General features: G+C 37.0%; 1 protein-coding gene across 3 annotated transcripts; it reads right to left on the bottom strand.

Annotated features, from left to right (window-relative positions):
- Window positions 1-17,475: 17,475 nt before the first annotated feature.
- On the bottom strand, window positions 17,476-84,910 carry GUCY1A1 (guanylate cyclase 1 soluble subunit alpha 1). 3 transcript variants are annotated; one of them, XM_087437498.1, is made up of 11 exons: window positions 84,356-84,910; window positions 84,135-84,208; window positions 82,009-82,104; window positions 52,599-52,966; window positions 47,199-47,260; window positions 43,718-43,776; window positions 41,426-42,135; window positions 39,550-40,035; window positions 35,866-36,009; window positions 30,901-31,055; window positions 17,476-23,393 (listed from the first exon to the last, which is right to left on the bottom strand). In XM_087437498.1, exons 4-11 carry the CDS (start codon window positions 52,851-52,853, stop codon window positions 23,192-23,194), a joined length of 2,073 nt encoding a protein of 690 aa, XP_087293624.1. In that variant the 5' UTR covers window positions 52,854-52,966; window positions 82,009-82,104; window positions 84,135-84,208; window positions 84,356-84,910; the 3' UTR covers window positions 17,476-23,191. The 3 variants fall into 3 exon arrangements, with proteins under 3 accessions (XP_087293624.1, XP_004421002.2, XP_087293625.1); XM_004420945.3 differs by lacking the exon at window positions 82,009-82,104; XM_087437499.1 differs by lacking the exons at window positions 82,009-82,104; window positions 84,356-84,910 and having other exon boundaries at window positions 84,135-84,228.
- Window positions 84,911-144,179: the final 59,269 nt, after the last annotated feature.

A 144,179-nucleotide genomic window follows, 5' to 3' on the forward strand; every position in this document is an offset into this window, starting at 1 on the left:
TCCGGATGGTATGGCCAAAATTAAGAGCTCTGTTTAGTTGGCTTAAAGTAAGCACTTACATAAATTATTTCTAAATGCACCTGACTGAAATGTCTTTCAAGTTAACGTGATATGAAATAATCTTTGGTAAATGAAAGCTTGTTTAAATTTATTGGTTTGTGGGAAATAGGCATGTCCTCAGAGTTGTCAGTATTTGGATATGACACAAACAGGCAGCCTTGGTTTATTAGTCAAATTAGCTCATGTTTACCCCTGTTACAAATTTGTCAGACAAATAATAGCTTAGACTGATAACTGATTTTGTCTGATGTCTCAAAGTCTTTATAGGCAATCTAAATAATTATTGGAAACAGGTAAACTAAATAAATGTAAAGAGGTAAAAGTTTTGGGGGAAATTTATTAACAATGATTATGTGTTACTCTGTATGTACTTACAACATAAGATGATGGTAACTGCTGAAGTGTTACATAAAGTTTTTGTGAGTCATCTAAATACAATTGTTACAAATAAATGGTCTAGATGTAAGTGAGATAAGCGTTTATAGACAAACATTTAGCAATAATTATAGTTTATGACAGGAATACTTAAAATAGCTTCCAAAATCTCTTTGATAACTTAAAACTTTGAAGCTTTGCTAGGCTAAATTAAATAATAAAAATTCATTGAGTAGCTAGGTCATTTCCCCATAAGAAAATATTAGACATTAATTACTAAATATAGATTTATCTACTTTTGGCTTCCTATTACAGAGAAACCAAAAGCTGTTTGGGTCTGTTAGTAAATATGTCATATTTTATTAAAATTGTCCTATGAAGTAGCATGTTTCTAGAAATTATAAAAAGTATTTACAAGTTTGCCAAGCCACAGAAGGATAATGTAAAAGACAGTTTATAATTGCTTACTTCTTAGTTTTCACTAGAAATTAAGGATTGTAAGGGTTAAAATTAAAATATATGTGATTAAAACTACTAAAATTTAATAAGGAAAACATGTTTGTATTCAAAGAAAGTAAGATGTATGTTTTCAGTAAAAAAGACAAAAGGAATGGAAATATTTTTGTTTATTTTGTTAAGAAAGATAAATTTGTTCTAAAGTACCAGGAAGAAAAAAAAGAAGGCATAGGACAAATTCTGAATGAAAAAAGAAAGTTATAGAAGGTTTGTTGAAGAGAAACCCTGAGGAAAGAATTTTGTACATGGGCAAGTTGGCTAAGATTAAAATGAATATGATTAAGTGAATAAGTTTTAATATCAGAAGTAAGCTGGTACAAAAATTAGAATTTGGTGTTCTCTTTCTTTCTTTTTTCTTTTTTTTTTTGAGGAAGATTGGCCCTGTGGTAACATCTGTTGCCAATCTTCCTTTTTTTTCTTTTTTCTCCCCAAAGCCCTAGTGCATAGTTGTGTGTCATAGTTGTACAGTTGTAACTCTTCTATATGGGATGCTGCCTCAGCATGGCTTGATGAGTGAGTAGGTCTGTGCCCAGGATCCAAACCGGCAAACCGCGGGCCACCGAAGACGAACACGCCAACTTAACTGCTATGCCACTGGGCCAACCAATTGTAAAAGGGACATTCCTATCATATGTGATGTATGCTCTTTGTTCCAAGCTGGTATATAATCATTCTGTACACCTCACTTCTTTGGTGCTAGTCCTCAGATCTGGCTCATAATAAACTCACCCCAATTTTGGATTATAGACTGATTATGGATTATTTGCATCAACAACACAAAAGGAAATGGGGAATATAAGAGCCACAAATTTGATTGTTTGGTTACCTCTCTTTTTGTCTTTTCTTGATTGAAAAAGCAAAGAACAAAGTTAGTTATGGGGACAGCATAGTTTAGTAGTTATTTGCATAGATTCTTTAGTCAGACTGCCTGTTTTTCTCCATTTAGTAGAGGTGTAACATTGGACAAGGTACTTAATTTCTTTGAAGTACAGTTTCCTCACTTATAACATGGGAAAAATAACAGGTCAATACACTCCAGTGTTGAACAGATTAAAAATATTACTTATCATGAACAGCAAATGGTTTAATACAAGTATGATGCTTAAAGCATGAGTGGCATCCATTAAGTACTCAGAAACTATTAGCTCCTATCATTTTTCAACTTGTTGCTGTTATATCTATTTTTAGAACCAACTATTAATATGACTAACCCTTATGTCCACCTTATAGAAATGTAATATGTCCAAGGGCAGTGAATGCATATTGAAAAATGCTGAAACATGGCAATTAGAGGATCTAGTTCAGCCTTGTCAGTTAAGTTACCCTGAGTCTAGAATTCTCCATTTTATGTGATAATGTTGCCTGGCCCACTTTTCTCAACGAAAGTAGTAGGAGGTCAAATGAGACAATGTGTTTGAAAGCTTCTCAGGAAATTTAAAGAGCTGTATAACTCTGTTACTGTTTGTATGGAATTAGCAACTGAATAAGCCAAGTGACAAGTGATAATCTGATAATGTCTTTGCTACATTTACTGTTCACATTCAGATTGCTGTTCTCTTCTTTTTTTTTAATTTTAAAAATAAAATCCAAACCAAACTAGGTAATACAATAATATTATGAATTTTCTAATAAACCTGAGCAAAAATAATGAAAAGGAAGTAAATTGTCCACTAATCCATTTACATAGAACCTGAACTTTTTTTCTGAATGGGTGCTTTATCAGCAACCTAAAAAGTTGAAATTAGCCTGTGCCAATGTGATAAAATCTCACTCATTTGCATTGACATTTGAAGCTGTAGGGGAGGAAGACCATCCTCTACCCACTCTGGGTCCTTTCTGGCTGAGCTACAAATTAAATTGACATGAGACCGAATAGCGAATAGCAGGAGAAAATCAAACAAAGCTTTATAGCATGTATACATCAGAGAAACCCAGGAAACTGGGTAACTCGACAAAATGGCAGAGGATCTCATTTTAAATACTATCTGCAGCTAAAGATAAAAGATGATGTTGGGGGTGGGGGGAGTCAGGTATGGGAGATTACAAAAAAAAAACACAGTAAACAAGAGGTTAATGTGGAGATTTAAGTCCTTGACTTCTGCACTGATAAGAATTTCTAGAGATGAGGTCATCCCTCCTTCTTCCTGGTACAGAGAAGGAGATACCTTTACAAGCGGAGATTTCCCTTATAAATGTAAATGTCTCTTACAAAGGGTAACTTCTACTTTTATTTGGTTTTCAGAGCTTTGATAAGAACAGGCTTAACAAGGACCCTCCCAGTCTATCCATACCCAGAGTTATCTATGGTGATGGCCTGTCCTGGGGACAGGTCTTCTATCTTAAATTCTTTTAGGCGGTTAATGGGGGGACGTCAAAGTTTCTTTCAGAGTCTTCTGAGCCTTTATTGTCTTCAGCTGGAAATAATCTGCATACAAGAGTGACACATCTTGGAGTGGCCTGCCCTGGACCCCATCAAAGCAAAATCATTGCATTGAATGTACCCACCAGTACGTTTATAAAACATACATATTTGATAAAATGTCATTTAGAATGGATTTTGAAGGATCTTCAACTATGATTTCTGGTGTCTCCATAGGATAGTTTCCCTAGCTGACAAAGAACATCAACCTGAAATCCAGAAACAAAAGACCTAAACTGGTTTAACGAGATTCAAAGAGCTGTTAACGATGCTTCACTTGAGAAGCATCAATACTCTATTGAAAAGATTACAGTGTGAAACAATATCTGCTCCCCTGGAATGATTGTAATGCTATTTAGTTAAAAAAAATACCTTACCTCTAAATAACTTTTACAGTTTACCAAGTACTTTTGCACATGTTATCTCCTTGTCTAGGCGGGAGATGTTTTGCTCATTTTAGATGTGAGGACGTGAGGTCCAGAGTAGTGAGGAAGTCACATTAATAAGGGGCATCACTCTGGGGCCGGCTGGGTCGCGCAAGTTGTTAAGTGCACACGCTCCGCTGTGGCGGCCCAGGGTTCGCCGGTTTGGTGAGACACTGCTTGTTAAGCCATGCTGTGGTGGCGTCCCATATAAAGTGGAGGAAGATGGGCACGGATGTTAGCCCAGGGCCAGTCTTCCTCAGCAAAAAGGAGGAGGATTAGCATTGGATGTTAGCTCAGATCTGGTCGTCCTCACAAAAATAAATAAAAATAAAAAAAAAATAAGGGACATCACTCGACTCATTGACCCTGTTGCAGATCATTGATTCCCAACCCAAAGCTCTTTTCTCATGATGTCATTCTTTTCTCTTATGTGTCAGGAGAAATTGACTGTTAGTGTTTGTTTATTATAATGCCTAATAAAGTAGAAAGAAATCAAAAGAGAAGTTATCTGCAACTTGGTAACTCTGTAAATTGGGGGAATTAACATGATTTCTTAAACTTTACTTCCCTTGTCTGTAAAACAAGGACATTATAAATAGTAACTTTTATACTTTCTGTAGAGTTTTTGGTAAGAAGCAAATGAGTTAATATATATGAATGCATTTTATATTCAGTACAATTTAATGCACATAGGATTTTCTATTTTATTATACGATTCTCTGCCTGAATTATATGAATTTTGAACATTCTTCATGTAAGAAAACACCACAAAGGAGATAAGAAAATGGGATTCATAAGACTTCTGGCCTTTGATCCTATTGTGGACAAGTTACTGAATTTCTCTAAATCTCTGAAAATAAAGCAATTGTGGAGATGAATTATGATAATATATGTAAAGGACATATTACAGTGCTTGACACATGGTAGATACTCATCAAATGTGAACTTTCTAATCCATTTGAGAAATGTATTTATAAAAATGTAAATAGTCCATTTTCACATGTACTATGTTAGAGTTAAGATAACTTGCTTACATCTCCTACTGCATTATAGAGAATATAAGCCATGGTTTCCTGATCCCTTCCCTTATTATCTCTCCAGCACCACAGAGAGGAGCAAAGTCAGCAGAATAAAGCAGCCCTAGATTTGTTCCATTCTATTATCCTAATTGAATGAAGATCAAACCACCCTGGGATGTGTTTTTATGTTCTATCTACCAGAAATAATGTGCATTCACTTTATTGAACTGCTCATATGTCTTTCTTCTTTGTGCTCTATTGCTTTCATTTCATCCCCGCCAAGAAACCAATAAAAAAGACCACAAGTAATTGTCCATAATTTCCAAGGCTACTCAGACCTACGTTTTTGGCATGCTATGGAAATCTGTGGTTTCTCCAGTCTAACCTGAATGTGATTTTAATGAAACTAAGTTTTCTCACATGAAAAAAATGATAGTGTCAATTGAACTGTGAACTGAGTTAGGGAGTCCTGAGCTGTGATGTGGATCTTCCCACATATGTAACATTAGGTATGCTGTGGTAGACAAAATAATGAATGCCCTGCCCTTTCCACCCCTTACCTCCACCCCAAGATGTCCATGTCTTAATCCCCAGATCCTGTGAATATGTTACCTTACACAGTAAAAGGGACATTGCATATGTGATTAAGTCAAAAATATTGATGTGAGGAGAGTATCCTATATTTTCTGAGTGGGCCCAATGTAATTACAAAGGTCCTTATAAGAAGGAGGCAGAAGTATCAAATTCAGAGAAGATGTGATGATAGAAGCAGAGGTCAGAGTGATGCAAGGAAGGAGCCATGAGCCAAGGAATGCAGGTGGCCTTTAGATTCTGGAACAGGCAAGGAAATAGATTCTTTCCTAGAACTTCCAGAAGGAATGTAGCCCTGCTGACATCTTGATTTCCCTAAAATCGGAACTGTGAGGTAACAAATTTGTGTTGTTTTAAGCCACTATGTTTCTGGTAATTTGTTACAGCAGCAATAGGATGCTAACACAGAGTGTTGAGTATCTTTTCTGGACCAAATTCTGAGATCTCTCAGAGACCTCGTTAGGGACTGAATGTTCGTGTCCCCTAAAATTCATATGATGAAGCCTTATCTAACCCCCAATGTAATGGTATTAGGAGGTATTAGGGCCTTTGGTAGGTAATTAGGTTTAGATGAGGTCATGAGAGTGGGGCATCTATGATGGGATTACTGTCCTTATAAGGAGACGAAGAGTCTTCCAGGAGAGAATACAGCAAGAAGGTGGCCATCGGCAAGCCAGGAAGAGAGTCCTCACCGAGAACTAAATCTGCCAACACCTTGATCTTGGACTTTCCAGTCTCCAGAACTGTGAGAAGTAAATGTCTATTGGTTATGGCACCCAGTAGACAGTATTTTAACAGCCCAAGCTAAGACAGACCTAGAAGTTACATTTCTATGTTAATCTTTCAAAGATGTCAATAATATTAGAAAGTCTCCCACTCTATTCCATACGTATTCTGTTACTATATGTATCTATCTCTTGTTATCCTGTTAGCCATGTTGTGTTTCACATATACGTCACACTGATGTAGCTTATATATAAGGTAGGACACCAGCCCCTCCCCAGTGGATAGCCACAGCCTTCTTTCCAAAAAGGATGTTTCCTCAGGATTAATTGTCTTGGTAATTGTTGGTCTCTCCATCAGTCAAAGTTCTGCATTGCAAGCAACAGAAACTAGCTATGGCTGACTTAAACAGAAAAGAAACTTATGAACATCAAGTAACTCACGAAATCACGTGAAACACTGGAAAAATAGTGGGAAAAACATGTTATGTGTCAAATTCTACTCATTTCCTCCATGAAAAGTGATCCTAAATATGTTAATTTGTGTCAGATGTATTGCATACATTACACAAGTTATGTAGTTTTTTGGGGGGATGACTTTTTACAAGCAGATAGCATTATTTAATGGTTTTTTATTTGAAGATTTAAAGAAGTATCTTTGCTCTCTGTCCTGGTGGGTGCGTTACAGGATCTCAAGTTGATTTTTCCTGCCTGTCTTCTCAAAGCTAGAAACCCTCCTTCTACCACCATCAAGATCCTTGGTCTATTTCGCAACACTAATTAATTTTTCCATTTTTTTCATTACATTTGAACATCAGGAATATGTAGAGAGAGGTAGTTCATCCTAAGAGTTAAGAATGAGGTTTGAGAAAAAGCCAATGAAGCTAGAAGGCTGGGAAAGGAAAAGGGAGCAGGATATGAAACTATTCATCTTGGGGTAGGGAAAACATCCAGAAGAGAAGATGAGTCACATTTCAGTGATGAGCCTGTGAATAAAAATCAAAACTGTTATTTATCGTGGATTGAGCTCAAGATACTGATTATACAATTGAGAGTAAATGCAGTAAAACCCCTGTAGGTCAATTGATTGGCTTTTCTAGATCTCGATTTTACCATTTCATCTTCTGGTCTATGGTTTAGCTACTACTCCTTGGCATGGATTCTTAGTAACTGTCGTTGTCTCTTGGTCCCAGATGTAACCTGATCGTGGATGGTCTAAACTCAGTGTACTGGACTGTACATATCATCTCCTTAACCTGCTGAGCCTGGGAGAGCTAGGAATAAGCAAAACGGAGGGAATCCGAGGAAGCTTGATGATCCTCTGCTTCTCTAAATATAGCCATGGTCCAGGAAGTAAAGCAACTGTGGGTTGAAATGCTTACATAGCAATCCACGTGCTTTCAGAAATGTTAGCTGTTAGCAGACTTGCCACCCAGTGGGTAAACTCTAATAGAGTTGTTCCAGCCTTTAAGAAGGAGAGTAGTAGGCTTCTGGGGTTGAAAATGCTGACAAAAAATCTCTTGAGGACTTTGTTTAAAATGCAGATTCCTGGGCCCCAACCCTGCTGTTTTAATTGATAGATCTGTGCTTGTTTCCAGGAATCTGTAAATTGAACAAGCACCCTCTTCTTCTGATGATCCCAAAGCAAATGGTCCACGATTAAAGGTCCACTGTCTGGTTCCCAGGTGAAGTCTAATGTGCAGTACTCCTGGTCTCCTCTCACTTGATGTCAAGGTTGAAAAATGAATGGCACCCAATGTGTGGCAAACTCCCTGTGAAAAACTATAAGAGGTTCTTAAGCAGATTTCATCAGCTACAAGAAAGTTGTACAGACTATTTCCAGCTCTGGCAGTAATGAGCTTCTGTTAGCAATTGCTTGGCAGGGCTCCTGCCCGTAGTCAAAACTCATTCTGGATAGGCAACCAGCTTGCAGGAATTGATTTTCCAGAGCATCTGATTAAGACAGAATGAACCCCTCAGGGGTCCTTTTTGGCCTGTACTGCAGCCAATGACAGGTGACACCCCTCTCCACACTAACGAACCTGTCACTTAAGAGACAGTTGCCTGCCTTGGCCAGGTGATAACAGGCCTCTTTGTTTGGATGTGTCCTTTCAGGGGAACACTACCTCCCCCACCTGGGGAGTAACAAGGGTTGTAACAAGGAGGGCATTTTTAACTAACTCAGATATGTTTTATCTCTTCCTGGACATAAAAGGTTGGTTCTGGACCCTTGTCTAGTAGGCTCAGCAAATGATGGACACAATCCGTAGAGCACCATCGGTGGTTGTCCTATATGGGAGAAGGAAGAAGGGCCATCCAACTCTCCCCATGGAGGATTAGATGGGTTGCCACATTAAATTCTTCCTTCATTGTCACCCACTCGCAGTGCTACACTGCTTCCAGGCCTGAAGAGGGGCCTGCTCTGGCCAAAAACATTCGATCTCCTGATTATATTGAACTCTCAAATAACGTGTGTCTCAGAGTGTAGAACACTGCCTGGCACCCAATAAACCCTCAATAAATATCTGTGGCAGAGATTGTGCTGATCACCCAAGTGATTCCCATTTCTTCCCAACTCCCCTTGCAGTGAAGTTGGCCATGTCCCTTAGTGCAAGCTAACAGAGGGGATCTGTGTCACCTCCAGGCCTGAACACAACCTACCACAAGTACTTTCCCATTTTCTTCCCCATCTGCCCAATGGATATCTATGCCCAAGGTGACAGTGAAGACGAGAGGGCTCTGTTGGTCCAGGCCCTGAATGACTGGTGGAGCACCACCCTTCTACACCCCCCATAATGTCAGAAATAAACTGCTCATGTGGACTACCAAAATTTTTGGTTTTTCTTATTTGAGGATTAACCTGCCTTAATTAACACAGTACCAGCTGACAGCCTTGCAGACTGAAGATTGCTTACCTAGTGATAGCTCTGCTTTCTGTACCATATACAGCCTTCCCAGGGCAGGAAGCTGAAGAAATTATCTCCCCCATACTCTGTCCATCCAAACCGGTGTGGGATTGTGCCTTGCCCTTGTGTTAAGAATCCAGATTCTGGTAAAGAGAGTTACTTCTTCCGTAAACAGGAAGCAAAGGTGTGGACTGGGACTTTATCTGGTCTCCAAATCATCAGGCAGAAGGCTTGGAATGAGTCACGATATTTGAGCTGTTACCACAATGACCCTCTGGGGACTGAACCCAGGGCTATTAATGTCTATCCTAGTGTGCCAGCTCCAGGATGCAAACCTACCACCACTGTGTCATTTACAAAGTAAATACACACAGCTATCTCATATGAGAACTATGGCAGAACTGTATAAAAGTAAACCGCACTTTATAGAAACTGTATTCCTGAAAACTACATACAGTTTTCAAGACCATGATTCAAACCACATTTAGATATACCAAGGGAAGAAATTTAATGGAATCTTAATATGATCTATGGGATTCTGTAAAGGAAAGACTCTTTTCACACACTGAACATTCCATTTTGTCATCATTTTCATAGAGCAGGTTTGCTATCCTAGAGAGATATGCAAGAAGTACAAACTCTAAAGCCCATGGGGCTGGGCAGGTAATGTAAAGGGATGAGGTGGTTTGGGCAGGTTTAAGGTAAAAGGGAATGTTGGGGAATGCAGTGAGCTGGTGAATATTTACCCAGCCCAAATTAGGCAGCTGCTCAGGGGCAGCCATTCATTGACAGGACCCAGTGATGCCAAATAAACTGCAATTTCTTAGTGATCTCTGTGATCTAAAATTTCTATGCAAAATCATATGATTTTTAAATTTTGGCATCCTACCTTAACCTTATCCTACTTTCAAGCTAAAAATTTAGCCTGCTACAATTTCATGGGTACTGGTAGAAGACGCAAGACTCCTGGGTCAGTGACTATGGACTATATTACTTACAGCAAGAGCAGTAGCCAGAGTAGCCAGTTTCCTGAGTCGCAATTCCTGCAGTGTGATACAAAGAGGGCCAGGTGACACCCGTGCATGCAGTGGGCTATATTACAAGGTAGGAACCCTGAATTTAGGGAATCTGAATCTCAGATACTGGACAGTAAGCACGCCTCCCTTTGCTCCAGAGGGAGATGCTATCTCTGTTTTCCAAGGCAATTTGCTATACAAACATTCTTGAAAAAATAGTGTGGAACAAAGGCAGTTGGAGCCTCTGGTCATAAGACATGCATAAATATGAGGGGTCCATGTAAAATTGCCTTCTGACAATACTCACCCCTAGTTTCTATATCATCTTGGCTTCTGGTGAATTCATGAGTATAGCACTCTGATTAACCTGATTGAAAGAGCTGGGCCCAAATCTCTTCAATTTGGCTTGTACAGCACTTAATTATGGCTGCTACCAACAGGACTCCAAGAAACAGAATGACGCCACCTTGCAGTGTTGACCTTAACCATGTCTTGCCCCCAGGGCTCTGGACCTAACCAGCTGAACGAGTCCCATAAACGACCAGGTGTACCTTAGAAAGCCAGGTGGCTTTCTCCTCAAGTTTCTATGTTGACATCTCCACTTGGCCAAGTTAGTGATTCCATGGATTCCACCTTGACCTGCAAAGGGAAAGTCTAGGGCAGTTTATTATCGTTCGTAACAACCCTGACCAGTGAGTTGAGGCTGAGTGGAATGCCTTTGAAGGCCTAGGTAGTGTCTTTGACTTCAGCTAAAGTCAGGGAAAATTTCATAGCACCATTCTAATGGTGTGACTCCCACCACAGAGACAACTGCTTATAGTTTATGCATAAATAATCCGTCAGTTATCCCTCCATAAAGCTTTTCTGAGTCATCAAGGATGGCTTCACTCTGGAGAGATCTCTATAGTCATCTGCAGCCCTCATGATCTACTCATGGTGCTGTGTTAAACCCTTGAAGACCTCGTATTCCTTCCTTATTCCTCCCTACCCTTACAGTACAAGTCATTGTGTTTTCAGAATGAAGAAAATTAATTCTGGACTCAAGAAGTACAGTTTACCATTCTTGGGACTCCTGAGTAGAATCTACTTCAATCAGGGTGCACAGATTGAAAATACCTCCTCTGTTGCTTCCCAGCAAGCTGGCAGACATTAGGGTTCTCAGTTCAGTTTGAATAAATGAGTCTACTCTTCGCCTGTGGAGGCACTCACTGCCTGCGTGCAGTTGGTCTAACCTGTCCTATAGAGTCATGCCACCAGCTGACGGCATTCATTAGGCCCATGAAATGACTAAGCAACAGCTACAGGAAAGGGGTGAGAAAGACAGGTAGTTTGTGTGGGAGATGCATGAGCTGGAGCTATCCCCTGCTGCATCTGACAGAATCAGTAAGGTCAAGGGGAATGGTGATTAAATCATGTTCAGAGTTGTCTAGAAGGAAATGGCAGGCCCAATAGTCAGTAAAATTTAAGGCATTTAAAACAGTTTGGGGAGCCACACTGGGGCATTTTCTTTGATGATAAAGTCTCCAGGGGTGGCTCTGAATGATAAAGATCATTAATACTCTTCCCTCTGTCATATCGCCTGGGGTTCAAGATCTTGCCTCCCCAAATGCCAGAGTTATTGTTCCTTGTCCACCACCATGAATCTATGTCCTATTTCAGCAGCTACGATTTCACCTTTCTTCCAATCTTCCCCTAATTTCACCCAGACCATTTGTCTTGAAAGGTCAGGTACATGAAAGACAATGGCATTTTTTATAAAACTTAGAGAAATTGATTATATTCCCCACTTTGGCCTATGTGGACCACTGTATGGGGAATCAATAAGAAGTATACTTAACCAAGAGGTCATTTTCCTTATGATCTAAGATCATATCAATCCAACAAGAGAATCCAGGTGACTAAATCTAATTAAGTCTGAATTTTCTAGGTCCCATTGTGTGTGGGCTGCCAACCCAGAGGCTGTACAGCCACACGGGCCTGGGGTTTCTGTTAGAAGACAGAAGTATCATGCCTAGGAAAGGTCAGAACAAAATCCCAAATTTTAAAATTAGATCTATTTAACTCCTTATTCGTTTCATCCTGTTCATATCCTGGGAGGAGATGATTCCTTTCTTGAGACAACTGCATTCAGTAATCAAACTATTTATTAAGGTATATAAACCAGGAGGAGATGATGAGAGTAGAATCAAAAAAACTTTTTTCAGTTTTTGAGAAGCCCATTCTAGTGGTCAACAATACCAGGTGCTATGTCTGGTAGGAAGTATGGAAGATCAGTTGAATAATTTGACTATCAGCACATTGTTGAATGGCTTTTACAATAAAAAGTACACCATTGTCAGACTGTAAATGTTCCAAAAAGCTGAAAACAATACACGCTTATTTTCCAGGGATACAATAACGTGACTGTAGTGAGCTGATCTGGCTGGAACTTCAACACTGTGACCTGACAAAAGTGTCAACATTGCTGATGAACCACTGACAGTCTTGAAAGGGGGTTGAAGATCTGACGTAGTCTATCTGCCAGGATTAGGGCAGAGACAACGCTCCAAGCCATATGGCCACTCTCACCATGAGACAAATGGGTCAACTTTGACAGAAATCACAAGTCTGGCAGGCAGTGGTAATCTCTGAATCTGAAACACATCATTGTGCCTGGCCTATGATGGCGACTGTGCTGCTGTGTGTGGTACAGTGATGGATCCAGGTAGTGATGGTGGGAATCTGAGTGGTTCAGGTTCATTCAGCTCCTGGATTCCAATCAGTATCCTTAGAGAACAGGCCCTTATCATAGGCATTTACATGAGTGATGCAAACAGCAATCAGCAATTGTGACTTGCTTCCACAGTTCATGGCCCCAAAGAGAGTTGCCTTTAGTCTGCTAATATGTAATTTTCCAAGGAGCAGACAAAAGAGCTAGGAAATTAGCAACAACCCAAGAATAAGTATAAATATATCAAGACACCACTGGGTTTCAGCTTAGCTGAATCATCAGTGCACCAGGCCCAGACATGTAGGAAAGCTCTGTGAACCAAGGGCTCCACTGAGCAGTAGCTTAGCTCTAAGGACCAGAGTGGGGGATGAAGTTTTCCCCACAGTCATGGCTGCCACTTTTTCATGTAAAGCTGAGCTGCTGCTGTGGTTAAGCTATCTGCATGCTTAAACATACCATTTCCATTTACCAAGTGAGGCTTGTGGGCTCCTCCCACCTTGTTAATCACTGAGTTTGATCAACTCACTCCAAAATGGAAATATCAGGCTGGAGAGTCACAAGGCCCTCAGGGGCCTAGTAGCAAACTAATAGAGATTTGATAATAAGAGTTGTTCAGTAGCTGTGTCAGGGAGGTGACAAGTCTAAACGTCAAGGAGAACTTCTGGGGAAGGCTGATTTCCTTTACCAGAGGCTCTAATCACCAAAATTATCAGACCAGAGACTTGTAGCTCAAAGACACATGTAGTTAGAGTTGTGGGGCCCCAAAAATACTAGCACTTATTTGCATGCTGCTCTCACCATGTCAGGAGAATCCCCTCTGGCAGTTACAGGACAAGGAACACATCAGTTCTTAATATACATTTAGGTATAGATGTGACAATACATTGAATTACCCTAAAAGGCCCCAAACAAAAGGCACATTTGCTTACCTTGTCCACTATGATTCCTGCCTAAATCCCATTAATTGATTTCACATGCCCCACCCCATCAAGGAACCAAGTAGGATGGTGACTTGTATACAACAGAGGCATAAAATTTGGATTCCCTTTTCTCTCCCTCCCGAAAGCACTGCTCCCGCCATATTCAGACAAATGTCCATGACCTTTCATTCCCCATGGGGCAGGGAGACCTTGGCCCCATGCTTAATCGTCTTTCCCTTTTAAAGCACCTGACATCAGAGTAGAGAAGGAAGGATGGGTCAAGGAGTGCAGAGGGAGACAGTGGCTCCAATCCACTAAGCAAGGAGCATTTACTTTTAGTTTGGAGTACACGATGGCAGCTCATGGCTCGACCAAAGGAACTTCCAAGGTCTTCGGCCTGCCCAACATTCTAGAGCAGGTGGTAAGGTCCTCATTACTGACACCATCTATTTCAGCTTTGGGCATCCCTTGACTTATCAGCCACAGCCACAATGTATTACAACTGGGGGTGTAGGGTTTGCTCACTTTAGCTGACAAGGGATTGCCTTGCATAGCAGCAACTTCTTTTTAAGGAGATCACCGTAATCTGGGACATTTGTTGCACCATTACCAAGAAAATATCCTTAAGTTCTTATCCAATTTAAATGCAAGGTCTAGGGGAGTTTTCCAGGGCTGCAGGTCCACCTTCAATAATTTATCTACGTCAGTCTCTCATTCTCCAGTGAATCACTTTGACCAGCATTGTAAATCCAAATCAGGGCATTAAAGGTCCAAATATAGATCAATGCCCACGTTAGTTTACTAGGGTTGCCAAAACAAAGTATTTGGGTGTCTTAAACAGCAGAAATTTATTGCCTCCCAGTACGGGAGACTAGAAGTCCAAGATCGAGGTCTTGGCAGGGTTGGTTCCTTCTGTGAGGTATGGGGGAGAATCTGTCCCATGCCTCTCACCTATCTCCTGGTTGTTTCTTGGCAATAACTCGTATTCCTTTACTTGTATCACCTCGATCTCTGCCTTCATCATCACATGGCACTCTCCCTGTGTGTGTCTGTGTCCAAATACCACCTTATTATAAGGCTATCATTCATATTGGATTAGAGGTCTATCTACTCCAGTATGATCTCACCTTAACTAATTACATCCTCTATGTCCCTATTCCTACATAAGGTCACATTCTGAAGTACTGAGGACTAGGACTTCAACATATGAATTTTAGGGTGACACAATTCAACCCACAACAATACCTTATCTGTGGTTTTCCATGGGAGTTTTTCTATCTCAGGGAAATCTCTCCAAGAGAACCAAGCTCCCTTATGGCAGCCAGGACTACAGAAAAATTTCAAGGTCTTTGACTGTCATCTCTGAAAAGACCTAAGGTTGGCATGAAAGGCTGCAGGAAGGACTAAGCCTTAAGACTTCCCAACTGTTGCCATTCTTCCTTAACAAGCATTATGCATCTAGCACACTCATCTCCCAAGTGAACTAGCCAAAATTTTAATAATTCATCTAGTTTCTGCTCATAGATCACACAGATTTCCTTTCTTTGCCTTGAGTGTAAGTGTTGATCTCTGTAACTGTTGTCTGAAGAGGGTCAGAACCTTCCTTTAACCCAGAATTGTTCTTTGTGCTAGTTACGACAATAGGCTGGCAGCCTAATTGGGGAGAAAGTCTTCTCACACAGAGTAGTGTTAGCAACAACCAAGCCACTGTTCAGGCAGCTGCCTTTGAATCTCCTTTCTGATACTTGACATGCAACATCCTCCCTAATTCTTTTTCACTAGCAGACAATAAAATGGAGGACTATTTAACATCCCATTGAACACACAATTTGGTCACCATGTTTGCCATTGATTCTCATGGACTCTTCCTCAAATCCTGTTATCAGCCTACAAGATCCTCAACCTTCCTCTTCCAGGAAGCTGTGTTTCTGTCAGAATCCCATTCTCATTGCCAAAACTGTCAATACTATGAAGTGTGAAATTTACACTACTTGCAAGTTAACAAGTTAAACTGCCAGTTTCATGGATGCTGGCAGAAGACACAAGATTCTTGGGTCAGAGACAAAAGATTTCATTACTCACAACTATGATAGTAGACAGAGAGCATCAGCTATATCTTGCACTGGCTCTCTGGGCCTCAATTTTCACCAAGTGAAGACAGCCAAGTGACCCCTGCACATACAGTGGGTTGCATTATAGGAGACAAGCCTTGAGCTTAGGAACACAAATCTTTAATAATGGGCAGTAAATATGCCTGCCCTTTTGCTCTGCAAGGAGACATTATCTCTATTTTCTAAGGCTGTTTCCTATTCAAACATATTGGAAAAGATAGTGTAGAACAAAGGCAGTTGGTACTCTTGTTTCTCTACAAAATGTAAGAGGAGTGATGGTAAATTGTCTCCTAGCAGAACGCAGCCGAGACAAATTGACCCCAGAACTTGTGCTACTAACCATTACACTTGGAGAAGCCAAGTACAGTTCTATTCTTAAATTTAGGGTTTTTTTTTTTTATACTTTTGATTTTATGTGTGATTTGAAAACTTGAGTCTGAGTTTTGTTGGAAATAGGAGCTTTACATACCTAAAGAAATGTATATTGGTTATATTAGTACTGCATTTAACAATAACTTTTTGAAAAGGGATTTTGGATTCATTGACCTGTACACAGCAAAAGCCTGAAATAATACGTGTTGGTCCTGTTTTTCCACACCGTTGCATTGAAGGTTTCCTCTATGTGTAGCAGCAAGACCTATATCAGAACAAATGTATTTGGGTGACTTAGAACAATACTGTTTTCACTTGATTCAATGGTTCATTTTTCTTTTTAAACAGAACTCATTTTAAATTTTAAGAAGGTTTTTATTTAACACTTTTATTACAATATTTATGTGGCAGCAATATCTAACAAGCTTCTGAGACACAGGATAACTTTTTGATAGACTTTGCAACTCTGCCAGAAGCAGAACTCAAAATAAACGTGTTATTTAAAGCAACTGTGAAAATAATAATAAAAGGAATGCTGTTAGTATCAAGAAGGTTTTCAATGCAAGGTCCAACAGCTATCCTATTTTACACAGAGGAAAAATGAAAAGAAGTACTTAAATTAGAAAAAAAAAATTGGGATATCTCTAACAATGCACATTTACCAAAAGCTAGAGAGATATATATTAAATATTTGCAGCAAAAGAAAACTTTAGTTGCCTGTACGTGAAGCTCATAAGTCATTCCACAGAACAGGACCAAAAAAACGAATTCCTTTTATTCCTCAAAAATCAGACGTGGTTCCATCTGGACCAAAAGTCACAGACTTCTTCCATTTATTCATTCTTTTCTCATTTCAAACATTAGTTACTATTTCTTCTCCTCTAGATAATAGGTTCTTAATTTGAGGGTCTATGCTACCTCACTGAGGTCGTCTAGGAGTAGATTGCAGGGATTCCCCAAACCCCTGGAAGTATATAGAAATCTTGAGGCATAAGAGCACATGCACATTTTTGGAGGGGTGATGGTCTATATCTTTTATCCACTTCTCAACGTGATATGTGACTCGATAAAAGTGAAGCTCCACGGCCTATTGTAGCAGTTTCCAAAGTAAAATATAAACATGATTCACTGGGGTAAGTGAAGAAAGTACTAGAATTTCTACTTATATTCATGCTCATTTAGAAAATAAAATAAGCTATAGCTTTATATTGTAGTATATCAGATTGAGATCATATTATATTTATTAATCAAAATATCAATAATATAAATATTTATTTTTATATATTATAATATATTATTAATGTACTAAAATATTTTACTAATAGTGTGTAGGAATCCAAAAGCCTGGAGAGCACTGCTCTAGATTAGTGAATATCAAGTTCTGTAATAAAATTTTGCAGGGCATCTTTAATTTACATGTGGGAGGAGGTAAAGGAACAGTACAATCTCAAATGCTAATATATTTTTATTCACTTCAATTTTTCAAGATACAGTTTATTTGGGAAGAAGGCAGCATACTGTGGTCGAACACTGCCTGGATGCTGCACACCCCTGTGTCACTGGGCATCACTATTTCTAAAGGTACAGAATTCCGTGACCATTGTCGCTATAACTTTCCAAAAGGCTTTAGTTTTGCTCCTCTCACTCCAGGTGTATAATACATTGGATTGTCCAAATTCTGTCATAGCATTTTTGTTTTGCTTTGTTTTAGTTTTCTCTAAGACTACCTCGTAGTTCTTTCCTCAATACAGATGGATTGAAAACATTTCAGACTAAACAAACATCTTAGCAAATACTTCAAGATTTGTACATTATGCAAAGTCATTTTCTGCCAAGCAATTTTCTTCACAATCTGTAAGGTTTATTTGCAATTTAATATTTTGACATTAAATACTTAAAAAATTGAAGGGCATCACAACCTTATCCAAAATTTTCTACCAGCATATTTGAGATTAAGTCTTAGATTTGCTATCTAAATTTTGTCCTGATTGCTATCTCATTGTTTAAATCTCAAATATTAACATTTTCCTGAAACTAAGTTTATTATGATGGAAAAGAATCTGCGCTGATGATAAAAGAAGTCTGGCTTTTAGAAGATCACTATTTTTTTCCTTTTGCTTACTTTTTTCTCTTTTTATCAGAATCTATTTATTTATGAAGCCTATGCTATTTTTTTTTTTTTTTGCAGGCATTGAATATGGGGAGAAATGGGCACAGATAAGGAAATAGTTTTGGATGAAAAAGTGTGTGGATTGTGTGAGCTACTCAAACAGATGCCCTGTGACAGATAGGTTAAGAACAAAGCCACTTCACGAGAAATATAAATGGCAATAAAATGTAAAATGTTTGACGTGGCTTAAAATAAGAATACCAAACGAGTGCACATCATCAACATAATAAAAGAAGCATTTAAAGGGAGCCACATTTTATCTAAAATCTGCAAGCAAACATGCTAAGAGCAGAAGGAAACTGAACTCAACAAAGATGACAAGGGACTAATTACTTCCATAAGCTCATGGCTTTCACAATAGGAATGATTCTTCTCCTTCCCGTTAGAGAATACAAAGATTTCCCAGGATTTGAGAACAGTCTCAACAAAGAATGTACATTATAACACTGTAAACTTTGGTTTAAAGTTACATTTTGGTGTCCTTGCTTTTAGCCTGTCTTGAGACAAGAAACTTGAACTTCCCCACCATCTCTACAACATTGAGTTTTTCTTTTGCAGGAGATGGTAATTCCTTCTTTTCAGGAATTGCAACACCTCTGGCCTAGCTCCTCTCATGACTGCCCTCCCACCTCTCACAGGTGTCCTATCCCTCCATCCTGCCACCCTTCAAATCTGCCTTCCTTTAACTTCCCAAGTACAGGCATCTAAAGAGTGAAATAGCATCAACGTGCACAATCAGGCAAAACAAATTCTTGATGTTGTACTGTTCAGTGAAGGGTAGTGATCTATGAAGCCGTCCCAACAAATATGTATCAAAGAGATTCCTTTTCACTTATTAATGATGATTTATCCAGGTAAAATCCACACACTTAAAACTACTGCTATAAGTCATTAACCCATTCTCTTTGGGACTATTAACTTTGCTTTAACAAGAACTTGAATGTGGGTTTAAAGTATTATGTAGCCCTAGGCTTCATTAGGCCTTTGCATGTAGAGCTCCGTTTGATGTAAAGCTGCACTTTCCCAGCTGGGTAGTCTCAGGGGGCCATGTCTCACCCCCTGCCACTATTTGGAGTAGATACTCTCCTTCATCCATCCCTTTCACTTGCTAGGCCCACCAGAGAACACCCTGTTCTGTCCTATGACTGCTTCTAACCTAACCATAGGACAGGCCAGGGCAGAGTCTACCTTGGTGTGACCGACATTATCAAGGAGAAATAATATGGAAGAAAGGTTAGTAAAATGCTGACGCAACTCTTCCTTCCTTCTCACCAAAGGACCTGAAGGGCTAACAACCTTGAGAGTAATGTGAATTTCCAATGCCAGACATCCCAGCTTTATATTCATACTTGTGGTAAAACACCCTGGATATAGCATGAATCATTTTCCTCTGAGATACAGAAGAATGTTCATTTAGTCATCTGTGCAAGGAAATATCCACCCTTATCCATGCTGTTTCTGACACTGCCCTTCGAAAACACACATCTGATTATACTGTTTTCTTTCTTTAATGTCTTTGAGGTCTTTCTTTGACATCTCCCTTGCCTAGTAGTTTTAAAACTGTTGGGGAGGGAGGCAGAAGCCAATGAGTCTGCTTTTTGTCTGTTTTCCTTTTTCTCTTGTAAGATTTATATTGAACAAAGGGCTCCATGGAAACTAATAATAATAATGATTAATAATAATAATCATCACACACCTTAACATGACGAACATCCCCTTCATGATTTATGTCCAAAGGGTCTTTCTGTTCTTATTCTCCTTACTCCCTACTCATCCCAGGCAACTGGCTGTCTGGAACACACGATGCATCTCTAAGACTCCATTTCTTTGTGTGTGCTAGTTTGTTTGCCTGGACCCTGTCTTTCTCCCTCTCTGCTTGATGAATTCTGCTAAGACCAAGAGATTCCTCCAAGCACTGAGTCTCCTATTTTGTGCTCCCACAGAATTTTGTAATTATTTATCTTGCGTTCATCTTTCATTTTCCTTTCTTGATAGAATGGGCCATACTTCATCTCTGAATTCCAAAAACAGCAATATTTCTGGCACATAGCAGTCATTGAATAAATGCTTGATGAATAAATAAATGAAAATAAGTAAATGAACCTATTAATATTTAGGTTCAAACTTTGTATTTTATTTCAAAGTCCAGATGGAAATACAGAGGTAAGGCAAAATGGAAAGAGGCATTTTAAATCTGTATTTCTCTTTGCTTCTTGATGCAAATATCTTTAGAAAACTTCAGTGGAACTGTATGCTTGCTTGACAAATATGTATGAAGAGCAAATTTATGAATGGAAACAATAAAACCAGAATAGTAGGAACAGCTCCTAGAATTCTCAGGAGAAACAGGCTGATAGTGAAGCAGTCTTGGGACTCCACATTATTTTTTAGGATAGTTAAACCGCCAACAAGATTCAGAACCCTTAGCCCCCAACCTTGTCATAGACCCTCTCTGTTCATTCTTTTCTCCACCCTCAATTCCACTCCTAACCTCAGAGCTCCTATTCTGGTCCTTGAGCTCCCATTCCTTTCCTTGAGAACTTACCCTTTACGGTCTCTGCCCCTAGATCAGTGGTCTGGATCTGAAAATGTTTCCATACCTCTCCACATCTCCATATCCAAAGTGGAGAAGACAGAGAGGGAAAAGGGATTCCTTAAATTTTTTAGAACCCAAGTTGTGGATTTTGAATGCCTTCTATCATGGAAATTATATATGTTCATCCTGCTTAAGGTCTACAAAGTATTCCATAATTAAGGAGCCTTTATAGGCTGGTCTGGAGAATCTATCACAGATGATTTAATTTCTCTGGGAAAATACTTTTTTTTTGGTAACTTTTTATTTAGATGAAATGTCAGACTTACAGAAAGATTTTGCAGGAATAGTACAAGGAATTCCCATATAGCTTTTACTCAGATTGCTTACATTTTCCTCTACTGGTCCACACACACACACACAAATATTTTTTGAATTCTAATTAACTTATAAACTCTAAAACAAAAATTATTACCACATTGGGGTCTGCTTAAATATTTGATGAAAAAGATATTTTATTATGCTTTTAATTTCCTATTATATTCCCTATAATAATATTAGGGCTCAGTTCCAGAAAGAAAAGTGTTTTTAAGTCTTTATTTTCCTTTTAAATGCTTTTATTAACTTCATATAATTGTAAGACTATAACTATATTTTCCCAAGGCCTATGGAACTCTCCAATAATAGGACTGGTATTTAATGAGACACATTCAGTCCTTCAAGACATTGGGGTATCATTTAGTAAATAGTAATCATTGTAATAGCTATAGTAGTACCCTTGGAATATGAGAGGCAAATCCTTAAAGACTTTTTATTCCTGAGGTCATCATGGGCTAGCCTGGGGACTAATGGAGACAATTAAGGGACTTTTAAACTGAGTTCTTCTTAGAACCCCACATAAGTTCAGTGTATCTGTGGCTCTGCTAATACTGATTTAAAAACTATACGTTCATCTTTTTCTTGCTTTGAAGCTGAGCTCTTTTTAAAATCAAATCCTCATCCCAAACCAAACCTGTGGGTTATTGAGTTCACCAGAGGTCTTAGTCTAAACTAACATCATTAAAAATAAAAGTTCAAGCTCCAGAAAAATGTTTGGAAATTTCCATAGTGAAATCACAGCATCATTTTCTTCATCAATAGCAACATTCTCTTTAAAAAATATCATTGAGATATTTCAACTAGAATAAACAATTCACAGATGTGTACTTAATAAGACAAAAAACTTGATGATTCCTAGGACATATACATACACCACAGTCTTCAACAAAAATACTTAAAAATAAGCTATCAGCAAAAAAGACAAGTCTTATTTCCCACCTCTGAACTTTGATTTTCTTATTGGAACTTTATATGGCTCAGCATGGCAATGGAGGATGTCTGCTGAAATAGATTAAATTACTCCGTGTGTGTGTGTGTGTGTGTGTGTGTGTGTAAACGTTTTACTTCTGTTCTTTATGATATGGTCTCTGGATGCTTACTTTACCTCCATGTTGCTTCCGGTTAAATTCAATTAGAATGATATTATTGCATTTTAATATAGGCCATAAGCCTCTTTTATCCTAAATATTATGACACAAAAACGAATTAATAGGAATTAAATTGCTAATATGAATTAAAATAGCCTTTACCATGTAGAGAATAAAAAAAAAAGTCAAACAAAAGGAAATATTTATATGATGACACATTATGTTATGGAGAATATTTTTATAAAATAATCTTTGATATTTACAGAAGAACTATCTTATATTCATATTGCACCTAACCCATAATTGCTTGTTTTCTTAAAAAAAGAAAAGTGCACTAGGAAAGAAAAACATCTATTTTTTTATACACGCTAACAAGTAAATGAGGAAATGTAATAAAATGCAGGGTTGAAAGGTTCAAAGAGCTTATGGTATCAAAGACTATAATTTCCATTCAAAAAGCTGTTTTAAGGCAACACTATCACAAATACACTTGAATCACTATGGCATTCCACCAGGGCACGAGACTGCAGGCGACTCCATCAGGTTGTACAGTTAACTACAATTACCCGATATATATACAATGTGCTGAATTTTGAGTACAGGTAATAAGTGATTGTTATATAATAGAAATATCCCCCAAAAGTCACTTTTTGAGGTTTCTTTCTTTTTTTCACTGAAGAGTTGAAGTATTGAAGTGAATACATTTTTGTTATATTAAGTGGAAGAAAAAGTAGATTGTGACTTAGCTCCCGAAATTTTAATACTGCTCTTTAGCCATCTGCAATCCTAAAGTGCTGTCAGAGGTTCCACACATGTGTGAAGGAGTTAAACCCCAAAGACTAATAATCAGGTATATTTTGCTAATCTATTCCTGACGCTTTGCCTAAAAAATTGGCATTGCCATCTTCAACATCTTTCTTTTGGAACCACGGTTTTGAATTTGTTCCTGGTTGATAAGCTTCCAGAAAATAACAGATTCCAGGAATGTCACTGGGGAAGTTTGGTGGAAGTTCCTCTCTTGATCGAGGAGTAAACACAAAACCAGGACAGTCTTTGAGTAACCTGAAAAGATTAAATTAAACATATTAATATTAAATTTTAATACTGACATAACTGTCTACTCAAGAGAAGGCAACATAACTAAATGAATATTCCTGAGAATATTAATAAACCAGCCATTTTCAGTGTGATTGACAGAAAGATATTAATGACATTAACAAACATCTTCACAGAAGAAGAACAATGAAGGATCAATTCACCATAACAAAAGAATACTACCAAATAATGTATTTCACTCATATTACGAAAAAATAATTATAAAATATTTTTGTAAAGATATAATCTATAATCTAACACGGCAATTCACAGTAGTGGGAGAAAAATGCAAAATAATCCAAAAGTCTAATAATAGCAAAAAACCAAAACAAAACAAAAAACAAATAAATGTTATAGAATAAAGCTTCCTAATTTGAAAGAGGTAAGACATTATCCATTTATCAATTCACTCATTTTGTAAATATTACTGAGAAGTAATCATGGGCAAGAAGTTGTGGAAGAAAAGTTCTATATAAGATACATAAAATAATGTAAGAATAACTTTTGGGTCTCTCAATAGAATTTTTATGAATTCTAGGTTAGTAGGACTAAAATGAGATCTCGTTGTACGTACTGACACTCTACTTACTATCTGGTATTTGCAATATTTTTTCTTCTTAAATTCATCTGTTTTACCAAATTTTATTATTTGCTACTAACTAATTGTCCATTATGTTAAACTAATTTTAAATTCCAATCTTACTGATTAAGTTACTGGCTCCTCTTCCCATTTGCTTCTCTAGCTTTCTATCAAATACAAACTTAATAAGCATCTCTCTACTCCATTATTCAGGCAACGGATGAAAAATGTGGAATAGTTCTGGGCTCCAAACCAATTTTTAAGAAAAATCACTATCATATCTCCCCAACCAGACCATGGCCCTCTACTCACACATCTGCAATGCCACATCTAAATGAAATAGAATGGTGATGCTGTATTAGATCTGGCACTGTGACATCCTTCTATGTATTAAAGAAACCAACTGAACAGAAATCCGGATCTCAAGAGTGACAGACCTCCAGGAGAATACAACACATGAGAATTCAACTAGTTAACTTTTATCAGTGACTATATATATGTTATAAATAAATAATATAAATATGTAATCTGCAAAATAACAAAACTAATAAAATGATGGCATAGTCACAAAATCATAAATATTTTTGAGTGCCTATTATTTATAAGGCATAGTCTTTGGTAACACATAATGAAAAGTTACAGAATTCCATAGTATTAAAAGTATAAGCTTTAAAGTATGGTAGATTTAGGTTTGAATAGCAGCAAAAATGTCAGTTTTCTAGCCTTTAAAGTGAGGATAATAGTACATGTCTCTTAGGACGGTTGTGAAGATTAAATAAATTGACTACAGAAAATTGATTAAGTATTAATTAGATATCACATAACACCCATTATACTGGCAACAGTTAGTAAGTCTGATAATATCAGGCATTGGGGAAGAGAAACCTTCAAATACTGTTGGTGGGATATGGATTGGTAAAACCAATTTGGAAGCTAATTGATGCTTCGTAAAGCTGAAACTGGGTATAGCCTGTGGTCTGGGAATATCACTTATATGTACACGATCTAGAAACATATGTAGAAGAATATTTATCCATGGGTAGAACCTGGACTCTGGCTTATTCATACTCTAGAATACATATTATATTACGCTAGATCTGGCTCTTACTGGTTTGTGTGAGCCAATTGTTAAACATTCAAGAATTCTGCAGGCCATTCAAACCATCAGTAGCCTGAAACCCGCCATGGCGGGAGTATTTATACCACAGAAACTGGCAAATGCTAGAAATCAGGGATTCTCCCTGAAGCTGGTTTGTCAGCATACCACTGCACTAGGAATAGTTTAAATAAATGAACTAGATTTACACTTCATCAAGAAAAAAAAATCTCGGGGCCGGCCCAGTGGCGCAGGTGGTTAAGTGCACGCGCTCCGCTGCAGCGGCCCGGGGTTCGCCAGTTTGGATCCTGGATGCGCACCGACGCACTGCTTGGCAAGCCATGCTGTGGCGACGTCCCATATAAAGTGGAGGAAGATGGGCACGGATGTTAGCCCAGGGCCAGTCTTCCTCAGCAAAAACAGAGGAGGACTGGCAGATGTTAGCACAGGGCTGATCTCCTCACAAAAAAAAAAAAAAAAAAAGAAAAGAGAAAGAAATCTCAAAAACATAATATTGAGTGGATTCAAGGCAAGTCGTAAACGGATATGGAGAAGTTGAATGGGAATCTATTTTTCTCTGGCTTTGTTTTTCTGTCTGAACCTAAATGAGAGTGACATTCCTGGCCTCTCTCTGCCCAATTTCCTTCCTGGTAAACAGAAGCAACACATCTTAGCGGTAAGTTTGAGAGAAGCTGCTAGTATTTGTAAATACATGTTGTATTTTTGCTTCCGGAATTCATATGTTCTACCAAATTTTATTATTTGCTACTAACTACTTGTCCATTATGCTAAACTCATACTCTACTCAGGGCCTTCCTGCCTCCCTCTTTGGGATCCTGGCTGTCTGCAGGAAGTACACGTTCTCAGCTGCTCTCACAAACCCTAAGGGGCAGAGAGTCCAGTGTGTCAGAGAATAGGGGCCACAGGACAGTAACATTTTATTTCTTTTATAAAACAGAGATCTGAAAGAAATATAGCAAAATGTTGACATTTGTTAATTATTAGTACTGGCTACACGGGTGTCATATTTTCTTCTATTTTTTTCTGTATGTTTGAAATGTTTAAAAATTAAATATAAAAATGTATAAAACTATAAGGGTTTAGTAAATAAAAATGTATAGATCTATAGGTGATAGATAAAGGATTTATTTTTTCTATCCACATCAACCCAATATTTCTGGTTAAATATGGTAATTATAATCCTAATCTCGTATTTAAATTTATATAAAATATTCAGCATTTAGAAGTGGCTTTAAAGTATATCATTTGAATTTATTAAGTGCCACGCTCAAGATCACACATCTGGTAAGCCCTGTATTTGGGACTGTAAGACACGTCTTCTGAATACAAATCCCCATGCTTTTTAAAGAAACTTACAGATAAACACAATTAGAACGTCATGGAGTTAGAAATGTTCATTAAATCATCTTTAAAAAAAGATCAGAGTTTATAAGAAAAACAGATCGGAAAAATAAAGCCATTTAGATGAAAGCTTTATGGTAGTAAGACCCAAGAATAGCAGCGACACTCCCAATGCAGATGTCCACACATGGTGGAAGTTTTTCTTTCCTCCCTCTTGACCAGATATCATTTCCTCCAAATTGCTGCATCATCTCTCCTATTTTTTGTCATCTCTCCTATATTCACCTATTCTGTTTGTTCTTCCTCCCTACGGAATTCAAGTCCTGCTTCTCTGTCACTATGTCCTCAGACCCCTCCCGCAAATAGGAGTTCCTAGGTCAACTTAACCCACCCACATTGGACAACATCCATTTATATTCCCCACCAACCATTTTTGTCTTTAATGATCCCTGGATCGCCACATAAACCTCTCATTAATCTGCCAACCTAGAACAAACAATATCTAATCTAGTCTCTGTTAGTTCTCTGCACTTCAGTAAAAACAAACAAAAATGCAGAAAATTATTCCCTAAAATAAAAGTAAAACTCCTCATGATGTTTAAAAGGAAGAAATGTATAATTGTCATTACATTGGTGCATTCTAAATTATTGATTAGAGTTTGGAAGTGGAAGTTTGAAGGTAAGGCTTTTGTGTGTGTGTGTGGGTATGGATTTCGTGTCCTAAATTTACACGTTTCATAAATATATCAAGGAAGCTATGTTTGTTATTACTTTATTATTTGAGAAATGCCATCTCAGAATTCAACGTATTACCAATAAAACTCTCCAAAGAAATAGTTACCTTTTATATTTGTACGACTTCTAATAGAGTCTACTGCTTGTCCTGAACTTTGAGTAAAACTAAAATTGTCTTTTTTATATAATCCAATTATTAATAAAATTTCACAAAGCATGGACTTTTGACTGAAATTCAAATTATCTGTTCCCTTTCAAATTTTCTTATCATATGGAAAAAAATAGAGTACTTCTAAAGAAACCATTTAAAAACGTTGTTAAAAGCATTTCACATTATTTACTTCTTGCCTAATTAAAGCATTTTGATCATCACTTGCCCTTTAGATAAGATATAAATATTTCTTATGTGAGAATAAAAGGTAAATAAATTATTACTCAAATCACTAAAAAAAGAAAAAATCAGTAAACCATACTTGTCTACAAAAAAGTAGAAATGACTTTAGCAAATGCATTGAAATTTCAATATAAATTAAATTTTCATTATCATTTAGGTGTATATAAACATATACTAAGAAATAATGAAAAAAACCAAAAAATGTGAATAGTTACTGTCTCTGGATAGTGAGATTATGAATTATTTTTGTTTACTTTATAACTTTCTGATTTGATAAATTTTCTAAAGTGGGCATATATTGCTATTGTAATAAAAAATATTTTATTAAAAAAAGGTTAACACTATAGTGTAAAATCCTGTATGTGCATTTCTAGTAACATTGTCAATATAGTGAATCTAAGGATGTAAGTTATGAGCCTTGTCCCGTTGCCAAAAATGGACATCCAAACGTCAGGCTCCTCCGCTGGGAGACTCGAGATTCTGAACTATATTTTGGGAGTAAAATGATTAGCTAACATCAATGTATTCTATGATGATTCAAGACTACCAGACTTTGAGATGTAGAACAAAAGACAATTTTTTAAAGAGTTGAGTTGTATACTGCTTAAAACAATTAAAATAGAAGAAGCAGAAAGACATACTTTTTGTATGCAAAAGACAGATATACACACAAGGACTCCTCAACATGCACGCGGACACATATTATGTTACTGAAAAGTGAGAAAGGAGCATAGGCATCAGACTGACTCCTATGTTTTAATAGGATGATTCCTCTCAAATCATCCAAAGAGAGCACAATCATATCTTCTGAGGGTACTGAGTCTTATCCCAACTGGCACAGCTGGTCAGACTATAGATTATTACTATGACAATGATCCCTAGGGACTTTTCCAGTTCTCATGAGTTATCTTCATATCAAAGACTCAATAGTCAATTAATAAATACTTATTGCTTTCCTAGTGTGTTCCAGGCTCTGATCTAGGAGCTGGGAACACAGAATGTATACCACAAGCGGCTAATATTCTACAAGGGGAGGCAGCAATAAACACATAAATAAAAGACCATTTCAGACACAGATATGAGCTGAGAAGATGATAATATGAGGGTGTGTGAGGGGAAGGTTGTTCCTCTAGCTATGGCAGTTGAGGAATATCTCTTTGAAGAAGTGACATTTGACTTAAGGTCTAGTTATGAGAAGGAGGAAGACATAGGATGATCCAGGAGAGAAGTGTAAAGCAGAGGAACAGCAAGTATCCTTGATTCAGGAATAGGTTTAGCAAGTCCGATGAATAAAAATTGGGCCAGTGAGTGAAGGAGACAGTGGGAGAAAATGAGGTGGCAGAGGGTAGCAGGACACTGACCAAAGAGAACATTTTAATCTGTGGTAACAAATTTACATTTTCTTCTGGTTGCAATGGGAGCCAATGGAGGGTTTTTAATGCAGGAATGACAAGATCTCATTCATACTTTAGGAAGATAATCCAGCTGTTGTGTGCAGAATGAACTGTGGGGAGGACATGTACAAGAAAGCAAGCAGGAAGAAGAGTGAGGATGATACTGGGTTGGCTCAGGTAGGAGAGAGAAGGGTGCCTTAGCTTGGGCTGTAGTAGTGAAGGGGGTGAGAACAGCTCTGTATGCAGGATATAATTTGTAGGTGGAGGTGGTGGGCTGTGAAGGTGAGAGAGGAATGATCACTCTGAGGTACATGGTCTAAGTAACTAGGTAGATGGTGGTGCCATTTTAAGGAGATTGATAAAGCTTGGCTGGGTGGGAAGTGGGTTTCATTGGGTTGGTGTGTGTGTGAAATCACTTATGATCACATTAATTTTAATACATTAATTAGTCATCCAAGTAGAATAGAGAATAGGCTATATACCTCTGTTGCTCAGTGGAGAACTATGGGATGAGCTAGAGATAAAAAAGGTGAGTCATAAAACTTCAGACCCAGATGAGAATAGGGACAGAAATCTGGGCACTAGAACATTCAAAGGTCTGTCAGGGAAAGAGTACCCACTAAAGACACTGAGAAGGTGTAGCCATGCGGTAACGAGAAAACCAGGTGAGTGTGTGGTGTCACAAAAGCCTAAAGAAGAAAATGTTTAAGGAAGCGCGTGCTCAAGCCATTCAGTTGCTACCGAGACGCTGAGGAAGATAAGGAGAGAGGACCGACCATGATTTTAGCAAGGTCCACCGATGACGCTGATAAGAACCATTTCAGTGGAGTGCAAGGGACAAACACTGATTGGAGTCCACTGAAGAGCTAATGAGAAGTGAGAAAGCAGAGACAATGAGCATAGGCAACTCTTGTAAGGAGTTCTACTGGAAAAAGGATTAGAAATACAGGGGGTAGCTGAGACAGACTCGGAAACAAGGAAGATATATATTTTTAATAGGTTAATAGAAAGATATGTCTGTATTACAGAAATAATCATTCCATCAGAGAAATTGATCAGAGAGAGTGCACCTATTTTCAGGAGAAAAGTTTTTGAGAAGGTGAAAATAAACAGTACTCTGAGCAAAACTGGAGGGGATGATCTCAAACAGGAGCAGGGCAGCTGGCCCACTGTAACAAGAACAAAGGCCCAAGACAAGGGTACTGGGGTAGCCACACTGATGGATGGCATGAAGGTGGCGTAGTGCTTATCTGACTGCAATGTTTCTTGCTGTGAAATATGAAGTAAGGTTATCAATTTAGAGTCAGGGCTGGAAAGGAAATGTTATTGGAGCTTTAAGGAGAAACAAGATAGTTGTCTCTAAAATAGTTGTCTCTGAGAATAAGAAAGTTAATTTGCTGGGTGTAAGTTAGCTACCATATAGGTCTGGAAAACGTTTTTTGTTATTCAAGGGTTTCCATTATAATTGGATTTTTAAAATAACATAAAATTTTTACATAGCTGGCATCTGAATTAAAGGCAGTCTTGTTGAGAACCTTGCCCTATAAGTTGTAGGGTCTGTGCTAACACTGGGTAGTTAGTGCCAGAATTGTACTGCAGGACGCTAGTTGGTGTCAGAATACCTGTCAAAGTACTATGAAAATTAACACCTGCTTTGAAAAGAATAATAATGGAGGAAGATCAGATGTGTGTCAAGATTACAGCTGGGCTACAAATATCTCAGGAGAGTCGTTCTCATGAGGTTAATGAGTAGTTTAAAAAAAGTTCAAGTGAGAATGATAAAAGCTATTGCTTTTCTTATTCCTTTAAGATTATCTAAGCAAGAAAAAATTATGGAGAATGAAACAAACCAATGGGAAAAAAATGACAATCAATAAAAATAATAGATTTCAGGTGCTCAGTGCAATCCGTACCTGTAAGTTGTTGGACTGACATTGATTTTCCGTGGCACGCTGCAGGACTCAAATTTGTTAGCCAAGGTGACATTGTTTCCAAAAAGGCAGTAACGGGGCATTTTAACTCCAACAACTCCAGCAAAAACTGACCCAGAATGCAGTCCAATTCTCATCTGAAAGCAAAAAGGAACACAATGTTCCCAGTCATTGGTAAAACACTTTCCCCTTGTCAGTGTTGTTTGAATGCCCTGTCTAAATTATTTTATCATTCGCTTCACTACACCACTCTTCCCTTCCTCAAAACCTCCAGCCAATTTCTCTCTACTCCTCAAATCCAATTAAGAATTACTAGTGCAGAATCAGACAGACCTCTTAACTCTTCTACATTTATGCAATTAGGTTTATTACACAAAGCATCTTTATTTCACCTGTCTTCAATATCTGAAATCAACTTCCATGCATACCTATCATAGTTACCATGGTGATAAGACAAAGCATCTATGGACTGTTTATTCGAACCTGTTCTGTCCGTCAAGTGAGAGAGAGAGAATTTCTGGACTCCACGAGTTGTTTCCCAAAGCACTGCCAGAGAGGGGCAAAAGAAGCTAGCTCAGGACACAAAGTGTGGGTTTTTAGGCATTTTGCTTTAAAATAACTTTATGCCAAACATTACTCCACTATTCAAATGACTAACAAATGGAGAAAGGGAATTGTAACAGTTAAGCAGAAAAAGACAGAGGAAGCAGAAAGTTGGAGCTACTGAGGCCCAGATTACAATGACTGCATACACTTTAGTCAGAAATATCTGGACCCATGGGAAACCAGAGTTGTGCCATGTCTAGAAATAAGAGGCAGTCTAGGATATGTCTGGGTAAAAGTTTGGGAATTCTGAAAGTTATCAATGATTTGGAGAGCAATTAAGACAGAATATCTTAAACTGGGATCTTCTAGAAGATCTGAATACTTGATGATCTTAGAGGATACACAAATTCTTAAATTACTGCTAGAACAAAGCACGTTAAAGTGGGGATATTTTAAATGACAGTCAGATACCATGTTCATTATTTTCACGTTCTATGTTCAGTTGACCATTTATAAAGAGTTTTATTAGATATATGCATTTTAAACAAAGCCCAAGGACTCAGTAACTTAGATGTAATTCAGAATTCAGAAGACTCCTGTTTTGCCTAGTTTTATAGCTAATTTCAGATATCTGCTAGAAACTTTCCAGAATCATTGGCTTTTGAGATATCAAACCATAAATTCTGCAAAATTTTCAAACAAAAGCACTATATCATGAATCAGGAGATTTACGTTCTAAACCAAACTCTGCTAATAATTGGTAGTCTGACTTTCTATAAGTCTCTTTGTTTCCCTCTTACTATTTCTTCATCTATAAAATGCACAATTGGATTATTTTTAAAGTCCCTTCTTTGTCACAGTTTTACTCTAAGCAGCAAAACTTGCATGTCTATTACATCTGGCTTTTTCTTCCTTAGGAGAATAAGGTTTTATATGTATAACAACCGAATAATAAAAACAAACAAACAAAAACAATGAGAGAAGACTATCTTCTGCCTATACATACCAGCCACAATTTTAGCACATTTAAACTGAGAAGTTTTTGCTCCCTTTGGGGACTCTTCTGGTTAAACCAGTTTCTCTCTCTGTACTTAGTTATTCTAGCTTTTTCTATGATACATTTATCATAGCATTTTTATTTTTCTGTTTCAATACTAATAAATGAATACTTTCTCCTCGTAAATATCCAAACAATGATGATAAAGCAAATGCCCTTTTGGTTCCTACCATGCTGCTCTCTCTCCCTCCCGTTCTCTAGTTCTGAATGTCACTCTCAGCTCATCAGACAACTTTTCAAATTCACTAGCAAGAAAATCCAAAGTTTAAGATGCACATCATGCCCTGAATGGAAACCTGCTGGGGGAGTCTTCTATTTGGGGACCACTTTTGACGTAGCCCATTTCTCATCACAGGCTTCCGGGGATGGGAGAGCTGGGGCGCCAGACGTTTGTTTCCAAGTTCACTTTGCACTTGCTGACTTTCACGGCCACCCTCAGCCCTCTGGTCTCTGTCATCAGTCCAGCTACAGTTTTCTAAGCCTGAGTGGGTGGATGTTGGTAAGGAAAGCGAATAGATGATTTGTACATATTACATGTTGTAGAAAAATATAGAGTTTGAAAAGAAACAAAGAAATCTTTGATATACTTTCACTTTGGCTTCATTCCATGGGGTAGCAGGGTAGGAAGCAGTATAAGCCCGGGCTGTGAAGCCGGACAGACATGACTCCACACCCGGATGCATGAGACTTGACTGCTCTTGTCCGTTGTGAGTTGTGGATTTCTCTTTATAATGTTGTTGTAAATATTAAATGAGACAATGTTTAGTCACAATATGCTCCCTCTGACACATATTAATGCTTCTCTCTCTACAAAAAATATCTTCACTTCCGCCTCTGTGACATTTCATGGGTAGCTCCCAAGGCCATCAGATTTCCCGGGGACCGTAGGTTAGCACAAACAAAAAGGTATGTTTGACATCTCACTTTACAGGTCATTAAAGCTAGACTATTATTAACCAGGTAATTATCTTTGAAACTAGTTATAAATAATCCTTCCAATTGCAAAACTCTAAAAATACATTTCTACAAATAACAAAAATCATGTCACTAATCCTCCTGTCTCAAACATACATACTTTAATTATAAATGCCTATGTGGAAATCACTGGTTTTATTGTTAATCTGGATATTTTAAACATTTACTTTGATGCTATGAGTTCCCTCTGAAAAAGAAAAAACATAGAAAGAGCAAGAAATATATAATTCTCCTCTTTAAAAAAGTGCAATTATAGAAACTAAGTTTGGAAAAGTCAGATGCTGTGATGTTTTTAAAACATAGTCGCAAATTATCTCACTCTTCCTATTATGACATAGGGTCTAAGTGTCCTCCCTTCTGGGTGGGCTTGTGATTGCTTTGACCAATAGAATACAATGGAAGTGTCACTGTGTGTCTCCTGAGGCTAGGTCATAAAAAGTCATGCAGCTTCCACCGATCTTGTTCACTAGGACATGAGCCACCATGTGAGAAGCGTGACTACTCTGAGGCTGTGGTGCAAGAGCACCATGTGTAAAAACTTGGGCTGACAGTCCCAGCTGAGCCCAGTCTTTCAGCCATCACCACCAAGGAACCAGGCGTGTAAGAGAAGAGCCATCTTGGAAGGGACCCTCCAGCTCCAAGTGGTGCAATCTCAACTATTCCAAATGCCTTCAACCATTTGAGTACTCCCAGCTGCGGTCCCACATACTGTGGAGTAAAGACAAGGTATCCCTGCTAAGCCTCATCAAAATTCCTGATGCGCAGGGGCCAACCCGGTGGCGTAGTGGCTAAGTTCTCAAACTCCACTGTGGCGGTCTGGTTCAAGCCATGCTATGGCAGGCGTCCCACATATAAAGTAGAGGATGATGGGCACGGATGTTAGCCCAGGGCCAATCTTCCTCAGCAAAAAGAGGAGGATTGGCAACAGACGTTAGCTCAGGGCTAATCTTCCTCACAAAAAAAACAAAAAACAAAAAACAAAACACACTACTGATGCACAGAATCCATGCATAATAACAGGTTTATGGTTTTGCACCACAAAATTTAAGGAAGTCTGCCACACAGCAACACATAACTGCAACAGTCAACTTAGAAAATACTTGTGAAGGCTTAGACATACGGCTTCTATTAAGATTGAAGAGAGCCACAGCTAAATTTCTAAATATTATAGTTTTGTTTTTTATATTTTCTTTCTTCCTTCTCTATATATTTTATAGCATACCAGATAGGATCCTACATTACTTCAAAGGCCCATTTCTGAAGGTTATCAATTGAGGACTTGTATAAAAATTAAGTGGGGCAAAGATAATCTGCTCATGCTCTATCTGCCTAGCATGTTAATTTTACTTTCTCATATGCAGACATTATTCTGGGATCTGGCTCATCTAAAACTTTTGGAATGTTATGTGACCTGGGAAATGTTGATGGCTTAGCAGTCAACATTCATTCTAGTGTAAAGTTCTCCCCTGCAGGGATTGGAAAATTAAAAATTACATTTTCCAAATTCCCTTACAGTTTCTAGATGGATTTATGTTTGGTGAATTATTTATTTATTTATTTTTATTTTTTATTTTTTTGTGGGGAAGATCAGCCCTGTGCCAATCCTCCTTTTTTTTTTTTTTTTTTTTTGCTAAAGAAGACTGGCCCTGGGCTAACATCCGTGCCCATCTTCCTCTACTTTATATGGGACACCGCCACAGCATGGCCCGACAAGCAGTGCGTCTGTGCATGCCCAGGATCTGAACCGGCGATCCCCGGGGCCGCCGCAGCGGAGTGCGTGCACTTAACTGCCTGCGCCATCGGGCCGGCCCCGGTTTGGTGAATTAGACACACTTGCAGGAGATTTGGAAGCCAGGGTTTCTGCTGTGACTGCCCTTCTGTTGCTTCCAAGCGTAAGCACAACTGTGGAAGCCTTGGGGTTTTTTATGGCACGCTTAGCGGAGAGCCCGGTTTCCGTCACTCATTTCGCGAGGGTCATGATGCAGGATTTCCATGTTGCTGATTCAAATTATAGTAGGTGCAGCTTTGCTCTGTAGCCAGTAGTAGAAGCAGCAGCTTGTTGAACACAGCAGTTTCCTGACTGTGGCTATAGTGGTATAGTTTAGGAGCCAGCTCCCTGATCCTGGAAAAAGCAGTGGTTCTCTCTCTCTGGGAGCCATTTTTTGAAAGCTCAACTTATAGATGGCTTCTTTAGTCCTACTAATGATTCTGTAAGCCATTTAACACCCTATTGTAAATTTCTTCCTGCTTACACAAGTTAGAGATTTTGCTCTCTGCAACTAAACCCTGATGAATACATCATTCTTTCAATAACTAATTAATAAGCATTTGCTCTCATGACATCTCCTGGACTACATGATCTGCCTTACCTTGATAGGCTCTCCATGCGGAGACACGACTTCATCAGAGAGCTCCATCATCTTCAGGGCCATGAGTGCTATCTGAACGGCATGGGTATCACTTTCTCTGTGCAATCCCCCTGCCACACAATATGCATCACCAATGGTCTCCACCTACACGTAACAGATTTTCCATATTACAAATAAAAACTCAGGAAGAATCATGGCATATATCATATAGCAAGAATCTAAGTGTTCCGGCCCTTACGGAAAATCAGAGTAAATCAGATACTCTCAGAAATGGCTTTCCCTTTCAGGAAATCACAAAGTGTAGACGCCTTAGATCCGGGCACTGCACTGAGAGGCAGCACGGTCCTGTGAACACAATGTCAGGAGGTGGCTTCCACTCCAGGCTTGCCACTGACTCACTATATCGTTTCATTTCTGGTTTTTTTTCCACCATATAAAATGGCTTTGTAGAAGTAAATGATGTATTTTTGATTTATAATAAATTGCTTAAAGATGTTGGGATCACTCACTGATTTTATATCCTTTCAGTACAAAACACAGTGATTTGAATGAAGTCACTATTCAATCAATTTCATATGAATTTAGTAGGAATGTGCAATGTAAAACTAAGATATCGAAAGGTTTTCAAAAGGATTTTTGGGGTTCCCATAGCAACTAGAAGTGTCTACATGAGTGTTAACTAGAAAGTATAGAAATCAGATGTCAAACCAGGAGAGAGACACAATGGTGCTTGGAAGCCTATTGGAAATCAAGCTATTATATAAATTCCAAGCATCATTATTATTATCATTGTCATTATTGTTGTTGTTACAGGCGATTTTTATCTATCTGTGATACTGACTACAGAAAGCTAACAGCTAATTTAAATACAAAAGTAATTCACCAAACTGTAATAGTTGGGGCATTTTTCTTCCCTAATTATTTATTGTAATTTATCAGATCATATCTCTCTTCTTATCCAAAGCCTCCAAAATGGAGGGATGGAGGTGAGACAGGAAAAGAGAAAGGGAGATAAACCTTCAGTGATTCTCCATTTCATTCAGAATAAATGCCCTTCTAATGTTTCCAAAGTTCTTCTTGACCTTTCTGCTAATTCCTGGCTTGATTTCCTAATTCTCCCCCTTGCTCTCTTTATCTCAATGTCATTGGCCCCGTATTATCCCTCAAGCATACCAAACATGCCCCCACATGCTATTCATTTGCCTGGAATAATCTTCCTGCAGATAACCACTTGGCTTGCCCCTCATTTCCTTCAGTCCCTGCTAAAACTTCGCCTTATGAGACAGTGCTATCCTGACCACTCTCTGAAATAGCAATCACCCCTTACCCTCCGCACTTCTCTCCCTTAGCCTTAATCAGAATATTACACCAACTAGAATACCATAAATTTACTCATTTGTTTATTGTCCTTTTTTCCCCCAGCAGAACAGAATGTAAGTTCTCTGAGTTCATCTATTTTATTAACCCCTATATCATCAGTGCCCAGTATATTTGTTAATAAATGAACCAGGCAGCAACGCCTCCCATAAGCTTTTCCTCAGCAATGAATACATAAAAAGTGCTTCACATAATAGCTAACGTTATCACAGGTGCGCAATAAATGCTATGAATGAGGAGAAGTGGTACCCTCCCCCCTAATTTGTGTTAGGTGCCTATTCTCTGTGTCATTGTCGCACTGTGTACAGATGTGAGTGGAATCAGGCATTCAGCATGTCATATGGAAATCTGGCATTTTTCTGTGCGACCCTCCTCACCCCCACATGTAAACCCTTCTCACTGGAATTGTGCCCACCCATGCTGGCAAATGCTGGATGACCAGTAAATATTTGCTAAAACAGTGGATAAAGAAATACTGAAACAAACAGAAAAATGACCAAAAGACTGAAAGACAAAAAAGAAAATTAAATAGAGTCCTGGTACAATCAGGTCCTGGAATAAATAAACTTGACCATTTCTTGGAAGCCACTGCACTCATAGGTCAGCCTATGGTTATACATTCTGTATATCTTAAATTTATTCCATGGTTAAGACCCTTCCTTATTTATTTGTAACAGTTTCCCGGTATTTTCATGCAAAATCAGAAATGACGAGAAGGTGGAAATGAGCACTGGTGGAGAAGATGATTCACTACCTAGCTCGAGCTCTGGTTGGATTATTCAGGGAACTCTGTGGCTACCATCCTTGTAGGAAGGAGCGTAGAGTCTGACACTTGATAGGAATAACCAAATTCGTAAAAGTTTCAACTTGTAGAAGAGGGCAACTTCTTCTGCTAGTAATCACTGCAGTTTGCAAAGGAGGGCAAGACCTCTTTCTCACAATTCTGAGACAGGAGCCATTCTCAAGATAGAAACTATCTACACATAAATATAGTAAATTCCACAAGAGGCCATCAAGCTTAACCTAACTGAAGCCAATTATTTTATCTGTAATTATACATGGACCTCTTTTTTTCCCAAGGGAATCATAGCTCTGTCTGGAATTTCCTGTTAGAATTTTGAAAAAGGAAAGTTTTACTTCTAGCATCTAGACTGGAACAAAGAAGGGGCTTATGTATTCCCATAAATAATATTTGTTTCCTCCTCAATAATTTATTTATTTCAGATTGGGTTAAGCTCTGAAATGCCATTGTTGTTATGTGGCAAATTACAAGATGATTCAAGCCACACAAATGAGAAGCATGCTTTATTCTTAATGCCAATAGCTAAAATAATGCAAAATACTTTAAACCAGTAAAAAATGTTTTAATTCTACAGAAACAAGCAGACAAAAATCTCTTCATTAGTTCTCTTACTGAAAATAGTTACACGAAAAAAGAATAGTTTATTACATGTCAGGGACAATCACTGTGCAGCCCTAGTGCCTAGAATGATGCCTGGTACATCATGGGTACTCAGCACATAAATCCTGCTGCCTGATGAATAACAGATATTATTTACAATAATCTTTATCACAGTCTTGTTTATGAAAATTATGGGACATAATGTATGTTATTCATGCATAGAAACTGTGGGTAGATATTATTTTCTCTGTTTCAGAAATGAGAACGTTTATTTAACTTTCTCAGCTTACAAAGCAAGTAAAGTAGAGAACAAGCTTTGAAGAAGGGCCTGTCTCATCCAGATGTGTCTGGCCTTGTCCTCTCTCCAATAATATCTTAAGTAGGTGATTTAGATTTCTGTTAACCAGCCATGAAAAGTATCATGTTAACTCTGTATTGAATTAATCTATTTAAAGACAATTTGTATAATACACGTTTCTTTATTTTTACCGATACAAAGGATGAATTTTCCCTGTACAACTCACACTTTAATTATCTCGTGCTTAATAACAACTCAGTTTCCAAGTCAAGTGTCAAGTTCGTTGACTTTTAAACTTTACCTTTTCATGGGTCCTATACCCCTTCCTCCACTCAGTCTATCACCCCTCCATTCTGTGCTTATTCTTTGAGAAGACAATGTGGCAGTCCTTTCACGGAATAATTATCTCTATTTCTGAGCAGATTCAGAGCTATTTCTGCCTGGAGAACACCCACAGAATTAATGCACAATGCCTGCTCCCAGGATGTGGCTTGCACGGCCCTGCAAAGAAAGCCTTCCATTGACATTATAACTCAGATTCTAGGTGCAGTGCTTTTTCTCAGCGACTTTTGCCTGTAAAATGGGCATTGCCCTGCTCCCCCCCTACCTTGTAGACATCCAGCTCTCCGCACTGCCGGTCAAAGCGAGTGTAGAGCGCATTGAGCATGGTGATGACCTGCAACGGCGAGCACTGGGAGCAGATGGCAGTGAACCCAACAATGTCCGAGAAAAGCATGGTGACATTACTGAACTTCTTGGCTTGTACAACTTGCCCTTGCCACAGCTGTTGCGCAACCTCGCTTGGAAATATAGAGCACAGAAGATCGACTGTCTTCTTCTTCTCTTCTTCCAGGGCTTGGTGGGCTTGCTCAAGGGTGGCCTTCAGCTTGCCCAGCCTCTTTTTCAGGCCATCTTGAGCTCTGGCCTGTTCGCCTATCAAGACCACATCCCTCAGTGCATTGTGAATTGGGATGTCTGAGAGGTAGAGTCCTCGTCCCGTAAAATCTTCTAATCTGTCCACACAGGGTGACCCCAAGAACAAGATGGCACTGGATTCAACAATGTAGATCATTTGGCCTTTGAGATCCATAACCTGTGAGGCAAAGGAAAACCAATTTTGGTTTATTCAAGTTTTCAACACATTTTTGAGACGAAAGGAGAGGAAGTAGATATGGTGATAATCTCTTTGTATTCAAACTCTATTTTTTCTACCTGCTGGAAAAGAACAATATGCTTTCTTAGAGTTTCAATTTCCTATGAGTTCTAAAATGCATGCAGACTTTTGAAAAATATATTTGAGCACACACTACACAGAAATCACGCTTTTCAATGAACAATGCAAAAAATTCTTGCTTCAAGCCTTTCTCACTAAGTGGCATCCTGATGCTTTTGTTACTATAATTTTTGGATAGTAGCAGCCAGCAGAAAGGATTGTACCATGGAAGACTAGAGAGAGGTGGGGCTTCAAGCGATCATTGTGGATCACAAGATCTCCTTCTCTGAGTGTGGACAAATATGTACATGTGTGTTCACTGCAGCAAAAGAGTCAAAAGTAATCCAAATATCCTTCAACGGGGGACTGGTTGAATAAAGTAAAGAATAATCATATAATGGGATACCAAACAGCCTTTGAAAAAGCAAAATAGACCTATATCTAATGACATGGCAGGATGCTCAAAATACATTGTTTAGTGATAAAAAAGAAGTTGTAAATAGCATTTTATTTTGTTTTAAACAAAAATGTATATAACTAATGTTTTTAATTTTTTGCTGCAATGAACATCTTAAAGTATTACCTATTTTTAAAATATTTAGCTATATTATTTTTATTATAAAAAGTAATCAAGCTGTTTCCATCTGGGGGAACAAATTGTGTGTCTGCTGGGGTTAGGCATATCTAAAAGTAAGTCTCTCTATTAGCTTTGTTTGTACTATCAGCTATGATTTAGCAAACTTTCCTTCCTAAGACTAAACAATGAACCAGTATTCTACCATGAGATGACATAACATTTTCTCCCCACATTCTCTAACAATTAATCAAACAAGTTATTGATTTTTCCATGTCTATTAAATATTGATTAAAAAATCCATTTAGTTGCCTCCTATAAGAATCAAATACTTTTTGTTTATTTATTGTAGAACAATACCCTATATTATTCCAAATTAAGTCAGCTATTTGATGATGATTGAAAACAAAGTTTTTAATAAATATTTATCTAATTCAGTTATAAAATACTCCATAAGGATTTTAAAAGGTAGACTGCATTCAATAAATATTTGTGAAGTAATGGGTCAAGGAAGCAAGCAAATGAATGCAGAAAGGATTTTGTTTTAAATTTATTCCAGCCTTAAAAGTATTTTCAAATTGTTTTAAACACAGATATTTTATCAACACATTTGAACACATTCTACTGTTGTTGTTTCTAGTCCTTAAATACGAAATAACTTATTTCCTATTCAAAATACGATTATGTTTTTCCTACCTTTGAAGATTTCTTCACAGAGTTATCCCATCTCCTCACTCGAACAACAAACTGCATATTCAACATAGTCATGATTCCACTAAACGTTTGGTTGATTTTTGGAGTCAGAATTTCAAAGTACTCTTCAAAACTCGGCTTTCCTTGAAAGTCTCTCCTGTTCATCTGCCTCCTAATGCCATTGCCAAATTGCAGAATTGTCATATCTTTGTCAAACATGAAATGGAACGGAAATGTCTTACAGAAGAGAGAAGCAGGAATCACCAGCGAGGACTGGGGTTTTCCCGGGGACAGGGATGGTTTGGTGCTTTTGACATGAACAGAGTATAACAAATAAGGCTGATTGACAAACTCGCTGCAATCATTTCGGAAGCAGGGAGGCATTACCAACACTTCCACTTCGGTTTCGTACAATATCTGAGCAGCTGCCTTAATGATGCCAGGAAGAATCAGGGACGTGATTCTCTTAGGGAAGAAATAGTAAACACTTAAGAAGTCGTGATCTTTATCCAGGCATAGAATGGAGGCATCCTCAAGCCTGCCTCTCTTTTCTGCTTCTTGGCAGTGGCTACTCTGTTTCAGAAGGGTACTGAAGCTATTTAAAAAATCTTTGAGGGTTCCTCCAACCACACCCAGGATGTATTCATCTTCCTCATAACATATTTTAAAAAGCTCTTCACCGAGAGATTCTTTGATGATCTCCACTGGAACTCCTGAAAGCACATAATACATTTTCTGCCATATCAAATACGTCATCACAGGTAGAGCTGTGATGCTACTACTAATTTTTTGTGTGTGTGTGTGTGAGAAAGATTGGCCCTGAGCTAACATCTGTTGCCAATCTTCCTCTTTGTTCTTGAGGAAGATTGTCCCTGAGCTAACATGTGTGCCAATCTTCCTCTATTTTGTATGTGGGACGCCGCCACAGCTTGGCTTGATGAGCGGTATGTATGTTCGTGCCCTAGATCTGAACCCGTGAACCCCGGGCCACCGAAGCAGAGCCTGCAAACTTAACCACTACACCACAGGCCGGCCCTGTTACTACTACTTTTAACATTATTTTATTTGATGATTTAGTTCCCTTTATATCTGGTAATAGGAGTTCCAACCAAAATAAACCACCTATATTCAAATTACCTACACAGATTAGTTTCTAAAATTCTTGTAACTCTGAATAAAGATCCCAAATCAGTTAATTAAAAAAGAATGATCAACTGAGTATAATATACAACTTTTTATTTGCCTTAAACTTAACCATAAAGAAAAATTGGAATTACAGGATCAAGCCCATTTCATAAAAAGCTCTCCCACCTTGTTAACAACAAAAACAGTACATCTTGATGAAGGGGCACTGTCCCCTTTGGGGAGCCTCCAGGAGTAGAAGCATCCAATACAGGAATTAATTGGAAATCACTGGTCATGAAACTCACTTTGTCATTTTTCTTTAAAGATGATATAAAGTAATTCTTTTTTTTTCCTGAGTAAAATTGCATTCTTGTTGTTTAATGTTACCTGAGTGAATATGTGTTTGGAATATATTGGAAATATATCTACAACGTCTTCCCTAACCTTTATTCTTTAAATTCGGTGTACCACATTTTTCTCATCTGTAACTTAGGAAAAACAATAGTGCCCTCTTCATGGCATTGTTGTGATGTGTGGGGATTATGTTTAGAATAGTGCCTGGCTCCTAGGAAGGGCTCAATATAAGTTATCCATCATCATTATTATTACTACTAAATTATTAATATCTTGTACTTTTGGACTTGTTGGTCCACGTACTCAAACTTTGAAAAAAACAGTATGACAAAGTTACTCATCTACTCGTTTCCCCCAAACTAATTATTAATATGAGAACACTGTTAACCTTTTTTCTCATGATTGTTTACAACCTTTAAAAAAATTCTTTATTTTACTTTGTTGAGTAGAATTTTTCACGCATAAACTAGGAACACTTAGTTCTAAGCTCAAGGCCAAAGCATGAAAATGTCTATGAGTCAGGCTCCCATGCAGCTTCACCTACTTCTCAGCAAAGAAACATTAGAAGAAGAGGAAATGTTTTAGGTCAAACAAAAATGTATAGTACAAAACAGAGCTATTCTTTATGTTAACATGATACATGGTTTGAGCACTTCACACTGGAAGAAACCAACAAATAAATATGAATACTTTTGAAGAAAATATTAGTTCTACAGGTAAATATTTTCTACTAATAGAAAATATTAATTTACAGGTAAAATATTAGTTCTACAAGTATAATTATTTCCTAATTGCATACTGAAACAATTCTATTACCTGCTGCAATTGCTTGGTCTGCAATTATGTTTTCAAAGTCTTCTCTTTCCAAAGATTTCCTGAAATTATTTCAATAACTTAAATTATAAACTGACAAATGAATGCTAAAACTTCAGATTAGAACATACAGAAGAAGTGAAGACAAAATAATTTAAATTACCTTTTCCGTAGAGGCAAATCTTGACTATCAAGTTTACAGGAAAGGAGCAATGACATATAAAACCCAAAACAATGTTGGAAAATCCCCAAATATACCTGATATAGAGTGTTTCATCATTTTTTACGAAGTATTTTTATCTTTTAAGTTAACTTTACATAGGCTAAGACTATAGAGGTTTGCACTGGTAAGGAACCAGGAGTATGAAATGGCCCAGAAGGGGTGGTAATAAATTAGCCCACGATTTTTCCATAATTCAACCAAGAAGAAAAATCAACATACTGATGGATTTCACTTTTAAGTATCACTATTTTTTTTCCTAAAGCAAATATATAGTATATTCTGCTTTTGAGTTTTACATTCTATATATTTAACTCTCAGAGACATCATTACATTAAACTTTTATCCTTGATCCTGTATAAAAATTAGTAACTAAAGAAATCTATTTTTTATTCAATTACTGCACTGGTTTCTATAGCATGGAAGTTGATAATATAACAGCACACATTTTGATTGATAGAAGGTGTTGGTAATTTCTACAGAACGACTTGTTGATTTATGTTTGCCTAATTGTTTTTTATGATTTCTGATAGGGATGACTGATTATGACCAAATTTGCCAAACTACTAAGCATATTAAAAAGACATCCAAGTTCTATTTGTGGTTTGGTTTGCCCTTACATAAGCCAAGTTTTCAAACAGGCATAAATCTAAAATTTTAAACCAAGTGCAACAAAACATGATACATGTACAAAAGTATTCTTGAGAAGGAAAATTGCTAAGGCCACTATTTGATCACATAAAGGTATTTTGCTTATAATTACTTAAAATACTAGGTAGAAATATTTTCTTATCTAAATTGGTTGAGGATCACTATATGATATTACATCTAGCTTTAATCTAGAGATCCCCAAACCTCTTGTTATATATTATATTATATTAATCAGTCTTTAGATTTGCTTCTTTTTGTCAACTAAGCAATTTCTATTTTCTTTTTCTAAAGGATGAGAGCAAATCTGCTCAGAGAACTCTTAATTCTGCCAATTCCCAGCACCCATGAAATGAGACCTGAGCAAAGCTTTGCTAGTCCGAACAGCACATAGTGCAATTCAAAATAAGTTTCCTATCTTTACCTTCAAAAGAAAAAAAGGAAGTGTAAGCTTATAAGTGCACCAGGAAATGTGTGTGTGTGTCTTACATAACACACATACACACACACTCCAGTCATGAGTTCATACATATGATGATGTGATCAAAAGGTCCTAGAAAAAGAAAGAAAGCAGAACCTCTCTGTGCAACAACCCAGAGAGATATCATAATGACTGTGCTAAAACTCATTCACCTGAAAAAAGGAGGGGAGAGAGCGGGACTCCAGTCCTTCAGTTAGGGCCAGTTTATTGTTGACTTTTTTTTTTTTTGGTGAGGAAGATTTGCTCTGAGCTAATATCTGTGCCAATCTTCCTCTATTTTGTATGCGGGATGCCACCACAGCATGGCTGATGAGTGGAGTAGGTCTGCACCTGGGATCTGAACCCGCAAATCTGTGCCGCCAAAGCTAAGCATGCAGAACTTTAACCACTCAGCCACAGGGCCCGGCCCAAGTTTATTGTTTAATATATTGATTTTTTTCTTTTCACGTCACATAAGATAATAAGCAGTCCACAAAAAGGAGTTAAGGCGTGTCCAGCAGTTGGCAAACTGAGAGCAGCAGAAATGGCAGTCGACCTGCCTAAAAGAAGATGGGGGAAAAAACCAGAAACAGAGAATACACCTAAGAACTAAAAAACCAAAGTGGAGAGAAGCTATTTAGCACATCAGCAGGCAGTCTTATGAGAAAAAAGGTCCCTCATCTTTCAACAACTGAATAATTATCACTAGGACAATTTAAAAGTATGATCAGAACCTTAAGAAATCAGCGAAGCGGTCAAGGATTTTTCAAGATTTCCAAACAAAGTGATTTTTTTTTTAAGTTTTGAGATTTTTTTAAAGAGATACACTGCTGGGAACACAACCTAACTGAAAGTCTGCATCTAGCTTAGGAACGTTTCAGAACACAAGGCCCTGAGAATACATTTTCAGTAAACTGGCTGCCAAAGACTTAAGCAGACAGACACAGTAGCACAGCTACAATGGCTGTGGCTATCTTATCAGCTTGACTGAGAATTAAGGTCAGAGGCGTTCTGGAATGCTTTTCCTATCACTCATGTAAACAAAGCTTTCCTCAGACACATAGATTCACACTGTCTCCTTCTGGACCTGTCTGTGACCCTTCTTGGCTTGCCTGCTGCCTGCAGTCTGGGGCCAGTTAGTCAGCAAGGAAAATTAAGCGCAGATAATCCACAGAACAGATTATCCACTCGTGAGTAGTAGGCAGATGAGTGAGTTTATAAAATATTCCTGACAGTGGTACTGGTTTGCAAAACTTCAATGTTCAATTCTGCAAATTTGAACTCAAGCATTTATTCTATTACTTAGAACTGAAATAATCCTTGAGATATCAGGGAACTAAAGACAAGGCCAATCAAGTGATCTACAGCAGTAAATGTGCCAAGACATATTTGAAAAAGTAACCACATAAATCAGATTTTTAAAAAAATCACCTTATATATTAAGCCTCTATGGAAAGCTTTCTTAAAGAAAATTTCAAAGACAGAATACAAGAAAAGAGTAAAAACAGAACTGATATTCAGCCAGCGCACACTCATATAACCAAACCAGTTAGGAAAATACAGAAACACTTTCCGAAGGATTAATAAAAAGTTGCAACGCCAAGCCCCCTGGGTCACCACCCTCTTCTTACCCTCTTGATCCTTCCACCTCCTCCTGAGGCAGCAGCTAAAAGCTTCATCTGTGCGGGGAGGTGGGGACAGGAGCACTGAGACCGTGCTTGGGCCTTTTGGCAGTAGTCTTCAGGCAAGGAGTCTATTCTGATTGTTTGGGATCCATGCCCTACCTGTTAAATATTTTCGAAATCACCCCTTAGTAGAAAGAATAGGCCTTATGGGAGCTTGTTAATAGCTGCAGTATTTGGCAACATGGTTAAAATCATAGGCTCTGAAAAACCCAGGCTTGAAATTCAGTTCTGCCTTTTCCTAAACAGCTGTGAAATCCTAAACATTTTATATAAACCTGAGCCTACTGACACATAAAATGTGAAAAATAAATGCACTTACTTTCAGATTTGTGGCAGCTAAAACACTTAGTCCAGCTTCTGGCATGCCATAATAACTCAAAAAATGTTGATACATTCAATAAATGTTGGTTATTAGTAACAGTACCAGTGATTGTAATAAGAGGTTCACACAGCTAAAGAGGTTCAATTTACCTGCTTTCTTTTATTTTGTGTTTTGCCAACGTTCTCTGAAGTGCAAAGTTCAGCAAATCAAACTGAAAATTGAAAACAAATGTTTTAGACATTCCCTTAAATAATAGTTTACTTGAAGATATATATTTTAAAAATTTGTTCTGAAAGTTTCTTATGACGAAGCAGAAACATCATTACTTTAATGACAAGTGTAGTGAATTTACACTTCGGAAACGGGGACTGATTTTCTGTGGGTTTTTCAAGCTTGGGAAGAAACAATGAGCTCAGACTAATTTGAGTTTGGATGTGGGTTGTGGCCCACTGGCTTTGCTTGGGGGGTGGTCTCACTAATAGCCACAAAACAAGGTGGAGCTGAGTTGGAATCCCAATAGAAGACTCCAGTTTGATAATGTCAGGCCTTCATGAAGGAATCGTGGGCATCACTTCCTCGGGTCAGGAAATCCCCTTGGATGAGCTGCCAATACTTTAATCTCAGCACAGCTTAAGCCAAGCAAATTTCTGTTCCTTTCACAAACTCTACACCCAGCCAACCCAGGGAATCTCTGCCCTTAACTACAAATGCATATTTATGTTTCATATATCATTTATGACTCCCGGTCTAGAAAACTCTGGAGCTATCTCTGTCTTAACTCTTCCTTTTATCCCTTAAATCCAAGCTTTCACCAAGGTCAGTGGATTGTTGATTTGAAACAAATCTTGGATTTACCCTATCTTGTACTAATTTTCTTTCTTTGAACTAATAATCTTCACTAAATACTTATTGCTTTACTCTCTTTTATTGATTTCTGAGTATTTCATGAGCTTTCCTGTATTGCAAGATATTTGTATGTAAGCCTCTATACTTCATAAATACTTGTTGACTATCTCTTAATCTCTCTTAGCAGCTCATTGTCTCTAACTAGTTGATAAGTGGGAAGTAGAGCATTGGAAAGCAGTGTTGCCAATTTTTTTGCATTCCATATAAAAATCATATGTATCTATCTGTGTCTATGTAACCGTTGATTCTTTCTGTAGTTTGCCCAGAGGAAAGTGAAGAATTTTCTGGCTATGTTCCAAATCGGGAAATTCCTTTTTCCTTAAGAACTATTTATATCTATCTTAGAGTTTCCACTGGTCAAGTGAGGTAGTCGAGTTAAGCAAAATAGAGCAAGTTTCTGTTTTAATGAAATGAGTTATGAAAAGGACTTTCAGTTTTAAAGTGCATATAGAGCTTAGAAAAGAAATTTAAAATTTATTGAAAGAGAACACAAATGCTGAAAAGAAATAAAAGAAAATTTAATACGCAATGTACACAATATTTCTGACTGTTCAAATAAGGAGAGGGAGGATACATTTGTTTCAGGATGAAAGAAAGATTGGCAAGTGACTTATCACTGGATAAGTCAGATTCCAAGCAACGTCCTGGTGACATCTATGATGGCAAAGGGCAGGAAGCCTGGCAAGTGAGGAACATGTTCAGGTAGGAAAATATGGGCATGTTTCTTAGCAGTCTTTTATATCAAGGAAAGAGAAAGGTAACATTACATTGGAGACTGTAAACGAGGGAGATAGCCAAGGTGCTTGAAAAGCTTCAATTTCTCAAGGATCTTTCATTTGGTAGACAGTTCCTCTGACATGACTAACACCAGAATATTAGTGTGGATTAAAACCCATGAAACCACAGGTTGCTGTAAGTTCTTTCTTCCTGTAAAACATATTCATATGGGAAAAGGGGTCATCAATAAAATGAGGGTCCCTGACTCTGTGCATGAGCTCCAGTTTTCCTTCATGCATTTGCTACTTGAGTTTTTTTTCTTATTATCTGTCTCCTCCACTAGAACAGAAGCTCCAAAGGGACAGGAAATACTTGTTTTGTTCATCACTGTATGTCCAGCACCTAGAAGAGGACCTGGCTATAGGAGATGCTCAAAACATATTGATGGAATAAATGAATGAAGGAACAACACTCCCCCTGTCAGCTATTCAAAGTCTTGAAGGCTTACTATATAAAATTTTATCAGTGAAGCGATATATAGCCAAGTACAGAGGTGCTACTCTTTTAGCTTGCTTACAAATAAATTTTGATTGTTTCCAATTTAAAATAATTTGAATTATATTTGTTTATATATGAATTGCTGCTCTGACCAGGAACTTTTGATGGGCAATGAGGAAAGAAAATCCATCCTATTCTGCCACTGAAAAATTTTTCCTTCCTTCTCCCAAACACTAGTGGAGACATCATTTTCTTCCTCTTTACCTTTCTGATTAAACCACCAGATACACTCTTTTACTCTTTTCAGTCAAGATTCTTCTTGGTCTTTCACGTCCTTTCCACTGTCACCAGGAAATTCTTTTTTCTAGTCCTTTCTTCCTAACACATATGCTGTCATCATAAGAGGGGAAGAGAAATGGTCCTTCTTCCCATTGCTGGGGTTGGTAGAGTAGATGTATTCCTGACTTTCCATTTTGAGTCAGAACTTGTTTTTCTAAACAAAAAAGTGCTGCAGTCCTAGCAAAGCTATAGTGGCATACTTTAGTGATGTTATGGGTTAACAGACTTCTGTGAGTACCTACTTTCATCATATACCATTGCTCCTCTGGAAAAATTACTATAAGTTCAAAAGAAACTCCACAAGCTTTCCAGGAAAGACATTTACTAGTAAAGACTGCTGGTGCATAGAGTTTCCTACCTTGTCGCTGTAGTTCCTATAATATGTCCTGAGCCTAGACCCTGGGATGACACAAGTCCACAATAAAGCCATAGGTAGGACCCAACTTTAAGTGAGACTTGTCATACACAGTCAACCTCAAGGCCTCATGACATAAGATCAACCACTGCAGGACTGCTCTAGGGGGGTCAGATACTCCATATCCCAACAAGTCTACATATTGATTTTTAGTTTAGTATGGTACTGTAGGACTAAAGCCAATATTTCCTTCAAAATTAATTCCCTACATTTCAATATACATAAATATTGTGTAGCAGCCTTCTATAGATTTTTAGTTGCTCAGCATTCAAACTTTCTTTTATTTGGGAAAGCCTCCATTATGAGTTTTGGAGGAAGGGGCTCTGCTGACATCCACAATCCTTGGACACCGTGGAATTTCTGATTCACAGAGGGGGCACCAGTCCACAGAAGTAAACAAAGTGTTACTCTCAAGTTTGCTTCTCTTTACTTAACAATTATCTCTTGACTTGATAAAGGATAGATATATACTCATTGTTAAAACAAGTACTTTTCTTGCAAGTACACCGTATAGTAATACATTAGGAATAACTGCTATTTGATGCAATATTGCTGTAAGCATTCTGAATAGAATTTCACTGGTATGGTTTATGGATAAGTTGCTATTTCAGTTATTTTTAACTTTTCTACAATTTCTAATGTTTTTATAGACCAGGGATATTTCAATTCATAAGGATAAATTATAATACAGTTTCTTTTTTTCTTCTTGCAACCAAAATATCTTGGAAGACATTCAGAGACTTCATGATTCTCCTCAGATCCTCTTAGCCTCATGAGGTCTTCAACTTGGGGTACTATCATTTATACGAGGATATCTGATTCAATAGATTCAATGCAGTAACTGGGTTTTGGTGTGCTACAACTGGCTTCCTGTGATAAGGCAAATGGCCTCAGTTGTCGGGGAGGAGTTCTAGTCATTAATGCCAAATGTACCCCCCTTCCGCCCCTTAGAATTCTTATAGCCTTGCCTTCTCTGCTACATGACACTCTCGTCAAATACTGATGATTATTACTATGAGTTCATGAACAACACAGACTAGTCTAAATAAAGAGAGAGAAAAACTAAAATATCATCTATATTTGGTATTCAGAATGTTTTTAAAAGAGATTCCAACATGTGTGTGACTTCTATTGTAGGAATTCAAAATTTATAAAACAAAATAACGAAGCCAACATGGTAATGACAAGACTCAGGGAAAGCATGGAAGCTCTCTAGCTTCTCCATCATCACCATCTGTTCATCTCTGGGCATCTCACTCTGTCCTTGGAAATGAGAGTACCAACCGCATCCCAGACTGATGTCAACCAACTCCCTGAGAAGGGCTACATCCCTTATCCCAGCCAAACTGGCTGTCTAGAGACGAGAGTAGGGTGAGAATAATTAAGTATTTCCATTTCAAAGGCCATTAACCAAAGCATTATTGTGCTAATATTAACCAAAGCATTATTGTGCTAATATTATATTTGAAATATGCTCCTTCAATATTCTGCTGATTTTACTTTATCCATCCTTCAAGCTTCAATTCAAGTTTCGTCTTTCTCAATCACTGTAGCCCATATTGTTGATAGCAGTAATTGCTCTGCTCTTCAAAAGCCATGTGGCTTTGGTCAAGTCACTTAACTTCTCTAGTCCTTCTTGGGATTAAACAAGATTACCTCTGAAGTTCCATTCAGTTTAAAAAGTCAGCAAGTCTGTGGTTCTTCAGTGCTTTGCAAAAAGCTGAGAGTTGATGTTGAGTCAATTAAAAATTATCAGTGGATCATGATAGCTGGAGTCTGATTATATCAACGTCCAATTTCATAGGTTAAGACAGTGTCTACAAAACTGTGAACACTGACCGAGAGAGGAAGACTTCACGAAGACTTTTAGCTGCTATTCTCTTTAGCCTTGCAGAAGGAGAGGAGCTCTCTACATGCCCCCTCTACTCATAAGATATTTGACCTAATTAGGTACATGCCCTGTCCCCAGAGTTCTCTTACAGGTGGATTAGCAAAAAGTGCTCCAGATCTCAAAATGGCATTAGGCTACGCAGCTCTCAGAGCTATATCAAGAAGTCTGAGCTAATAACACATAGATATTAGCAATCACAGGCCCATGACTGACCCAGAGGAGCAGGTCAGGCCTGGCTTGAGCAGAGACTTCAGACTCAAAGCCAACACCAAAAGGGAGATTTTCCCACCTCAACAAACTGGCAGAGAATATATGATGCTCTTTGGAATTAGAAGAAGAAAGCACAGCAGAAAATAAACTATTCTTCAAGGAATTTAACTTTAAAATAATAGCTAACAACTACTGGGCACTTAGGGGATGGCAAGAGCTATATAGAACTACTACACTTACTGCTCATTAAAACTCTAGGGGGTAGGTACTGTTATTGTTCCAATTTTATGGATAAGGAAGCTGAGACTAAGAGGGTTAAGCAGTTGCTCTAAGTCATAAGGCTTGTCAGAGTGCAGGACCCTTTTGAAAAGAATTCAAGATCTTAAACATTTTAAGATAAACACAATTTAAAAAAATCATTGCCTTAAAGGAATGTTTTTATAAATTTCCAGAAAATATTCTACATCTATTTTAGCCACGAAAGTAAGAACGCAAAAGTTTACATTTTCCTTAGAAAACATTATTTTACAATTTTCAAAGTTTCAGTAAAATCTTGAAAGGGGAAGTACTCACCTCTGGAAAAATCAGTTTGCAAATGCTCTCTGCCAAAGTGTGAAGATAGACTCGGCTCCTGCTGGTCTTTCTTTGAGGAAGACTTCCTTGTACATTCTTCTCAGGAACATCCTGACAGATGGGGAGAGCGGCTTTGCAGCTCTCTGAGCTGCCTGCTACCTCTTCTGCTGGCTCTTTAGGAACCTGCCCTGGTGCCAGTAAGGAGAAAGGGCACTCCCCTGTGATCTTGAGATCCTTCAGCTTCGTGCAGAACATGGTGTCCACGGCCTCCCACCTTGCTGCAATCTCCTCCTGGTGAGCTGCTCTTCTTACATGGGACACGCAAACAGAAGCCACTATCAGATCAAGGACACTGGTGACTGAGGTGACTAAGGGCAGCAGAAAGTCAGAACAGAAAGAAGAATGACTTTGTACACTTATGAAAACAAAGACAGGTGTGAGAAAGCAAAGACCATGCAGTCGTATTGCGTTTTCAAGTAAAAAAAAAATTCTGGTGGAAATGTCAATTATAAAATGCGGAGAACATTTGGTAAAGATCTTTATTTAACATGTGTGCATTTTAGTATACCAGTAAAATACTTGCTTATAATACTTTAATATTTTTCAAATGGAATATAATTTTCCCCAAAATGTCCTTTGTACAAACTACTGATTTCCATTTTTATAACCCATTTAGTCTAGTTTGACTCCACATTGTTTCATGAGTGGAACACCATGGTTTTATGAAAGAAGCTAAGGCTCAATCTGAGTTTTATTAGTGTTAGTACTACTATATTCTAATTATGCTGAAAATTTCCAAAATTTCCGAAAAATCAGAATAGCATAAACCAATTGTCTCCCAAACATACCCAAAGAAACAAATATAGATATAACAATGCCCAAGTATATGTTTTCAGATCTGAAATACTGACTTTTAGATGAAAAAACATTTAATTGAAATGATTACTGCAAAAGAAGATACTTGTCTCTATAAATAGTAAAACAATTTTAAAATAGTGTCAAAATGAAAAACAAAAAACATTTTTTTCAAAGAACTCCTGATCCCTAAGAACATGCATTGGATCTGCAGAGGGTCTCCGGATCTGAATTCAGACAACACTGGAGTAAATCAAGAAGGTCTCTCTTCCCAGAGGCCCACTGAAATTGTACACAAGGCCATTCCAACAAATTTTGTCTTGTACTTTTGTTTTGTCGATGTCACAACCCATTTATCATTAGTTATTTGTCACCGGAACTGTTTGGTTGTGAGTTCAGCTTATCAACAATGTTAACGATTTTGATTAACTGGGTCCAAAACAACTATTTCCATTCTTGGAAAATCAAAAAACACAAAAAAGAGTGCAAGAGAAGCCCCATTTACTTATCCCTACTATGTGCCTGGCACAGCACTGGGCACTCTATATTTACATTTAAGCCTCACAGGAATTGTTTAGTCCTCGTGGCAACCACATGACACAGGTATTAGTATCCCCAATGTGCCAGAGCTCAAAAGTTTAGGTCATTTTCTTTCATTTGAAATGCTGGAAAATGACAGAACTAAGGTTCAAATGTAGGTCCATAGGACTCCAGAACCAATGCGTTTTCTATTAACCCAAACGCATATCACCAAGTTAGACTAGTTTCTAAAGAATCAGGCTTAAAGATATGGTTTCCAGTTTATGTTAAAAAGCAAACAAGAACATAATTCTCCTGCTCATTGGCTGGTGGTATTTGAATCATCCATGATAAAGCCTTATATTGCAGTCTTTAAAACTGGAGTTCAACTATTTTTTTCTTTTCTATGAGCCTCAAAACTCTTAATATGTTGTTAATATGTATAAGCAGGAGTTGGTAATTTGTCACCAATAAGTTAAGTTCAGAACAATGGACAATTAATTTTCTTAACTGGAACAAATAAGGAAGCTAAATCAACAGCTGACAGCCCTTGGGGTTTCGTGGGATGTTAGGTATGGGGGAAGATTACGGACGCTGACAGGCCAGAAGCAGAACCCGTTGCTACTCTCTATTATTTAAAGTCAGACGCAAAACCTGTGATCACAGGTTATTTATGAATCTTCAAGAAGGTGCAAGGAAGATCCTATATATTCATGAGCAGAAAACATTCTGCCAGAATAGAATAGGAAGCTGTCCGGCTCAGCAGGCTACTGATAGGCAGTATGGTTACTTGGATACTGAAAGACCTAAACATCTAAGGCTCTCAACCACATTTCTTTTAAGACTCAGTTCCACAGACATCTGTTTCTCAGTCTTCAGTACATCTCAACGTAACTCTATCACTATTTTTCTAACTCTTGTCCTCACATATGGTTTAGATCAGTGGTCATCAAACTTCTCTGTAAAGGAACAGAAAGTAGAATTCTTCAGCCTTGCAGGTCTCTATCAATGACTCAGCTCTGCCATAGCAGCATGAAAGCAGCCACGGCTGATACACGAAAGAATGGACATGGATGTGTCCCAATAAAACTTTATCTGCAAAAATAGGCAAAGGATTTGGCGCACAGGCTGTAGTTTGCCGACCCCTGGTTGTAAAAGGCTGAGCAACTTAACCGAAGCATTTTAATCCAAATATAATTTTGACTATAGGGATAGACTTACTTCCTCATTTCCTCTACCCATCCCACCCCCAAAATATAGCAGCCCCTGTGGATCCAGTTTTGAACAACTTGGAAGTAATAAAAGAGAGTGTAGTAGATAATATTGAATAACTATTCATTTATAAAAATTATAATGCCATTATTTTATACTAATTTTCAGGATGAAGAGGTGTATTAACTGAATGTCATGATTTCAATTATATCAAAATATAACTACAATAATTAGAAGAAGAAGAAATTAGAAGAAGAAAAACTAGAATTTTTTTTTGAGGGTACTCAAAAAAAAAGGAAGGCAATAAAAAATACAAGATTATAGTTGGATCTAATGAAATTATAGAACTGCTTCGTTATTCTGGTACATATTAGAATTTTAGTATTGGACTTAGGAGTTTGATATAATATAGTTTATGATAAAAGTCTTCCATTAAGCTTAATCTTCTCAGTAACATTGGATTTCAACCCTTGTCCCCAAACCCAATATTTTTATTCTTGTCTTCCTATTCAATCTCACTGCAGCAGGACAGAACTCATCACTCTTCCTTGAAATTCTTTCTTCTGTATTGCACAGCACTATGATTTCCAGAAAATGTGCCTAACACTGTTTTTTATTAAAGTAAAAACAGCAACAGGAAACAAGATGTGCTTACTTGAAGATCAGTTAAGTGTTTAGTCTCATTAAATTGCATATGCATAAACAAACTAATTAGCATTCTTCATCTGTTCAACTGATGAAATTACACTATGAAACAGATGCACACAGTGCTGATACCTTGGAAACCTATGTTTGTCTTGTGTTTGTCAGCCAGGAATACAGAATATGTTCTTCAACTAAACTCGTGATGGTTTTTGTGTGTAACATTAGCAGTAACTTCAGAAATGGTTTGGTCAGTTGCTGAATTCAGTACATAGCTGGTTGTAGGAATGGTACTAACATGGTAAGGGAAAAACAAATTAATTAAAGTAATAAACTTGGTGACAAAGCCTTGGCAAGCAGTAGGATATATGTTCTCGGAAACTCAAAGAGTTTAATCATCCCCAAAGTTGATGATTAAACAGCCTCTAAATATACTGAATGCTCTGTCCCTTTTACTAGTAAGTGATTAACTCTGCTATAGTGAGAATAATGACCCAGGTACTGGCTACATATTTATAACCAGGATGCATTATTTTTCAGGTTAAGGGGCACTCCATCATTTAAACTCTAGGAGTGAATTAAGCACAAAAACCTTGTTTTTGTAAAAAGACCCAAGGAAAACACTCCATAGGTACTCTCTAACACAGAAAGCCTCTTTTACAACAGCAGGTCCTAAAGAGCAGATTTCAAACTAGAAGTGGGGGGTAGGGGGGAAGCCTGAGAATTAAGTCTCCACAGTAAAAGCAAATAGCTATATCCAACATCCAATATCAGACCTCGGACCTAGCCATGCCAAAATCTGTGATTTAAGAGAAATAAGTGTTTTAAGATTAAATTCCAAAGTCTAGATTTTTAAGAGTAGCTGGAAGGAGGAGAGAACTTCAAAACAACTGCCTTAGTTAAAGATGCAGTTTTCATACTCCAGTACAAACTGGAACAACCATTTTCATAAACAAATGTCAAGACAACAGCTTAACTTTCAGGTAGACTGAAAATCTAGAAAGTTTTCGTTCCTCAAAAATTGAAAAAACATTAAATAAAATTCCATAAATCAGTCTTTTAAAATGTGTTTCTTTTCACTTTGCAGTAGGAAATATTTATAGAACTTTCCCCTGTGACGTATCAGGAAAGCAGGACAAAGTGGTAGAAAAATTGAGGAGAACATCCAAGTCTTTCCAGTACTAAGTTTAAAAAAAAGGCAAGCAAATTTAGACCCCTTCCTGCCATCATCCTCCCTAGCTTTACCGTTATCTCTGCTTCCCTAGGGTCACACTTCTTGCAAGATCAGGCCTTATGTGCTGTGGTCACCTCCTTAAACAATATTTGTTTCTAAGTCTACAACTCTCTGGCTTTTGCTTCCACTATGTTACCGAAACTCTCCTTGCTAAATTCAACCACGAGTTCCTAAAAGTTAAAGCTCAAGAATCTTTTGGCTCTTAACATACTTGAATTCTCCCTGCCATTTGCATTTTCTTTTTTATAGTCTCCACTCCTATAGATTCTTTGATATACTGGATTGCCTTCTACTTCATTCATTCATTTATTTAGTCACTTTTCATTCTATTCAACAAAGATTTATGGATGTGGCCTATATGTTTCAGGCACTCTTCCAGATGCAGGGCAGAGCAATGAATAAAGGACACTGCCTGCCCTCATTGAGTTTACAATCCAGCAGGGAAATGATTTCTGACACATCAGCTCCAAATGTGACATGTGCTACAAAAGCAGGAGGCACACAGTGCTCCAGGAGCGCAAATCAGGGATCGAAACCCAGTCCCAGAAGGAAGAGACATCCAAGCTGACGTGTGACCCTGAGCCAGGTGAACAGAGTTCCAGAGAGAACAGCACAAACTTGGAAGTCAAGACAGACCTAGTTATGTTCTAGGAACTGAAATAATTCCAGTCTGGCTAGAGCATGGGGTCAGGGAGAACAAGGTGATGATGGTGAGAGATGAGACACGCAGAGGTCCGGATTTTGGAGGGCTCTGTAAACCACGTTAAACAAATTAAAACTCTATTCCAAGGGCAATCAACTGAATGACCAAGGAGTAAGAATGTGAACAGATTAGACTGTATTTTTAAAAGATTATTTGGAATGCAGCGTGAGAAATGGGTCAGAGTTGGACAGGTGGCTGATCTGGGTTGGACTAAAATACTGACCCTAAGGATGAAAAAGTGGATCAATTCCAGAAGTATTTCAGAGAGAGAATCCACAGGCCTTGGCTACTGCCTAGACATGAGGCTGAAGGAAAGGGAGAGCACATTCCTCTGACTTTACTTCTCAACATCATAGCCAGGGAAAGACTAGGGTCCACGGAGAGCAATCAGAACAGACCATAATACATTTCCCATGGCTTTGGTTATTTAACCATAATTAAGCCCAGATTTTGGGTTTTCAATATTACACAACACCTTGTAGGAGGTGGAGGGCTACAATTCTACTGTTAGAATATCCTTCTGGAAAGCAATTTCTCCTTCTTCAAAAGGCCAGACATGCGAAAGCTGATTCCAACTTATATTACAGAACAGAGCATGCACCTTCCCAACAAACTGCATTTGTATGCAAGTGTAAGGTGTCTCCAGCTGTCTTTGAGAGGAGTGGAGGGTCCGTATCTTAAGTTTTTGTAACTACAGGGCCCAAACAGGTAACCCTCCCAAAACAAAGAGGTCAATACTAAAGGCAATGGCAATGTCCCCTCTAGGGACCACAAATGCCAGGGATCCTCCTTTCTCCTGATGGCAACCGCCTCACGAAAGCTACAGTACTGGATAAAAATTATGTTTAATAAACTACATTAATTTTTTATTAAAAATAAGATGAGTGGCTGGCCTGGTGGTGTAGTGGTTAAGTTCGCGTGCTCCACTTTGGCAGCCTTAGGTTCTCAGGTTTGAATCCTGGGCGTGGACCTACACACCACACATGAAGCCATGCTGCAGCAGCATGCCGTATACAAAATAGAGGAAGACTGGCACAGATGTTAGCTCAGGGCCAGTCTTCCTCACCAAAAAAATAAAAAGAAAAAACATAAGGTGAATGTGATCCACAACCTTTTTTATTGGATTTAGGGGGCAATTCTGTGACATCTTTGAAGTAATAGCAAAGTTTAGCATGCTCTGTAGGAGGGATATTTTAACTCTAAGAGTTAGCATTTCATGATTCTCAGTTCTTATATCAAAATGTTTACAGAACGTTTTATAACTTATTAAAGAGCAAAACCTTTGGGACTATAAATCCTAAATATCAATGTTTTTAAACCTCTCCAGTATGATAATCACTGAAATTTGAACACATGCAGTTAGGATCTCTTTAAATTAAATATCATTCTTTCTTTTTTTTTTTTTTTGTGAGGAAATCAGCCCTGTGCTAACTCTGCCAACCCTCCTTTTTTTTTACTTTTTTTGCTGAGGAAGACTGGCCTTGGGCTAACATCCGTGCCCATCTTCCTCTACTTTATATAGGACGCCGCCACAGCATGGCTTGACAAGCGGTGTGTCGGTGCACGCCCGGGATCCGAACTGGCGAACCCTGGGCCGCCGCAGCGGAGCACATGCACTTAACCCCTTGCACCACCAGGCCGGCCCCCTAAATATCATTATTTCTTATAGTAGCTCATGCAGGTCATGAGGAAATAAGATAAATGTTTCAATATTTTGCTCCTGAAATACATAAAACAATTTGCTGTAGCCATTTCTATAATTCCCATCATGTGGTATTGCTAAAATAGTTCCTTACAGAGACTTAATCTTTTAAAAATATATTTACTAAAAATATAATAATTATTATGAAAGGAGTTAAGGGAGAAATGTAATTCCTTTTTACCCTATAAAAGGCCATTTTGTTTTTATCTATTTTCAGATAAATGCTGTGTATTTCTCTAATGTGAATTTGGCTCATACGCAATTATAAACAGGAGAATAATGTCAGTATAAAGTAGCAGTTATGCTAGATCCCCATCCATCCTATGTTCTTCCTTGTAGCTCAATTTGACCATATGCCTTCCCCGTCTTGGAAATTCTTATTACACAGTTTTCCTGTATTTTTCCCTTGTCTCCATAACTCAGAAGGCTCAGCACTTTCTTATAGTCCCTTCCCATCAAGCCACCATCCCTTTTTCCACTTAAATCAAGCCTATAATTTCTGTAGTTCAGTATACAATAGAATTCAACCTGTCTTTTTTAACCAAGCTTGTGTATTTTCTAAGATTGTTATTGCTTTCATTAGTGTTCATACATGTTGACTGGTTTCACTCTAACACATTTTCTTCCCATAAGTCCTTTTATTTTTAGTGCATGGTTTTGCAGCCTATAAGGTCTTTCAGAAACACATATTTTGTGATATGTCAGAAATGTCTGTACTCTTAGCAATGTTTGATTTAAATTTGCAAGTAAGATAAAAAGCCTACTTAACTACCTGGGAAAAACACCCAATAAGGTCACATTCTCTAAGACTCTTCAGACTTCATTATGATTTAGGTAATATAACCTGATGAAACTTTTAAAATGAAAACAAATCCATGAGGATTAAACAGTTGAGCTGACTGATAAATTTCATTTAAGTGGCATAATGAAACTGATGACTAATGACTTTATAAGTTTCCATTTTCTCCTCTTGTTAATTTTGGCCAGTTAGAAAGTACTGGAAGCACTTTGACTTCATATACATGCATACACACACACACACTTTTTTTCCCTCCTCTGCAATGATGATTTTTTAAGTAGCTGACATACATATATGTACATACACCTGCAGATGATGATTGGTATGAGAGACTTCATGATTTGGAGAGATCAGTCCACAGAAGTGTAGGGGCCATGGGCAGTTATGCCCTGAGGTAGTGGAGTTAGTGTAGCACGAAGAGCTCAGGCTCCAGGACCAGATGGTACAGACCATTTGCTTCTTGCCTCCATCATTTGACAGCTCTGTGACTCTAGTCAAGTTCTTAACCTAACTTCACCTCAACTTTCTTCATCTGAAAACAGGGAAACTCACAGCAATTTTCTCATAAATGTGTTGTGAAAGTAAACATCAAGAAATATAAAGCACTGAAAAAAGTACCTGGCGCCCAGTATGTGATAAATAAATGTTGAATACCCTAACTTGAAGAGATATATGCACCCCTGTGTTCATTGCAGCATTCTTTACAATAGCCAAGATATGGAAGCAACCTAAGTGTCCAACGATAGATGAATGGATAAAGAAGATGTGGTATATATTCAGTAGAATATTACTCAGCCATTAAAAAAAGAATGAAATCTTGCGATTTGTGACAACACGGATGGACCTGGGGGGTATTATGCTAAGTGAAATAAGTTAGACAGAGAAAGATGAATATTGCATGATTTCCTTATATGTGGAATCTCAAAAACAGAACAAATAAAACAAACAAAACAAAATACAAACAGAGACACAGGAAAACAAACTGGTGGTTACCAGAGGGGGGAGGGGTTGGGGGGTGGGCAAAACAGGAGAAGGGGATTAAGAGGTACAGACTTCCAGTTATAAAATAAATGAGTCATGGGGATGTAATGTACAACACAGGGAATATAGTCAATAATATTGTAATAAGTTTCTACGGTGACAGATGGTAACTAGACTTATCATGGTGATCATTTCATAATGTATATAAATATCCAATCCCTATGATGTACACCTGAAACTAATAGAATATTGTATGTCAATTATACTTCAATAAATAAATAAACAAAATAAATAATAAAAGGGGAAGAAAATATTTAAGGCCTTTGATATATATTCCCATTTGTATCTACAAAAATTGGTTATCAACTTGATATTCTTGTAAAGTAGGTTTAACTGAAATCTCACTAATGTCATCTTAGCATATTTTAGTAGATGATATGCATATATCATGTTGTTTACATGTAAAAATACTATAAGTAAGTTAATCTGGTTTATCCAATCATTAGCTATGTGACCACGGAGAGATCATTTATCTCTCTTAGCATAAGTTTCCTATGAATAAAAGTTTCGAATTGTTAAAAAAAAAATTTACTACTTAAGCAGTAGTGTGACATTGGACAAGTTTCTTAACTTCATTGGGTTTCTGTTACCTCACTGGTAAAACGGTAAAATGGTGATGAAACAGGGATTTGGAAGGATTAGAGAAAATATATGCAAAGTCATTCTCTAAGAGAATCATGCTAACAGGACTCACTAAACAAATGATTAACAAATTTATTCTATCTTCTCAGATCCAGTAATGTTTTATACCTATGACACTTTTTCTTATCACTTTTCAAAGCCAAGGGAACTCTGATATATAGCAGGTGCTTAGTGTCCTACAAATATAGAAAACATTCTCCACTTGAAGAACAGTAATGAATACCAAGAAATTAATATCTATGTCAATAGTTAGGGTGCCTTTTATTGAATTACAAAATAATAGAGTTTACAGCACAGCCCAGAGCAGTAAGATTCTATTTTGGTTTTATCTTATGTAATCCCATTAGCTAAGAAGTTGCATGCCAGATTTCTTTAATAAAATATTAGAATAAAAATCGAGAGACTAATGTTAGATTGGAAATCTCTTTTTCTACTCATTAACCCAAATCTATTATATAAATCAAGCAAGCCTTATGTCATTGGAGTACATACTATTTTCTATAACTCCACATTATTCCCAATGTGGAAAGTTTTTAAACAAAGTAAACTCGTAACAACCAAGCTGAAATAGAAATTCTATGGTATATGATTTTCTTTTCCTAGAATGCTAGATTGACAAATGATTAGTATTTGTTATGCAAAGAATCTTGTCTCCAATCACTACTTTTAAAGCTAACTATTCTTCCCAATATTAATTAAAGGTTAACCCTTTTATCTACGTAACTTCTCAATGTTTACTTATTTTTTAGAAAGGTTTAGGTGATGAGCTCAGAGAGGTGAGACACTAACAGGCATGTTAACTTTAGGATATTTGTGAAATCAAAGTAAGTCACCCAGAGTCTGATTAAAACAGGAGATGTAGGGGTTTCTGACAAGAGTTAAATGGATTCTGGGATTGACTGTCACACTTGTGGAGCATTTGAATTAACATTTTGAACAATGAGGAGATGTCAAGGTGGCCTCATCCTTGATGGGAATGAAGGGTGACATTATAAGCACAGAATTCACCCTCTGGTAGAGGAAAGTCAAATTATCTGGGCTCTAACCTGTCATATTTGGAAAGAAGATTCTGGAAGAAGACACAACAATGACCTTCATGATTCTTCTAATCCAGCCCTTGGAATTTTTCTCAAGATCCTTGAGAAAAAAGACCACAAACTAATAGAGCCATGAAAACTTAAGACTTGTAAGCCCTGCTGCAAATGGATACCCAAGCTAAGCAAGAACAAATTAATCAAGAAGTGTAGGCCCGACCACACAGAAAACAACAAAGAGAGAAAACCAAGGAGAACAGGAACAAATGTATCAATGGTGGAGGTGTGGGCAGTGAAGGAGATGTCTACACTGGGCCAGGACTGTAATGAGGAGAACATTACACACTCAGGACTCTTTAAAGCAGGGGTTGGCAAACAACAGCCTGTGGGCCAAATCCAGCCTGCTGCCTGTTTTCGTCCAGCCCTCAGGCTAAGAATGGGATTTACATTATGAAATAGTTGGATAAAAATCAAAAGAATATTTCATGATACATGAACACTATATGAGATTCAAATTTCAGTGTCCATACATAAATTTTCATTGGAACGCAGCCGTGGTGTGACGTAATACAAAATATATATTTGGTCTCTGCCCACCCTCCCCCTTTCCCTGTTTCCTGGCACACAGTTCCTAAAACCCCTGGAATCTCCAAACCGAATAAGTGTCTTTTTCTATGCTAACGAGTAACTGGTGGCTGGGGGCTCCTGAATAGCCTTAGAATGGGGGCTGGTTGTCAGGGGAACCAACCCTGTGATTAGAGGGTTGGAACTTTGAGTCCCACCCAGATCTCTGGGGAGGAAAGAGGGGCTGGAGGTTGAGTTAATTACCAGCGGCCAATGATTTAATCAATCATGCCTACATAATGAGCCTCCATAAAAGCCCTTAACTGAAGGGGTTTTGGAGAGAGCTTCTGGGCTGGTGAACACATGAAGGTGCTGGGATGGTGGTATACCCAGCGAGGGCACGAAAGCTCCGAGTACATTCCTCCTACCTTGCCCTATGCATCTCTTCCATCTGGCTATTCTTGAGTTATATCCTTTTATAATAAACCGGTAATCTAGTTAAACAAACTGTTTTTCTGAATTCTGTGAGCTATTCCAGCATATTCTTGAACCGAGGAGGCGGTCATGGGAACCTTCAATTTAGAGCTGGTCGGTCAGAAGTACTGGAGGCCCAGACTTGTGACTGGTGTCGGAAGTGGGAACAGTCTTGTGGAATGGAGCCCTTAATCTATGGGATCTGACACTAACTCTAGGTAGGTAAGTGTCAGAATTGAATTAAATTGTAGGACATTCAACTGGTGTTGGAGAATTGCTTGGTGAGGAAAAAACACACATTTGGTGTCAGAAGTAAAGTACTGATAGTAGAAGGAAAACAGGAGTTTTTACGTTTGCAAGTTCTCTCATTAGGCATAGCCTGTGGCTGCTGCTTTTGAGCTACAACAGCAGAGTTGAGTAACTGCAGCAAGGACCATGTGGCCAGCAAAGCCTAAAATATTTACTATTTTGTCCTTGATAGAATCAGTATGCTGACCTCTGCTTTAGAGGGCTGCGCAAAACATCACGTACATTACCTCATTTATTTATTTATTTATTTGTGAGGAAGATCAGCCCTGTGCTAACATCTGCTAATCCTCCTCTTTTTTTTTTTGCTGAGGAAGACTGGCCCTGGGCTAACACCCATGCCCATCTTCCTCCACTTTATATGGGATTGCCGCCACAGCATGGCTTGCCAAGGGGTGCGTCGGTGCGTGCCCGGGATCTGAACCGGCGAACCCTGGGCTGCCGCAGCCGAGCATGTGCACTTAACCGCTTGTGCCACCAGGCCGGCCCCTATATTACCTCATTTAATGTGCACAACAATCGTTTGGGGAAAGGCGTGTGTGTGTCTGTGTCTGTGTCTGTGTATTTTAGTATTTTTTACACAAGAAGAATCTGAAACACAGATTAAGTAACTTGTCCTTGGTCATTGCTAGTGAGTGGCAGAAACAGGAAATGAACTCAGGCCTATCTGATTACAGACCCAATACTCTGGGGTGGCCTTGAGAAATGAGGGGCTTTTTATATATCACAGTGATTATTACTCGGATTCCTCCACCAATAAATATAATCTGGGAAAACAAAGATTGAATTTATCTGCTAAAATAGAAGGCAGAAGAAAATAGAAGGTGAGACTGTTGGGCATGTCAATTGAGGGAATGAAACCCAGATATTCTGGAAATGCAGGTATGAGAGACCCTTTCAGGGTCCTAGTAAATTCTAAGGAGGCTCTATTTTGCAAAATTTTACTTTGAGGCTCTCTGGTTTTAGGAACCAAAGTAGAATTAGAAGACAACTAGAAAAGCTGTGGGTGTCTTTGACACATTTAAAGGATCTTTATGGTAAAGTGGAGGAATAAATTATGGGAAAGTATGTTTTTCAGAGAAATTTTCTTTTAAAATCCTAGGGAAAAGTCTAATAAAAGTGAAAGAAGAGAGCTAAATTAATGTTAACACAGAAGAGAGTTGTATTTTGAAGAAGATTTTCTCTTCTACAATTCATCCAACACTCCCATTCCTAAAGACCCAGGGGAAAATATTTCTCTGGAAGCTCCTGGGGTCACAGGCCACCGACTGGTTAGGCTGATGGGCAGTCAGGAGCCTTCTTGAGTTTTCAATTCGGCAGCACAGACCTTTCTGATTCTTGAGAGAGAAAATGACCTTTTGTCACCGACATTGGGACACAGATCCTTGATGCTTATACTGGAACCACACCAGCGAAAGAAATGCAGCAAAGTCCAACGCAAATTTAATTCGTTCTGAATTTTTACATAATGATTAATTTAGAAAAAATCATTACCGGAAATGAATTTTGCCTTCTGAACGTGTACTTTGCAGGTGTATATTTGGATGCTCACAAGAACAAGCTGAGAAAGGCTGAGCTCTTTCCCATTAAATCGAAAACCACAACCATATTGTTTCAATGCTTTCTCACTTCTAGTTGATTCAAACAGGGAAAGTTAAAAGAAACCTTCCTGCTCACAGTAAACCCCAAACAATTTTTCTTCTTCATTTCAGTATCTCTGTTACATAAAAGTCAACATAAAGACACAGGCATTTACATAACAGACATTTACAACTAGAGGAGATGTTAGAGATTATTTATTGCAGTTTTTCCCACTTGCAGATGACAGAACAGAAGTCCAGATTTTAGTGACTTGGCTCAAACCCCAACACTCGTGAGGTATTGTGGTCAGACAGGAACTCAGGCAGTTTTAGCACCAGCCCAGAATCACTCCAGTATAGTCTGATCACTTTCTTCAGCTGAAATGCTGGGAAGCTCTCCTCCTTTTCTGGACCCCCAAGAACCACAGGGACCGCTCTGCGAAAAATTTAACCCTTGTACTTTTAATTCAAGTTCCACACTTAATCATTTGAGAGTTATAAATACTTCACCTTAGTCCAATCAGAGGCTTACATTTCATCTACATATCACATTAATAACAATACACACTGTAAAACTGTCTTGTTTGTCTACAGTTTCTAAAATATTTCCTTGGGCTTTTTTCTGGATTTGCTCATCACCTTTTGCACTTTCTCAAGAAGCTTTCTTTAGTCCTTTTGCAATTCCATAAACATATTTTCTAAATAACCTTATTCAATGTCCTGTCTTTGTCACTTAATTGAAAGTTAGGTATGTTTCCAGCCTTAAACTAGCCAGCCAATGGAGATCACAATTTCTCCAACTTTGGACTTCCAATAAGTTATTTTATGCTGAAATTAAAAGAACTACTGGCTTGAAGTCATCTGGTATAAACATGGAAGGGTTATATATAGCTTAAATTCTTATTAACAAATTCACTCAAGCTTTTCCCTTTATTTTCCCTGGACTTTTTGTATGCGCAGACACAAATACACATATGCAAATGACACACAACTTGAGAAGAAAATTTTTCAAAAAGTTTTCTTATATATTTCCCTTTTCTATTTTATTAGCTATTTTACTTAATTTTTATTATTTTTATCACTTATTTTCCTTTTCTACTTTACTACTTTTATTGTTTATTGTTCATCTTTTTTGGAAGGGAGAAATCTTACTATACATAGAAATGTATGAAGTTCACTAAGGCCTGCTGAGGAGGCCAACAATGCTCACGTAATTCCCTAGCCTCCTTTTCCACTTCACTGTGAAATTAACTAAATGAAAAACCATATATGGTTCCTATAGTTTGTTGTTTTATCAGATGCACTGAGCACAGTATCATGTACTATTGGGCATTCAATAAATATCTTATTAACTAGCATCAATAAAACACACTAATATTATGCTATTAACTATAAGCAATATACAGGGAAAAACACAGGCAAAGAAAAAAAAACCTATAAGATACAAGTAAAATGAGGCTAAATTGGAGTGTATAAAATGTCTTGCTTCTTGAAAAAAGTTTTATACCAAGTTATAAATAAATTCATTTATAATTCAATCAATATTTGCTGAGCTTCTGAAGAGAATAAAACTATTCATTTCTTTAATTGTCTTCAAAGTCTAGCATGGGTGATATACACATATTGAATTTTCTTAAATGGCTATAATAAAAAGTGGAGAATAGGTAGAGATAGAGGATTAATGTTGTTTATATGAAATATCACTTTTAGACAGAGGTAGCAAAAGGATGGTCAGGGAAAGCTTCTTGGGATGTATGGAATTTGAGCTTATTTTTGAAAATGACAAGAGTTTGGACATAATGACTTTAGCAAAAGGGCATGCCACAGAGGGAGAACAGTGTAAGTGAATAGAAGGAAAGAAGGAAGTTGTGGGAAGGGGCAGGAAAGGATGGGTACTGGAGATATTATAAAATTAAAGTTGGCCTCATGTAGCAACTGACTAGATCTGAGGAACAAGATGACTCTGAGGTTTGTCTGGAAGGATAATGGTGTCATTAATAGAAAGAAGTTACAGAAGTAGGCTTGCGAGAAGAGATGTTAATTTTGTTCTGCATACACGGATCTTGAACTGTTAGTGGCACATCTAGATAGAGATGCACTTGAAAACTGGAGTCTTTAATTAAGGAGGGTATAGCAGACTTGAGATACGAATTTGTGGTCCTCTACATAGAGGAAGCTATTAAAGTCAAGAGTTTAATTCAAACTATTCAATGTCAAAGGGCTGCAAGTAGAGAGAGAAGATGGCCAAACTTAGTACTCAGGGGAAAATTCATATTTAAGAATTGGAGAAGCATGTTATGACTAAGATGGAGAAGGAGCAATCAGAAGAATATGATGAGCCTGAAAACAGAAGAGGACACATGTTCAAAAAAAGTCTATGTTGAGAATCTGAAGAGGATAAGGGGGTGTATTAGCTCAGGCTGCCATAACAAAATACCATAGACTGGGTGGCTTAAACAATAGAGAGTCATTTTCTCACAGTTCTGGAGGCTGGAAATCAAAGATCAGGGTGCCAGCATGGTCCAATTCTGGTGAGGTCTAGCATTCCGGCTTGCAGATGGCCACCTTCTTGCTGTATCCTCACATGGCACAGAGAGAGAAAGAGAGCAAGCTCTCTGGTGTCTCTGCTTATAAGGGCACTAATCCCATCATGAGGGTCCCACCCTGATGACCTCATCTAAACCTAATTATCTCCCAAAGACCCCACCTCCAAATACCATCACACTGGAGATTAGGGCTTCAACATAAAAATTTGTGATTTGGGGGGGTGGGGGGGGTGCACAAATCAGTCCATAGAAGGAGGACTGAGAAAATATCATTTGACTTTTAGATTAGAAAGATATTTATGACTTTCATGAGAAAAATTTCAATAAGAATAGTGGAGTAAAATGAAAGGAAATAAAGAGTTATGGTGAGGAAATACTATAGTATAATGGTAAAGATTATATTAAGGCCAATGGATTGAGAAATAGCAAGTTTGAAAGAAGGATTTTGAGGATAGGAGTCTCTTGTTCTTTATTTATGTATATTGGCATCTTTCTGTAAATAGAAATACTACACAGTGTACAAAGGTAGCTCAAACAAAGTCAAAGTACAGAGTCTTTCACTTCTGATTAGGTTGTAGAAAATCACAAGATTCCCACTCCAACTCTAATAATAAGAACTGGGTTGATAGGTTACACAGTCATAGTTTTAAAAAATCTATCAGAGAACATCTACAAAAAGCTACAGTTAAAGTCATACTTTAAGGTGAAAGTCTGAATGCTTTACCACTATAACCAGGAACAAGGCAAGGATGCCTCCTCTCACCACATTTAATCAACATCATACTGAAGTTAGATCCTAGCCATTGCAATAAGTTAAGAAAAAGAAACAAAAGGAAAAATGATTGGAAACAGAGAAGTAAAACTGTCCCCGTTTGTTATATGTATATAAAATTGTTTATGTAGGAATTTACAAGGGATCTACAAAATAACAACTAGAACTAAGAAGTAATTTTAGTGAGGTTGCAGGATACAAGGCTAACATACAAAAGTCCACTGTAATTTCTGTACTGATGGTAAGCAATTGAGCAATGATAGTTTTAAAAATCCATTTATAATAATGCCAACAAATTTGAAATACTTAGGAATAAACATAACTAAAGGCTTGCAAGACTTCTGCACTGAAAACTACAAACATTGGTAAGATAAATTAAGAAAAAGCCAAATAAACAGAGAAATATATCATACTCAGTATTGTTAAGGTATCAGTTTTCCCTAAACAGTCTGTACATTCAATGCAATCCCAATCAAAATCCCAGCCAGCCTTTTAGTAGACATTGACAAAATGATGCTAAGATTTAATGGAAGTTATAGAATAACTAAATCAATACTAAAGAAGAAAACAACACTAAAAGATTTATACACCCAATTTAAAACTTATTATAAAGCTACAGTAATCAAAAATTTTGGTATTGGTTTGAAAGGAGTATGATAGAAATCAATGAAATAGAGAGTGCAGAAACAGATCCACACTTATGTGTTCAATTATTCAACAAATGTATCAACAAATTCAATGGAGAAAGAAAAGCTTTTTCAATAAATTACGTTGGAACACCTCAATATCCATATGGAAAAAAATTAATTTTAATCCATACTTCATATCATACACAAAAATTAATTCTAAATGCACCAGACCTAAATGTAGAAGTTAAAACTATAAAACTTCTGGAAGAAAACAGGAGAAAATCTTCATGACCTTGTATGAGGCAAAGATGTTTAAATAGGAAAACCAAAGCATGAAAAATAAAACAAGATAATAAACTGAACTTCATCAAAATTTAAAAATCTTTTGCTTTTCAAAAGATACCATTGAGAGAAACAAGTTACACACAGGGAGAAAACATTTGCCACACATATATCAGCAAAGGAATTAAATCCAGAATATATAAAGTTTTACAACTAAATAAAGAAACAAACAATTGAATTAAAAAATGGACAGAAGATCTGAATAGACACCTCACTAAAGAAGATATATGAATAGCCAATAAATATCTCTTCATATGTTCAATATTATTAGTCATGAGGCAAAACCCATTAAAATGTCTAAAATTTAAAAGTTTGACAATGCCAAGAGTTAGTGATGATGTGGACTAATGAGAATTCTCATATACTGCTGGTGGGAATGTAAGAACATACGATCGCTTTGGAAAACAGTTGGTGGTTTCTGAAAATATTAAATATGCCCCATAATACACCCAGCTATCTCATTTCTAGGTATTTAGCCAAGAGAACAGTAAACAACAGGTTCAAATAAAGACTTGCATGCAAATGTTCACAGCAGCTTTATGAGTAATAGCCACAAACCAGAAACAATTCAAATATCTTTAGTCATGTGAATGAATAAAAAAGACGTTGTACATCTACACATGCAAAGGACTATTATTCAGCAGATACGTGCAATAAAGTAGATAATTATACTGAGTGAATGAGACCACACATACAAGAGCACATACTGTAATATTACTTTTATATAAAATCTAGATATTGCAAACAAATCTATAAATACAGAAACCAGCAGATCAATGACTGCCTGGGGACAGAGGAGGATGGGGGAACTGATTGGAAAGGGACACAAGAAAACTTTTATGGGTGATGGAAATGTTTTTAATCTTGATTGTGGTGGTGGTTTCACAGGTGTATACACCTGTCAAATCTTATCTAATTGTATATTTTATATATGTGAAGTTTATTATACATAAGTTATACCTTACCAAGTTGTTTAAAAAAAAAAATCAACTCAGTTGAAGACTCAAAGAAACCTAAATGAACTAGATTCCAAAATAAACAAAAAAATAACAAGCCCCAGGAGAGATGACACCCATGGCTATTTTTATCCCAGATGAAGTGGTGTAAGGTGACAGAATCTCCCACAGACAGGGGTCAAGATAAGCTGGTTAAACTTTTATCAAACTTTTAATTGCTGCACGATAGACTACAATCTTGAGGAGCCCTGAAACTTAGATTGATTCAGTCTTCCATACTTGCAGCCTAATATATATGTATGGTACATGATACACACACCCTGATATGTGACATATTAAGAGGAAGAAAAAAGGAATTCATGGTCAAGAAAACAGCTAATAGAAACAGACCAAGAAATGGCCCAGATGTTGTTGTTATCAGACAGAAACTTTAAAATAACTATGATAATTACATTAAAGAATCTAGTAGCATAGTTGGATGGCGTGTACAAACAGGGAGTTTGCATTGAGAAATGGAAAGTAAAGAAAAAGAAACAACCGGAAATGCTAAAAATAAAAAATATAATATCAGAAGTAAAGAATTTCATTTAATTGGCTTAACATCAGAGGTAGTGAATTTGAAGTCAGTTTAATAGAAATAACCCCAACAGAAACACAAAGAAAATAAAGAGCAAAAAAAGAGAAGAGCATTTGAAATCTGTAGAATAATATCAAAAGGTCTAACATACATGTATTTAGAGTCCCAGAAAAAAGAAGAGAGAAGAAATGGAAGGAGAAGAAATATTTGAACAGAAAACAGCTGGGAATATTCCATATTTGATAACAGCATTAACCCACAGATCCAAGAAGTTCTGCAAACCCCACACATGATAAATACAAAGAAAATCACAGCTAGAGGTATTGTTATCAAACTTCTGAAATTCAAAGATAAAAAGAAAAAAAAAAAAAAAAAACAGCCAGAAAAAAAAAGGAGCATAATGAAGAGGGGGTAAATGATACTATTTTTTACTTCTCACCCAAACAACGGAAACTAGCAAATAATGAAACAAAAATTTAAGGGCTTAAGGCAGAAATGAAAAAATGAAAAGCAAACAAAAAAGCACCCCCATCTATCTTAAATTATATATCCAACAAAATATTCTTCAAGAGTTAATACAGAAAAAAAAAGAAAAAAAAAACCCACACGTTTTCTAACATTACAATCATAACTTCAGATTGGTGGAAAATTTAGAGATACTTTATTTTCACATTTTTCCAAATGTGTTAATTTTTTCTTGTTTTATGTGTTTTATTTGGAAGCTCACAGGCCCTTGAAACCCAACTCTCAAACTCATTATGCTATATAGTATAATTCAGCTACTGCATAAACAAATGCTATTGATCATATGCAAAATCATTTACAAACCATCAGAAAAACTTGTATATAAGCAGAAAAGGTGGTAAAGCAGAGTATTTAAGAGGATGCACCCTGCCTGGCTACAAACACTGGTTCCAGCACTAACTCAATGTATAACATTTAGGCAAACTACTTTTCTACTTTGTGACTCTGTTTCTTCATCTGCAAAAGTGATGAGTAGAACATCTCTCAAGGAGTTCAATAAAGGTAATGCAGCTTTAACAATGCTTGGAATACAGTATGTGCTTAATAAATGTTGACTATTACTACTCGATATTAGATATAAAATTATTCTAGCACCTTTATGTTACTTTGCTCAAGTCATAGTTGACCCAAAGCAGTAGTTCTCAAAGTGTGGTCTCTAAACTCTTGAGAATGCCCTGAGACCTTTTCATAGGATGTGCAAGGTCAGAACTATTGTCATAACAGTACTCAGATATGATGTGCTCTTTTCACTTCTGTTCTCTCAGAAGTATACAATGCAGCTTTCCAGCGGCTATATGACCACTAACAATGTCATCATTCTAACAGCTAGTGGAATGTGCGCTTATGTAGAATTTTGTAAGGTAGCAGGTTTAGGGTATAAATATATGTATTTTCAGGGATTAACTCAGTTTCTTCTCAGATCTTCTATTGTGCTCTTCCTAGCTATCATTGGTTATACTTGCTATATAATCTTTGTAACCTCATTATTGTCCAATAAACCATTATTTTGAAATTCCCAAGTTTTTCTTGCACCTACATGCAAACACAAGAAGTAACCACAATTCGCTATTTTGTTTTGTAGTAATATTAAATATTTTAATTTTTCTGAATTTTAAAATTTCACTTAAACTCTTATTATTTTAGAATTTAATAATATCTATTTTAGTTTAAAGAAAAATTTATTTATATTTTTCTTATATTTAAGCATGGTTTCTTGGCTTAAAAAGAAGAGACTGGGAGACTTTATCAACCAACATATGCTCCATCTACGTCTACCATGGTGAGCTTGACAGCTTTGAAACACTTAAAACTTTCCTGATGAGATCAGTGACGATATTAATGACTATGATTTTTTGATACTGTATAATAAAGTGTGAAGTGTGTCACATGTGGAGGATCTGCAAAGCTCACTGAACCAGCATTTTTCAATGACCATGAAGCTACAAAATCATGAATGAATAAAGAATCCATTCACAGGACAAAAGATTTTAATGGTTTCAGATTCCACATTGCAAGTAACCTTTAAGAAATAATCATTTCTCAAATTTTGAAATTTTTATAACAAAAATATCAACAATTACGAAAACACTATTATGCCATTCTTCCCTTTTCAACTATATATATATAGTATATCAGTTTAAGACTGGATTTTTTTATATACTTCAACCCAAACAACCTGAATTTTGTTAAATGTTGAAAACATTACTTTTTATTTCCAACAACTATATAATGATTGTGGGTTCTTTTTACGAAATGCATAATTACTGTTTTCAAACTATATACTTTGAGTTTTAATATATTAATCATTTGGATAACATCACTTAGCTCTTCCGCGGGCTTTACCTTAAACATCACACCAATTCTGTATCTGCCATTGCATCCTTCTCTCCAATATTGGACAAGACAATGTCTTTCCTCTTTAAAGCTTATATTCTGCTCTGGATTCCATCACAAAATGCTTTCTCCAGGAACTTTCTTTATAATTACTATACCTGTTTGTCCCTTAGAATCTTTAATCTTCCTTCCTGAATTTATCCATCCATCCAACCATTCATTCATTCATTTTTTCATATATGCTAGAAATATTTATTAAGCATCTACTACTACATTCGAAGGGATGAGGTTTCAGGAATTAAAAACAAAAACAGACAAATAAAAACAAGCCAACACTAGATGCTTATGGAGTGTCTCAAGCAGGGGTTGAGGGGTGGACAGAATAAAAATGCACAAAATCAGTTCAGTGTGATCTATCATGACACGTTGTCATGGGGACACAGAAAATCTGCCTCTAACCCTAACATGGTAAATGCTTCCTCGAAAAAATGACGCTTAAGCTGAGTCTTGTAGAAAAAGTAGGAAATACCAAGGCATTGAAAACAAGACGAAGCTCATTTTCCAAGGCACAGAAAAATATGTGCAGAAGACAAAAACACAAGAAGCAAAATAGAGCATGATGACAAATTACAGTGAAGACAATACGGCTGTAACATGGTATTCAAACAAGAGAATGATCAAGACATTGGGCGGCAGAGTAGGGCAGTAAAGTATGGCTGTCAGATTCCCCGCTTGAGGCTATGTACACCCCATGATTCCTACACCACTTAAAATGGTCTTTAACACGTGGCATGTAGCAAAAATTTTTGATACACTGACCAACGATTATTCATCAAGGGAAGCTAATACAAAGAATCATAATCATTTAACTGTGTATAAAATGACTGTGACAACATCAGCTACCAATTTCTACTATGCACTGAAAGAGATCCAATATTAAGATAAAAATAACTAAACCAATTTTACGCTGGTTTGATTTAGACAGATAATCAAGGCCACGACATGCTGGTGAGGAAAAATGTCCTAGCCACCCCCAGTTAGGACATTTCTACATGAGCAATGAAGAAAACTAGTAATAGGGAACAAAAGTGTGAAGAAACAGCTCTTTTCAGGACATTCTCTATTTTCTTTTGACCTTCTTTTTCTTGTTTGAGAACCATTTTATTGCCCAATGTATCCTATTTATATCTACCTTTCTTATCTATGCCCCATATGCTGGGTCTTTCACTTACCTTTTTCTCTTAACTTTAAAATGTTATGTCCACGTACCATGCTCTTGACTGAAGGCAGAAGGTAACATAATAAAAGTGCCTTTTGCTATTGGGCAAACAAGGTTGTGCTGCTCCTCTGGACAAAACAGTTATCCCATGGCCTCCAAGAGATACAATCCAAAGGAGTTTTAGGCCATGGGGCAGGACCAGTGGGAGAGAAACTTTTGTGGAGGGTGGCCTTGGGATACCCCTCCTTTATGACCTTCCTGCCCTTGGCCAAGCCAGCAGGTGAGCTCCGGGTGGTAACCCAGTCTAAGTCAAGATAAACTCTTATAGCTTCCAACGGAGTGGGGAAAAAAGGAGAGGGGAAAGGCAGTAACTTCAATTAGGATAATTTGCTAGCCAACTCTATCAAGAAATACCACAGCTCTCCTACATACCACTGCTGAATTTTTTGGCCTAAGACAACACAGCAAGAGCTTAAGAATATTACTCTGAGTAGTGACCACAGAAAAGAACCAGAAACAGATGCTGTGCAATATGAAATTGAAATTGTTATCTGGAGTAGAGGTAGACAAAGAGGAACGCTACTGTTGCAAATATTTTGAAACATTAAATAAAATGGAATTTTACCCAAAGAGTTTTCACTGGGAGGACTGCCTTTTGCTAATCACATTTACAAATTTATAGTGCTTCTCCAGTGTAAGAATATCTTCTTCTAAATCTTGATATATCAAGTATTGAGAACGTTATTTTGCTTATCCAAATCTTTTCCATGTTACATTTGTAACCTTCTAAATATTTCACCCATGGTGCTATCTTTATTAAACTTTATGCTCACAATTACACAACTTAAAAGTTTATATTACACTAATGAAACACTGAAATTCCTTGTCCTACGTTTTATTAATTTTATATGTAATACAAACCACACATCATTTAACTGCTTATAATAGAGCATATTTGAAGCTGCAAAATGATTGCAAATTGAGAACAATAAGCAGCTAACAATTTCAGTACATACATATAAAATTAAACTAGTAAAATAACAAAACTTCTCTAACAAAAACACACAGTATTAAAGTTATAGAGTTTCTCAACCTCAAAGATGGAAACACCTGATGTAAGGTAAGAAGCCAAGTAATTTCCTAGTTAAGTCTGGAAATGCATATCAAACTGAATACTTTGAATTGATTTATGAAGGTCTAATTAAAAGTAATACATATGTCACATATTCTTTCCCCAAACTCAAAATAAACAATAAAAGGTTCCATATTACCTAAAAAAGCAAAGACTCAGCTTGACATGCTGGTCTTGTAATCTAAACCCACTCTACCTTAAATCTTTTTATAAATATTCCCCAACATAGCCACATTGCTCCAAGCAGGCCCATATCATATCGTACATTTTTACTGAGTGCTTATGATCCATGGAGCACTTCTACTAGGTGTCTGTGAATAGCATGCGAAGTAAATAGAGACGGTACCTCCTCCCACAGAGTATCAGTCTAATGGGGAAAACAGAAAATTCAGCAAGCAATTGTGGTATGGTATGATCTTATGATAGAAGAAATACAAGGAGCTGCTGGAAAACATAACAAGACACTCAGTTCAGACTTGGAAGATCAGGGAAAGTTTCTGAGAAGTAGAGCCTTGCCTGAGATTTAAAGGATGAGTAGGTATGGGCATCCCAAAGATGGAGCAAGGGGAAAGGGAATCTAGAAAAGGAAGGAGAGGCAATCACACCCTCCACAAAGGAATACTTCAAAGCTACGGCCTGAGAAGACTTGGTGTCACCCCTTCTCCCTCCATATCTTGGTTAAACACACACACACACACACACACACACACACACACACACTCACCTGCTTCCTGCAGTGCTCCTTTCCTCTGCCTAGAACACTCTTCTCACTATTCTCTACATTTAAATCCTACAGGTCCTGTGAAGTCTGACATCCTGGTCCTGTTACAAAATCTCAACTAAGTGTGAGATCTTCTTTAGAAAGCCTTCTTCAATATTTCCATCCCGCAGTACTCTCTCCCTTCTTTCAAGTTCTTTAGAACTCATAAAAACTGCACCACAAGTATTAGGCGCATTGTTAAGTGTTGACATGTATAATTCTGAGACTATTTCTGGGTTCTGTTATCTCCTCATGCAGACTTTAAATTCCCTCAAGTCAGGGACTGTGTCATAAACTTCGCTTGGATCTCCCTCAGTGACAAACATAATCCATAATAAACTTTATTGGGAGAAGCACAAAAAAGTGACTGAACCTCGGAGAAGAGTGTCATAAAATATAAAATAAGCCAAAGCTTTCAAAAATTATAAATTCAAAATATGTTCTTTTACTTCTTATTATTGCCAGACAAAGTGGTGATAATGGCATTCTTATTATGTATAAGAAGACTACATTGACTGCTGGGGGATGAAGAAATTCAAATAATAGTGCATGAGTAGACAGGCAGAACTACTCTATTCTTGCTTTGTTTCACCTCCATTCCTCAAGAAAATAATATCCACACTGGCAAAAGTAAGACAAAAGTCAAAATAACAAATTTAAGGCCCAAGATATAGTATGATATTAAATATTCTAAATGAGTTTAAATCCATTTATTTGGAGAAATTACATTACAAAGTACCGAAAGCATTTGTGGATGAGATAAGGGAACAGTTAAAATCATCTTTAAAAATATGATGAAGAAAAGGGTTGATAGAGAACAAAGAACCCAATCATTGTCTCAATTTTTGAAATAGAGAAGGTGGATTCCACCAACTCTAGCCTAGAAAGCTTGACATTAACTCCAGGCACGATTCCCAAGAGATTCTTAAAACTATGGTATGTGAGCACTCAAAATGTGAAGTGTTGTCACCTGTGAGCCAGTGAGAGGTCGCAAGGAACATGTCACTATAAACTAACCTAGTGTTATTTCCTTTTGTTTTTAATAGGGTTACTTGATATCTATTCTGCAGAAATTCTGATATCTATTCTGCAGAAATTCTGATATCTATTCTTTCAGCAAGGAATGTGAGCAAGTCTGTCACAGCATACTCCTGGGCCACACAAAGGAATGTAACCTCCCAGGAAAGAGAGTTACCTCACTATAGGACTGGTTGAACAACCTTATAAAGAGGACTAATTCACCGACTCACATAAAGCAAAAGGGAAGTGTCTAGGATCATGCTGAATGTCCTTCCAGTTCAGCATTTTACACAGTTACCTGGATGAAGATGTTAATTGTATCCTGATCAAATCTGTTAATGCCTCTAAATTGGGAAGAATGGTTAATCTGTATCATGAAATCAGAATCCAAAAATATCTTGACCTTCTGGAACTACAGGCTATCTAAAGGTAAACATTAAATTTAATTGCAGTAAGTATTTTTAAAAATCCCAAATTGAGTGACCAAATTTACAATTAGGGAGAAGAAGTATATTTGCAGAAGAGCATGCAAAAAAGATGCATAATTAAACAGTATAGTACGGATGAAAAAAGAAAAGTGAGGGGAGAGCAGACTAGGTTTTAGGATGATTTACTACATGGTATCCAGAAGGGACAACCTGATATACCCAATGATATTAGTCCACTCCTCTACGTTCAGCTCTGGACCGCATTTTAAGAAAAACAGGAGTGCGTCCAAAGGAGAAATTCCTTGATGATAATGAGACTCTCAAACCATCCCAAGTAAGGATGAGTTGAAGGAATTGAATATTATCATAGAGACTACAAGAGTTGTTATATAAAGAAGCATTTTGTCTAAGTACTCTAAGAGGTAAAAATCAAGATATGAGTATTATAGAGACAAATAGTGTAGTTCAATATAAGAAAAGAGTTCTTATGCTCAAAACAGGTCAGATAAAGAAATGCCTCCTATGTTCAAGATGAATCTTGAGAGTTTGCCTAAAGTGATCTTAATATTCTCGGTGAATTAGGAAATAAGGTCATCTGTTAAGAATGAAAAGAGTTAAGTGTAATTTGGGTGGACTGGAAAACCTGGAAAAATCTAGAACATGTACTATGAAGAATTTGATATGGCATTAACCAAGATAGAATAAAGAAACTTCCTATCACTGTTAACCATTCCTTAATCTGAAGTTATAGTGAACCAATTTGTAGTTGGCCAAAAGATAAAGTTGTATCACCTTGTCCAGCTAAATTCCACAGCAAGGAAGGCAAAGCAGACATTAAAATTGAAGCAGAGATTAGGAAGGCAGCTTCTGGTAGGTCTAGTGGCAAGAGATTTGAGGAGTGGAGCAGAGTTGCTTGGATTTTGCTGTCCAAGATTAGTGGTAAGTAAAGAGAGGAGGACATGAGAAAATTGAGGGTAGCCAAGGAACAATAATAGAAGAAGAGGGTGTTGGGTAGCAGTGAGCGAGTGGAATTATTGGAAGGATAGGAGGTGGCGGTCAGAAAGGGAATATGAGATTCTCGGCTTTTTCCATTGGGGCAATTCTGAGTGACAAGAAGGCCCAGGTGGGTGAACACCAGTGGATTCCCTAGGGGAAGCAGAGCAGGTTAAGCTCCCGTGAAAGCCAAATGTGTAGATGCTGAGCGAAGTCCTGTTCAGGACAGCCGATTAAAGTGTAGAAAGAAAAACCTCCATTATTTTAGATTCTAAGGAAAGAGGAATATTCAGGTGGTCAATAAACACTGGTAATGGAGAGAGAGTAACACTAGCGAAGGATGTAAACTTAGAAAGACAAAGGGTAACTGGGCAATGGTGACAGAAATAATAGCAGTTCTGAACAGGTTGCAAGCCATATGAGAGAAGAGCACAGAAGTGTCTCTGTATGACAAGACCATAATATTCCATGTAGGGTCATTGCAAAACAAACAGCACTCTTTAAATTGTACTCTTGAATAGAACAACCTATAACATCAAGGCATAAAAAAATTTAATTCGATCAATTACAAAGACAACAAAATTAAGCTGATTAGACACTATATGCCAGGCACTGTGAATCCAATGATGAATGTCCTGAGGAAGAGTTGAGTTTGGTAGGAGATACACACATCTAAACAGGTACTTGCAATGTAACGTGGCATAGCGAAGGAGATATGTAGATGGCTCCGACCTGGAAAAAGTGTCAGGATTAAGAAGTTTTCCTTGGGCCAGCCCCAGTGGCCTAGTGGTTAAGTTCAGCATGCTCCACTTCGGCGGCCTGGGTTCAATTCCTGGGCAAGGAGCTACACCACTCTTCTGTCAGTGGCCATGCTGCAGCAGTGGCTCACATACAAAAAGAGGACGATTGGCAATAGATGTCAGCTCAGTGCAAATATTCCTCAGTAACAAAAAGAGAAAAGAACTTTTCCTTGGTCTGTCCAACTTCACTCTCAAAGCAACTGTCTTCTGTTGGCTTCCTGCTAATTCCTGCTATGGTGAGAAGGAGGTGGTGGTATGTGAGTTAATTAATTAGAGTTGCCTTTGATATTCTGACAGGGAGGCTTCATTTTGATAAAAGATTATAAATGGCTAGAAAGCATTCCAGGTAAGCGAAGTTAGTAACTACAAGCAGTAAGAATCACATTTTTGTGGCAAGGGGAGATCATGCCCCTGAGCCCCTCAAGTTTTATAAGGTAGTCATTCTCGCCTACTGTCGGCTGAGAGGGGAGCTGGCCTAAGCTCTTCACTCCTTGCAAATAATTCTATTCATACTCTATAAGCCTCAAGGCTATAGGAACATGAAGCCTGTTGGCCTGAACCCAGGGGAGAGAAAAAAATATCAAATAGGTCAGACACTTCTAAACTCTTCGAGAGAAATAAAAGAAGCAAATATGATTCAGGATAGCCAAAAAATTACTCCACCCCCAAATAAGTCAACTAGTCTGTAGGCAACTAAGTTTGTTCATATAAAGACCTAAAAATTGCCAAAAGCTCTTCCTGTATCAAGTCAAGATGGAGATACTTAAAACTATTGCACAGGCACCTAATGAATATTGCAGAAATCTAGATGGCTTAGAGACTAAAAACCATTGAAACTATTAATATTTTAGAGAGAAAAATATCTGTTACAATTTAAAAAATCTGTTATACAATTAATACAAAAGTAATAAATAGTAATGTTTAAGAAAAGTCTCTTGGGTAAATATTTGTAATTAAGCAGTATAAAATGAGTGCTATAAAAGCTGTATATTCTAGCAAGCAAAGCTCAGCAACTTCCTGGCAAATCTGACATATAGAAAATATTCTGAATAACTACTTTATCCCCAAATTGTTTTCCATCAGTAACATACTTTTTGGTTTGGTTTATCCAAATATTAATTTACCTTTCCATTTCTCTTTACCTGGAGAGATTCATTCTTAAGGCTAATTGATTTTTATTTATTTCTGGAAAAAGGTTAATTAGAGATTTTTGGGGTACATATGTTGTTTTAAACTAACTTGTAAAAAAACAAATATTCTCCCCTATACACCCATATTAATTGTTAGCAAATGCAACCTACAACTATAAATACAGAATTTAATTTCCCTTGTATGGCTTCTGACAAAATTCAAGGTTATGCAATATCTTTATCACAAAAAAGTGATGACAAAACTGCCGACATTTAGTCACAAAAATATTTTATTGCCCTATTCATAATAGAAATAATTTAATTATAGTTATCAATTACTTCTTTAGGTTTTAGTACAATATTAATTAAAAGTTTTTCAAAATAATGCCTTAAAACAAGATGATTTAATAAACCATACTTATAAGAGATATAAGTACTAACCATTGTGAAGTTTTCCTTCATTTCTTTTTCCACATTTCGTTTTCCTTTGGTGTTGCCAGATATAAATAAATACCTTTACAGTTCTTTCTGTGTTCTCTAAGGGATAGAAAACTGTCTTATATGTTACTTTATACCTGGATATCCAGAAACAGAGCCTTTAAGTATTTATTTATATTCATACACTATGAAACACCACACCAAGCATAAGTACTTTATATTTATGCTGGGTTTCAAAGAAAGAAAAATATAATTTTTATTTTCTCTGTCAAATTCGACAGAAATCTTACAGTACAAGAAGAAACAGAAGATTCCCACTTATTCATTACAAATTTTTACTAAAACTTCACCTACCTAAGTTTCCTAACCAATACATTTAAAAACATATAAGTGGGTCTATTTTATATGAAATGTTTCATTATCATAACACTATTTAATTATTCCAGAATTTTTCCTACCACTATTCTATGCCTGCAGGCTTTATATAGAGAGTCTATTGTTTTGACAAGAAAAAGTGTAGCTTATATATTTTAACTTTGTGGTTCTTATTTTTCTGTTGGGTCACAGACCTCTTTGGATATCTGAGGACTCTGGAATATTTCCCTAAAAATGCAGCCACTCAAAAGTTTGAATACAATTTCAGGGACTTCATGGCCTCTGGAAGCAGATCCACAGACCGAGTTATCTGGAACTAGACAACCTCCACTGAAAGAGTAATAAAGTTTATATGGCTTCTTGACAAACTAAGGGTTTCTTTTGGAAATTTAGATATTCCTAAGCTTATGTTGTTAATGATTTTTACCCTTCTTCATAATATAGTACCTGAAATGACCACTGATGAAGAAAAAAAATATAGCCATTTTAGGAAAAGCAACAGATTAGTTCTACATTATGAACCAAGATTTAAAAATCTATATCAATGATTAAAGTGCTTCAACATTTGTCTACATGTAACCAGAGAGTTAACCATGTTCCTATTAAGACTAGTTCTAGTAAGTAGACATTTAATGAGATCACCATCAGAGGACTAACTCTGAGAAATCACTACTAAATAGGTCATAAATGAAGCTCTAATTAAAAATACACTATATATATGATCTGTTCTATTTCAAACTGAGAGGGGTTTCCAAAATGTTGGAAATCAAGATGCCTTCGACCAGTCACCATTAAGTGAGATGTACAACCTTCTGGTTTACTTCAGAAGATGTAAACTGTCGAGTGCAAAATGAAGGAACTACCATGTGAAAACAAGTGAGCAAAAGAAAGACGCACGAAATCCATAGCCTGAAATCACATGACCACATTGCAACGCAGCCCCTCATACAAATGTCACAGCGAGGCTACTCAGCCTACCGAGTACCGGCACAGATCCGATGCGTAAAGATGGTAGTGACCTCTGCTCACCGTTTCCCAAAGTGCGGCAGTCACAATGAAAACAGAAATTAGATCGCCAAGCAGTAATTAACACGCGTGCGTACACACACGCACGCACACACACATACACACTTACTCTTCGGTCGAGCCCCCGAGCAGCTCCACTGTAAGTTTGCTGGCTGCTTTCTCTAAGCAATCCAGCGATCCTAGCTGTTTGCTCTCGAGGAGGGCGAATCACTCACCCACGCAGCAGCCGGCGGGACGAAGTTGCGCTAAAGCCCGGGCGCGGCCTCAAGCCCCGCTGGCTCCACGGTCCGGGCGTCCCGTTGCTGCTCCAGCTCGCCCTCCCGCGCGCCGGAGGCCGCGGCGCTGCGCCGGGCTGGGCGACTCCGCTGCCCGGGAGCCCGGGCCGTGGGAGAGCAGCGGCCCCGGCGCGCCCCCCGCGTTCTCACGCCCGGGCCCTGCGAGCGCAGCCGACGACCCTGCGCGGCCCGGCGCCCACCCTGCGTCAGTCCTCCTCCCTCGGGCGCCGCAGGTCCCCGGGGCCCCGAGCCGGGACCCCGGGCGCCGTCTTTTTTGCTCCCTTGCTCCTCCCCAGCGTGGGAACCGGGCCCCGGGCCCCGGGGGCTGGGCAGCTGGGAGCGCAAGGAAGGCTTCCCACGGGGGGAGACGGATGAGCCCGGGCCGGGGGCCCGAGGAGAGGGGCTGTCCCTCTGGGGATCCCCGACCCGCGTGGGTACTCAGCGACCACTTACTCGGTGGCTTGCCAGACCTCGGGACAGCGTTTCCGGATCTCCAGCAGCTCCAGGGCGCGCCTCGCAAATCCGCACTGCGAACGCAGAAAGAGAGTGGGCGTCAACGGCGGGAGGCGGTGGGTGGGAGAACGGACCCTGCAGTGGCACCTGTCGGTCCCTGCGCGAGTGCACCCGCTGCACACGCGGCAGCGACGCTCACACTTGGGCTCACTGCTGTCTACCTGCTCAACAGGCTGGGCGGGACGCGACGTGCCTCGCAAACCGGAGTCCCCGCGCTGCTTCGAAACAATCAGTTCTCGTCGTGGTCTCTCTCTGTCTCCGTATCTCTCTCTCTGGTGACCCGCAAAGGATCCCTTGCAGTTCCTCTCCCTACTGCATCCGACTTCTTTCCAGAACCCTCCTCTTCCCTGCACCGAGAGACTGAAAAAGAAAGTAGCGGCTAAAACGCACCATGGTGAAGTCACTCGGGGCCCGGGGCCCGGGGCCCTGGGCTGCTAGCGGGGCTCCGTCTCCCACAGGTGTCGTTCGCCTGGGGCTGCTCCCCCGGCCTCTCTCGGCTTTTTGCCTCGAGTCTAACGCAGCGAAAGTGTAGGGAAACTGCATAGAAACCTGCTTATGGCAAACCAGCACGTTGCTGGGTCCCACCCACTACGCCCAGACTAGAGCAGGGGAACTGAGTCCTGGCCCCTCCATCTGCCCAATTGCCATCCCAGTACTTACAGCGTGGAGGCAGAGATGAGGGCAAGGGGACAAAAGAGGAGAAAGAAAAGAGAGGGAGGGAACTCAAGGAAAATTTGGCCCACTTTAAAAAAAAACATCTTCTCTAGTATGCATTGGTCCGGAAAAATTGTAGTTTTCTGTAGTTAAAAACACCACCATTCCTGCTGGGAAGTTATGTCTGCACTGATGGTTTTCTTATCCTGCTTTTCAGGTTGAAAGCAAATCTACTCCTTTGCAAATGCAATTCTATGGTTGTAGAACATTTACCTCTTCCCAGTAAGGCCCTGATTCTGCTTGGTTCAGTACACTGAATTCTATTTGTTGGGTGTGTGTGCGTGTGTGTATTCCAGCACAGAAAAATAAGTTGTTATTAATGTTTCTGGCTCACCTTTCTGACTTCAAAAAAAAAAATTTCATTATGCTATTTCATTGTGAATTCTTAATTAATCGTGGTTATTACGTGATCCTTCTTCAAACCCAGGTACTCAGATAAATTGTCCATGATTATCTCCAATTCCTATATTTCTCCCCAAACCTACCAAATCTGGTCCCATTTTAGGCTCATGACACTTGCAAATTTGTCCTCCAGCCTTGCCTACTATGTTCTCCTCATGGCAAACATCAATTAGAATAAGCAGAAAAAAGACATTTAAATAAGGGGGGAAAAAGGCATTTAACTAAACTTTACCTTAGTATCAGGCAAAAGTTCAGAGCTTTAAGTTTGCATTTTTTGGTTCTGCCATCTCTGAAACCTTGTTTTTCTCTACTACCAACTTATGATAATCTCTTAGGTCAGTAGGGCTTTTGTCCTCAGAGTACTGAGAATTTAAGACCTAGAAGGAAAATTAGAAAAAAATACTTAGTAATGCATAATTGAAAGAGGATCTCTTACTATTTTTTAAAAAACAAATTTAATGATAAGAAAGCACAGAGGAAGAAGAGCTATCTTCTGATAGGAGAAATACTTCATAATAAAGCAGTGTTAGAGTTAGGCCTTAAAATGTTGCTGATCTTTGGGAAAAGATTGAAATTGAGGAAGTTTTTGTTTTTGTTTTGTTTTTTTCAGGCAGAAGAAAACTTGTGAGCAAAGGCATGGAGGTGGGATGGCATGACACTGATATTCAAGAGACAGAGAGGGATGTCATTTGGTAGAAATGCAAAGTAAATTAAAAAAAAAATTATACAAAGCTAATGTGAAAAGATAAGTTGGGTCCAAATGGCCTCATTTGCCTGTCCTCTAGTTGTCATGCATTGTAGGCTTGGATAAAACTGTTTTGTTATTGTTTTCCTCTACTGGCATTGCTCTTGTCAATATTCCTTTCATCCTGGAACATGACTTACTTAACCCATGCATTTCTGCCTTTACCATCCTTAAATCCTATAGCACACCAAACTCCTTGATAAGAACTGCAGTTAGCCTCAATAATTTATACCAGGGGCTATTCGGTTTTACCAGGGATAAACTCTCAGCTAGAAAGTGTCTTGTATTTGCCTTCTCCCATCCTTTGTTAATATCAGGCATTGGGGTATATGGGGAAATCAACCAATCTAGGGTGCTGGAACCACCAAACAGTGATTGTGAGAGACATTCTCTAATCTGAATGTTTGATACCTGCTGAAAAATACTAAGAGTTCCTTTTTGTTAGGGAAGTAATCTTTCTAGGCTAAGTGCCTAGCGATGAACATGGTTCATAATGGCGACTCTGTAAAGTGACTATTGCATGGATAAATGAATACCTGAATATTTCATCGTCTTCCAGGTCCGTTCTTCTGTCTTATAGATGATGTGTAGGTTAAAATCTACTTGCCTCCACTTTACTGAGAATAATAAAGTTGTCATGACAACTTAAAAATGTTAACAAGGATAAGTATTCAGTTTAAAGCAATCCTCGGTTGTCTTCTTAGAAAAGCTCCAGCAGAAAGGCTCTGACAGGAAATCTCAAGTTTTTCTTCTCAAGATGCTTTGTTTTTCCTGTACCCACAATTGACAACAGTACAAAAGCATTCAAAGGAGATCGGGTGTGTTCAGAGTGGTATGGCCGTAGACAAAAAGCATTCAAATATGTATTCTTTTTACACTTGCAAATGACAATGGCAACCAGAGATGTGTTCTGACTCTGCTACTCAGAGTGTGCTCTGTGTATCAGCAGCATCAGCGTGACCTGTGATCTTGTCTGAAATACAGAACCTCAGACCTCACTCGAAACCTACTGCATCAGAATATTCATTTAACAAAATCCTCGTTGATTCCTATGTATAGTAAAGTTTGGGAAACATTTATCTACAATCAACTCATTAAGTATACTAGACCTGGAAATGGGTTGTATGCATCTGTTTAAACCTAGGAATTTTTAGAACCAGCATCTTTCTTTTTTCTGGGATATTATTGCCTTATCAGTTCAAATAAGGTAATGGAACTAACAATTTCATTTCCACTGGCTTCTTGGTCCAGTTCAAAAACCAAAACCACAAGTTCATAAACAAAAGGGAATTGAGAGAAAGGGAGAGGGGGCAATGCAGCAGGAGGGAAGAAATGAGAGGAACATTGCACACTATTGTATCCTTTTTTTTTTTAAATATGTTGGGGGCACAACTTCACTTTATTTTTTAACAAACAAACCACTGATTGAACTATTTATCAAATCAGGATAACTTGTCAAACACAAGAAAGATAAGATAAACTTCATTATCTTTTTTCCTCTTTATTACTCTTTTTTCCTCTTCTTCTTCTTAAGATTGTTTGCTTTCAATTTGTTTTAAGCACATCTAGTTAGAAAATTTTACACTGGTAACTCATAATTATTGGGACTGTGGTAGCACTCCAAAATGTGTCTTGTGGAATGTGAAGTTTTAATTAGGAAAAGCGACCATATGAGGTTGGAGTCCCTAAATTTCTGGTCCTCGTATAGACATTCATGAAACAGCTTGGATTTTAAGAGATTTTAATGGTGACGGAAATGTTGTTCACTATATTTTGTCAAAACAGATGATGTTTGTTAGTGGTAAATAGAGAGGTAGGCAGAATAATGCCCTCCACCCCCAGCCCAAAGATGTCCTTGTCTCAATCCCAGAAACCTGTGAATATGTTATATGAAATTTCCCCACGGCAAGGGAGAATTAAAGTTGCACATAGAATTAGGATTGCTAATCAACTGACCTTGAGATGGAATGAGTGTCCCAGATTATCCATGCTGGCCCATTGTAATCACAAGGGTCCTTATAAATGAAAGATGGAGGCAAGATAGTCAAGGTCAGAGTCAGAGAGATGCAATGTGAGAAAGACTTGACCAGTAATTGCTGGCTTTGAAGATGGAAAGGGGTTATTACCAAGGAATGTGTGCAGCCTCTAAAAGTTGGATAAGACTAGAAATCCAATTCTCCTTTAGAGCCTCCAGAAAAGAAGCAGCCCTGCTAACACTTTGATTTTAGTCCAGTGAGACTCCTTTCAGACTTCTGACTTCCAGAAATCTAAGATAATACATTTGTACTGTTTTAGGTAACTGGATGTGTGGTTATTTGTTACAGCAGCAATGGGAAACTAATACAGATTTTGGGACTGGGACGTGGGGTGCTGCTGTAACAAATACCTAAAAATGTGAAAGTAACTTTGGAACAGGGAAATGGCGAAGGCTGGAGGAATTTTGTGGAGCATGATTTTTAGAAAGCTTAGGTTGCTTTGAATGCACTGTTAGAAAGAATATGGATGTTAACTTTGCTAGTGAAGAATCTGAAGCTTGCTAGAGAAAAACCTATACCATCTTAGACAATACTTAACATGTCATGAAGGGACTGCTGGTAGAAATATGAATGTTAAAAGTGCTGCACAAGAGGGCACAGATGAAACTGAGAACAGTTATTAGAAACCGGAGGAAAGGATATCCTTATTATATAGTGGCAGAACTTAGCTGAATTGTAGTCTGCCAGTATGCAGAAATTATAAAGAAAATTTCTAAGCAAAGTGTTAAAGGCATGGCCTGGCTTCTCCTTGCTGCTTATTGTAAATTGTGAGAGGAAAGAGAGATTGAAAGAAAAACTATTAAGCAGAAAAAGAACCAGGACTTGGCGATTTAGGAAATCCTCAGCTTATCTAGATTGCGAAAGATGCCATGCCATTCTTTTGTGGGTAAACCTAATGTCCTTGTATTTTGGTGATACTGAGAGATTTTATTGATTCTCATATTGAAAATTCTGCTAAATGTAAGAATATGTAGATACAACAGATCTACATATTCTTAGTTTATGTTCTGAAGTAATAGTTATATTGACTCTCTTAGCTCTGCTATCATTACATAGCACTAGTATTCCATAAATTGTTTGTGCTTCAAGAGGAGACCAAAATGGTGCCCTGTAGACCTCAGTATATTTAATGCTGCTTTAAAACTGCTTCCTCATGGGAATAACTTACAATTTCATTGACTTCAGGAAATTGAAAAGAAAACATAGGGTGGAGACAATAACATAAAAATTCCCAACGATGAATGAGGTAATAGATACTGCAAAACAAAAATCTGAGAAACTTGTTCAAAGGTAACTATGTCTACTCTATCCAGTAAAAGATTTTTTACATGAATAAAACTTGACAAGTTTAAAAAGAACAGTTCAGCCATACAAAGATATGTCTGTAAAAAAGAGTCCATAGCTATGGGCTAAGTTCTTATTCTGACTTAGCTCAAAAACACACTTAGTTTTCAGTATTGCATTTTCTTCTCTAGCTTAGTCCCTACCTCCCATTCTGCTTTTACAAGATTTCTAGGCTTTCCAAAATAATTAGCCATATAAAGACATTCTATTTTCTGAGTTTTTTACTTTATTGATTTTTAAATAGAAAAACTATTGCCAGCTGCCAACAAAGAAGTTGTTTGAGCTATTTATAATAACCCCAAACTGGAAACAACTCAAATGTCCAGCAACAGATGAGTGGATGAGCAAATTATTGTACATTCATATAATGGAATACTACTCAGCAATAGGAAAGAAGGAGCTACTAATACACACAGCAACACAGGTCAACCTCAAAAACATTATACTGAGAAAAACAAACCAGACACAAAACTGTACATACTACATGATTCCATTTACATGAAATTCTAGAAAAGGCAAAACTAATCTGTAATGACAGAGGGCAGATCAATAGTTGCCTGGAGCCAGGGTGGGGAATGGCCAGCAAAGAGGCACAAGGAACTTGTGTGATGGAAAAGTTCCATATTGTGATTGTGGTATGGGTATGAGAGTATACACATTTATCAAAACTCATCAAACTGCACACTTAAAATGGGTGTATTTTATTATATGTAAGTTTATCTCAATAAAGTTGATTTTAAAATAAGAGCTGAAAACAACATCAACAACAACAACAAAAGTTACTAAAAGAATGATGAGTGAATTCTTTTCTGGGGTTCTAACATTCTAGTTGTCCAGATAAAATCATAATAGTTAACATAGGATGTTAAATATGTGCCAGACACAGTTCTAAGCACTATATGCATTAGGTCATTTGTTTCCTCCAGTAATCTTTGAGGTAAGCTTATATTATTGAGGTAAGCTATTATTATATCTGCTTAACATATGAGAAAATTGAGGTATTGGAAGATTAAGTAACTTTCCTGAAATCACACAGCTAGCAAGCGGCAAAAGCAAGATTCAAACTCAGGCCACCTGGTTCATCACCCTGGGGTATGAGTCACTCTGGTCATTCTGCAAAGAACTTCTTAATTATGCAAAATAAAGACCCCCAGTTCAGACTTATTAAATCAGATTCTTTGGAATCTGGCAGGTCCCAGGAACCTGCATTTTAATAAGCATCTGTAGATCATTCTGATGGTTAAAGATAATACTCAGAAACACTAAAGATTTCAAGGTAGTAAAGTTGTCTTATTAAAGAAGTCCTTGGGCAGGTACACATTCCTGACACCATTACATAATAAGCTTGGGTTTTCAACACTTGCATTTTAAACTGTTTATATCTTCTCTTAATTTCTTTGCTTGACGTTAGTTAAGCTACCAAGTGAGCAGTAGAGCACATGAGTTTCAGTAGCTTTATTTCCTAGAGAATTGTTAACTAAATAAAAGTAGTCTGTTTCCATTTAATTATGCATTTATAGAAAGAGAGAGAGAAAGATGGAGAAATATAGAGACAGAGAGAGAAGGAATAAAAGAAAGAAGGAAGGAAGGAAAGAAGGAGGGAGGAAAGGAAGGAGGGAGGAAGGGAAGAAGCAAGGAAGATTAATGAAACAGGTAGGCAAAGAACTGGAAGTGTATTCAATAAAGCTACTTATAGAAGAAAATATTAAGGAAAATACACTCAGGTACCTTTCTCCCAATTCTTCGAATGTCATGAAGATTGACTTGTTCATGCTTCCTTTCATGGCAAGGCATGTTAAAAAGTAATCATTGATTAAATGAACGCCTTTTACAGAGAGTTGAAAATTCTTTAACACTTTCTATCTCTAGCCACTGGGCTTATAAACAGCTCCAGAGCCCCTGTAGTTGAAGCTCCCAAGCATCTTTCTCAACAGGGTGACAATCTACTATTTCAGAAGGTTCCTGCATAGCTGAGTTGAAATAGAGTTTAAAAAAAAATCACAGCCTTAATAGAATATCACTTTTAGAGGAAAGCATTTAATCAAAATGAGAAGAATTTTTATATGTGAATATAAATATGTGAACATCTATGAGGCCTTAAATTTTAAGAGAAACATTCCAAGGCAATGTAACCTACTGACCTATAGGTAAGACAGCTGTCTGTATGGAAAGATATGTTTGTAAATTTTTAAATAATGGTAAAAGAAGTGAAAAGTATACTTTAATTAGTAAAGTGCTCCCTCTCCTTTTAAATATTGTAACAGATAAAACATTTTCTGCCTCCTGTGTTATACTTTTATAATTTAAAACTTCAAAGTAAGGTATGAGAAAAATAACGTTCCTTTCGCTAAGCAGCCCAGTGAGAGTAAAGCCTGGTAATTTCCATTATTCTAATGCAGCACGCTCATCAACTGGTGATGTGTTGTACTAACGAGCTAATGAGTCTGTGCCAGAAACAACTAATGAATGGGTATCAATTTTGCTTCTGGTTTTCACTTTCCTTCTGATGCCAAGACTTTTTTTAGAGTTTACCATAATTGTGTTTCACGTATGCTTCTCCTTCTGGGAAAAGTGAGGTACGAAGTACATACATCTCAAAATTGCAAAAGGCAGCCAAGGAGACTCTTAAATGATAGTCTTGCCAGGCGGGGCCAAAAAGCATATCCTTTACCGTGGTTTAAAAAAAGAAACTGATTCAAGTTTCAAAGTAAAGAGAACTCTGTTTTGACATAAAGAAAAGGCAAATTTTGCAGAGGCAGACTTGTTGAAATCTCATTTTATGAAAATGACAGTTATGGCTGCTGCTCTTATATTTATAAAATACTTTGTTTAAACAGTTGACAATATTACCTAAGGGAAATAGTGTCTGACCAAATCCCTTTCTTATTACTTTTTAGAGTATTCTATTTTGGTCTGATTATAAAAGTAAAGAAGTAATAAAAGGTGCCCTCCTTTTCCAACACCATGGCAGGTGTGCAGAGAAACCCTTCCCAGTACAGAATATCTGACAAGGCTGGATAAAAATTTAAAAACAATTTTAAGACTTAACCAGGCTGGATGGCCAGAAAGAGTAATAAGCTGAGACTAGAAACAATAAGAAAGAAGGGCTTCACTGGTAAGCAAGCACGGTAGCTGGCAATTGCTCTGAGGTCATCTGCCAGTAACTGGTGGGCAGGAGCTTGGGATATTGGGTAAGACATGCAAGAGAGATAGAAGACAAAACCAAATAGAATAGGAAATGACAACATATTAGAAATCTTGGAGGGGAGTATTTTCACACTAGGTACTTTCTTTCTTTAGGAGTTGACTCAGAATGGAGCAAGTCTCTTCTGTGCATTCCTGATCCCAAGCCTGCACCTCCACAGATTTGGATTAGAAATTCATACAAACTCAGTGGGTTAAAAATCAATAGGCAGAACATTTATTTTAAAGTGGTCATGTGTTGAGAATGCTGCAGGAGACTGGCAGAAGCAAAGACAAATCCTCATGGGGAGGAATCCACTTTAAAGAAAGGCTTCAAATAATTTTGACAGATAAAGTCCCGGGAAAAGTGAGCCTGTAAGAAGGAAGTCATCAAATACACGAGGAAATATGCCACCATAAATGATAGGAAGAAGAACTCAGTAACTTAAAAGTCAGACCTAAGAGGACTGTAAAAGTAAAAAATTATTCAAAACAATATAAAATCAGTATGTTGAATATATTTTTTAAAATAAAATGTATTCATAGTATAAGAAAGGAACCAGACTATAAAACTTGACCAGTTTGAAACTGGAACAAAAAAGAACTTCCAGAAATGAAAAATATAATAATGAAAAACAAAATCTCATGGAAGAGTTAAATAGCAGATTAGATAAAAGTGAAGAGAATATTAATGAACTGGAAAATAGGTCTAAAGAAATAACCAGAATTTAGACAAAGAGTTGGATGAATATATGAAGGACAGGCTAAGATGTGGTTAACTATGAAGGATACTATCAAGAAAGAGTAGAGATTTAGTAAAGACAATATTCAGAGGCACAACAAGGGGCTGGCCACTGGCGTAGTGGTTAAGTTCACGTGCTTTGCTTCAGTGGCCTGCATTTGCAGGTTTGGATCCTGGGTGTGGACCTACACATTGCTAATCAAGACATGCTGTGGCAGGTGTCCTACATATAAAGTAGAGGAAGATGGGCACGATGTTAGCCCAGGGCCAATCTTTCTCAGCTCCAAGAGGAGGATAGACAACAGATGTTAGCTCAGGGCTAATCTTCTTTACACACACACACAAAAAAGGCACAACAGTTAAGGTTTTGCAGAATTTAATTCAGTCGTTCATCCTGTTGTTAGTGCAACAATTCCCAAGAAATATAAATAATTTTTTTTAAATCCACTTATAAACGTATTTGATAAAATGACCAAACCAAAAATAAAGAGATCTTAAAAGCAACCAGAAAAAAATTAAGATCATCTACAATGGAATGACAATTAGATTGATTGCCAATTTTGCTAACTTCTTAACAGAAACAATTGAAGGTAGAAGAAAATAGACTATTATCCTCAAAGTGCTAGAAAGTGCCAAGAAAAAAATAGCTGTCAATTTAGGATTGTATATTCAGCAAAATTGACTTTCAAGAATTGGCAGGTGGGTGAGGAAATGGTGATCTTAAACCTTTTACAACCAACGTATCTTCAATAAAAGAATTTCTAAAGATGTAGAAAAAATGTTGGAAAAACAGTATTTCCAGTGAGATGATCTAAGAGCCAAGATAGAAGAGTGAGCAGAGAAAATAGTAAATATGTAATATGTTTTGGGTAAATATAAACAAAGGAATTGATTGCTAAACTTTGACTATTTTTAATTTAAGAACTTATTTTCATCAAGACACTATAAGGAGAGTAAAGAGGCGGGCTACAAACCAACTGAAGCTATTTGCAACAGATAATTAAAAATGAATAAACAACTTTGTAAATAAATGGGTTTGTTCACATGCCTTATATTTTCTTTTATACCTTCCCAGGAATTTGTATCCTAGAGAATGAATTATTTTATGGTTACTAATGCCACTTGTCAGGTCATTTCATAAGTTTTCATCAATTTATAATCTTATCAACTTTGTACAAAGGATGTCCCACATGCTTGCTATTATTTTTTATTAGAGATTTATTTTATGTTAGACATTTTTCATGAAAAGTAAATCTCAAATTCCATTAGTTTTATAGGTGATTTTAAATATCTTATGTATTTACTGGGTCATTATCATTACCACTACCCCTTATTTTGTGAAAAGTCAGTTTATGTCTTTTGCCCTTGGTTGAAGTATTAGTGTTGTTTCTTAGTTTATTTGAAGGAACTTTTTTTGTTTTTGGTGAGGAAGATCAGCCCTGAGCTAACATCCATGCCAATCTTCCTCTTTTTGCTGAGGAAGACAGGCACTGAGCTAACATCTATTGCCATTCCTCTTCTTTTTTTTTTTTTACCCTTTTTGTCCCCAAAGCCCCAGTAGGTAGTTGTATGTCATAGCTGTACATCCTTCTAGTTGCTGTATGTGGGACGCGGCCTCAGCTTGGCCAGACAAGTGGTGTGTCAGTGCACGCCCAGGATCCAAACCCGGGCCACCAGTAGCGAAGCGTGTGCACTTAACCGCCAAGCCACGGGACGAGCCCAGAAGGAACTTTTTGTATATTTAGACTATTCGCCTGAAATATCAAAATTATCAACTCCCAAATTGAATTCTTCTTGATTAAAATTATGGAAACTATAAATCACAATGGAATTTAATGAGAAACCCTGAGAGAGAATAATACTCAGTGCTGGGCTGATTATTGCCCTTTTCAAATTAGTTAAAGCTTATGGTGACCATAGCAGGACAATGAAAGAAGAGCACAGTTGGAGGGCTAGTCAAATAGGATAAGGACTTATTCAAAATTAAAATATGCATGCTCTGTTTTTTTCTTACCATAATTAGAGCCCCCTCCCTTTTTTCCTGTTTATCAACATTCAAGCAGAATGAAAAAACTCTCCCTCAGATTCACTCATTCATTAAATATTTTTATTGAATACCAATCACACATCAGGCTCTGTTCTAGAAACTGGGGCCTCAATAGTATAATAAAACAATAATCCTTGTTGTCACGGTACTCCTACAATGATGGACAATTAAGAAGATGAACAAATAAAATATATAGGATGTCAGATGGTGATATGTGCTATGGAGAAAAATAAAGCAGAGAAGGATGATGGGGGTGAGACGGTAAGGGGAGGGTTATTGATGACAGTTCTTTGAGAAGAAGTAAAGCAAAGTACTGGATAAGCATTACCCTTTGTTTAGGCTAGAAAGCATTTGTATACCTGTGTTCATATAACAAGTTTAATTTATATTTATTCTGTATTTTATGTCAAAAAGCTGTTCCATTTTAATTGTATTCCTTAAAAGAGGCAAAGAATGTTCCTATTATATGAAGTATTTGTTTCAATATTTTCAAGGATATCGAGATATAATTTTAAGAATATACATTTTTTGTAGAAAACTTTACTTGTTTACTTACAGTTATAAATCACATTTGTCATAAGAAGGAAATTTTACTGATCAACTTTGTGACAATTCACATACTTATTATTAACTAAGCGATCTTGTTTTAATGAACTCAACCAGCATACAAAGATGATGCAGAGTCTTTTAAAAGTAGGAAAATATTTAACAATAATTCTTCTTGTTAAAAGGGAGTTTTATAAGAAAATAAATGTGACTCTATAAGATAAATATTATAATAGAGTATGGGATCTCAAGTTTCCATGACAGTTTGGAAGCATGATTTGGGACGGCTAAGGTGGATGGAGTAAAACTTGCTCTACAATTCAATCTTTTCAGGGGTAGGTAATTCTTCCACAAGACATTCTTTCAACAGTACAGGATAATACGTTGTACGTCTTCACTAAAGCTTCTCTTTCAGAGGGGAAAGAGTAGTGATTATTACAAACATTAAGCAATTCAAGAAGAAGCATGTTTTAAATTCACTTTTGCATTTTCTATAACAAGGCAATACTTCAGTAAAAGAACAAGGGGCAATTGTTAACTTGAATTATTAAACAATAATTCAAATAAGTTTCTTAGTTCAGTCTAAATTTTCTTTTTTCCATCTTTCAGTGTAAACTTTACTTTTAGAACTTGCTTAATTTAACCTTGGTTTTATTGCATAACTGAGTAGAATGAACCTTTTTAAGTCATTAACCTTCTTACAGCTGTATTCTCTTAAGGATTATTTAAATTTCCTAGTAAATTGAACAGTTATACAAAGCATTGAAATTCATCCTCTACTTATGTCTTAACTGCTGTAAAGAAAGAAAGGTTTTCTGTTATTTTCAGGAAAGGCCATAGCTCAGCTTTTCCAGTGCTTTCCCTAATTTCAGGTTTTCCTCATGTTTCCTCCTCCTACAGTCAGGAATTCATAGTGAAAATATTAAGGTATTATATGAATATCTATGATTATTGTGGAAGGTTTGAGTGAGTGCTTGGCACCGAGCATGTGTTTTTGGTGATAAAACAATTATCAGAATGCTCTAACTCTTGTTTTAGGTCATAGGACATGAATTTCACCGTATTGAGAGGCAAAGCTTGCTCATCATAACACAAACGGGGAGGTATAACAATTATTCAAAGGCTTAAGCTGTCCAGAGAGCAAAACTGACTCACTCAGATTCCCAACATTCATCTTAGTCAACTAAATTTAATCAAATGAGCATTAGCCTTAAGATAACTGGAAATCTCCTTTAGAACATCCTCTTGCTTTAGATATTTAAAAAGAGAACAAGCTAAATGTCAGTTGACCTCTTCTTAGGTAATGATTATTCAACTTCACTGGTATTCCATGCAACCTAAACATAAGTGCTATAGAATCTTAAATCTATAGACTGTCTATTCTACTGAGAATCACCACAGGTATTACTTTCTCAGGGCTGCCATAACAAACTGTCACCAACTTGGTAGCTTAGAACAATACAAATTTCTTCTCTCACAGTTCAGGAGGCCAAGAGTCTGAAATCAAGGTGTTGGCAGGGTTGGTTCCTTGCAGAGCCTCTGAGGGAGAATCTGTTCCGTGGCTCTCTCCTCACTTCTCGCTGCCAGCAATCCTTGGCTTTCCTTACCTTGTTGGTGCATCACTTCACTCTCTGCCTCCATCTTCAAGGCTTTCCCCTCTGTGTCTCCACGTCTTGTCCTTTTAAGTCTTTTATAAAGACATTTGTCATTGGATTTAGCCCCCCCCCCCACTCCAGGATGGTCTCATCTTGAGATCCATACCTTAATTATATCTGCAAAGACCCTTATTCCAAATAAGTTCACATTCTGAGGTTGCAGGTGGATCTATATTTTGGGGGCTACAGTTCAACCCACTACATCATAGTTTTCAACAATTGGACAGTTTTTATGTAAACTCCATTTTGCCTGAAGTTTTGGTGAAGGCTTTCAGGACTGTCTTGTCATAAACACATTAACCATTATGCCGTTTGCAATATTGATAGTGTTATAAAATTATCCCTTCATTTTGTGCTGTACACAGGCAATGGAAATAAAACCTAATTTTTATCTTTTCCTTTTCAATTCATTTAGTCTGTCTCTTCATTGAAAATGTCAATGTCATCCCAAGAAGTTTAATTGCACAGAGTATAACTTTAAAGAAATTAATCAGCTTCACATAAACAAGTGTAGCAGAAGTAAAAAAATGATTAAAAGACCAGTTTTTTCCTTAAAAATGAATATGTTGATTATTAAAATATATTTCTTATACAAAAATAAATACTCAAAGTGAAAAATGGGGAATAATTATACAGTGGCTTTGTTAAAATGTAAAAAATTATGATGATGTCATATCTGGGCACTAAACTTTATTTTTCAGAATACGTTGGTTTTTCTATAATTTAAAAATAAATAATTTCCTTATATATTTCTTTTAGGTATAAAGTTCCTGTTTTAAAAATCCCTAAAATTCTAATTAGCCAGACTGAACCAGAGATATCTTGGAAAAAGAATTTGTCTATAACAAAGTTTGGTTTATTCTTATACTTCCACTTATATTAATATGTTTCTTCATGCATCTGTGTAGATATATATATATATACTCTTACCATATTTGCTGTTCTTTAAACAGTATAAACAAATTATTGGTACTGTGTTCACCATGGACTAATCGATATTATTTCTTTCACAAACCACTTGTTGTAAAACTCTTTTTGGACTCACAGCTCTCTGTCTCTTCTCTCTCTCTCTCTGTCTCTGTCTCTGTCTCTGTCTTTCTATCCGTCTCTCTTTCTCTCTGTCTCTGTATCTGTCTCTCTACACACACACTATATAAAACAATATATTATGTATACATTACATAATTCAATATATGTAAATATATAGAACTTCCTATATAATACATACAACTTCATTATATATAACATATATGTATTTTATACAGGTATGTGTGTTTTTGTGTGTCTGTTTAATTAGCACCTTCTCCAATAAAATAATCAACTTCACCAAAACTTTGCCAAACTCGTCTACAGCCATTTATTTCTTAAAGTGTATTTCTGCAACTCTCTTTGAAGTAAGGTTTTTTTTTTTTTTCCTGGTTACAATTATTTCCAATAGTTTTCTTAATAGTTCTTGTTTAAAATCATGTTCTCCCTCGATGTATTACCAGGCAGCCAGACTAATGGGTTATTTCTTTCATATTATTTTCTTTGAGACTACCAACATTTTCCTCTGCACTTTAAATAGCAGTCATTGTCAAACAGTTGATTTTATAATCAGAGTTGTGGTAAATTGGCCATTTCTATTAAAGTGAACTTTGGAACCCTCTCTTATTCAATTTTTAAGTAGTTATATCAACTCTTTTAAATATCAAGCAAATTTTACATGCCAATGAGGGAAAATTTGTGGTTAAATTTGGTGGAAAAGCCAAAAGTGGGTTACTAAAATTGCTATTGATTATTTTAATATCTTTTGGTCTATATGAAAACATTTCAACCTCAATTCTACAAATTTTATTGGGATAATCAGTTTTTGAGATCCTCTCCAGATGAAGTGGTTTCTACCGGAGTGAAAATCTCTTGTATAGTAAATCATAATCAAAATCATAATCCATGAGCACAGAGCGTCTGAGTTTTTCACTGGCAGTAATTCCAACAGATGCTGGCTCACCTTGGGTCAGGGATGCTGAGTTGTGCTGGGAAGGAATTTAGGAAAGGTGACCTCTAACTCAACCCCATTCATCTCTAAGATTCTGTAACTGTGATAATACAATTTAACCATCTCAGAATTTCAATATAACCTCAAATTTTTAATATAACATTTATTTATTATTTAATAATAATGTAACACATTTATCGGAGAAAAAAATGATCAGTATAGAGAAACTCTAGATAAAAATTAAAACCTCGTGTAACAGTCACCATTTAGAGGAAACCTGTGTAATATTTTGGCAGACACATCTTTATTATTTTATTCATGCATGTGCCTACAGTAAAAACTTAAAATAATACAAAAAAATCAAAACATGTTTTCTTTTTTTAAAAAAGTGGGATCACATTCTCCTTACTATTAATTGCTCTAAAGATTTCTTAAAAACATTCATGAGTAATTACTAAGGATAAATTCCCAGAAATATAATTGCTGCGTCAAAGATTGCTATTGTTTTTAAGCCATAGTTGTTTTTAAACAACTTACATATTTATGAAAGAACTATTTCTTCTAGCATTAGCAACACTCCTCATGGGGAAATTGAAGCACAATTATTAGCTATAATAATGTTGCCATCATAAATATCTAATTAATTATTGATACCAAGTTTTGGAATAAAACCAAATCAGGCAAGTCTGTGAACAACAGTTGTTCAGAACCCATGCTGTGTAAAATGCTGCATATGCCATTAGAGGGCATGAAGAAGCAGAGCTAGTTCCTGCCCAAGGGGAGTTTTCAATGTTTTTGGAACACTTATAAAATAGGATGTGTCACACATGATAGCTGAAAAGGAAATAAAATAGATTTGTAAAACTCTCTAGGCCTATTCATTTCCTTCATATGAACCTTGCCATTTCAAAGTCGAGTCTAGTTTTTAAAAAATGTGTAATCATTTTTTGTTTTGGCCTGTGCTAACGTGTACAAATAAAAAGAAAAGAAAAAGATAAACCCAAGGTTGTCTTGACACCCCCTCGCCTGAAGAACAGAGAATCTACACTTGTCGCTCTTCTCATTTGGAGCTGGGAGAGAATTCAGCTGTAGGGCCCTAAATTATCCTTTGTATATAATGAATTCTCTTCTTTCCTAGGCATCTTGAATGGTACTAGTTATGCTGTTCATGGCAGAAGAGGGCTTAAATCTCTCACGGAATACTGTGGACAAAGGCTGTCCTATGGGATCCACATGGCTACCTGCTCCAGGCATAGGACTAAGGCCTGAAAATAGGATGACCACATGGAAATGATGGGGCCGCTACACCAGCACTGCAGAAGCCTGCGCACTGGGCAGTAGTGAAGGAGCGAGCCTGCTCTGGCGGCCTGGCCTGATGATCACTGAAGGAGCTGGTGTTATTTCTACTTGCGCAATGTCCTTTCTGCTTGCCCCAGCTCAGTGTAAAGACTTATCTTAGTCCCTCCTATCCGCGGTTTCGCTTTCCATGATTTCAGTTACTCCTGGTCAACCCGGGTTGGAAAATAACGCTGTCACAATGCTCACTGCATTCACCTCCCTTCATCTCATCACGTAGGCCACGTATCATCTCACATCATCACAAGAAGAAGGGTGAGTACAGCACAATAAGATATTTTGAGAGAGAAAGAGAGACCACATTCACATGAGTTTTATTACAGTATATTGTTATAATTATTCTATTGTATTATTAGTTATTGTTGTTAATCTTACTGTGCCTAATTTATAAATAAAACTTTATCGTAAATATGTATGCATAAGGAAAAACATAGTAGGTAAATATAGGGTTTGGTACTATCCATGGTTTCAGTCATCTCTTAGGGGTCTTGGAATGTATCCCTTGAGGACAAGTGGAGATTACTGTATCCTTAATTATGGGATGGAAAGGCCTGGATCATGGGAGGGTCTGGTAGCATGTCTTGTTTATCTCTGATCCCTAGAGCTGCTGGCACAACATGAGTACACCATTGGAACTCAGTAAATGTGGTGTAGAGGACAATACACTAGCAGGCACCTTCATTCTGCAGGTTCCGTGAGCTAGTCACCATCTGAGCCTCTGTTGCTCCATAGGCAAAGTGGAGACCATGATAACATCTATTTCAAAGGATTACCTCAAGGCTAAAATCAAATAGTGCTGGTAAAGATATTTTTGTGAACTTTGGAACTCTAAATAAGGGATATATGAGAAAATAGCTTCCACAGGAGTCACTTCTCAAAAAGAGAATAAGTTAACATTCTGTTGTCTGGTTAAAATGCAGCACACATTTTATCACTGACATGCTATTATATAATCGAGTAAGAGTAGTCTGTGTCATTAAAATGTAATTTTTCCTGTGAGATTCAAAAATACTACTTTAATTTTGAATGGAAAAAAATAAATCCCATAAAATACTTATTTTTCCTGACATAAATTTTGTTCCAAATAGGTTTTCTTCAGTTGGTTTAAAAAATCCAAAGTTGATGTGTTTTATGCTATTGGAAGAATTTTAAATGGACCTATGACAAATCCCCTAAGAATTGGCAGTCATATCCATTTATAAAAACTGGCATTTTGGATGTGAAGGGGACATCACTATACCAAAAGCATATCTTCAGAGATTATATATATTGCTAGATCCAAAAAATGTCTTCCACAGACCGTCTCAAAGTCAGTTCTTAAAATATACATAATTTTGTTTTCAGAGTAATAAATGCCTTTACCTCATATTTTTAATTTTGACTGAAGGTTTAAACAAAGAGGCCTTTATGTTTAGCAATGTTATTTAACCTATACTTGTTTAGCTAATCATTGATCTTTAATGAAAATTTTATTATTTTAGAATTTGAATGTGATAGACAATTTTTTTTCTTTTTTCTTTTTTCTTTTTTTTTTGGTGAGGAAGATTAGCCCTGAGCTAACAGCTGTTGCCAGTCCTCCTCTTTTTGCTGAGGAAGATTGACCCTGGGCTAACATCCATGCCCATCTTCCTCTACTCTATGTGAGATGTCTGCCACAGCATGGCTTGATAAGTGGTGCATAGGTTCAGGGATCTGAACCTGTGAACCCTGGGCCACTGAGGTGGAACGTGCAAACTTAACTACTACACTGCCAGGCTGGCCCGGATAATTTTTTAAATTAATTATTATTATTGATTTTGCTGAGGAACATAATCCCTGAGCTAACATCTGTTGCCATTCTTCCTCTATTTTGTATGTGGGTCGTCATGAGAGTGTGGCCACTGGTGAGTGGTGTGGGTCTGTGCCTGGGAACTGAACCTGGGCCGCTGAAGTGGAGCATGCCGAACTTAACCATTAGGCCGCTAGGTTGGCCCCTAAGTTACTTTTTAAGACTTCGTTTTTTTAGAACAGTTTTAGGCTCACAGCAAAATTGAGGGGAAGGTACAGAGATTTCCCCTATACCCTTTGCCCCCACACATGCACAGCTTCCTCCATTATCAACACCTCCCCACCACCACCAGAGTGGTACATATGTTACAACTGATCAACCAGCGCTGACACATAATCCGCCAAAGTCCATAGTTTTATTGGGGTTCACTCTTGGTATTGTATATTCTGTGGGTTTAGACACATGTATAATGACATGTATCCATTATTACAGTATCATACAGAGTATTTTCACTGCCCTAAAAATCCTCTGTGCTGACAATTGAAGATATTAGACATCCATTTTAAGCAGGTCCTGCAGCACCAACATCTGAAAACGTACTATGCCAATTTCCAAGGGATATTGTTGAGAATGGAATAAAAGAGTTTTGAAGCAGGAAGAATTAAAATTTTAAGCACTTGAAAATTCTATAACCTTTTGTACTAGTCACACACCAGTCCATATTTGGAAAATGTGAAAACTGCTCCATAACAATTCTAGGTAAGGATTCAAGAATATCCAAGTATATCCTACTGTAGTTAATGCAAAAAATAAATTGTGCACATACATTGTAAGTAGATTGTAAGTATTTTACTAGGATTAATTATACATAAGATTTGAAGCACTACATTATGAGTGGATGAGATTTTATTCCAATGATATTCATAATTCTATTTTTAAAACTCTGTATAAGGCATTTTGACAGCATAATCTCTAAGGCTCAGCTGAATGAATAAATCCCATATTCAGATATATTGATATGTTAATTGTTCAGAAGGGAAATGTCATTAAAAATTATTGTTGTAAACTACTTAAATCATTTTGGTCATGCACACCTTGTAGGTTCTCTTATGAGGTAGGTGGAGGTCAGCCATTTTCCTACAACCGTACCACAGGTTATAATGAAATCAAATCTCATCCAGATTCTGTGACACAAACATATATTTATTAAACAAATGTTTCTTAGCTAACAAACACAAAACAGTTTATATAAACCGGTATAAAAGCTTGATGACGTTCCAGTTCTCTTCACTCCTATGAGATACTACCTCGCCTTGCCTGGAAGTTTCACTGGAGACGTTTGTAAAATTATTCTACAGGCAGACTTCTCTGCCCCTTGTAGTCAGCATTAGACGACCAGAATCCGACGCTGTGTTGGACACAGAGCCATTTAGAGATCAAGTTTCAAGCACCACCTTAGAGAATCTAGGGTTTGTTCAGGCAAGAGTGGAAAATGTCCCTATAATATTTTAAACAGTTCACATATCTTGAATACTATAGAATTTGCCAATGAGAGTCCATTTCCAGCACTAATTACGATAATTAAAAAGTAGAGAGATCACAAGTGCTGGTTTACCCAGGAGTGCCCCACTTGACCTGTGACTATTCTTGTTTATACCTGTAATCTCTTTGTTACCACTGGATTAGCATTAGTATGGAGTTCTAATTTTTTAACATGTAGTATTATTATTAATAGTTGCATTATAATAATCAGGAATAGGTTTGACAGCCCTTACTTTGTGCTTACAGCTTCTGTTATGCTGCCCTATAGTACTGCGTGTCCTATTGCAATAAAAAAACCTTTCATTTTAACATGGATAATCTGAAAGACAATCAGTGATAATCCATCTCTCTTTTCAGATGCAGTATAACTGATATCTTCCTATTAAGGAAAGCATGAAGGGCAACTAGTGTTCCCAGACTATAAACTGCTGCTTTGAAAAAGATTGTAGACAATTTTATAAAGAATTAAATGTAATAAATAGCATATTAAAAAGATAAATTCTTCACAAGCTATCCAGTAACATGATAATAGAAACAGAGATAGACACAAAATTGACTAAAGCTTGTGAATGTATACCAGTTATATTGCATATTGGTTACACTATTCTTGTAAATAAAATTTTTATTTTAGAACAGTTTTAGATTTATAGAAAAATAGCAAAGATAGTACAGAGTTCTGATATACCCCACATCAAATTTCCCGTTATTAACATTCTATATCAATATGGCACATTTGATACAATTAATTAATATTGATACATTCTTATTAACTAAAGTTTGTACATTATTAGGAGTTTCTTGGCTTTTAACTGTCTTTTTGTTTCTGTTCCAGGATACTACATTACGTTCAGTAATATCTCGTTAGGTTCCTCTTGGCTGTGACAATTTCTCAAACTTTCCTTTTTTTAGTGACCTTGAAAGTTTTGAAAAGTACCAGGTATTTTGTAGAATGTCTCTCAATTGGGATTTGTCTGGTGTGTTTCTCATGGTTATATTGAGGTTATGTGTTTTTGGAAGGAAGACCACAGAAGCAAAGTGCCATTATTGTCACATTATATCAAGGGTACATACTATCAACATGACATCACTGTTGATAATAACCTTGATCACCTGGTCGAGGTAGTGTTTGTCAGGTTTATCCACTTAAAAGGTCCACTTTTAACCCCCTTTCCTTACTGTACAGTGTGGAAGAATTCTCTATGTGCAGCCCACACTTAAGTAGTGGGGAATTATGCTGCACTTCCTTGAGGCTGGAGTATCTACAGCAATTATTTGATATTCTTCTATATGAGAGATTTGTCTCTTAATTTATTAGGTAAATTATGTATATCAATGTTGACTCACGGACATTTATTTTATACTTTGGGCTATAGTCCTATACTACTTTATTTTATAGCACGAATTTTTCCAGCTTTGGCCATTGGGAACTTTTTTAGATGACTCGTTTGTCCTGTTGCCATACATCCATTGTTTTGTTTTTTGAGTACTTTCTTACTTTCTGGCAGTATAAGATACTACAAGCTAATGTTGTCATGTATATTTCTTGCCTCAGTCCTGGATTCAGTCATCTTCAAGGAGACTCGATTCCTTTTATTCAAGAATGATATTAAGAACCAAGATCTGGTGCTAGGTTTGTTCATTAGTACTGGGGTATTACCAGTTTTTAGGCCGCTCAGCTGACACAACAAGGAAATATATATGTGCATACTAACCACTGTATACACTCATATCTATTAATATTTCCATATGTAGCCTTCTGCATCTTTAGTAAGCTAAACGTGAGTTTATACTGATGTCTCTTGCTCTGATCCATTACCATGTAGATCATACTAGCCTCTTCCCTTTCCTCACCTGTAACCTCCCTCTCCAACAGTGAGAAACCTGGCTCCCTCCATCTGCCATCCATTTGCTTTATTGCTCAGTTCCAGTATACATATATAACAGAATCAGAATTATTAATCCTTATCTCCATAGGAAACAACTTTATCAGCTAAAGTATAATACTTATGTAGTTTCTTTTGCCTATTCTTACAGACTCCACTCACTTCCACAGTTACTTAGGTCAGCATGTTTCCCTGATCTCATTCAGTGAGGTATTTTCAAACATTTATTCTATAGTTAGATTATTTTGTCACTTTGTGCATTTCATTCTGGGATTCTCTCACTTTCCTAAATGATTTTATTATAATTTTCATGTGTTGTTTCACTCTTTTTGCTGTAAATTTCTGAGTGTTGAAAATGCATAGTGTCATGTTATTCACTATTACAATATCATACAGACTAGCCCTAAAATCCCCCCTTGCTTCATCTATTCAACCCTCCCCCTGAAGGCTACTGATGTTTTTGTGTTGTTTCTATAGTTTTGCCTTTTATAGAATGTCGTATAATTGGAATGATGCAATATGTAGCCTTTTCAGACTGACTCGTTTCATTTAGCAATATGCACTTAAGATTCATCCATGTCGTTTTTGGCCTGATAGCTCATTAATTTTTATTGCTGAATAATGTTCAATTATGTGAGTGGACCACAGTTTGTCCATTCCACCAAACACTTAAGGAATAAATGATGGCAATTCTCCATGATCTCTTTCAGAAAACAGAAGCAGAAGGAACATCTAACTCATTCTATGATGTTGATTTTTTGGTATATGTCCAGCTTGATGTTCTCTAAACTTCCTGGGTCAATGGTTTTGGTGTCTGTCATTAATTTTGGAAAGTTCTCAACCATTATTACTTCAAATGTTTCCTCTGCTCTGGTCTCTCTTTTTTTCTCCTTCTAGTATTCCAATTATACATATGTTATACCTTTTGTAATTTTTCCAGAGTTGTTGAATGTTCTAGTCTGTTTTTTCATTCTTTTTTGTCTTTACATTCAGTTTGTAAAGAGTCCGTTGACTTATCTTCAAGCTTCCTGATTCTTTCCTTGGCTGAGTCCTATTCTACTAATGGATCAGTCAAAGGCATTCTTCATTTCATTACACTGTTTTTGATTTCTACCCTTTTCTTTTGATTCTCTCTTAGAGTTTTCATCTCCCCACCTACATTACCCATCTGTTCTTGTATGTCATCCACTTTTTCCATTACAGCTCTTAACATATTAATTTTAATTATTGTAAATTCCTGGTCTGATGATTCCAACATCTTTGTCATATGTGAGTCTGCTTGATTTATTTCTTCAGACTGTTTTTTCTCACCTTTTTGAATGCCTTATAATTTTTGCAGAAACCTGGACAAGTTGTATTGGGTAATAGAAACTGAGGAAAATAGACCTTTAGTGTGAGGATTTATGTTATGATAGGCATTGGACTGTGATTGGTGTTTGCTTTAACTGTAGGTGCCAAAGGCTTCAAGTTTCTTTAGTGTTCTTGTTTTTAATCTCCTCTCTTGACTGGGCTTCCCTAAGTACTCCTTCTCAGAGTCAGCAGCTTGCAGCAATTTCAGCTGTAATCTGCTACTGCTCTACAAGAACCCTGTTGGTGTGGTGGTAAGATATGGCAGAAGGGAAGTATTCTATAATCTTATGATTAAATCTTAGTCTTTAGTGGGCCTGTGGCTCTGGGATGTGACTTTCACCAGTGTTTCTCCAGTGGCATAGCTTTTGTTCCTCCCTTAGGTTATGCAGGAACTTTGGAGTGGGAGGAATACCCTTCCCCCAGAAAAGATAAGATTCTGGTAAAGCCCTTTTCCTGGAGAGTAGGCTTTTGTTATGGAGAAGGCACTAGGCATATTTCACAATGATCTCTTTTTCTCTCCCCCTACCAGAGCCAGAAGGACATTTTTCTTGGACCTTCACCATGACCTGGCAGGATTCCTAGAAGTAAAATCCACCAATGTGTGGGGACCCTTCTAAAACTGTGGCCTACAGAAGTTTCTCAAGCTCAACCCAGTCCATTCTCAGCATCCAGAAATTCATCAAAATTACCATTTAAATATTCCTACCTGTTTATGTCTCCAGTGGCATCTGCTGTTGGTAAACAGATCTTAGCTGTGATTCTCTGGATTCTCCTCTCTCTCTATATTTGGGGACTGTAGTTTTGCCATTCCACCTCAGTTCTCTGGTGGGGCCAAAAAAGGTAGTTGTTTTTCAATTTGTTCAACGTTTTCTTCTTGTAAAGATGGAAGTGAAAACTTCCAAGCTCTTTATATGTCAGAGCTGAAACTGAGAGTTCTACTTATGTTATTTTCAAGATAATCAATATAAAAAAGATTAAAATATCATTCTGCTTTAATTTATACAGATGTTACCTTTAAATCATAAAGAAAAAGTTTGTGAAAATAGATATATTTTGAAAAGAAATATATATTCATAATATGCTAAAACTGTCTTATTACATTTCAAAAGTTATACAAATACAGTCACTCAGTATCCTCTTATACTCTCAAAAGTGCTAAATTTGGACTACAAATTTTATGGGAAGACTCAAGCACCTACAGTTATAAAGCCCGTGCAAATGTTTGACTTTATTACCTTCCGTTCCTTCTACAAAGATTCACTATCTAGTTATCACTACAAGATTCAAATATTTGGTAAACATAAAATCATGTCTTTGCATTAGCAGAAAATGGTATAGACTCATCAGTAACTTAAGTATACTTAGCTATATTACGTACAAACAGCAAATATCCCCATCGAGTTGATGAGAAGGTTGTTTAACATTTGTTTCTCTAGATGAAGCAAATCAATTTCTGTGATGAGAAATTTTCTTGGATTTGTATTAAATTACTTTTATTCTTAGGTAGGAATAGATGTTAGCAGTAATAATTTTCTTAGAAGTTATGGAAAAGGAAACATCTGACTTCCTCTGTTTATAGCAGAAATTTCCTACATCCCACATTAGAAGGGCCTGTGGCTCAGAGGTCTTTTCTTTCTCAGAAGAAAATTTTTATAACTGCCAAGTTAGATATATCAAAACAACAGCAAAGATGAAAAAGTAGACACTAAGGATTTTTCCCTTAAGTCCTACTCTTGAAAAAGCAAAGATCATTTTCCTTTGGGTATTTGAGATTATAGAATAGACAGTGCAATGGAAAAGAACTAAAACATCTGGTTTGAGTATTCCACTTTGAGATTCAGAAATGGAGGATATCACTGAAGGAGACACAGCAAAGGAGCGTGTCAGTGATAACTTTTTCAAATTGATCCAACTGTATATTTTTATTTATTAAATAAAGTCTAGACTAAATACAACATTAACAAAATGCAATGGTAAGTAAAACAGTTTACTATTTTGCCCGCTGCTTCATAGTTAACGAGATGGGAAACAATAGCCATATATAATCAAAAATATCCTAAGTGCTACGAAAGGAAAATACAGAGAAGTATGAAAACTTATAAAGGAGACTCTGATCTTCACAGGTGGAGATGTAGTGAGGGAACCTCCCAGAGGGAGTGAAGTTGAAGCTGAGATGTGAAGTGCGCATGGGAATTGAATGGAGTGTTGGGGAAGAAAGAGTGTTTCTGACAGAAGGAACAGTATATACAAGAGTCCTGAGCACAGGAAATATAGTATGTTGGAAGAACTGAAGGAAATGCACGTAGCTATTGTGGAGATCGCAAGAAATAGTGGCTTTGGCAATGTATAAGAACAACTTCCTCCGACTTTGATCTGTGTTTAAAAGCACAGTGGTCCAGGGAGGAATCAGAGATACATTCTGTTATCTCTATATCCCCTTTGGACCCCTGTTGCACTCTCCTCTCTTATACATCTGTACTTCTTCCCAGAAGGCATTGCCACCTCCAGGATGTAGGTAAAGTTGACTCTGTTGTGAGGAAGGCCCAGCCTCAGCCTCTTGCAGATCCTTCTATGGAGATTTCTTCTTCATATACTCCAGAGATTAGAGAGGCCAAGAGGGGTATTGACATTCTTTTGGATCTCATTCCCTTGCCTGCTCTAACCTTCTCTCATATATGAAGTCTTCCCTTTCTATGCTTAAATCCTGAACAAAAGTTGAGCATGCTGCTTGTCTGTTTTGCTCATATATGTATTTAGGACTTAAGATAAAATATTGCAATATTTTGTTTACCTCTGTCTGCACTATTTGACTATGAGGTCTTTGAGGATAAGTACTATGTCTTATTCATTAGGAATTAATAAATATTTATTGAATGGATGAGTATAATAAAGCTTATGTAGTCACTCAAGAATTAGAACTTTGACGTTGAATTCATTCCCTTTAGGCTTTAACTGAGGTTAGCGGCCCAGTTGTCTGGGGTCTCACTTTGAAATAATCATGGAAAGGTGGCCAAAGGGAGCATTGAGTCAGGCCAGAAACAGCTGCCAATGCAAATCTGTTGCCCTTTACTCTGGTTCTCAAAGTTTTTTTCACTTTCCCATTCTCAAACAAAAGTCTGAACTTCCGTTGACTATTCTGTATTTAAGGGTCCAATGCATTCTTCAGAATAGAGCTGGTCTTCCTTTGTCTGCCTAATGCAGAAAATGATGTGCACCAAGCCACGCATTCTCATGGGTCCACCTCTGTTAAGGACTGAGGGATAGACAAGAGAGGGTGCAGGTCAATGGAGTCCTAACGGTGCTAACTATGATGTCATTCCTCATTTCCTATTCAAGAAAACACTTTGAGATGAAAATGAGAGTGATACTGTTGTAGGGATAACCTTGAATTTACTCTAATTAATTTTTCAAGCAAATCTTGCACATACTTGAGTCTTTTGCTAAAATTACTAAAATTTTGAACACACTTCTCTACTGATCTTGACAACCACAATTTAGAACTTTTATCTCATTTAGTGCAGTCACCTTGAATGGGACAGACATGGGACAAAGTAAATCTGCTCCTAGCAAACTTAGGGATATTTTATTTAGGGCCAATCTTGACATAAAAGTGAAAATAGTATCATGGTTGTTCTATCCCATTTTCTATCATCAAAACTGTTGATCAGAACATTAATATCAAGCCATTTACAGGCTCTCAGGGATGCCAAGTATTGTACAAAGTTGTACACTGCACAACTCCAGGAGTACCAGTCACATGTACCATTCAATTGTGCGGTTTAACTCATAGTTGTACATGGAGTCTCTGTAGGCCCTCCTAGGATATGATGTGACACGTCAATAACAAGTTACTGATCATTGATTTACCAGTATTGGATCCCAGACAGTTCTAAGTTCATTCATCAGATTAGTTTTCTATGATCTATTGATGAGAATATCATTTGAGAAGAAATCAAATTATTGACTATGGTCTACTCATATATATCTGTGAACATATTAAAACTTTTCACCTAAATTTTAAATAGTTCTTTGCTGAAATGATTGCTGTGTACTGACATTTTACTAGTTCTATTGTTATCTAATAAAATCTTGACAGCATGTCATATAATTAATTTAGAAAACCTCAAATCATTGATTTCTGGTTCTGAGAGTGGGAACAGACATTTTCCCCGACCGATACACTCGAATAGTGGAAGTGAGACCTCTTAAGCTCTCTGGTGCCGATCAATGCCACACAATTATAGCATAAGTCATTTTAATTCTCATTTGAAATATGTGGTTATTCAAGAGAGATTGAAAGTGCTATTATCCAGCTCATGAATTGTGAACCTTTCAGGGGTGGTAGAATATTTTCTATAGCAGAATCTATAAAATTATCTCTACTCAATGCTTTATAGCAGGCTGATTTGTTTAATTTATTTTGTCAACAAACAAATTAAATAGATGAATGAATCTTGCTCAAAATAAGTATTTTGACAGATTGATTATTTGACTTTAAGCTCCACCAAACTATAAACTCCTTGAAAGCAGAGACTGTGTCTTACTGTCTTTGTATCTCTAAATCTGGTGAGAGAAGAGGGATATGTTAGGTGGTTGAAGTGTTGGGTATTTGTGAGAACAAGCATGTATATTTTTAGGAAATATTGCTGATAGAAATCACTTAATAGTGAGTGAAGTAATTAATGTATCAGCCTGTTTATTCAAGATGTTTAAGTAGTGATTTATGTAAATAGACTAAATATATTTTAATTACTATATTATCACAAACATATGTATGACAAAAAAATCAAGTAACAATTCATCTTAATTATTATTATTATTGTTAGTTTTTTTTTTACATAAGGATCCTTTTATAAGTAGCCATAAAAGATTTTCTTAGCGAGGACTTGTTAAGTTGATTCAAAATGAGTTTTAAATGTGGACTCTCTACAAAGAGACATATTATGTATTGGTACAAAACACACTTCTGAAGCCAATATTTTCATATGTGTTTTTACAGGAACTGCATTTTTAAGCTCTCACATTATAGTGCTATAGACAATGAGATATTATTGCATTTTTCCATAGCGGTTGGAAGTCTATTTCATGCTGTCAACTAAGAACTGTGCACTACAATAAAATTGCCAAAGGCACTCAGCCGGGAGGAGCAATATAATTCTCACCAACCTGCTTATTACAAATATCAAAACTGTACCCCACCAGACATTTACTATTAAATGAACAATGACTAAGATGAATCTGTTGAAGTTTGACTTGAAAAGGGGAGAGAGATAAAATGTGGTCCAACAGATGGAATGTTTAAAACAGAAACAGCTGCTTACCATCAACTCGTTCTCTTTAACAAATCTTTCCTAGTCATTAAAACACTTTTTTCAAAGCCACATACAAAATTTGAAATAACTATTTTGTCAACACACATCTGCACGATCTCAAAAGCTACATGGTGTGACTTGACAATGCAATTAGCGGAGTTTCATTTGGAAGAGTCCAAAAGGATGTAAAAAAGAGGAAAATGCCTTTTAATAAGAGGCAAAAGGATGTAGTCTAGAAGAATAATGATAACTTTCCACATTAGTGCATAATAAATGTCCATTTTGTTATTGCTTTACAAATAGTAGTGAAAAGATTAGCTGAGATATAAAAAAATAGGCTGTAGTCATGGAAGTGATAAAACAAAGTTTGCATAAGACTTAAAGTCAATATACTCTTCCCTTCCTAAACGAACAGTTTATTTGAAATGAATGTAGTGATAATTGCTAAATGAGCATTTAGTGATTAACAATTAGCAAACACTTCACTGTTTTTGGATGGTAGTGAAGGGTGACAGAGAGTGTACTGGTAGGACAGTAATAATTTATTATTCCATAAGTAGTGTTAATACCTATAAACAAAAATAGGCAGTTGCCTATAGGTTTAGTGTTTATAGCATACATTAAGTTACAAGGAAGATTTTTTTACACTCGAAGATAAAATTCACATACAAGATATATCTACTATAGATAAAGTAGGATGAAATACATTTGATTATTGTTATTTATCACCTCTCTAGACTGTTGGCCTCAAGGTGGCAAATAGATTTCATCCTCTTTGCCAATTCTAAGCGATTGGAAGTGGCTGCCTGGGGCATTCTGTTGAGAAAGATTCTGAGGACTCATTTAGAAAGTATCTAATGATAGGTTAGTGATGTTTGGCGTGGGGGTGGTGAGTGATAGCCCATGTACCTAATATTTATTATCCCTAGAGTAATAAAGCTTAGAAATTAATTGCAAGTACAAAAAAAATTCTATTATTTATGTGTCCCTGAATATATATTTAACATTTTATTCTACAAAACTTAAATTTAACTAAATGTGTAGTGAAAGTTTTATTTCTTTTTCTCTCTAAATCATAGTCAGTACTTTCTTCGGTATTTGATGACTTTCATAATGTTTTCATATTTGGTGCACTTTTTGGTTGTGAAAAGAAAATGAAGAGATTCTAGTAAGCTGAACGCATAAGTCCTACTCTTGACAGAATGCTTAAAATAAAACTTAACACACAAGCAAGAGTCCAAAATTTTTTATAAACTGCTTGGATAGTGGGTACTACAGTGTTTTTAAATTGGAGTTTAAAAGGACAAAACATATAAATAATGACAGCGAAGTTTGGCTGTAATCTAAATAAATAAAAATTGTTGAAAAGGAGATCATGATTACTGTCTGAAAATGTAAGTTATAGGAAACACATTCACTGGGCCATTGGCAGTGTAAACACTCTAACTCCTGGTTTCTTGTCTATGGACAAGTCTTCTGGAATTAGTTTTTTTATAACTATAAGGAAGTTCAAAGCTTTTGGTTAATACTGAGGGCTCTACAAGAAAGGTCACTGAAAATTTGGTGACATAATTAGAAAATTTAACTATTTTGTCACCATTCAAATGTATCTTCCTGAAGAGAAAAAAACAAAGATTAGGGTTAGGATTAGGGCCAAGGGCTAACTCATATGTAAGTTATGACACCTCCAAAATGAGCCACATGAAAAAGAATAGTCTCACTCTGAAAAAACTCAGTAAAAGTTTTATTTTTCTTAAGTTTCTATTTTAAAGGAGCTGACCCTTATCTGATAGTTGGTTTTCAAAGGAAGAATGAGTCATGTCAGAAATGTTGTCAATTTTGCTTTCATGAGGTTTGGCAAAGGACTTTCTATTTTCTCCATATTTTATGAGACCTCAAAATAGATTTAGGAATTTCCCCTCCTAGAGTGAACACTATAATACCAACTTGTATTTAAAAGACACTTTTCAGTTTCCAAAGAGCTTTCATCTATATTATTCAGCTTTGCAGTCCTGAGGACCTCCTTCAGTATGGAGCAGAGGTGTTCACGGTCCTGTTTCACAAATGAGACCTCTAAGACATGGCTGATTAAGGGATTTTCCAAGGACACGTGGTTGCCATGAGCAAAGCTGGGAACTGAAACCCAAACTGTCTGACTCACTGCTTAATTGTTCTTCTGACCACTTCATGTTGAGTGCTGTGGGATATCCTGAGGAAGTAAAACCTATGACTCTTCTTTAAGAATGAATGCCCTTCCTCTACTAACAGAGTAATAAAAGTATGGGAAGATATGCTTTTAATAAAAGCCATAGAAAATATCTCCACAGGAAAAATATTAGTGTTGTGCTGCATGATCTTTTTATCCTTTCTCCTTTGATACCATGGCCCTGGGTGACGTCAGTCACTCCTTAGCTTAGCTTACAATCTATATTCTGCGACTCCCATATTTATATCTACATCAGATTTCCTTTCTTCCATAACTTTGGACTTTAAATGTACACCTACCTACTGGATGCCTCTACTAGAATACCTTGCAGGAGAGCCAGACTCAAAATGCCCCAAATGGATTTTACCATCTTATTCCTAAACCTGATCCCTCTCTGTGTTTTCTGTGTTGGGATTGATACCACCCTTTACTGAGCTGAACAAAACTTGGGCAGCATCCTTACTTTTTTCCCTGTTAATCCCTCGTATCCAGGCATTCTCCAATCACTGCTGGTTCAATTTTCCAAACACCTCTTAAATCCCATTGGCTTTTTCAATTCCTACTGCCTTTATTCAGGTCTCGTGAGTTTTCGCCTGGATTAAGGTCCACACTTTCTAACTGGCCCCCTTTACTTCGATCTGCTGTCTCTCCAATCCAGTTTCCACACATCAGTCAACCATCAAGGGATACCCAAACGTTTATGATAATGTAGCCTGTAGAGACTGCCTACTCTGGTTCATGCTCGCTGACCCAGCTTCATGCCTGATCACTTTCTGCCTCATCATCGAAATTCAAGCTGTATTGAAATCATTTCAAGTCTTATACTATCCCAAGTTCTGTGTTGGGTCTATTACTTTGTTTATATCATGGATAAATGGTTTCATTCTTCTGCTATTAAGTCCATTTGTCAATACGGTGTCCCTCCCTGCCCATTGGGAGATTATACATACTTGCCCTGTGGATTTGGCCACGTGATTTGCTTTGCCCAGTGAAATGTAAGCAGAATTGGTATGTGTCACTTTTGGGTAATAGCTCTAAGAGCCATTCATTGTGTGCTTCAACACTTTATCTGTCTTGTGTCGTAAGACAGGCAGTTTCCTAGATGGAGGATGATTTAACTTCTTGTGTCCTGGAGAAAAGAAGACATGGAGCAGAGCTTCAGCCAACCCATGAAGGACACACAGAATGAAAGCAAAATAAGCCTTTGTAGGTATAAACCACTGAGACTTGGAGACCTTTTTTGTTATCTCAGCATGACGTAGCCTACTTTTACTGATACATCTGCCTGGAAGAGTCTTCTTCTCCCTCTTCGCCCAGCTAACTCCTATCTATTGTCTCAGCTGAAATTTTACGCTCTTCTAATCCATTTCTAACTCTTTGACTAGGTGCAATTCTTGTGTTTCTACAGAACTCTGTACTTTCCATAATAATGACACTCAATGCACTGCATCATAATTATTTGGTTATTGCTTGTGTCCCCTACTAGATGGTCAACTCTGTGAGGGCATGGCCCATGTCTTTCCTCTTCATCATTTTATTCCTATCTCTTTGTACCTAGTGCATAAATGTTATGCAATAGCTATGTTGTATGAATGAATGATAAATAAATGAAGAAAAAGTAGTCAAATCAGTTCTTACATCCCCAAATATTGTGGAAAGTTTTCAGCTTCAGAGCTGTGTGAACAACAGTCATCCTTGGAAATTTTCTTTGCTATGGTGACAGATGGAACACCAAAAGGAAAATTTTTGCTGTCATTGACCTCTAACATGCATCAGTCTCACTTTTTGTTATCACACATTTGCAAACTACACAGCTCTGTGAAAAGTTTTAGTCATAAATTATAGCTTAGGCCATATTTTTGTCCTATGAGTCCCCTGACTGTGTTCAATTTCATTGTGGTTGTCATGCCCCAGTAACAATTCCACGAGCCATGAAGGACAACTTATCCTTGGGTCACAGATGTGAGATAGTAAGGAGGTCAGTCAATTTCAGGCAGACCTATAACTCAGTGTTACAAGGAGGTTTGGCAAATCACCATTTTCCTTAACCTGGCTGATGTACACACTCTCTTCTTTATTACATATATTTTTATCAAAGATGTTAGCATAATTTTGGTTTAGAATTATGATAATTTAAGTTTTACATTAAAATCACAGCATAGTTTTAGGTCCATATTTGTGTTGTATATTGCTGGCTCTCTAGGATAGTGTCATAGATACAATAGGCTTTCAATAAATATTTATTTCCAATCAATACTTTCCTTTTGCTAATACTTATATTTTTTTCCCTTCGCTATCAAGTGTGTTGAAAACATTAAAAGAATAATTTATATATTTCACCTTCATTTTCTAACATTTTAGCCCATCACTTTTTAGCCTTTATCTTTAATACTCTACCCAAACTCACACATACATGCACACACACACACACACACACACACACACACACACAGAGCCAGGTTAAAGATTTTAGCCTGAGGCCGTGAAGATCCTGTGACAAAATTCTATTAAAAGAAATATCCTAGAATCTCTGTCCACCTCATATATATTTTTCTCCTTTCTGCCTAACCCCTTTAGATTGTTGATTCATTTGGATGGTCTAGTTGGTTTCTGATTCAAATTCTTCCTAAGATGATATCTTGGATTACCCCTCTGTGCCACATATTGTAGCCCATGGGCAAGAGATGCCCTATCCTGTAATTGACCCAGGCTTTCAGATACTGCATCCCAGCCCTGGCTCAGTATTTCAGATGCTGATTTCTTAGAAAGGGAAGAGTGGAAAAGCACATGCTCTTTCGCTCCCTTCCAGCAATCTTGAGCACCACTTGGGCCTTTTGAGAACTCTACTTGACTCTAGGGGTCTCTGATAATTTAGCTTGAATGTCACACTCTGGTAAACAGGCACTTCTGAAGAAAAGTCTTAAAGTGTTAGGACTAGAAAAGACCTTTTGCCACACAGACTAATGACTCATCTCATGGATGAAGACACTGAAAGCCAGGGGATGTTTAATGGTTTACTAGAGGTAGTTAGTGAAAAGTATGGAAGTAGAACCTAGGTCTCTTAAATTTTTATTGAATGCTCATTTATTTACACCATCCTACTTTTTCTTTTCTTCCCCTTCCCTCATTTCTTTTTTCCTTCTTTCTCTGTTTCTCCTTTCTCTGTTTCTCTTTTTTTTCTTTCTTTCTTTTTTCCTTCCTTCCTTCCTTCCTCCCTTCCTTCCTTCCTTCCTTCCTTCCTTCCTTCCTTCCTTCCTTCCTTCCTTCCTTCCTTCCTCTCTTTTTCTCTCTTTCTATTAACAGTGCCCATTTCTCAAATAGTTCCTGAACCTCATTGGACTTACCGTTGTTGACATTTTAAATGAAGCCCATCAGTGGACCTGTTGCAGAGCCCAGGCATTCTGCACATGGGGTCACTAACGGATAGTAAATTAAATAAAATGATATCTCAGATGGACAAGTTGGAAGAGAGCATAGGAACCATAGCAGTAATTTACCGAGAATTAAAGATAACTTAAGGTTTTCAGCCTGGTAGAAGGCTGATTGTACATATGCGCCTGGGATAATGTGGTATTAACGTTTTTAGGAGGGAGGAGAGGGAAGATTATAAACTTAAGTTTAAACTTATTGAATCTGGGATGACAGTAATTCATCCACGTGGAAATATCCAGAAGGAAGTGGAGATTAAAAAAAACGAAGAAGAAAAGTAAGAGTTAATGAATGATGTAGACTGGGAGAGGTATTCTAGAAGTATTGTCTGACTTTGAAGAGAAAACGTGGAGATAGGCAAGAGAGATGAAGCTATGCCTACGATTAGCACTTCTAGCAAAAGAAGCAGAAGAGATGCATACAAAGGTGTTCTCCTTCTCTGAATAACAGTTGCATAGCTTCCTGGAAACCACGAGTGGAGAGATTCTGTGGAAACAGTCAAGACTATAGGTCGGGGGAAGCATGGAAATGTATTTGGCTTGTCCAATTACATGCTCTCTCTAGGACTTTGACTCTTACTTGAAGAAGTAAGACTTTGACTCCTACACACAGAAGCTTGAAGGTTGAACTAAGCAAAGCGTCTGGAGTGTGAGAATATCAGACTGCTCCAGTCACAAGAACTTGTCAGTAAGTAAACTCTGCTGCCAAGATCCCTTTGTTTTTGATGATTTTCTGGCCAGGACCTCAGCTTCCCATTGACCATGAGGTCCCTCATTCTGCTAAAAATTCTCTTTCTTATTTAAGATGGGCAGTGCCAGTTTCTGTTGCTTGCAGCAAAGCACCTTGTCTGACACACAGAGTGATTTCATATTATTTCTGGGAGCCTAGACAGGTATTGCCTTCTGCAAGTAGTACTGGGGGTGGCAAAGATGGAGGACAAGCTATATTTAAAGATGAAGAGGTTGGACGAGGAGCTATATTTAAAGATGAAGATGAACTTGGAGGGGCCAAGTTCAATAGCCTATGGAAGATTAGACGTTACATTATAGGGGATCAGGGAATGAGTATCTGGTGAATTAAAGGATGCCGTAAATACAGACATGTGTGAATAATTTGAAATTACTGTGGGTCTTTAAATTGGGTTATGGATAGAATGTACATGTGTGAAAGGTGGGGTACAAATGTCATGGGGAGAAATATGAGAAAATCAAACATGGCACAGTTAGGGTAAATCAACCAAATATGTAACAAAGTGTGTTAGTAGGGGTAGGATGATTAAAGGTGGAGAAGGAAAGCATTATAGCCACTGAAACGAATAGAATGAATTCCCCTCATAAACAACAGTGTCATGGGTTTTTACTATTATCTTCCTCATTTGTACTGATCCCACAATTGAGATAAATTATATTACACCAGGAAAAACCAATCAACAAATTGCTGCCATTAACCTATCTGATCAGCACTATTGTTGACATAAACCCAAACGTCAATGAAAGTAAGCCCATGATTATTGTTTAAGAGGGCAATTTTTCCTGGTTCTTCTAGATACCTAAATTGTGAAACAGTTTTGACAGCTGAAAACTCTGCCTGGGATTAGGCAGAGATATATACGAGAAATATGCTGATCTAGTGTGTGAAAATCATTGTTGGTGTACTGATTAGTGTTCTTGACATATTTTGGCAGATCTCATTTATTTTTGCATCAGAAATCATGTTTTGATCATATAGGGCTTTAGAGGCAATATGAATAAATATAGAATAGCTTTAATTTTCTTCCTTTGCCATTACTAGAGATAGATCAGCCATATTGTGTGGGGGATGGTTAGCAAATTTCACATTTGTCAACAAATTCACAAAACATTGCTTTTAGCAGTTCCATAAAAGACTTGTTGTTTGCTTTTATCTTTCAAATATATTTTGAATTAATTTGAAGTAAATTCAAAGAAGATTTTAAAAAATGGTATTATCGAATTATAGAACTTAAAATCAAGCAAACACTAAAAGGGAACATTGATTCTTTCAGTTAATTTCTTGACAGGAAAAGTCAACATACGTGGATATATACACAGAGTAGACTCCGTGGCTTCACGGAACTCCTAGTCTGTCTGTTCGTTCAACGTTCTATTCCTACCACATGGCACTGTGCTTGGCACATGGTAAATCCTCAATAAATACTGGTGAGCAAGTGAAGGAATGAATGGATGGATGATATCTATACAAAATATATAAATTATGTGACTTATATGTAAGTAGTTTCTATAATTTCAACTCACTACACAAAAATTCCAGGGATGGAATAAGTAGTAATCTCCTCACCTCTACAAATTGTGAAATTTGAAGTTTACTAAACAGACTAACATTAAAAATCTCTGCATCTAATATGGAATGTTTACCTTTCAGTGGGATGCTTTTAGCATTAGATTAGCTTAATATGTAATATATTTAATTAGCATCTATATATTAGCTTTAATATATAATTTATATATATGTGTGTATATATATATACTATCACACAAAATTTTAAATATATTTGATGCTAAAGAAACTTTTTTAAGGGTCTTGTAGTTGCTCTGAATATAATAAGTTGGTAAAACTAGCCATGGTTTTCTTTTTCAGTAGCTTAGGAAAAGCCTAATTTTTGTAATGGTAAATTGTTTTTGTACATGACAATTATCATTTAATGATCCAAGATACTACACATATAGAAATAAGTTTGAAGACTTTTGAGACTAAACAAATTCTTCACTTCCTTTAAAAGCTTTCTTCTGAGAACTGAATATTTTAAACATTGTGCTATTTGACCAAACTAAGTCAAGGGGATATAATGAGGGTAAAAAGGAAAAAGTGCCATTTGGTATGGTTCTAAACTTGTCAAAAAGCTATGGTTTAATACTATCTTAAAGAAATATAGCAACCTGTGTTTTTCAAAATATGCTTCATCATGGTGAAATTTCTGCAAAACCGTATGTCGTAAGATAGGAGATATTATTGTCTCCAGTCTAGAAATAAAATATCAGAATTTCAGAAGGATTAGTTGACTTGATCCCACAGTCATAGAGCTGATGAAGAAACAAATCGGGAACTCGTATTCAGTATACTGTCTACTAAATGAATACTCATTACATGCACCTTATTTTCTTTTTTTCTACTTTGTAGCCTTCTAGTATCTTCCAGTAATGAGAGTGAGGACTCCTCTAACTTTGACATGAATAAAATTTTAACAGCATCATTACATAATTGCTATATTCCGGTCATTATGTTAATTTAAATGTGGTTCTCCTGGCCTCCTCCAACAGCAATAAAGAATGGATATTTTTGTTACTAGTATCAGGATTGCCCATTTCCCAGCCACATTTTGGATCTTCAAGGTATAGCGATAATATAGAAAACAAAATGACCAAAAACAATGGCTTATAATTACGGCATTTTATAACTCTCTTGGAAACTACAGGATTGAGCAATAAAATACTTCAATTCCAAGTCAGAGGAGTCCTACAAAAGCTTTCATGGGTTACACTCTTTCCTGTATCATATCTTCAATATCCTTCCAATTCTGCCCTCTCCAGACATTTATTCCATATTACACTGTATAGGAAGAGACAAGGCTTATCAAATAAATCTTTCCAGGGTCTGTTTTTCATTTTTATGTTCTATATGAAACAGAATTGCCACTTACATCAATTGCATTTAAGAATGTTCATGACTGAAATAAGGATCAGGCTTTGCTCATGATCCTATCAAAACTGGGAAAATTAATTTTCTCTGGGAAAGAAGAGGGACTACAGTTATAGAAAATATCTAATGCCCTAGAGGAGGTCTTAAAGTCAATTAACTAGATAAGCAAAGAAAGAAAGAAAAATCTTTAATTGGTGGTCTCTATGACTACCCAAGCTTGAGTAAGAATGTTAGATATCTGCTTTGGATACAGAGAAAGATGGAAAAGATTCCATTTTTCTGCCAGTCAGCATAGAGTACTCTAAATGGTTGAACGTTAAGCTTCTACATGATTCATTTTTAGGTTCCTGAAAATGGGAATTAGACTTTGAGTTTTCCTTAGCCTTCATCAATAGTGGTATACCACTGAATATATCCTGAGATTTCCAAAGTCCTTAGTATTTACCTCCTTCTCCACCAATGCATCCAACCTTTGGTTCAAACAACTGGCAATGATGAAGATCATCATTTACTGAAATGTATTTTTGTAGGACACCTATGTCCCGTGGGCTGTTAAGGATTTGGTGTGTGTATGCATGTGTGTGTGCACGGGGAGGGACAGAGAGGAAAGTTCTTTGCTGAAGTAAATTTGGGAAAAGTTGGATTAAACAAAGCTAAACCATTTGTTGAGCACAGTGAAATTTCAAACCACTAATAAATTAATAGCATTTCTAAATCCTGTGTAATCACTAACACTGTTACCCACAACCTCCCTCCTCCACACTGTGGACACATATGAATGTTTTATGGGCCTTTAGTGTTCCACTGACCCCCAACCTGGAAAATGCTGACACAGAGACTAGCCAGCTGCTTGCCTAGTGTTATGTCTAGCAGATCTGCAATCCCAGAACTCCCCCGCCCCCACACCCTTGCCCCATTAAGGGAGACTTTTGACATATTTTCTGGTTACTGCTATTCTATCAAATGAACAAAGCAAATCTGGAGCAAAGCTGAAATAACTCATCCTCCAACAGTGTCTTGTTCAATTACCTTATGCGGGATTAGGCTGTCTTGCTTCTTCAACCCCTAGCTATTCTTTCATTTCTATCAAAAGCATCACAGATAAATTCCTCACTTTTTTTCTCTCCTGATTTAGGAAATATAATTATTTCTTATATTCTCTCTCTGAGGCCTACAGAAAAGCAACAAGGCATTTAACTTTTCCAAATTTACTCTGGAAAAATTATAATTTCAAGAGTTTGTCCGTGGTCCATTTTCTAGCATTCTATTACCTATTGGTTACTTATGAAGGGAAAAGATATATTTTTCTAGATCATTTGATATTATTTCCTTCATGGCTTTTTTGTTAGGATCTCCCCATGACTGAGAATTTTTGCCTAAGTGCAGTGGGAGAGGAAAAAAAGGAAATTCACTAATAAGAATACAGTTCAATCTTAGGTTGAAATTTTTAATTACTTTCTCACTTAAAAAGGAAACAATATATAATGTTGGCCTTTCATTAGCTTAACTGGCAAAATAACTGAATTAACCATGGTTAGGGTATTGTTAACATTACAGTTTGTTTGGAATTAGGCTGTGGGAAAGAGGAGTTTCTACAGAAAGTTAAGCCAAGTTAAACAGAGAAGGGAAAAAATACTGTATTCCCTTTACTCCAAGTCTGGGTTAAAGGGTTGATTATGTGGGAAGATGCCAAAGGGTCAGATATTCAAAACCCATGGAATCTGGCTTCTTGACAAATATCTAAATATAACTTATGGTTTCAAGTACTTTTTTCTATTTTGTTCCATTAATTTGGAAATTCTAATATAGATTGTTATCAAAACCCAAAGATGTATCCTTTCTTACAAATGGTTTAGATATTTACAAAGTAAATGAGATCATATATTTGAAATGAAATAATATATTTCTTCATAGATGTTTGTATGGTTTTACAGACATCATATTTTTCAGATGAAATGTAATACGTCTATTATGCATTTAGCACCTAATGCATTTGTGTACATGCACAATATCATTGTGATGAAGATCAGCCCTGTGCTAACATCTGCCAATCTTCCTCTTTTTTTTTTTTTTTTGCTGAGGAAGACTGGCCCTGGGCTAATATCCATGTCCATCTTCTTCCACTTTATATGGGACCCCACCACAGCATGGCTTGACAAGCGGTGCGTCTGTGCACACCTGGGATCCGAACTGGTGAACCCCGGGCTGCTGCAGTGGAGCGCGCATACTTAACCGCTTGCACCACTGGGCTGGCCCCTAGGAAAGGTTCTTAATGGAATAGACCATTTCTTATAAAATTACATAGATTTTTTAGTTGTAATATGAATTACATTAATTCGACATTCTTGTTTACTAAGAAAATGACTCAAAATGGAATCACTTAACCATGTAAATTATTGAAACCAAACTGTGGGAATAACTTCTCCGTCTTAAATAAAGTGTCAGTTTGATGATATGTATTTATATTGTTATTAATAAAAGCTTACACTGTAAAATGACTTTCCTGTGGTCAACCATGTGCTGTGTTACCTTATTTTAGCATGACTTTGGTCCAATTTATACACTGCTTTATATTGCAACATCAATATAAATATTATAGGATTGTTGCTATAGTAGATCCTTCAGATGTACTGATGATTTTATTGAAAAATAGTCTTGATTCTTTTCCAAGAACCATAGTGCTGTTATTTTGGTTCAGCTTTATGTTCTTTTGGTTGTGATTTTTAGACTTGAAAGAAATCTCCTAAACTCTCTTGAAACACAAAACAATTTTTTCTTTTCCTTTTCCTCTTCCCAACCCAATGCCTTATGGCTGCCCTTATTTAAATCTGTTTTGAATTAATTGTTCCTTTGACCAAGAGCTAATAATTTTTCCCCATAGTCCATTCACCCTATTTTAGGAAGTTCAGGATGTTTCTGGAAAGGATTGGATATATTTATTTTCCTTGCTAAACAAGGATTGCTGTTATTTGTCCTCTGACAGAAAGCAAACAGAAATGGCAGTGAATGTGTAGTTCAGATCAGATCCTAAGTCAACAATTTAATGAGAATGAACAAGCCATGCACATTTTCCTACTAAAAAATCTTCCTTCAATATGTTTTATTTAGGCTTCACATGTCGCTGCTCTAAAAAACGTGCAAAAGGATAAGGTCTTTTATAATATGTGTTAGCTTCATTGAAATAATGCAATTTCAGGATTAACTTATTGGTAAACATTTTTTTTTTTTTTTTGGTGAGAAAGATTAGCCCTGAGCTAACAGCTGTTGCCAATCCTCTTCATTTTGCTGAGGAAGATTGTCCCTGGGCTAACATCTGTGTCCATCTTCCTCTACTTTATATATGGATGCCTGCCACAGCATGGCTTGATAAGCAGTGCATAGGTCCGTGCCCGGGATCCAAACCAACGACCCCCGGGCTGCCAAAGCAGAGCATGCGAACTTAACTACTATGCCACTGGGCCAGCCCCCTAAAGAATTTTTTAGATAAAATTAATAACTTCAGTTGAGATAAACAGAAGAAACTTAAAATTGTAGTTGAGTGAAGAGAAGAAAATTAATAAGTAGTGAAATCTATAGTTAACTGTCTAGAATCAGTGTTTATCTTACCAAATAGAAAAATGGAGAAGTTGCAACTGTTTTCGTTCTAAAAGCAGATTGCTGACTCTTCTAGCAGGTATGAAACTCACAAGAGAATCTGAGAGACAATTTCTTTTCTATGTTGATTTTGTGTAATTCATGTATATACACTTCATACAGAGGGTTTAAAAGATAGCTGACTTCTAATTTTGTCAACTTTGAAATGATAGAAAATATTAATCTTCAGTCAGTATAGGAATTTAAACTTCAGAAGATAAAATGTGCTTTGAAGGATAGTAAAAGAAAATAAAATTAGTTTAAGTGGTTTGAATTTTTACTTCCTTCTTGTGAAAAATACATTTTCTTTAGAAGGAAGTGCAAACTACTTTTTGCCACCTGAATAATATCTATCCCTCATTAAAATCCTTGCCATGGAAAAGATTTAATAAACATTAACTTTAATCAAAAATCTTAGAACAACACAAAGTAGGTGTTATAAAGAGGCAGTTAACAATGCTAAAACAGAAAATTCCTTCAGTGGAAAATTTTAGACTAGCGTGAAGATATTATCTTGCTCTTACTGAATACAGAGAAGCAGATAAAGGAAACTATGTAATTAGTAGGTATGTGCTTGCAGGCTCTGGAATCTCATTGTGACCTGACGCTCCAATCTTCTTTCCAATGCCAATGCAAGATAGAACTACCATAGTTTATTTATCTGGTGATTGTTGTTAGAATGCGTCCACTTGTTAAACCAAGGTAAAAATTGCAGTGTGCAATTTAAAGTTAACAAATATTCTCACCATCCCTCTGACAGGACAGGTCTCTGGGACTTTTCTACTGGTGGGAAGCCTCAAGTCAGTCAGAGACAATCATGGCCAATGTTCTACAGGTTTGCGTCTAAGCTTAAGTCCCACAGCATTAGGTGGAGAAAAATCTAGTTACCTTAGTGGACTAAGAGCTAGGCAAGTTCATAGTAGAACATAGCATTTGCCACCCAATCCTTTACATTCTCTGATATACCTTTAATTTTTAGTAACCACCATTGAAGAACTAGAATTCTCTAAATACAGTTCATTTGGAATTTCTGTGCGTGCTGGCTGAGACCATAAGTCTTTTAAATGGCATCCGCCTTACTGTAGTGGTTGAGTGAGAAGAGAAGGAAAGGAAAAGGGAAGTCAGTTATGAAAAAGAAAGATAAAATGGAGAGCAGGAGTAGAAAAAGAAAGTAGAGCTAAGGAAATGTGTGGTGAGCAAAGAGAACAGGAGAAAGGGAATGTTAAATGAGAAAAGAGGAAGGAAAACAAAAGAAGAAAATACACAGAAGAAAGGGAAAGGAGAAAAGAAAAAAAAAGGAAGAAAAAGGATAAATAAAAGAAGCAGAGATTAGAAGAATGAGTAGTTATTTGTCTGTAGAACTTTGTTGGCTGAAGCTACCGCAGAAGACGGAAACTGTACACCTTTCCCACTGGGGATGGTGCCGCTCCTTGTGGCTTTGACACAGAGAGGGAGAGGAGAGGTGAGGAGAGGAGAGGATGAGAGAACCATCTCATCAATCCTCTGGGTGTCTGTGACTGGGCAGGCTTCCCGGAGTGTCTTTTGTCCTGGGTATGCGGGTCCGGGCACTTACTTAACAGGTATGTTTCCAAACTAAACAGCACAACTAAAAAATTGTGGCTCAGTTGCCAGGAACCTTGCTCTGCTGAGAAAGAACATTCTCCCTATAGCTAAGGGGAAGCGTGAGCTGAGATCTGAGGCCTCTGATTTGCCTTCACGCACATAAGGCATCCTATTCTGAGTAAGAATAGAGAAGGAAATTGCACATGAGCAGTAAAGCAGCTTACTTGTACTGTGGCTTAACGTCAGATCCATAATCATCTTACAAGGATTTAGTAATAAACAATTGAAAACATAGTTATTGATATCTCTAGTTTCTACCCTGAAGTGGCATGCTATAGGCATTACAATGCCCATAAAAAATCTTTCCAAATTTAAGAAAACATTTAAATTTGATCCAAAATCCTCATCGGCAAGTTGCCTTCATTCTTGTATGAAAAACTTGGTCTTGATCAGTCATAGCCAAAAAATAAACAGAATATTTTCAAACTCTGGCATAAGAACATAAGAGTTGTCTTGTATCTGTGATCAAGAACTTTGGCACTGGCAAAAAAATGACATTTTCTCCCAGTCTGATTTACTGATACGCATTAACAAAAGTTTTCTCACACTAGTCAGATCTTATCAGGAAAAAAATAAAAAGTGACATTTAAATTATAGCCATCACTACGGCTTTTTTAAGTTAATAAATCCTAAGCAAATAATTTGTTGAAAAATTAAACGACATGTATATTTAAAGAGAAAAAAAGAACAGCTGAAATATATAGTGGCTGTTGAAATTGGTCTGTGCCAGTGTTCAAACTTCAGCAAGACAGCGGAGACTACCCCACCTCAGCATAGCTATCTCGATTCCATGGACAACTCATAGTAGAGGGAATTTTGTTTGTGTCTCCTAAATTCAATGATATTTATCCAGTCTTATAAATCTTCCAAAAATCATTTCCCTTCAAATCATCTTACTGACAAGTTCTGGTTTGCCTCCCTGTCCTTTCAAGCCACCCTCTTCTGCATCAGCATGCATTCCTGTGTATGCTTACAGGCACAGAAAAATCAGACGACATGTCCCTTTGCTTTCCAACTGATGATGTGAGCTTTTTCTACCTTCAGTCTTTCCCATTAATTTTGAGAACAGACCACAGAAATGGACACCTCACATTCCTTTCATGGTTGTCATCCAAGCCCAGATACAAAATGCAGGTTCTGATACGCTTTTCATAAAATCAGATTGATCACAGACTCACGGTTACATTAGATAATATGGATTCTCATTCTTTATTTTACAAAAGAGGAAACTGAGAACTAAAGAGGTTAAAAAACTTAAACTTCTTTGAACCACAATTTCTCCATGATTTTAGATTAGGTCCTCAAATTTTGCATGGAGTTGCTAAAAATTCAGATAGACTGTTGACCAAAAACACATGCCTGTATATTCTTTTGATTATTAATAAGATTCCACACCTGAGATTTGGATTAAAATTAAAAGCTTAGGATTATATTTAATATTGTAAATTGCTTATTTTTTTTATTAATATGAGGAGGCAGAAGCTATGTTCAAACTCATCTCTTACGGGAAGTGTCACCTCTGAGAACGAATCCCGCTGTATTAACTGCATTATTTCAAAACAGCCAGTAATGGATACAGAGATAGAAGATGAGAGAGAGGTGGAGGAGTGGAACTTGACTTAAAGATTCTTGTGTCATTAGTAAGATGTCAGGTTTATGTTCTTTCCTGTCAGAAGCACTACTCAGAAAAAATTTTTAATCATCTACTCAGTGGTCTTCCATGTACATATTAATTGGTGGTTATGAATGAGAGAGAATGTGAGCTGTGCAGTCTAGTTAAAATCAGAGTCAGGAAGCGAGGGTGGGCCCTATTAGAACATAAAGTCTTACTTTTTCTGATACTTGGGGCCAAGACAAGATGAAAACATATTTCTACAGGGAGAGGATACTACCATTTCCCATCTCTGTCTGTGTGGAGATTTTGGATGGGGATCTAGTTTTATAAGGAAGAAGACAAATTGGGACCTAAGACAGGAAGGCTCTGTGGAGCCATCTCATTCTTTGCTCCCCCCAATATATTTCCCTTCTCTTCTTTGATAACAGAATCCTGAATGTATTCATTGAGGGATTGTGTCTTAATAAGATTTCATTTATCAGCACCACTTGCAACCATAGGTAGACAGATAAAAACATAGATAGATAAATAGATAGATGCATACATACATACACAGATCGACACATAGATACTCATAGAGAGTGTAATTAATTATGGCTAATGTGACTTACACAAGTTGTTCAGTGAGATGTCAAGGTAAAGATATCTGGTGCTTGCCTCTTTTGTCTCATTCCCTTCCATGCTCTCTCCTTGGATGTATTAGTTATCTCTGTTGTATAACAAATTAACACAAACAGTGCCTTAAAACAATGCACGTTTATTATTTCAGTTTTTTTGGGTCAGGAGTCCAGGCACAGCTTAGCTGGGTTCTCAACTTTAGAGGCTCACCAGACTTCAGTCCAGGTATTAGCTGGGGCCACAGTCTCACTAGCAGCTTACAAGGGGGTCATTTTCTTCCAAGCTCCCTCAGATTGTTGGCAGAATTCATTTCTTTGCAACCGTAGGCCTGAGGGCTTCAGTTTCTTGCTGGAAACTGCCCACAATTCCTTTCCATATGGGTTTCTCCAATGTGGCTGCTTAATTCATAGCAGCTTGCTGCGTCAAGGCAGGTGAAGGGGAAGACTCTAGTCAGTCTGCTGGCCAGATGGAGCGTTATATAAGGTAACGTGATCATGGGAGTGACACCCCATCTCCTTTGTATATACTATTGGTTAGAAGCAAGTCCCAGGTCCTAAACACACTCACGGGAGGGGATTGTATAAGGGTGTGAACACCAGAACACAGGGCTCATGATGGGTCACCTGAAGCTCTGCTGCTACAATGTGTGTGATGGTTATAACTCCCACAACAGTCTTGTGATCTTGAAGATGGGAGTTAAATGATAAAGATAGCAAACTTGGGTCCCTGAGGACTTCATCAAGGTGCTGAACCAATGCTTACCTCTCATCTTGTTATATGAGAAAATAAAACTCTAATTTGCATAAACTTCTATATTTCTATCTCTGTCATTACCTATTGAACATAATTCTTTACTGATTCAGGGATTAGCTTTTTTTTTTTTGCTGAGGAAGATTAGCCCTGAGCTAACTTCTGTGCCAATCTTCCTCTATTTTATATGTGGGTTGCTGCCACAGCATGGCTAATGAGTGGTGTGTGTTCACGCCTGGGTTTTGAAGCCACAAACTCGGGCCACTGAAGTGAGTGTGCCAAACCTAACCACTAGGCAATGGGGCCAGCCCCCCCCCTTTATTTTTTTACCATTTTTTAAACTATGTGTTAGGCATATAACTACATAAGTCATTTCATTTCTTTTCTACAAAAATCATGCAAAGTAAGTTTTCTTCCCCTTATTGCAGATGACCACATCCATTACAGCTGCCGCCATTACCAGCTGTAAGCTGATGAGTCCCCAAATGATATCTCTGCTATCTCTAATGTGGGTCTCTGGCTTTACTAACTTTGATATGCCAAGGTACATCCAATTCAAAGACACTATCTCTCCAGTTGCCTAAGTCAAAACCTTGGGAATGTCTCCTTGACGTGATTGGGCATGGTTCCTCCAAGGTTTAAGTGAATAGTGCTCTGTAACGTAGTTCAAAACTGAGAAGGAGACATATGGTGTTTCAGCAAAATAAATAGCAGAAATTATGCTTGCAGGGGAATGAAAATCTCATCTGTAAATCCCACATGGACCATTGGCAAGACATTATCTTTTGCAGTGGAAGAGCTCTGTTATTTCTAGATGCTTGGACAAGGCTAAAGAAAAGCAGAAAGAAAAAAAGAAGAAATTTGTGGCTCCAAGAGCAAGGAAGGAAGCACATTCCAGGATTTGAAAATTCACTTTCTGCAACCAGCCAGCATAAATAGGAGGGGAAGAGAAGAGTCATGATTCACCATGCCACTGGAGCAACACTGCTCAATGTGGCAGCTGCTAGTAACATTTGGCTATTGCGCACTTGAAATGTGGCTAATGTGACTAAGGAACTGAATTTCTAATTTTATTTAGTGTTAATTAATTTAGATTTAAATATCCATGAATGGTTAGGGGCTAACATATTGTACAATGTAGCTTTGGAGACTGAGAAGTTTCCTTTGACATGACAGGGGGTTAAAAGCTTGCTAACTGCCAGAGAAACAAAGGATAATGGCAGCCTCAGATGGAAAGAAGAAGCGAAAAGGCCAAGGCATTTAATGAAAGTTAGAAGAGAGTAGCCTTGAGGAACTAAGAATTCCCCATTGGACGCTGCCATACAATGATTGCATTAGCAAGTTATAAGAGGTTTGAAGAGGAAATTGCTAAGTTTGGGGGCTACTATGTGTATATTATTTTATTATTTTAGTAACATACGATTGAACCTCTAAAATACAAACAAAAGAGTATGTGGTCCTCTCATGGAAAATTTTTTTTAATAGCATTTTAAAAAATCATCAAATTAACCACATATTTATGATAAAAGATTTGGAAAATACAGAAATTCTAAAGAAAGAAAATAATCACTGATAATCCCATCACTGAGAGTCAACTTCTGTTAAACTTTTGGTATATAATATAATCTTCCAATTTTTTTCTTTTTGTATCTATGTATGTGTATGTGTGTTTATGCATGTGTATATACATATATACGTGTAAATATATACAAATATATAGATGTATTTGTGTATTTAATAATTGATCTGATACTGGTTTGTAAACTGCTTTGCTCCCTCAACAAGAGATCGTGAATATATTTACATGATTCCTCATTTATCTGCAGTGTGTTTTCAGATGGGAAGCAACATGATGTAGTGCTTAACCACTTAGACTTTGGAGCTGAACTACCTGGGTTCAAATCGCAATGCATGATTTACCTGTTGTATGACCTTGGGAAGTCTCTTAATCTTTCTGCATCTCAGTTCTTTCACTTCAAAGGGTTACTGTGATGTGTAAATAAGTTACTATATGTAAAGCATGTGTTAACAATACCTGGCACATAGTAAGGGCTATATTAATTAGTTATTATTATCATTATTATTGTCTGAATAGTATCCCATCTTATAAATGCATCATAATTTAAATAAACAATCCCAAAATATTTCACATCCATAAAAACCTGTTTTAAGGGGCTGGCCCATTGGTGTAGCAGTCAAGTTCATGCACTCTGCTTTGGTGGCCTGGGGTTCGCAGGTTCAGATCCAGGGCATGGACATACATACCACTTATCAAGACATTCTGTTGTGGTGTCCCACATGCAAAACAGAGGAAGATTGGCACAAATGTTAGCTCAGGGCTAATCTTCCTCAGCAAAAAGAAGAAGACTGGCAATGGATGTTAGCTGAGGGCCAATCTTCCTCACCAAAAAAAAAAACCAAACCTATTTTAATACTTATAAAACATGACAGAATATACCAGCATCTCTCAGAGTATAGCCATTGCTTTGACTTGTTTAAGTCACAAAAGATCAGAAAAACATGTAAATGAGGTTAGTTTGGTCCCTTTTGAAAGCAGATATTTCTTTAAAATAAAGTGTAAATACATGATGATTATTTCAATGCATATATACATAGAATTCATTTATTATGTTGGCATTTTTACATTACCAGAGTTTCAGGAGAAAATATGAGGCAAAAAATGGTAGTGGATATGTTTGTAAGAGTAGATATTCCACTGCATCATTTTTTAAATTATTTTTTCTGGTTTTATTGAGATATAATTGACATATAACATTGTATTAGTTTTACGTGCACAACATAATGATTTGATATATGTATGTATTGCAAAACGATTACCACAATAAGTTTAGTTAACATCCGACACTGAATCTTTATACACTCAAGATTGATGACGTATTGTTTTAGAATTAACATGGTATTAAAAATATTGTAATTGTATTCAGCAGGAAAACTATCAACCACACACACAACAGCAACTCAAATGGAAAAAGTGTCCACGATGAAATTGGTTTCTAGAGCATATATTTCAAAGAGCATGTTGATCTTGTTGTAATTAAGCAACCTTTAGTAAATAATTCAAGAGCGTGTCTCCATTGTCAATGTGCTGACACTGATTTACTTTTGCAACAAATGGAAACACTGATTAAGGAAAACAATCTGGCAAGTCCTGTGAGCAAACACATTGCCTGACAGGAACGTGGGAGACTCCCATTGCGTTGAGAGTAGGGGTGGGATGGAGAAATCATATCCAATTACTGGTTTTCAAGGCTAGGCTGCAAAGGAGAAAATGCTTAACTGGGTGGACGTGTCCTCCTAAGTGGTCACCAAACTGTGGGACTCCTTTGTATAAATATATTGTAGAATAAGAGGCAGTTCACTATCAGGAAGTGAGCATATTAAAAACCCTCTCTGGGGGGCCAGTCCTGTGGCCTAGTGGGTTAAGTTTGACATGCTCTATTTTGGCAGCCCGAGTTCGGTTCCTGGGCATGGACCTACACTACTCATTGGCGGCCATGCTGTGGCGGCCACCCACATACAAAAGAGAGGAAGATTGGCACAGATATTAGCTCAGGGCCAATCTTCCTCAGCAAAAAACCAAAAACCCTCTCTGTTTACTTAACTCTTCCATAAGCTTCTGCCAAATTCATAATTATACACTCTCTATGAATTACATAAAATAATTTGGTGTATCTAGCAATGCCTTAAAACCTAAGACATATTTAGGAAAATGCCCACGTTACTGTGGTTTGTGTTCTAAGAAAACAAAGGCTTTAGAGTCAGAGACATAAGATCCTAGGGCTGCCAGGAGGGCTGTGGCTGGCTTCCTTGAGGTGATGGTGGTCATATAATGGTCTGCTTGCTCAAAAGATCTGGAAAGAACAAAGTTTTCGGAGCCCAGTCACCTAGAAAGCATGATAATTCTAAGCTTTTCCTGCTTTTCCTTTTCAAAAGATTGTCAGAGTAACCAACTAGTACCAGCTAATGACAGAAATTTTTTTTTTAAGTATTCCAACTAATAATTGTGAAAAGATTGAGATAATGAGAAAATCACTAATTTGCAACTTCTAGAGATATTAATGATATAGGAAACAACAGAAACCTGCCAAGCTAAGGCCCAGAGGAGAAGATCCTCATCATGAGAAAGCAAGTGTAAACTGATTGGACATGTGTGGCTCTGCCTTTGGTTGTCGGGTCCTCAAGGTTTTCCTACTCTCTTCTGAAGTCTCTTCACTGCATATCTGTGTCCTTCCCACCCTCCCTCCTTTCTTCCTCCCTTCTGTCCTTCCTTCTCTCTTCTAAAAGCTGCTTATTGAGACCAGGTTGGAATTGGTATTGAGGATGTGAAAACCCAAGATCCATTCTTTGTTTTGTTATTGAGAGTCAGTATTGAATAGAGAAAAGCACAAGGCCAGACATAACTAGATTTGAATACCAGATCTATCACTTCCAAGCTGTGGGATTTCAGGCATGTGATTTAAGCCTTGAGTTTTCCACATCTTAGAGTTGTAGTGAGGGTAAATGAGAGAGAATTTGTAAAGCACCCAACATAACCACTGGCATATAATAAGCACTTGAGAACAGTAAGTTCATGACCTTTCCCGCCCCTCTGCCCCACACACCAGTGAGTGAGACCAAAGAGTGTTTTCACACTTGTCTCTACCTCCAGTCTGGGCCCTTCTGCTCTGCTTGGCCCTGGGACCTGGACCCCTCTGCATACCTCTACCTTAGCTGCTCCTTTTTAATCACCTGAAGCCCCTTAAATCACCTGTCTATTCACCCTAGGCCTAGCCATCACCCAATTGAAGAAAGCACAAGAGGAGAAGAAAATGAAAAATGGTCCAGCTATTCCAATTTACCCTAATTAACTAGGCAAGTATAGAATGACAGGATGTAGCATGCCCATTTTTCCATGTGCGCTAATTCTGAGTTTCATTTTTATTTTCACGAAAAGTTGAAGCTATAGATGTGATTATGATACATAATGTACATCTATAAACATAATATACTTCTGAAAATATATTTTCTTCCCTGAATCAATAACTCTATTGATTAAAAATAATATTTGGTTGATTATTGACAAGGAAGGAACATTCTCACCCTTCTTGGTCACAACCCTTTCATTCTTCCATCAGCCTGACATTGAGGGATCTCTGTAACTCTTGAATCTTGAATGTCTGTGAGCCCTCAGATCTGGAACAGCTGTCTGTTTCATATTTCTCATACTCTCTTTGCTCTCAGTCTCATTTGCGTGATCCATAGTTTTCAACGCTTCTGAGAGTTTTAATTTCTCCCTTTCCCCTTGTAGCCCATGGGTTAGATGATATCTAACAAGGATAATTAGGTTCTGATGAGCTTTGAGTGGGTGTTAGAAGAAGCAGAGTTTACATCAAAGGCTGCATCTCCCTCACTCTCCCAGGACAGGACTGCATGCAATGACCTACTTGATTGGGTTCTTTTTCTTCCTTTAAGCAGCAAAGTGTAGTTTCTTTGGCTCTTTCTATATACAAAGATGAGACAGAAGGTCGGTTGCTGGACTGAGTGACTCTGACGCTAACCAACAGAGTGATGTTGGATGATCCACTTCTGTTTCTAGGCCTTTCAGTTTACTGATCTGAAACCGAGGCCTTTGATCTAGATAATGTCTTCCAATTCTTACATTCTGTGATATGATGATGACTTTTCACTACTTCTGGGAAATCTTTTGAAAAATTGCAGTAAATAATCTAAAAAGTCAAGCATGACAAAGGAAAAGAACTGGGCAATGTAATACAAATAATGGTGGGATTCTCTAGGTTGGGTGTTCAGGGATGGTTTTGCTGAGGAGCTGATATTAAGTTGAAAATGGCAAAAAGAAGCCTGCCCTACTAAAATCTGGGGAAGAGCATTAGAGACAGAGAAAACAGCCTATGAAAAAGCTCTGAGGCAAGAAGGAGGTTAACAGACTGGAGAATGATAAGGACAACTCTGGCTGAAACATGGTAACAGGGGAAAGGGCAGTAGGAGAAGAGGCTCCAGAGGGTCCAGTGTCATATGGTGGGCCAGGGCAGATGTGGTTGAGATTGTCTTCTCCAACAGCTGAAGGAGCTGTGAGTTGAGGCAGGGGTAGAGATTGCTTCTTTAAATCTGGAGGAAAGTTCACCAGCAGTATCTCCAAAAATAGCCCCTAGTATTCTAATACTATGATACACTGTTAGGCTGATTTCTCAAAAGACTTAACATCCAAAGTTGACCCTAATGCCTTCTCTCTAAGAAGAATTCGTTTAAAGAAAATCAGAGATATATTCTTGCCAGTCTGTTTTTTTTTTAACCTGGTTGCTTTTTACTGCATAAAACTTCCTAAGAGAAATAAATTATGAACAACCTTCAAGGTTAGTTACAAAGTTCAAAATATACGGTAATTCTACCATGCCACTCCATATGAATGTCCATTAGGTAACAATACAGGTTTTGCACATAGAAGGGAATATAATGATATCATTAATTTCTTTTTTTATTTAAAAAATGATAAGAAATATAAATTTTTGCTTCTGGGGATTTAAAATCCAACTTTCATTTTGTAAGTGATGATATTATAGGATAAGTCACTTCATAATTAAGGAAATTAACGAATGTACATTTTGAGAGTAGAACGGCAATGACGCTGTTTTATGATGTAGACTGAAGGACAGTATTAGATATTAATAATTGTGACTTGATAAGAAAACAATATTTCTTAAGTCTTATCTAAAAAAATGAGTAAGTGCTTGGCAGACAGATTTGTGTTCCAATCCCAGCTCTCTCACAAAGTAGTTATCTGAACTGTTATAAATCCTTTGACATCACTTAGCTTCAGTTCAGTAACTTTATCAGTAAAATGGGAATGATAATATCTATCTCTCAGGATTATTTTTCCTTAATAAATGAGACAGAGCTTGGCTGACCTCTACTAAAGTAAATTCGTAATTAGTAGTCTTTCTACAGTTCATCCTGTATGAGCCTGTCATCATCGCCTCTTCTTACTCGCACTGCCATCCCTGCCCTAAGTCAGACTTAGGTAAGGCATACCAGGGACTGATATGGTTCAATAATGTGGTTAGTTTCATTTGAGTTTGGTGAGTTACTTATTGTAGTGATTTATAATGGACATTATTCAGAATAGTTTTGTAGAAATAATGGATTAGATGCCCATCCAGTCCTTTCCTGATAGAGACAATACACATCACAATAATACATTCAAGTTTTCATCTTATACTAGACAAAATAAGAATTCTTTGAAAACTTTAGCACATTTTAATTCATAGCCCCAAAGTAACAGGAGAGGATGTACCATGTACCAAGATATATACAATGTACCAAAATAAGATGTGCCAATGTGGCATATATACAAAATAGCTCCTGAGGTCATTGGTGTTATTATGCTTAAAGAATTAATAAAAGAAAATAAACAGAAAATGAAAATAACTATTCAAGGATAGGGATGAGTTAGGGGTCATGGAGACAAAGTTTTGACTGTTTAAGGCTCCCAAAACCAAGAGCAGAACAGAGGCTTTATAATTCACGAAAACAGGAGTCTTATCATCTGCATGCCAGATAGAATGAAACGACATATAATGAATTTGCCTTCCTTGTTCTTTTGCAGAGTTTCAAAGCATGTACCTTATCTCAAGGAAAATATATGCAACTTGCTTTTAGTCAGTTTACTGATTAGAGGAAGGAAAGCCAAAGATACAGATGCTCTAAACACGTATCCCCAAATTTGGCAATTCATTTTGTAGCACAGACGGTACTCTGCCCTGCTAACCCACCAATGCTATTATTCATCCTGCTACTTCCTTACTGGAAGAAAAATCAGCTTCACAGGCTGTGCTCTCCTCTTTCAGTGTTATGAAATAAAATTCACTTTAAAAGATAAACAGGAGCAAGTTCTAATAGATACTTATATTACTAATGGTTTGTTAATTACTATATTACATATTGACTTATATAATTATTAAAGAAATTGAAATGGAAAACAATCTTATGTAAGAACTAAAATGTAGGAATGGGTAAGGTTATTAAAAGGGGGAAAAAAAAACCCCAAACAGGAAAAGTAATGAATTGCAATCAGTAATTCCTGGACTTTCTTGAATTGTTAGTAACCAGGCAAAATAGTAGCTAGCTGGTCAAGATTTATTGCTGCCAGTTTGCACTATTCCCAGGCTACCACTTGGGCACCTAGAAGAAGGCAAATTTATCATAAGAAAGAATATTTTTCTGAAGTTCTTACTTTACATCTCTGATGTTGTGAGGCATTCGTCTCACTCTGATGATCCACCACAGGAGGTATTTCTGTATCTTTCTCTTACACCAATGGGTAGATCCAATTTGCTTTTAGCTGCCACTCTCCTCATCCCTTAATAAATCTGATTATGGTACTCTGTTGAGGAGTTCACTTACTTCGCAGAGAAACTGGCTTTTCCCTGAAGGAGTTTTGGCTCAGGTTAGCAGGAAAGTAATATGAGTCATTTTGTAAGAAATGGCACAAATCATTGAGATGGTGAAACAAAATACGTGATTCACACCACTGCTGCAAATAAATTTATCTGAGACAACTTAGAGTTTGATAACAACTGTGCTTTGCTAACCAACATAAACCGAGTGTGAATGTTATAGAACACCCTGAAATGACCTGAATATCAACCATACATGAAATTTCTATTAAAAATCATCTGTTAAACCGGACACTCTATTTCTTATAACCTACATAATTCCACCATAATATATGTTCTTTTTTTTTTGTAGCAAAAAAACACATACCATAAAGCTTACTCTTTCGACAATTTCCATAATGTGTGTTCTTAGTGCTTCCCCTAAGATCCAGCAAGATTGTGAAATGCCTTTTCTGAATCAGCAGAGACAAATGCATTCAATATAGTTTTAGGACCACATTATTTGCTGAAGTTTAATACTATGAGAATTGCCTGGGGAAGGGGAATTTGTTAAAAGTAGAGTCTTCCTTGGAGATGTAGGATTCAGTGGTTCTGGGGTAGAGAGAGGGATCTGGATTTTTAACAAATGCCCCAGGTGATTGTTTTGGTCTGGCTGATTGGGAAACACAGAAGAAAAAAATGCATCTCTATTTATTAGAAAATCTCATTCTTCATCCATGCTGGAAAGTATGTTGTTAGTACTGTCTTCTTTACACATTATTGGGTAATGAGAGTTTTCTTCATTCTTATAAGGTCAGAACACTTATGAGTTCTGACAGGCTATTGCTGCCACCTTGATTCCCTTTCTGCCGTTGTAACATCTCCCACCTTAGCACCTTCTGTGAGAGTAATGGGCTAGTGGGCTATTAGCCCATGAATAACATCTCTTGGGGTCTAGGTGTGGCCAACATATTTCTACGAGTCCCTTGTGAAAAATCCAAAAGGGGAAATCCCTGAAACAAAGCTTTAGAAAAACTGTCCCCTCCGAAGGAAAGATTGGTTCAACAAATAGTTGATTAACCACAGATAATTGTTCATCTTGAATGTTTTGTTTGGAGTACAGACTAAAATTTTGGATATTGAGCATGTCTTTTTTTTTTCCTTCTAAGTAACAATTACTTTTCTATTTATTAAACTTTTGACTCGCTCCTTTTAGGGTCAGGTTTAGGAATACAAGCAAGTGACAAACATCTGGGTTTTAAACAGAAGAGATGTTTGCACAAGTATAACATAAGTATTAGATTCTAAAAAGGAAGAACTGAAGCTATTAGAAGCCTATCAGCTGATATTAAAGCAAAGAAAAAAAAGTTTACAAAACATGTCTAATTTAACTACAACATTATTTTATAATAAAAATAAACATATAAAGTTCTATATGAATAGAGAAAAATAGACCAGAAGGAAATACACCAAAATGCTAGTAGTAGTTTTTTCTGATTCTGAAATTCTGAAATTTCAGAAATTCTTAAATTGTGGGTAATTTTAGTCTTTTTTCTTTTTTATTTGTATTTTAAATCTTTTTAGCAAGTAAGATGCATTATATTTATAATAAAAAAATTTAAAAATTATGTTGAAAAAAATCACATCACTTTTCCTGAAACATTACTGATGATATATTTTTGTCAACTTGCTTTTCAATTCCTCCTTTAAAATTGACCTTGGAAATTTTGTCTGATATTTGTACACCAACCTTAGCGGTAAATTTGTACACCAAAAGTCAGCTGCAGAAAGTTCACACTGAAAGATGTGTTTGATAAGATGACACTAATAATATACTGTCAATTCTACCTTTATATATCTTCCAACTCCTTGGGAAATTTTTAGCTCCAGATGAAAATAATTCAATCTTTGATGTGAAAAGAAAATGGGAACAGTGTTTAGAAGAAATAATTTAACAAAGCATTAAAGAAAAGGTTATGCATATAATTACTTCATATATGAGTGATTTTTAAAAATCCCCAAGTATTTACCTTTAAAAGTAAAAGTGCCATTTTTTGACATGGTTGTTCAGAGAAAACTTACAGTTAGATGCAGGGTACCAGGTTACAGGGCAGGCATTTCCACTAAAGGAATGGGGTGATCATAGATAAGTATAAATTTCCTCCAAGGTTAAATGTGAACATAATTATCTTCCCTTTAAACACTTTATAGAGGTGATATAAAAATAAAAGCAAAATATATAGAGATTGCTTTGAAATGTTAAAAACATACTCTAAAAGCCATATGTGGTGTGGCCAAGTTGAAGTAAGATGGTCCAGATTTACTCTCCCATCAGAAAAAACACACAGAACCAAATATATGAAATACTGGTATTCAGAGATTAGCATCAGGCAGCACAAGGGAGTGATATCTGAAAAAAGGGAAACTAACACGGTTAACTCTGTGATTGCTCCAGGGTACTGACTGGAGGGAGAACCCAGGGAAAGAACCGAGAGCCTTGTGGTCTCCCTGAGCTGAGGAGACATGTTGAGAATCTGGGAATGCCAAGGAGGCTCCAAGAACTTGTAGAGTACTTGAAAGAAGAAAACTGCACAGAGAGAGAGAATTCCAGAGAACTGCAGATGCTCCTCCTCATTTTCAGCTGAGTATTGATCAGCTCATGCATGTGAACACTTTACTGGATGCTAGGGAAATAACCACTTTTAACTCTTAGAGCTCACAAAGAACTGAGAATTGTTTGTGTTTTCAACACAATAAATAGAGTAGAAAGACTTTTTAATTCACAGTGTATATTACTTAGAAGAGGATTGCCTCAATAGTAAAGTAAAATTCGCTTAAGACTCTAGGCTACTCTGGGCCCACATAAACAAAAATTGAAAGTATAAAACTGTTTCCAAGAACCTTAACTGCACTGCAGAACATATCTGCAGAATATTAATAGTAATACAAAAATATTTACACAGGAAATGGTATAATTAAAAATTTGTGGCATCAAATAAAAAAGTAAGAGACATGCAAAGTAACAGAAAAATAATACCCATAGCTAGGACAAAAATTAATCAATAGAAATAAACTTATAAACAACCAGATGATAGAATTAGTAGATATGGACTTGTAACTATTTTATATATTCGAGAAGGTAGAGGAAATATGTTCGAGAGAGACCAGAAAAATTAAAAAACACCCAAATAAAACTTCTAGAGATGAAAAAACAATATGTGAGATGAAAATACACTTGATAGGGTTAACAGAAGATTAGACACTGCAGAATAAAAGATTAGTCATCTTGGTGGGGCCAGCCCGGTAGCATAGTGGTTAAGTTTGCATGGTGCACTTTGGTGGCCCAGGCTTCCCAGGTTTGGATCCTGGGCACAGACCTACACACTGCTCATCAAGCCATGTTGTGGTGGCATCCCATATACAAAATAGAGGAAGATTGTTATAGATGTTAGCTCAGGGACAATCTTCCTCACCAAAAAAAACAAAAAAAAAAAGATTAGTGAACTTGGGACATAATAATAAAAAGTTTCTGAAATGAAATGCAGAAAAAAAGAGTGAATAAAGTGAACAGAGCATCAATAAGCTTTGGGAAAACTTCATGAAGTCTAAAATATGTGATATCAGAGTCCCCAAAGGAGAAGAGAGAGATGAGTAGGTAGTATAAATTTTCCAAATTCAATGTAAACTATAAAAACACAGGTCTAAGAAGTTCAAAATCATAAGTACAAGGAACATGAAGAAAACTATCTCAAGGAATATCATAATTAAATGGCTTAAAACAATGATTAAGAGAAAAACTTAAAAGCAGCCAGTGAAAAAAGATACATTAGGTACAGAAGAACAAAAAATGACAACACCTTCCATTGGAAACAATGTAAATCAGAAACAGCATCTTTCAAGGTCTGAAAGGGAAAAAACCTAAAGGTGTCAAACTAGAATTCTATACCCAGCAAAAATATCTTTAGAAAAATGAATGCTAAAAAAGTGACTTTTCTGGATGTATAAAAGTTGAACAAATTTGTCACCAGTAGACTTGTACTACAATAAATGGTAAAGGAAGTCCTTCAGGCAGAAAGAAAATAATATGAGATGGAGTCTCGATCTATACAAAGAAAAGAAGAGCAGTGGAAATGGTAAATATACGGGTGAAAATAAAATATTTTTTCTTATTTCTAAATCTTTTTAAAATATAATTGACTATTTAAAGGGAAAATAATAGCTATGCAGGGCCAGTCCCATGTCATAGTGGTTAACTCCGGTGCACCCCACTTCAGGGGCCCGAGGTTCATGGATTTGGCTTCATACACCACTTGTCAGCCATGCTGTGGCAGTGTCCCACACACAAAATAGAGAAAGACTGGCGTGGATGTTAGCACAGGGCTAATCTTCCTCAGAAAAAAAAAATAAACATAAAAATAATAAAATAGCTATGCATTGGGAGCTTTAGAACACGTGGAAATAAAACATATGACAATATTAGCCCAAAGTCGGGACGAGAAATAGATGTATTTTGTGGCAAGAATTTTACTATAAGTGAAGTGGTATGTTATTACTTAAAGGTAGACTATGATAAGTTAAGGATGTGTAATATAGACCAGGATTTGGCAGACTTTTTCTGTAAAGGGCCTCATGGCAAATTTTTTAGACCTTCTGACCATATAGTCTCTGTTGGAAGTACTCAACTCTGAGTAGCAAAGACACTGTAGCAAAGACAATATAAGTAAATAAAAGTGTGTCTGTGTTCCACTAAAACTTTACTTACAAAAGCAGAGAGTGAGTTGAGTTAGACCTATGGACTGTAGGTTGCTGACTCCTGATGTAGACCCTAAAGAATCTACTTGAAAAACAAAGTTACAGGGAAGAAGCCAACAAAGGAGAAAAAATGACATAATAATACTAAAAACGTCTATTAGTCCAAAAGGAGGAAAGGGGAACAAAGAACAGATGTGACAAAGAGAAGTCAAATAACAACATGGTAGATCTAAACACAAACACATCAATGATCATATTGAATATAAATGACTTGAGAGATTCAAACTTGAATTAGTAGACAGAGATTTTTAGATGACATGAAAAAGAAAGATTCAACTAAATGCTGCTTACAGGACCTGCATTTTTAATATAAAAACACAAATAAATTAAAAATGAAAGGATGAAAATACATGCCATGCTAACACAAATCAGAAGAAAGCTAGAGTGGTTATGTTCATATCAGACAAAGAAGATTTCAGAGAAAGCAATTTTGTCGGGGACAAACTAGGTCATTTCATAATCACAAAAGTGTTAATTCATCAGGAGGACATAGCAATCTTAAAAGTTTATGCACCTAATATTACAGCTTCAAAATACTTGAAGAAAATCTGATAGAATTGAATGGAGAATTAATGATACCCACAATTTTAATCAAAGATTAATACACCCCTTTTCTCAATTAGTGATAAAA

This window comes from Ceratotherium simum, chromosome 12, assembly GCF_057802395.1.
Source record: "Ceratotherium simum simum isolate JZ-2026a chromosome 12, ASM5780239v1, whole genome shotgun sequence".
In the NCBI taxonomy this organism is placed as follows: domain Eukaryota; kingdom Metazoa; phylum Chordata; class Mammalia; order Perissodactyla; family Rhinocerotidae; genus Ceratotherium; species Ceratotherium simum.

Bases quoted from the DNA above. Each gene is read 5' to 3' on its own strand.
- GUCY1A1 (XM_004420945.3), bottom strand. From the start codon at position 52,853: ATGTTCTGCACGAAGCTGAAGGATCTCAAGATCACAGGGGAGTGCCCT. The intron at 43,777-47,198 runs GTAAATTGAACC...AAATAATTTCAG, and splicing joins CACAAAATAAAAGAAAGCAG to GAAATCTTTGGAAAGAGAAG. The intron at 31,056-35,865 runs GTAAGGCAGATC...TTTTGCTTTCAG, and splicing joins CGCATGGAGAGCCTATCAAG to ATGAGAATTGGACTGCATTC.